General features: G+C 46.6%; 3 protein-coding genes and 1 non-coding gene across 10 annotated transcripts; 1 reads left to right on the forward strand and 3 right to left on the reverse strand.

The window, feature by feature from the left end:
* The first annotated feature begins 30,043 nt into the window (after positions 1-30,043).
* On the forward strand, positions 30,044-62,738 carry Tdrp (testis development related protein). The gene is made up of 3 exons (XM_069998342.1): positions 30,044-30,309; positions 58,050-58,153; positions 59,640-62,738. The coding sequence occupies exons 1-3, from the start codon at positions 30,205-30,207 to the stop codon at positions 59,995-59,997; spliced, it is 567 nt and encodes a 188-aa protein (XP_069854443.1). The 5' UTR covers positions 30,044-30,204; the 3' UTR covers positions 59,998-62,738.
* A 6,454-nt stretch (positions 62,739-69,192) lies between these two features.
* Fbxo25 (F-box protein 25) lies at positions 69,193-99,411 on the reverse strand. Of its 7 annotated transcripts, none has more exons than XM_069998344.1 (11): positions 99,280-99,411; positions 95,493-95,633; positions 91,380-91,480; positions 90,135-90,184; positions 87,505-87,597; positions 84,603-84,696; positions 82,441-82,625; positions 78,500-78,682; positions 74,616-74,759; positions 71,050-71,076; positions 69,193-70,371 (listed from the first exon to the last, which is right to left on the reverse strand). In XM_069998344.1, the coding sequence occupies exons 2-11, from the start codon at positions 95,624-95,626 to the stop codon at positions 70,282-70,284; spliced, it is 1,101 nt and encodes a 366-aa protein (XP_069854445.1). In that variant the 5' UTR covers positions 95,627-95,633; positions 99,280-99,411; the 3' UTR covers positions 69,193-70,281. The 7 variants fall into 7 exon arrangements, with proteins under 7 accessions (XP_069854445.1, XP_069854447.1, XP_069854444.1 ...); XM_069998346.1 differs by lacking the exon at positions 99,280-99,411 and adding an exon at positions 98,927-99,028 and having other exon boundaries at positions 78,500-78,679; XM_069998343.1 differs by lacking the exon at positions 99,280-99,411 and adding an exon at positions 98,927-99,027.
* Positions 99,412-108,640: 9,229 nt separating this feature from the next.
* LOC138810940 (arylacetamide deacetylase-like 2) lies at positions 108,641-123,944 on the reverse strand. The gene is made up of 5 exons (XM_069998351.1): positions 123,807-123,944; positions 119,927-120,149; positions 118,388-118,457; positions 116,481-116,652; positions 108,641-108,700 (listed from the first exon to the last, which is right to left on the reverse strand). The coding sequence occupies exons 1-5, from the start codon at positions 123,942-123,944 to the stop codon at positions 108,641-108,643; spliced, it is 663 nt and encodes a 220-aa protein (XP_069854452.1).
* Positions 119,316-119,423, reverse strand: LOC138810941 (U6 spliceosomal RNA). Its single transcript, XR_011367275.1, has one exon. It is a non-coding gene; the product is annotated as a U6 spliceosomal RNA (small nuclear RNA).
* Positions 123,945-142,276: the final 18,332 nt, after the last annotated feature.

Here is a 142,276-nt window from a genome sequence, read left to right on the forward strand (position 1 = left end):
AAAGCCACCCCAGGCAGGAAAGTCCCTGAGACTCATCTCCAATAAACCACTCAGAAAGCCGGAAGTGGCACTGTGGCTTAAGTGGTAGAGCACCAGCCTTGAGCTGAAGAGTTGAGGGACAGCACCCAGGCCCAGGGTTCAAGCCCACTACTGATTTTTTAAAAAAAAAGACATTTGGGGATTTCTTTTTTCTTTTTTTATTGTGAAAATACTGTACAGAGGGGTTACAATTACATGGGCAAGATAATGAGTACATTTCTTATCAAGCATTGTAGCCTCCTCCTTTGTTTACCCTTCCCCCCATCCCTTCCCAGCCTCCCCCCCACCCCCCCCACCTAATCCTCCACCCCCCCCCCCCCCGCCACCAAAGTTGTAAAGTTCGTTTTCGACATGACAACTTGTACTTCTCATTGTTGCAACGGGTCCACCTGTATCCTTATTTAAATGACTTGTTTTTCCCCTTCCCCTCCACAAATTATACTGACATCAAAATAATCTTATAAATGCTTTAGAAACAAATGCATGAAAGAAAAAAACATTTAAATACATATCTTAGGGTTCATTTTCCTAACATCACCTTATCTGACCTTTTCTGCTTGACTCATATAATACTAGATATTGCAAATAAGGGAAACCATGGGACCTATGTTTCTTTGGGCCTGGCTTACTTCACTTAATATAATTTTTCCAAGTCTTTCCATTTCCTAACAAATGGGGCAATGTCATTCTTTCTGATGGAGGCATAGAATTCCATTGTGTATATATACCACATTTTCTTGATCCATTCATCTACTGAGGGGCATCTGGGTTGGTTCCATATCTTAGCTATGGTAAATAAGGCTGCAATAAACATAGTCATGCTGGTAGCTTTAGTGTGGTCTTGTTTGTAAACATTTGGGTAAATGCCCAAAAGTGGGATTGCTGGGTCATAGGGGAGCTCTTTGTGGAGTCTTTTGAGGAACCTCCATACTACTTTCCAAACTGGTTGAACAAGTTTACACTCCCACCAACAATGCAGTAAGGTTCCCTTCTGTCCACATCCCCTCCAGCATCTGTTGTTGTTAGAGTTCTTGATTTTTGCCATTCTAACTGGGGTGAGGTGTTATCTTAGTGTTGTTTTGATTTGCATTTCTTTTATGGCTAGGGAGGTTGAGCATTTCTTCATGTGTCTATTGGCCATCCTTCTTTCTTCTTCAGAGAAGTTTCTCCTTAAGTCATTTGCCCACTTATTTATTGGGCAGTTGTTTCTTTGAGGATTTGTTGTTGGGGGATTTAATTTTTTGAGTTCCAAGTATATTTTAGATATGAGACCCTTGTCGGTTGTATGGCTAGTGAAGATCTTCTCCCAATCCATGGGCTTTCTATTGATCTTGCTAGCTATGTCCTTTGCCATGCAGAAGCTCTGCAACTTCATGCAATCCCATTTGTCCAACCTTTCTTTGATTTGTTGTGTTTCCAGGTCTCTATTAAGAAAATTTCGGCCTGTGCCAAGGAGACCTAGGGTTTCTCCTATTCCATCCTGTAATGTTTTCAGAGTGTCTGCTTTGACTGTGAGGTCTTTGATCCATTTGGAGTTGGTTCTGGAGCAGGGTGATATATAAGGATCTAGCTTTAGTTTTCTACAAGTGATTAACCAATTTTGCCAGCACAATTTACTGAAGAGGCTGTCTTTCTTCCATTCTATTTTTTTAGCTCTCTTATCAAAGATTAGATGGCTATAGGTCTGTAGGTTCATTTCTGGGTTTTCAATTCTATTCCATTGGTCCTGAGGTCTGTTCTTGTGCTGTTTTGATTACTATGGCTTTACAGTAGAGTTTGAAATTTGGTATTGATATTCCTCCAGCATGGTCTTTCTGTTAAGGAGCATTTTTGCTATTCGGGGTCTTTTATTGTTTCATATGAATTTTTGGATTGCCTCTTCTATTTCCTTGAAGAATGAGGTTGGAATTTTGATAGGTATCGCATTGAATTTGTAGATAGCCTTGGGAAGTATTGCCATTTTCACGATGTTTATCTTTCCAATCCAGGAGCATGGGAGTTTTTCCCATTTTCTAAGTTCTGTTTTGATATCCTTTTTCAAGTTTTTAAAGTTTTCATCATAGAGGTCCTTCACTTCTTTGGTTAAGTTAATTCCTAGGTATTTTTTTTTTGTGGGGCTATTACAAATGGAGTTGCTTTCCTAATTTCAGCCACTCTTTTCTCATTGTTGGCATACAGAAAAGCCATTGATTTTGGGGGGTTAATTTTATACCCTGCTACTTTGCTAAAGTTTTGAATCAGCTTGAATAATTTGGGAGTAGAATCTATGGGATTATTTAAATACAAGATATGTCATCTGCAAAGAGGGAGAGTTTTATTTCTTCTTTCCCTATTTGGATCCCTTTATGTCTGCATCTTGTCTTATTGCTGTAGCTAGGCATTCTGATACTAGATTGAAGAGAAGTGGAGAGAGTGGACATCCTTGTCTTGTTCCTGAGTTAAGAGGAAATGGCTTTAGTTTTTCACCATTAAGTATAATGCTGGCTGTAGGTTTGTCATATACAGCCTTTATTGTATTAAGGAATGTTCCATGGATTCCTAATTTTTCCAAAACCTATTGGATCTTGTCGAATGCTTTTTCTGCATCTATTGAGATAACCATGTGGTCCTTATCCTTGCTCCTGTTGATGCGATGAATAATATTAATTGATTTGTGTATATTGAACCAGCTTTGCATCCCTGAAGTGAATCCTGTTTGATCACGGTGTATGATTTTTTGGATGAATTGTTGAAGTCGATTGGCCAAAATTTTGTTGAGAAGTTTTGCATCAATGTTTATCAAAGAAACGGGTCTATAGTTCTCTTTCTTTGATGAGTCCCTGCCTTGTTTTGGGAGGAGGGTGATGATGGCTTCATAGAATGTGTTCGGTAGTGAACTTTCTCTTTCAATTTCATTGAAGAGTTGGAGGAGTATTGGTGTGAGCTCTGCTTTGAAGGCCTTGTAGAATTCCGCTGTAAAACCATTCTTTTACTTTTACTTTTTATTTGGGAAATGATATCTTGAGGGGTGGTTTATATTCAGCCACTGAGGAACATCCTGTACAGTGGACAGGGTATAAATGTTATATGTCCAGGCAGTAATTACAGGTAGGTCCACACCAAGCTGAAGACTTTCCCATCACAAGAATTAAAGGAAATTTGCAAAAGGAGCTCTTGATCATTTTCCAAAAAATTACCCACTGTTTTTGCAATGTAAAATTAGGGAGTAGAGTAAAAGCTCAGTCTTCTGCCTTCACTTTTCAGGGTGAATGAAAAGGTGCTGGCCTGTTCAGAGTCTTAGTCTTGCGTGTAGCTCTGGGCATGCTGATTTGTGTTAGTTCTCTGAGGTACTGATTTCAGGCAACCCCATGCTTGGTTGAAGGTGTGAAACAAGCAGCCAGCACTGGAGTGATCTGATGAGTCTCACAACAGATTTTTAAGAAAAATGTTTCCTGTATTTTAAAATGTGACTTGCTTTAAGCGTCTGTTGGCTTCTGTCAAAATCGAAACAGGAAAAAATTCAGTCCTAATGCAGTTCAAGGATCTTAAGCCTGAGTTAGGGCCAAAGCTTGTGGTCTGTAACCTGTCAGCAGTGGTGGGGCTCCATGGCTTATCACCTGGTCTGCTTCCTGGGGGCAGTAGGACCAGGTACTGTGTCATACATCACAGCACTCTAGAGGTAACAGGACCAATACTGTGCCATCCCAGCAAGGCACCCTCCTGCAGCATGCAGCTCTCTCATGATCATGTCACATCTCTCCTATACACAAAGTACAAGGGATAAAATACATAGACATATGGGCTGGGGAGGTGGCTCAGTGGTAGAGCACTTGCCTTGCATGCATGAGGCCCTGGGTTTGATTCCCCAGTACCACATAAGCAAAAAGAAAAAAAAGCCGGAAGTGGTGCTGTGACTCAAGTGGTAGAGCGCTAGCCTTGAGCTGAAGAGCTAAGGGACAGCACCCAGGCCCAGAGTTCAGGCCCCACGATCCGACCCCCCCCCCAAAAAAAAATACATAGGCATAAAATACATACCAGTGCAGAATGAAGCCTGGAAGTAACAGGTTTATGGAGCTTAAAAGGGAGCTGAGTGGTACAACATGTGAGATGAATGTAAATCACCTTTAAGTAAAATAGTACTAAGGTGTCTTCCTTGGCTTTGTTAATTTTGTAGAGTCACAGTAGGAAAGCACTATAACTAGTGACTTCTCCACCTGTACATGCAGGGTGTGTGTGTGTGTGTGTGTGTGTGTGTGTGTGTGTGTGTGTGTGTGTGTGTGTGTGTGTGTGTGTGTGTGTGTGTGTGTGTGTGTGTGTGTGTCAGAGTTAGTGGCAGGCCCTCTGGCATGCCCTAACCCTTTAGGTTTTCCTGTTGCTCTATTACAGCCCAGCTGAAGCAAAAGCTCTGAGAGACCATGAAATCAGTGCTTTAAATGGAGGGATCTGGGACTTGTGAGTCAGTGGCACCAGAGAAGAATTTGGAAATGAAAGGTTGAGCCAAACCATACAACATGTTTCTGGTTCTTGAAAAGGTGTGGAAAGAATCTTGTTCAAATCCCTAGTTTTTCCCTGTAACCATGTGTGTCTGAGGCAAATTATTTGCTCTCTCCACTGCTTCATCTGTATGGGATGACTGATGCTAATTAGAGGCCCAGGGCCAGGGCTCTACGGAAGCCCGTGACCACCGTCCTTCTTCAGTGCTTCCCATTTTCCTAATATAGGCTCAAGAAACAAAGAACCCAGGCTGTTGCAACAGGATACACTGCTAATACCAGCATTCAAGAAAAAAGAATTCGCTGGGCACCGGTGGCTCACTCCTGTAATCCTAGCTACTCAGGAGACTGAGATCTGAGGCTCATGGTTCAAAGCCAGCCCAGGCAGGAAAGTCCGTGAGACTTATCTCCAATAAAAAAAAAACATTAGAAAACTGGAAGTGGTGCTGTGGCTCAAGCAGTAGAACGCTCGCCCTTGAGCTGAAGAATGCTAGGATAGTGCCCAAGCCAAGTCCAAGCCCCACAACCGACCCCCCCAAAAAAAACAGCAAGAAAAAAGAATTTTTTTTGGGGGGGGTCAGTCGTTGGGCTTGGACTCTGGGCCTGGGCATTGTCCCTGTGCTATTCAGCTCAAGGCGAGTGCTCTACCACTTCAGCCACAGCACCACTTCTTGTTTTCTGGTGGTTTATTGGTGATAAGAGTCTCATGAACTTTACTACCCAAGCTGTCTTTGAGCCACAATCCTCAGATCTCAGCCTCCTGAGTAGCTACGATTATAGGTATGAGCCACTAGCACCTGGCAAGAAAAGAAAATTTAAAACGGAAGATGGGAGGAAGGGAGAAAAGGAGGGGGGAAATTGGATAGCTAGTTGGATAGTTGGAAAGCTGAAAACCAACAGAGAAACATTTCAACAGTAGGTTTTTTTCTTTTCTTTTTCGGGGGAGGGGAGAGTACAATGAAAGGTACCGGAGGCTTAAAGCCAGCTAGGGCACCAAAGTCTGTGAGATTCTTATCTCCAATTAAACACCAAGAAGTCATAAGTGGAATTATGGCTTAAGTGGTAGAATACTACCTTGAGTAAAAAAGGTTCTGGGATAGCACCCAGGCCCTGAGTCCAAGCCCCAGGACTGCCCCCCCCCCCCCAATAAAAAAAGAAAGGATTTATTGGAAAAGAAAAGAGCAGGAAATCAGCACTACCTGTAAACATGTCTGGTCTGATGAGGGGATGAGGGGTTTCTGTTGGGTGCACCCTGTGTGGAAGTTTTGTCAGTTCTAGGTGAAGGCCACATGACCTCTAAAATCATTGGGTAGTTCATTTGAAGTGTCAGTTCTCAAGATCCAATCAGAGGCTCCATGCAGTGTGTACACACCTCTGATCCAGTCAAGGACTTGATAGCATACCATTCAGCCCATTTGATTAGTTTGCAGGTTATTGAATTCCCATTACCTCTGGGGTTCAATCCAACTGCTCTTCACCATCCTAAGCACCTGCCAGAATGTGGAACTGGTGGGTTTTCATTCTAGGAATGGATGAAATTTCCGTTCCAGTTTCTGTTGGGGAACTTGGTGCTGAGCAGGAACATTGTTGCAGGCAGTTGGGTACTCTCCAGAGGGCCTGTCTGCCCTGCCCTTCCAGTGAATGGCTCGATTTGGCTTCATCTCCAACATCTTCGAATATTTTATGGCCAAGCATATGTAGTAACACAGATTTTAATGCGCATAATAAGTTCACATGCAGATGTTTGTTGGCTGTATTGTTGACCCATTGTGCCTGCTCATAGATTTTGTATCAGTCTTTGTTTGACTCATAAGGTTAACATAAGTACAGCTTTTTTATTAAGAACTGCATAGACTCCTTGATCTGCTAGGAAATAATTGAGTGCAAAGTAGTTATCAGAGATGATTCCTGCTAAGGATTCATTTATTAAGGGTTCAAAGGATATTGGCAGTATTGCACATGTAGTCATCCATGGTCTCTGTGAGTTTTCATACAGTAGCTTTAAGATAGACAAACCTCCTCCTGTGTGAGATACCCTGCTACAGCACCTGCACAGCAAGAATTATACCAACGGTCTGTTCACTTCCCTATACTGACTCTTGGCTGCCTGACCAATCTGTGCAACTTTGTGTTTGAGGACTGGATTTGAATCTCCACCACTGAACTCACTGAATTGCCTCTTACATGTTTCAGTGGCAAAAATCCTATTTCGGCCCTGCCTTTTATATTTGGTAGGATAAGGCTGAGAGGGAGCAAATAGCTTGTGTTTAGTGCACAGGCACTGGTCCATGAAGAACTATTTCTAGACATAATCAGAATGTCCTGAATTTGAGCAGGCTATCTCCTTTAGGAAGGACTGTATTTTCTGTGGTGGGGATGGGGGAGGGAGACAAAGTATTCAGTCACCAGAAGGATAACCCAAGGCTGAAAGTGATTGCTATTTTCCACATCCAGATTCTCAGCTTCCTGGGCACCTAATTGTACTGTTTCCAGCCTCCTTTACAGCTCAGGTATCTGCCTGACTCAGTTTAACCAACAAGCTGCAAGCAGACCTGGAGTCCAGGTCACATAGATCTAGGGTGGGTTTCAGAAGTGATGGTGGACTGTGTTTAAAAAATAGTGCAAGTTAGCCCTGGATTGTGTTGTGCTCCATAGAGCATTCATAGAACGCCCTTCTGTGCTCTTTTGCGCCCTTCCTTTTCTACAAATTGAGTGCAGAAGAGGCCTTGATTTTAAGAATTGAGACAAGAGGGCCATCTGTTGATCAGTGCACTGGCCTTGGACTCCTTATTACCAGAGAAAGGAATCAACTTTCTGCTGTGGAACCCTGAGAGTTGCAGTGGGAGGAAGGAGTTTTAACAACGCCTGCTTTGTCAGTGCCATTGTACAGGTTTGGCGTGCTAAGACATTTGAAAATTTACCTCCACACAAGGCAGAGTGGTACCCTGTCTGTGGTGCTTTCTCAATGCCCAGGGGCCTTGTGTTTGCTGTGTTCAACAAGTGTGTTAGTTTTTCCGGGCAGCTGTAGCGAAGCACTGTACTACCTGGTGGATTAAGCAGTAGCTTTCTCTCACTCCTGGAGGGTGGAAGCCTGAGGTCAAGATGCAGACAGGGCTGTTTTCTCCTGAATCCCCCTTTGGCCTGCAGACACTGTCTTCTTGTGGTCTATATGTTTATTCTTCCTCTGTATCTCTTCCTCTTCTATACAAACATCAGCCCCAACTAAGTTAGCCTCTTATCCCTCCAATGCCTACCTGGCCCTCAGATGACCTCCTTTTGCCACATATCTGTTCTTGGTTCCTGTCCTGTTTAGTCATGGGCTAATCCTTGCTCCTCATGGGGGTTACTCAGCGTGGCCTCTCCCCACAACCTCCCTCTAGAGAAGTACCACGAAAGCTTTGTCTCTGCCTCTCCCTTTCCACCTTTCATCCATGTAGGAGAGTGCCTCCCACCCCTGTCCTTGTCACATCTCCCCAGGAGCACTCTAATCTCTGCCCACACAGCCACTTCCTGAAGCAATGCCTTTACTCTGTGTTAGGTTCTATCTGTGTTTCTTTCCCAAACATTCTGCCTCATCAAAGTGACTTCCTCGTCTGTTTTGTGATTATATCCTGTGGGTGTGCTCAGGGCTCATCAGACTGGGCTCGCAGGCACCGGGACACACTCTGAGCCATGGCTGCAGGGACACCAGACTTGGTTTCTTTGAGACTCTCAGGTTTTTCTTCTTAGTCTCCATTGCAAACATCTTTTAACCTGCCTATCCTCATAAATACTTAACTCTCGCAAAGGTCTGTGTTTATCCCTTACAAAAAGAGCATTACTCTATTGTAGAAGAGAAGAAAATAATGTTGAGTATGGTGAAATCAAAGCTGCTCTTCTTGTGAGCAGGGAGTAAAACAGAACTGACCTGAAGCCAGAAATGCTGCTCTTCTGTGGTGAGGGGGCATGACTCATTGCTACTGATGGACAAGGCCTTCAGTGTGGGGTGAGCAGCTGTTCTGGTTAGTACAGCATATTGGCCCCCATGGGTCTGCCAGTCCTTGTCCAGGCTCTGGGGATATTGACTAATGGTAATCACCTGGTTATTGAAAGCTCACAGTGCAAAGAGTTCTGATGGAGTTCTCAATGGAGACCCAAATCTCATAATCCACATCCACTATGATAGTCTTCCCAGGCTTCTGCAATGGTCTTCTTTTAAAATTCTTGGCCATATAGACAATCAATTAGTATTTGATAGTCGATGTAGATTTACCCTTGCAACCATCTTGTCTCCCAGGCAAAGCAGAAAGTCCAATACATCTTCCTATAAACATCAGGACAATTATATGTCCTAGCAAGTCACCTCTTAGGAACATACCTGAGTACATTCATAGAGGAAAAGAATCAGCACCAAGGAGAAGTAAGAAGTAGGAGATCCTCTGGGGTATTGCTTGTCAAATTCATAGAGATAGAAAGTAGAATAGAAGGTCCAGGGCCTGAGAGAATGGAAGGCAGGGGTTGACCAGCGGGAGAGCTTCAGCTTTGAAGGTGAGGAGGTCTTAGAAATGAATAATGGCCATATTGTTATACACAATGCCACAAAACTGCACTGAAACATGGCTAAGGTTATCTGAGGATACAGAAGAAAACTAAGTTCCTTCTATAGCTCTCACCACAGGCTCCTGATGCCAAGTGTGTGTGTTTCCCCCACATGCCAAGCAAGTAATCGATTCTGCAGCAGACAGAAGCTGGGGACCTCTAATTTAACCAGTTCTTACTCTACCTGAAGGCAGTTGTAGGCTGCAGAGGGCGGTGGTTCAGGACCCAAGGCAGTCCCCACTTCAGGTCCTATAGGCCTCTGGAGCTTATAGCCTAACAACTACCAGTTAGGGTTTCTATACCTCTTCTTTGGGTTTGAGTAATTTGGGGTAGAGTGGCCTGTGGAATTTGGGGAAACATGTTTTCTAGTTTATTATAAAGGATACTTGGTATAAATAAAAATAAAGAAAATCATAAGGGGTGGATCTGGAAGGTTACTGAGTATGGTAGCTTATATATTCGGGCAGTAATTTATGTTCTTATTTACCTCCTGGAAGCCTCCACATGCTTAGTGTCTTGAAACTCGAAGACTTCTTACTTCAGAGTTTGTATGACTACACTATTGTACAGGCATGATTGAAAGATGGAAAGGTGATTATACAAAGGTGACTCACAGCCGGTGCCGGTGGCTCACACCTGTAATACTAGCTACTCAGGAGGCTGAGATATGAGGATCACAGTTCCAAGCCAGTACACACAGGAAAGTCCATGAGACTCTTTATCTCCAATAAACCACCAGAAAACCAGAAGTGGCACTGAGGTTCAAGAGGTAGAGCATTCACCTTGAGCTGATGAGTTGAGGGACTGCGCCCAGGCCCAGAGTTCAAGCCCCATGACCACCACCACCAACAACAACAACAAAAGTGAATTTCAGCCATGTGGAAAAGTGATTTACAAAAAGGGTGTGACCTAAAAACCAATGGACTGACCCAGTGAGTCCTGTCTGTCCAGATTCTTGGCCTCTGTATTGCATTCCTTCCTCCTGGGTACGTGTCAGGAGCTTTCTGCAATGGGGGGGGGGGGGGGGGTCTTGTGATCTGCTATCAGACAAGGCAAAACCAGAATAAAAATTTAATGGCCAGTTTTAAGGAAAGTGTAAAGTATGTTTTTCGTTTCTATGACCTGCACTGGGGAAAGAAATTCTCATTTCTATGGCTTGCCTTGGGGAGAGAAAGAAGCAGATGAAAGGAGGTCAAAGAGAGACTTTGCCTTCTGGATCTGCTCCAGAGGCCTAACACACTGAACATTAGCACAAAACAGCCTTTCACCTTGATCACTCTGAAGCTGTTCCAAAGCTGTTTCCAAGAACAATGACAAAAGGAAAATTCTATAACAAAAGAGAGGCTTATTATTCTAGTTATTTAGTAATAAGAGATTTGGGAATTATTAGCAGAAACTGGGGACAAAACTTGACACATATATATCATAGTGTGACAGCAAATTTTGTGTTAAAATATATGGTATAGTCTTCATGTTGAATCCTTTCCAACTTCATGTGTTGAGCCCTAATCCTCAAAGTGAGGCATTTGGATGTAGAGCCTTTGGGACATGATTTGGGAAGTCTTAGGGTGGATCCTCACGATGGGATGAGTACCTTATGAGTGTCTTCAGAGCTCCATTACCCTTCTATCAGTATGCGCCTGCAGGAACACAGGAAGCAGCCTTCCCAGACAGGAGCCCACTGGTGCGTTATTTCTGGACATACACCCTCCACCCTATGTGAAACTTAAATGTCTGTAGTTTTCCAGCCACTTAATTTGTACTATTTTGTCATAGCAGTCCTGTCTGGACTAAGACATTAATTTTACTACAATAAAAATAAATAAATTTCCCAGGCATAAGTGACTTATGACTGTAATCCTAGCCACTTAGGAGGCTAAGATCTGAGGATAATGGTTCAAAGGCAGCCTGGGCCAGAAAGTCTATGAGACTCTTATCTCTAATAAATGTATACACACACACACACACACACACACACACACACACACACACACACGCATGCACGCACACACGCACGCACGCACCCAGCTAACCCAAAAGCAAAAGTGGATGTGGCTCAAGTGATAGAGTGCTAGTCTTGAGTCAAAAGCTCAGAGACAGTGTTTGTTTAGACCCTTAGTTCAAGCCTTTGGACTGGTATAAACAAATAAACAAGACAGTAAGTGATAGAGAATGGTGTAGAATGCTGTGTAACTCAGAAACTGTAGACACTTTAGCTGATAGTTGACCTACTGATAGCTTTCCACTGATAGCACTGGTATGTTTGGAATTAGTAGCTCACCTGTACTCCTTACCCTTGCCAAAGTAACTCAAAACGTTGCTTCACTGAAGAATTAGGTGTCAACACATGCTTTGTTCTAAACTTCTCTCCTGAGATGTAACCATCACTGATCACAGACTCCTGTCCCTGTTCTCTGCAAGGGACAGAAGGACTGAACTGATAGAGCCAGAGGGGCAGCTACAGGGCCACCAAGTCTTCTGCAGGTGTCCAAAGACACGCCTAGGGCCATTTCTGCTACTCAGCTCAGAGTTACTCAGGCTTGGGAGCTGCTACCATCTCCATAACAAAGACCCTGTTGAGAGACTGCAAAACAAGCCAAAGACAGGGTGAAGACCTTTGGGGAACACACATTTGAGGAAACGTGCAAATTACACAAAGAACTTGAAAATAATTTGCTTTAAAATGGCCTAGGGCTTTAATAGATACTTCACTAAAGAAGATACACAGATAGCAAGTAAGCATGTGAAAAGATGTTGTATCTTTAAGGATTAACAGATTAAAGCAGTAAGATACTACTACACACTTACTGGAATGGCCTAACATCCTGTGGGGATGGGAGACTACAGGAACTGTTTTTGCTGTGGAAATGCAAAATGGTAGCACAAGTTTTACATTTGTAAGAAAAGCAAACATATTATTTTGCAAACAGTGTAGCAATTGGGCTCCTCATTTTCTGAAACATTGAAAACTACACTAACAATACCTACATGTGGTTGTTTTTCAAAAGCCTTATTCATAATTGCAAAACTTGAAAGCAACCAAGATATCCTTCAGTAGATGAATAAATAAGTAAACTGTGGTCATTTTAGACAGAGAACTATTTCACACTGAGAAGCAGTGAGTTGGTGCCTTGCAAGCAAAGGACTGTTCCAAAAACTGTTGTGAGCTATTCCATCAGAGGTTACTGAGTTTTACTAGCAGTGGCAGTCTAGGTCCAATCATATTTACATAGCCAGCAAGTCCTACTAGTAAGGAGACTTCTAGTCTTTTTGTGTGTGTGTGAAAATACTGTACAGAGGGGTTATAATTACATGGGCGAGATAATGAGTACATTTCTTATCAAGCATTGTTAGCCTTTTGAATAGTATCCTTTGGGTGCTAGCTCCTAAGCACATACCCAGCATTGTATTGATATAGGAAAAGAAACTCTCAGAAGCTTGTTAAACCAATAGAGATATTTTTCATTAATGTGATCACCTGAAACACAAAGATGTCCTTTGCTAAGCATACTGGAAACCACAGAAATCAGACAACACATATGGAGACAAGAAACAGGCCCTTTAAAGGACTACTACTGAAGAGACAATGGTGTTATACATGACAGAGACACCATCAAACATGGTCAGCACAAGGGTGTTGTTGAATTAGACAGGGAGATGTCCATGATAATGCACAGAGGAAATGTTTGCACATGACACTGAGTGAAAGAAGCCAGTCTGAAAAGGTGGCATGCTGAGTGGTTCCAGCCATGTGTTTGTGAGATATGAAGCCAGTGGCTACCAAGGACTGAAGGCTTGGAGGCAGGGCAGTGGGGAGGAAGGATGAGCAGGTAGAGTAGAGGATTTTCTGGTAGCAAACTGCTCTGTGTGATTCCTAATGGTGAATGCACATCATTATACCTTTTGCCAAACCTATCAGAAGCGTAACACAAAGAGAAAGTTACCCACATGCAAACACTGGCTCATCAGTTCTAACAAGTGGATTATACCAATGCAAGAAGTGAAAAACAGAACAAGGAGGAAAAGAGGAGGTATGTGGGAACTACTTTCTACTCCCATTTCTTTAAAACCAAACTGTTATGGAAAAATAAAATCTATTATGTTTTAAATATTCAAAAACTATCGCATATATTGAATCTAATCTCAGTTACATGTATAAATATTTGAAAAACTGGTATAAACATCTCTGCTAATAGATTGTTTTGATTTTATTCTTTGTTTTACCAACTTTTTTATTTTATACAAGAATATAATTATTTAACCATGTAACAGGTATAAAAGTGGTCCTTTTGCCAGGTGCCTATGGCTCACACCTGTAATCCTAGCTACTCAGGAGGCTGAGATTTGAGGATCAAGGTTCAAAGCCAGCCTGGGCAGGAAACTCCATGAGACTCTTATCTCCAATTATCCACCAGAAAACCGAAAGTGGCGCTGTGGCTCAAGTGGTAGAGTGCTTTCCCTCAGCTGAAGAGCTCAGGGATAGTGGCCAAGCCCAGAGTTCAAGTCCCATAACAACAACAAAAAAAGTGGTCATTATTTGTTTAAATAAAAGATACAGTATTTCAAGTGTGACTGTACTTTTGAAATGGCTACTGTTTCAGAATACCAAAGGACTGGATTTTCTGTTACTATGTAGACTACCAGGAACACATTCCCTGGGGAGCAAGAGTAAAATGAGAACAGATGTTGGACAGAGCAGAAGTTATAAGGGATATGAGAAAGTATATTGCAGTTGGGCTGAGAATGTGGCTAAGTGGTAGAGTGCTTGCCTAGTATGCATGAAGCCCTGGGTTCAATTCCTCACAGAAAAAGCCAAAAGTGGCACTGTTGTTCAAGTGGTAGAGTCTAGCCTTGAGCAAAGAGTGCTTGCCTTGCATGCATGAGGCCCTGGGTTCAATTCCTCAGTACCACATAAGCAGAAAAAGCCAGAAGTGGTGCTGTGGCTTAAGTGGTAGAGCTCTGGCATTGAGCTGAAGGCTGAGGGACAGCGCCCAGGCCCAGAGTTCAAGCCCCACAACTGACCAAAAAAAAAAAGCTCTGGGACAGTACCCAGGCCCTGAGTTCAAGCCCCAGGACCTGCAAAACAAAACAAAACAAAAAGTACATTGGAGCTATTTACATTGCACTGTCCAGTAATACCCAAGGTGAAATCAGCAATCAGAGAATGCTTTGGACACAGATGTAGGGGATGCCTGATTGACAATACTCTGCACAAAGCAGGATCCCACATGTTCTAGTAGCTTCTACCAGACAGAACTTTTATGTGTGGAAGTAGGTTCTGTTTTTTTAAAAATGGTCTAGGTACAATGAGAAGTTTAGTCAAGTGCTGCCTTTTGCTTTTTGCTTTATGTTTAGTGTGTGTGTGTGTGTACACAACACACATGTGCATGCGTGCACACACTGTACGGGGGCTTCAACTCAGGGCCTGGTGCTTCTACTCAACTTTTTTGATCATGGCTGGCACTCTACCACTTAAGCCACACATCCAGTTCTGGCTTTTTGATGGTTAATAGGAGAGAAGAGTCTCTAACTTTTGTCTTCCCAGGTTGGCTTTGAACCAACATGCTCACATCTCATCTTCCTGAATAGCTAGGATTATGCAGGCATGAACTACCAGCGAATAGTTATAATGTTTTTCAATTTCCCTAAGTGACAGCCTTTCCTTCAGAAGTATGATGTACAGGCAGAGCAGCTACTACTATGTGCTTCTAAACACTGTTTTTCTAGCCGTGGATTAACTGTGTTAAGCAGGGCTTCAGTCTATAAGCAGATCTTGGTCCGTATGATCTCAGAGATTATGTCATCTGTTCTTCAGGACCACAGAGCAACTGGAGCCCAGTGAATACCACAGGGGAGAGCCTGGCTTTACCAAAGCACTGGCCTGTGACCTTGAGTACAGCCGTGCCCTCCAGGAGCCCTATGGAAATTGAGGAGTTGACTATCTCAGTGGTTTTCTGATTGGTGTTTTGACCATAGAGCCAAACAGAGATTAAAGAGGAGGCCCTGTGCTGTGGGTGGTGGTGTGATTCCTGAAGTCTGGTGCCTGCTGCCACAGCACAGCTCGGACGCTTGCTTATGTGGTGTCTAGATCTCCCTTTAGTTGTGGCATGGTAAGGAGAGAATCTTGTCCTCAGCCAGTCTAGCTTCAGCATCTCACCAGTCATACACAACCTTAAGAAGTTTCTCTCTTCATATTTACTAGATCCTGAAACAGGTAGGGTGGGGCGGAATGGAGATAAAATGGCAGTGCAGGGTTTTAAAGAAGAGAAAGTTGCTTCCTTACCCTGTTCTAAGTTCTTAGGTTGTCTGTGGATCTAGTTGTTATAAGATAGATAGATAGAAAATTATGTTATCTATACAGGCATGGTGCCCCACAAAGATTTGAGACTTGAGAAATGGTCAGATGACATGGTTTTATGTTCAGAACTACTGCCATCCACAGGGCAGTGTGAATGTCTTTGGTACATGTGAATGCCCTTTACAAAAAGAAAAACTTACATTTATTGAATGGTTGAGGTGGAGAGTTTATTCTGCATTAGTTGGTTCTCAAGTTCTTCTAGCTCAACATAATCAATACACTAAAGTAGCATGTATGGGGTAACAAGTTTTGTATTCCTTTGTGTCAACGTAAATGGAATTGATTACATTCAGTGCTCTGACATTGGGCAGCACCTCAGCTCTTGCTCTGCCACTTCCTGTGCAGAAAGAAATGATGTGATACAGCTCACCCAACTTACAGAGGTGAGGAAAGGCTCAAATCAAGTAGATTTGCAACTCCATTTGGATCAAAACCTATCAAGCTGAGTGGGCCTGAGCTGGGCACAGAGCAGAGCTCAGTGTCACCCAGTGTGTTTGAGTCTGATGTGGCTGCCATATAATGCCCAGGGGAACACTGAGCACTGTCTTTATTTGCAAATCAGAATCACATGGCAAATAACTATCTCTTGAATTTAAAGTAAAATGTCAAGGAAAAATCAGGAACTTGTGTAAACTTACTTCCAGGGAAGAGATACAGATTACACAGAAAAACAAAAACAAGCGGGCTATGGCTCAGGGGGGAAACATGTGCTTTGCATGTGATGAAGTCGGGGCTCTGGGTTTGATCCCAGAATTGGGGAAAAATGAGAAAATAATGTATTTATAGTTTTTGAAAGATGATTGTCACTTCCAGCAGACTTAATAATAAAGGGTTTGTAACTGAGGGGAGGCAACTCTGATTCTATTCTCAAAAATCAATCTGTAGGACTTCCACTCATGAAAGATGAGACAGACATACTTTTCCCTGTCCCTAGCATCCATTCAACTAAAAGCCCTACTCAGTGTGTGTAAAGGAAACAAAAGAAGGAAAGATAGAGAGAACCCCACGTGGGTGGATGGCATGGTTCAGACGGGAGCTCCCCTGTCCCTTTGCCTGGACACATCCCAGACGTTTTGCTAAGGAAGCCAGCAGCCTGTTGCAACCAATGACTGCTCATTCAGGCCGTGGCCAGGGAGGAAGCCTGGAATGAGCCACACATCTCAGAATAGCTGTGGTCCCAACACTAAGCCTACTTCATCCCAAAAGTGCCACATAAGAAACCTGAGGGTGGGCTGGGAAGGTGGCTCTGTGGTAGAGTGCTTGCCTAACAGTCACAAAGCCCTGAGCTTGATTTCTCAGCACCACATAAACAGAAAATGCCAGAAATGGCACTGTGGCTTAAGTGTTCGAGTGCTAACTTGGGCAAAGAAAGAAGCTCAAGTACAGTGCTCAGCCCCTGAGTTCAAGCCCCAAGTCTGGCCAAAAAGCAAAAAGAAACCTGAGACGATGAGGGCTCACTGGCTGCTCCTTGCCCCGAAGCTTGCTCTGTCTGACGAGAAGCCCCCCGCTCCTGGGACGTGCCTCCCAGCCCGAGGTGGTAACAGTGAGGGCACTGCTTTCTCCGGTTGCTTCCCCAAGCACTGCTGTGCGTTCTTGTTACCACCCTCCCTTGTTATTAAGAAGTGCACCTTCCCAGTTGCTGGTTTGTCCATGTCATGTATTTCCTGCCAGCATGCTGACTGATGAATCTGTCTTTCTGCTCCTCTCTGACTGGCTCCTGGGTGACCTGTGGGACCAAGGCTCTGAAAGTTTCCTGGAGGTATCTGGGGGTCACTTACAGTGATTCAGACAACCTGATTGCTTCATGGGAGGCTCACATGTGAATGTCTGTACATGTTTCTTGGTCCAGAAAGGAGCAGTTCCATTCTCTGGCCTCCTGCCTGTCCTTCAGAGAATATGGCTCGCCCTTCAAAGAAGAGGTATACACCTCTTTGGCAACTGTCCCCTTGGCCACTGCCCTGCTTCCCCGGGGTCTGGAACCCTGCAGGGGGCAGACCAGCCAGCTGGGCCAGGGCATCCAAGGCTTGCCAGTCCTCTCCAGACAGCCAATGCCTTGATGCCCTCAGCCACAGATCCTACCCCAGGTACTGTGACTCCTGTATCCTGCCCTCACTCGCTCTCCAGATTTACCTCTCCTCTGAGTCTGGTTTCTGTTACTATTTTCATTTGTTTTTATACCCTTTAGTTTAATGATTGATTGATGGAGGGGGAAGAAATAAGAAGCCTCCACCCCTTAGTCTCAGCCTTCCTTTGAGGAAAGGTATTGTTGGTCGTCAGAACATCAGAGACCCGGAGACCACAGAGACATTAGATGTACTGGTCTCACAGTTCACAGTGACTGTGCCCTCCTGGTGCTTAGAGGGCAGAAGAACATCACAAGTACATGCATATATGACTTCTCATCACTTAGAGCAAGAATAAAAATGCTCATGCTTGGGCTGGGAAAATGCTCATGCTTGGGCTGGGAAGGTGGCTCAGTGGTAGCATGCTTACCTTGCATGCATGAGGCCCTGGGTTCCATTCCTCAGCACCACATAAGCGGAAAAAGCCGGAAGTTGTGCTATGGCTCAAGTGGGAGAGCACTAGCCTTGAGCTGAAGAGCTGAGGGACAGCGCCCAGGCCCAGAGTTCAGGCGCCAACAAAAAACAAAAAAACCAAAAACCATGTTTTTGGCAGGTATTGGTGGCTCACGCCTGCAATCAATCCTAGCTACTCAGGAGGCTGAGATCTAAGGGTCACTGTTCAAAGCCAGCCCTGGCAGGAAAGTCTGTGAGTCTTATCTTCAATTAACTAACAGAAAGCCAGAAGTGGAGTTGTGGCTCCAGTGATAGAGTATAAACCTTTGTGAGGGGCCAGGAGGAAGGAAACTCAGGGACAGTACTCGGGCCCTTAGTTCAAGCCCTAAGACAGCACACAAATAATTAAATAGTTAATTATTATGTTTCGATCATCTCAGAACTTAAATAAATTGTATTTTGGGAATGGGCCAAGGTGAAGTTTGCAGAGCCTTGCTCTTTCAACTCTAGTTCTCTGGTCCATCTTTGTCAGGTGAGAGGTAGAGAGTATAGGTAAATGATGACGGGTACTTCCCAGTAGCTACACATGCCCTACATGCTTCCTGGCACCTTCAAGTTTTTGGCAGAGTGCTTGGTGGCTATAGGATTAAAGTCTTCTCCAGAGAAGACATGCATACCAAAGTTCATTACTGAGTTCATAGCTGAGATCCCTACAGCAGACAACATATCAAGGAGAAGAAAGCGGGCAACTTGAATGCACATGTATGTGGTGCAGAAGCTTTCTTCAGGAAGTGAGGACCCAAGACATCAGGCCGTCCATGTAACACACACCCATTGTCAACCAATGTCTACCCTGCTTTCAGCAAGACTCATTTGTAGTGATTTCCATCCATCAATCCACCCTACTGCCCCTGTGTCTCCAGATGACCCATCCCTAGAGTCTCTCATCTTTAACATGGGTTATCGCATACATATTTAACAGGGACAGTGCTACAGACAGATAGGACTTGAAGTGTGCACCTCTGAGCCTGTGTTGGTACATACACGGCTCAGGAGGAAAAAGAAGGAATCTTGGTAAAACAGATACCGAGGATGGCAAAAAGTGCCTTCGATGATTTTAATACCTTTAGTAATCATTTAAAAAGGGGAATAAATATTATACATGTAACCTGAGATTCTGGAAGCTATCCATATGAGACACCAGACAGAAAGGAGTTTTAAAATAGCTTTTTCTGGGAAGGAAATGTCTATTTACTGTTCTTTTTGGTATTTTATTATAATCATAATTTCCTGGGAGGAAGTGGGAAATAATGAGGAGGCCTTGAACATCAGTCTGGGGACAAGGGGAGGCTGCAGAACACTGCACTCTTCAGAGTGTGCGGCGTGAATGCTGCTCTGAGAGGAGCAGATGTCCTGTGTGTGGTTCTTTCACCACACAATGCTCTTGACACTGGAGTGACACAGGATGCACACCTCCCTGCTGGGTCACAAGCTGTCTAGTGGTGTGCTACAGGTAACAGTGGTTTCCTGTAACTGGAGGCACAGAGAGGATGCGTCACTCTCCCAAAGCAACACAGGGGACTCATGTTATATCTATGCTGATGATGTGCTGTCTATCCTTGACCTTGTGAGCTGAAGTTTTCTGAAGAAGCGGCATATATTTTAAAGATGGTGGAGATTCTTTAAACTCTACTACAACAGTGTTGCAGGTTGAGAGCCAAAATTTATCTTGGGCTATTTTAGGCCCTTTAATAGTTATTGGTCTTAACTTTTTTACAGACCTAACATTCTGGTGACTGTGAGGTACAGTTCACTGAGTTTAGCAGACCTCTAGCCTCTATCAGTCTTTCCACTTGGAATTCTGACATCTGAACCCTTGGGTTTCCCACCTTGCTGTAGCTGCCTACCTGACTCTCTCACCAACGTAACTGACTTTCGTCTGTTCTGTGACTATAGAAATTCCTGTCACCTCTTCCACTAGATAACATGTATTTCAGAGCAGGCTCGACTATTGCCCTGCCATGGTTACTCTGAATAAGCTATGTTTTTATTGCCCTTAGAGCAGAGTCATTGTTTTACATCCATACATCATCAGCCTACTGCTATATTAAATCAGAATTCTTCAGTCTAAGAGATGCCTGAAATAAAAGGACTTACTGAACTGGAACAGATGCTAGCCAGAAAGAAATGGGACCTGGGGTGAGTTCCTGTAGCCTTCCCTAGCCAGGCTCAGCAGCAGTGGGAAATTTCCACTGAATCCTAATGTCCTATGGGAACCTACATTGGCCGTAGATAACAGGGATAGGGTTTATCCAAAGCAGGCCATCTTTGGATTAGGGAGCCTTCCCTAAGGATAATCAACTGTGACCTCTGGGCTGGTTGGGGCTGCACCTAAAATGGGGGCTTGGGAGTGTTAAGAACTTGAAGCTCCAACATTTCAAGAACACAAACAACACAAATGTGGCTTGCCATATTCAACTCCTCTCCAGCTCTTCTATCCTCTGGCTGACCTTGTGTAATTAAAATGAGGGCATCTTATAATTTTTTATTTTCTCAGCTGTAGTCCTGTGAAGCACTATTCTTGTATCAGGAATATAACAGGTACTTAGAAACTGTTTTTGCTAACAAGTACTTGATCTTTACTTGGATCCACAAATTAAAAACAAGAGAAACGGGGCAATGTCATTCTTTCTGATAGACGTATAGAATTCCATTGTGCATATATACCACATTTTCTTGATCCATTCATCTTTAATAAAGAAACAAAAAGACTTGGAAATATAAGCTCCATGGTTTCCCTCATTTGTAATAATTAGTATATGTCTAGGATAATCCTAGCAGAGGATCATAATAGCTCAATAGCTATATACGTATGACCATATAAAATGATGCTAATTGAAATATACTCCAAGACATGGAAACAAAGGTCTTTTTTTTTTTTATGGTTGACCTTGTTGTCATCAATGTACTGTATCTAGGTCTTCCTTTTAGTTCTGTTTCATTTTGCATTTTCCATTGGTTTATCCCTGGCAATCACTGATTTTGATTCCTGTACACTGCATCTTGTATGTACATTTATCTTATTTGGGGAAGGGAAGAGGAATAATAAAATGCTGAAACAAAGACAAAGGATGACCCTATGTAACAATTATTCTCACAAGACACTATGTTGGAAATGAACTTTACAATCTGGGCGGGGGTGGGGGGCCGTGGAGGAGCAGTGGGGGAGAGAAGGGATAGTGGGATAAAAACAAAGGAGTGGGTAACAATGTTTGACAAGAAATGTACTTATTACCTTACTCATGTAACTGTCACCACTTTCTACAGCATCTTTACAATAAATTGTTTTTAAAGAGTGAAAAAATAAAACAAGAGAAAAGTATGGCCCCTTGCTTTCATTTTACATCAGTCTCTTACTCTAAATCATTCCCTGGAAATCACCTTGGTTTCAGGAAAGACAGGACTGACAACATTTTTATGACAAAAGAATGAATCTACCCCCAAGGAAAGGAACAGCATAGCCTAGCAGCACAGAATACCTCTCAGATGAGCATATGTACCTATAATGAGGAGGCTGTCCTGTCTGTGAGCAGGGGAACCATATTGTTTCCCTGAAGGAGGGCATCATAACCACTCTTTAACCCATCCCCTCATAGAACTAGAACTGAGATAATGATCAACCAGGCTACATTTTGCCTGGGACTGTTTATGCATACCTCTCATCCTCTGCCCCAAATCTTTTACTGTTTAAAACTAAAAGTAATATCTTATACCCCAAAGGAGGGCTGAAATGCTTCTGTTGCCTCTTTCCATGGCTACCCATTGCATTTAACAAGCCTCCCTTTCTCTGCCTTTGCCACTACTCTCTTTATTCAGTGGTTTGGGGTGAGTGGATGGACCTAACTGGCCTAGAACTCTAGTTACAGGATGATAAGAGCTAAAACGATTGGCTCTGAGAAAGAAGTTGGAAAATTATAGAGCAAAATTATTCTCACTGGTTCCCCTTATCCATGAAGGAAGTACATGTTTGAGATCACAGATAGAACCAAATCCTGTGTAAAAGATGTTTTCCTGTATGAAACAAACACATCTTTGGAACAAACTGTTGGTTTATATTTGGTACTAAGGATGAACCCAGGGCCTCAGGCATGCTAGGGAAGTACTTTACCAAAAGATCTTTTTTTTCTTGTCCTTGTTAGCTAAAACCTGAACACTCAGCTCCACCCTCACCTGTACCTATGTGCCCTTCGATTTGAGGTATTCTGGGTTGCAATCACTGTATAATCATCCTGGGCTCCAGGAAAACAAAATTCACCCATAAACATCACCTTTCTCAAACAAGCAAGGTCATCTTTTTCTCATCTTAAAACAAGCAAGTGCTCAGGAGATCACCCTCTAGAAAGCTTGTTCCTGCTCCTCTTCTCTAGTGGGTAACAACTTCTCCGAGGACGAAGACTGAAATTATTAATAGTCAACTAGGCTGTACCTACGACGTGGGACTGTTTTAACTGTGCGTTCCTTTCTTACTACCTGTCTCCATTTCTCCCTATTTAACATAAGACCAATATCTTGAAGATGGCTAAAGGCATATTGGAGTGTTGTCTTTCATGGCCTTATGTAAGAAATCTTTTTTTCTCTGTCCTTCACCATGTCTCTTTGGCTTACAGGGGTGAGTAGATAGACCTAATGTGAGACTCCTGGGACTTTGGCCCTGGAGTCCAAAACCTGGTGTAACTACTATTATACTATTTATAATTTCTAAATTATAGGGCATAGGCAGAGATTAACAGTTAATAAGAAAAAAATATGGCATATTATACTAAAAGTTACTTAAAGCTTATAGATTCTTTATTTCTGAAACTATCCATTCAATCTTTCTGACCACAGGCAGAAGAAAAGGGGGACCACTTCATATTTGTCAAATCACTATGCCTCTCCAGGCACTGGTGACTCATGCTACTAAGGAGGCTGAGATCTGAGGATCACAGTTGAAAGCCAACCCAGGCAGAAAAGTCCATAAGACTCTTATGTCCAATAAACCACTCAGAAAACCAAAGTGGCACTGTCACTCAACTGGTAGAGGGCTAGCCTTGAGCTGAAGAGCTGAGGGACAGCGCCCAGGTCCAGAGTTCAAAAACAAAATCATTAGCCCCTCCACTTGGGGTGGAGCCAAGGGCCTCTTCCTCATGCTAGAGTGTACTACCGCTGAACTGTAGAAAAGTAAAAAACAAAATAATTTTTAAATCTAGAAGCAGTTATTAAAATACATAGTATGCATTATTTCAAATTGCAGGAATATGAACTTATATATACTATCATTATGTATATATTTAGATAGGTTACAATTTTTTCCCCCAGTTCTGGTGCTTGAACTCTGGGCCTGGTCGCTGTCCCTAGGCTCCTTTTGCTCAAGGCTAGTGCTCTACTACTTGAGCCACAGGGCCACTTCTGGTTTTCTGTGACTAATTGGAGATAAGAGTCTCTGACTTTCCTGCCTAGGCTGGTTTGAACCAGGATTCTTAGATACCAGCCTCCTGAGTAGCTAGGGTTATAGGCATGAGCCAATAGCACCCAACTTTAATGGGGTTTTAATATGAAAAATTAGAGGAATAAATCAGAACACATCAATCATATTTCAATTTATTGTAAATTCCTCATGTGTTGCAAAGTATAAGTTATGTCATACAGGGCAGCAAATTTTTTACAAATTCAAAACATGTTTGAGCACATTGCTATATAAAGCATGCTAGGTATGTATCATATATAAGATTATACCTAGTGAGCAGTATGGAGAGAAATTTTGGGGAGGAGATATTAAATACCAATTTTATTCTCAGGAAGTAAAAGGCTGCCACCAAGTGCATTGATCTTTTTTTTTTTTTTTTTTTAATTGTGAAAGTACCGTACGGAGCGGTTACAATTACATGGGCAAGATAATGAGTACATTTCTTATCAAGCATTGTTACCTCCTCCTCCTTTGTTTCCCCTTCCCATCCCTTCCCATCTCCCCCTCCCCATTCCCCTACCCTAGCCCCCCAGACAAAGCTACAATGTTTGTTTTTCGACATAACGATTTGTTTTTGCCCTTCCCCTCCACAAGTTATACCAATATCAAATACAGTGAAAGCAGAGGTTATGCTGTGGGGGAGAGACATACAAAGCAACAAAGAAATCATCCTATAAATATGTTAGAAACAATCGCATGAAAGCAAAACCATTTGAATACTTCTCTTGAGGTTCCTTTCACCTAACATCAACTTATCTGACCTTTTCTGCTTGTCTCAGACATATACTAGTTATTGCAAATAAGGGAAACCATGGGACCTATGTTTCTTTGGGCCTAGCTTACTTCACTTAATATAATTTTTTCCAAGTCTTTCCATTTCCTAACAAAGGGGACAATGTCATTCTTTCTGATGGAGGCATAGAATTCCATTGTGTATATATACCACATTTTCTTGATCCATTTATCTACTGATGAGCATCTGCGTTGGTTCCATATCTTAGCTATGGTAAATAATGCTGCAATAAACATAGTTGTGCTGGTAGCTTTAGTGTGGTCTTGTTTGTGATCATTTGGGTAAATGCCCAAGAGTGGGATTGCTGGGTCATAGGGGAACTCTATGTGGAGTCTTTTGAGGAAACTCCATACTGCTTTCCAAAGTGGTTGAACAAGTTGACACTCCCACCAACAATGCAATAAGGTTCCCTTCTGTCCACATCTGTTGTTATTAGAGTTCTTGATTATAGCCATTCTAACTAGGGTGAAGTGGTATCTCAATGTTGTTTTTTTGTTTTTTTGTTTTTTTTTTTGTTGGTCGTGGGGCTTGAACTCTGGGCCTGGGCGTTGTCCCTTAGCTCTTCAGCTCAAGGCGAGCGCTCTACCACTTGAGCTACAGCGCCACTTCCGGTTTTCTGGTGGTTTTATTGGAGATAGGAGTCTCACGGTCTCTCCTGCCCGGGCTGGCTTTGAACCGCGATCCTCAGATCTCAGCCTCCTGAGTAGCTAGGATTACAGGCGTGAGCCACCAGCGCCCGGCCCTCAATGTTGTTTTGATTTGCATTTCTTTTATGGGTAGAGAGGTTGAGCATTTCTTCATGTGTCTATTGGCCATCCTTCTTTCCTCTTCAGAGAAGTTTCTCTGTAAGTCTTTAGCCCACTTATTTATTGGGCAGTTGTTTCTTTGAGAATTTGTTGTTGGGGGATTTAAATTTTTGAGTTCCAGGTATATTTTAGATATGAGACCCTTGTCCATTGTATGGCTAGTGAAGATCTTCTCCCAATACGTGGACTTTCTATTGATCTTGCTATCTATGTCCTTTGCTATGCAGAAGTTCTGTAATTTCATGCAGTCCCATTTGTCCAACCTTTCTTTGATTTGTTGTATTTCTGGGTCTCTATCAAGAAAATTTGGGCCTGTGCCAAGGAGACCTAGGGTTTCTCCTATTCCATCCTGTAATGGTTTCAGAGTGTCTGCTTTGACTGTGAGGTCTTTGATCCATTTGGAGTTTGATTCTGGAGCAGGGTGATATATAAGGATCTAGCTTTAGTTTTCTACAAGTGATTAACCAATTTTGCCAGCACCATTTACTGAAGAGGCTGTCTTTCTTCCATTCTATTTTTTTAGCTCCCTTATCGAAGATTAGATGACTGTAGGTCTGTAGGTTCATTTCTGGGTTTTCAATTCTATTCCATTGGTCCTGAGGTCTGTTCTTGATTACTGTTTTAGCTGTTTTGATCACTATGGCTTTGTAGTAGAGTTTGAAATTTGGTATTGATATTCCTCCAGCACTGTTCCTTCTGTTAAGGATCATTTTTGCTATTCACTGTCTTTTATTGTTCCATATGAATTTTTGGATTGCCTCTTCTATTTCCTTGAAGAATGATGTTGGAATATTGATAGGTATCGAATTGAATTTGTAGATAGTCTTGGGAAGTATTGCCATTTTCATGATGTTGATCCTTCCAATCCAGGAGCATGGGAGTTTTTGACACTTTCTAAATTCTGTTTTAATTTCCTTTTTCAGGGTTTTCAGGTTTTTAAAGTTTTCATCATAGAGGTCCTTCACTTCTTTGGTTAAGTTAATTCCTAGGTATTTTATTTTTTATGGGGCTATTACAAATGGAGTTGCTTTCCTAATTTCAGCCACACTTTTCTCATTGTTGGCATACAGAAAAGCCATTGATTTTTGAGGGTTAATTTTATACCCTGCTACTTTGCTAAAGTTTTGAATCAGTTTTAGTAATTTGGGAGTGGAGTCTGTGGGATTCTTTAAATATAAGATCATGTCATCTGCAAAGAGGGAGAGTTTTACTTCTTTCCCTATTTGGATCCCCTTATTTTTTCATCTTGTCTTATTGCTGTTGCTAGGCATTCTAATATTACATTGAAGAGTAGAGGAGATAGTGGACATCCTTGTCTCATTCCTGAGTTGAGGAAATGGCTTTGGTTTTTTACCATTAAGTATAATGCTGGCTGTAGGTTTGTTATATACAGCCTTTATTGTATTGAGTAATGTTCCATGGATTCCTAATTTTTCCAGAACCTTCATCATTAAGGGGTGTTGGATCTTGTCAAATGCTTTTTCTGCATCTATTGAGATACCCATGTGGTGCTTATCCTTGCTCTTGTTGATGTGATGAATTATTATTTTTTCCTTTTTTTGGGGGGGGGGTGGTCTGGTCTGAACTCTGGGTCTGGGCACTGTCCCTTAGCTCTTCAGCTCAAGGCTAGCGCTCTACCACTTGAGCCACAGCGCCACCTCCGGCTTTTTTCTTTTTGCTTATGTGGTGCTGAGGAATCGAACCCAGGGCCTCATGCCTGCAAGGCAAGCACTCTACCACTGAGCCATCTTCCCAGCCCTGCATTTTTATGTTGCATTTTATTTTTATTGAGTACAATATTTCTGCCCCAGTGAAGTTTTCAAAGGCCAACTTAGCCAATGAGTACAGCTCAGCCTAAAATTAGCAGCTTCCGCTGAAGGATCAGGAAATGAAAGTTTCTTTCTCCAAGATTGGATTCAGAAATAAATTTCTGTGGGTAAGGTTAGTGTTTTTATGCCACTTAATTGTATAAAGTAAGCCTCTCACAAATTTTAACATGACTTCATAGTGAAAAACAGAGGAGAGAGTAAATGAACTACATCCAATTCATAAAAATTGGGAGAAGTTGTTCACAGGATTCCATCATCTTAGCCTTCTTGCCAGCTCCTTCCATCCTTCCTCTCCTATTTGTACCAGGCAAGCAGCAGCTGGCTTTTACCTCTTGCCTTTTATGTCCAAACTTCCTCATCAGATTAACTCATACTGGTGTTTAAGGTACTCTAGAATCTGGCTTTTTGGGGTACCAGGCCTGGCCCTCCTCCATGTCTCCCAAGATTTGTTCCACCACATTTGCCAACATTTGCAAGGGTTTAGTTTACTTACTGCGCAGATTCTGACAGCTCCTAAGAGTGGAAGCCTGGTAGAAAAGTCTGTGCTGTCCTGTACGTGAAAGTGGGTCCACATGGCTCTTTGGCGTGTCCTGGGCCAGTTTCCATGTCTTACTCTCAGCATCTTTCAGTGGGCTGTGTTTGGACCCTGGCATTGTCTTGTGTCCTGTTTGTGCTTGCACTGTGTTTATTTGATCAGCACCCTGTGGCTGCCATTTCATTGTGAACTACAATCCCTACACTGTCCCAGCTATGTTAGGCCTATCACAACCAGCTTGAAAAGGTGCATATATACTATGTAAACTTGCAGTATTCTTAAATAGTATGTAAAGAAATTCCTAAGTTTAGCAATGCTGGCTGGCATACTGTTTAGTATGTCCTGTGCTTTTATTAGACTTTACATACTGTTGAGCTTAGTGGGTTCAGTTTGTATTCAGGAAGGATAGGAAATGGTAGGTGGCTGTCTCTGCCTTGTTCTGTGGGTTGCCTGCTGATATTTATATTTGGTTTTCCCACTCAGCTCCTCTTCCTGGATCTTGTGCCCAGGTACCCTAGAGGCCATCCCTCCGCAAGCCTTGGGCCTGTCAGGTAGGTCATTACCTACTTGACTCTCAAAGGTAACTCAAGGGCCCTTCTTATTAAAGGAGTTTTGTGGGGCTGGGAAGGTAGCTCAGTGGTACAGTGCTTACCTTGCATGCATGAGGCCTTGGGTTTTATTCCACAGCACCACATAAACAAAAAAAGCTGGAAGTGGCACTGTGGCTCAAGTGGTAGAGCTGAAGAGCTGAGGTACAGCACCCAGGCCCAGAGTTCAAGCCCCATGACCAACCAAATAAAAAAGAACAGAGAGAAAAGAGTTTTGCTGCAAGTCACTCCTGGAAAACCCCTAAGTGTGCTTTGTTTATTGTTATTTTTACAAAGAAGTAGAATCATCATACTTAGAAACTTTTTACAGTTCTGGATCCTTTCCTCAATATGTGCTGTGAAAATATAAGTAGGGTGGAGGTTTATCAAGTAAAGTTGCTCTAGAGAAGGTAATTTTCTGGGTGGGAAGTGTATGCACATAGAAATTTGACAAAAAATTAACAAATCAGGGCTGGGAAGGTAGCTCAGTGGTAGAGCGCTTGCCTTGCATGCCTGAGGCCCTGGGTTCGATTCCTCAGCACCACATAAGCAAAAAGAAAAAAGCCGGAAGTGGCACTGTGGCTCAAGTGGTAGAGCGCTCGCCTTGAGCTGAAGAGCTGAGGGACAGCGCCCAGGCCCAGAGTTCAGGCCCCACGACTGGACCCAAAAAAAAAAAAATTAACAAATCACCTTCCAAAAGTTTGTACCACATCTACAGCTACCTGTGGCAGGTGAAGGTTAGCCCCATCCCTCCTGGACTTGCACAGGCTTTGGCGATGTTTACTATGCTTTCAGATAGGTGGGAAAAACTGATTTGCAGTTCCCCTTTAGGGTCATCCTTTGGGGATTTTCCTGTGTCCCCTCCTGAGTCCTTTTGTCCTTTGAAGCTGCTAACCTTGGTGGCACTGGCAGACTCATACCCGTCATTGAAAAGCCCTTAGGTCCCTCTGGAGCCCTACCTCCGGCTGGGTGGCACCAGATTCTGCAAGAGGAGTCGGGGGGGGGGGGCGCTGTGCGTCCAGTCTAGATCATCCACGACAGGCTGGCAAAGCCTAGAAGAATCTCAGAAGAGGTCCCGCAAACATCAAGGCTCAGGACTGAGCCCCGCTGCCACGTGGGGCCCTGCAGGGTTATCCAGCTGTGATCCTCCTCCTCCACACAGAGATGGATAGCCACAGGCTCCGCTGCTCTCCCTCGTCCACCGCCGCCACCCAGGCGCGGAGGCCGCCGGGACCCGACTCCTCGGGCTCCCATCCTCCCTCTGATCGCCTCCGTGTCCCGACTACACAGACCCTGGGGAGTCAGCGTTGATGCCGCCTACTTGCGGCTCCGGGGGCCGGCACCGCCGATGACCCCGAAGGGCCCCGCCCACAGGCCGCGCCCCTCCGGCAGTGGGGATCTCTGATTGGAGGGCTCCCGGGTGTCGGGGGCGGGGAATCAGGGCCACGTGCGGGGTCCGGTGCCTGCACTGGCAGGGGCTGGGAGGTGCTGGGAGGACCGACCGGGTCAAGAGAAGAAACAGCGTTCCACCTAGGGTGGTCTGGGCCGAACCTGAGCTTCCCAGGGGGAGAGAAGTGTGGGCCAGGCCGGGGAAGCGGGGCGGGGCGGGAGGGGCGGAGCAAGCTCCGGTAGGAGGGTCGGGTCGAGCGGGTCAAGGGGCGGAGCCAGGAGGGAAGGGCGGGGTTATGGAGATGACAAGCTCAGGGTGTGGGTGGGATTGTGGGCGGGGCGTGATGGGTGGGGGCGGAGCCAGACCAGAGGGCGGAGTTGTGGAGCACTAAACTCAGGGCAGAGTGGGGCGGGTGGAGGGCGGGGCCAGGAGAGAGGGTGGAGGAGAGCATCAGGAGCGGCAAGCTCTGGGAGGGCGGGGTTAAGGGAGGGGCGGGGCCAGGGAGGAGTTAGGGAGCACCAAGCTCAGGGAAGGGCCGGGCGAGTGGAGGGCGGGGCCGAGCGGAGGACAGGATCGGGAGCGGCAAGCTGGGGAGGGCGGGGCCATGGAGAGGGCGTGGCGAGCGGAGGGCGGGGCCGGGCGAGGACGGGGTTATGGAGGAGCGGGCCTCCGTGCCCGCCCCGCTCCCTTCGCCGCCCCTGAGGAGTCCCGCGGGCCGGCCTGGCTGGCCGGCGTCCGTCGGAGGTCAGCGGCTGGCGTGGGCCGGAGGACGCGCGGTCCCCTGGGCCCGCCGCCATGTGGAAGCTGGGTCGGAGCCGGGTGCTTCTGGACGAGCCCCCGGAGGAGGAGGACGGCGCGCGCGGGCCGCCGCCGCCCGCGACCGCCGGCGCCCCGGTGCAGGTGAGGGAGCGGGCCGCGGGCGCGCAGGTGAGGCCGGGCGCCGCGGGGCCGGCGCGGAGTCAGAGCCCTGACCCGCGGGCGCGCCCCGGGCCTGCGGGCGCCTCCGGGGGACAGGACGGCCAGCCCTGCACCGCGGGGCCGGCGCGGAGTCAGAGCCCTGACCCGCGGGCGCGCCCCGGGCCTGCGGGCGCCTCCGGGGGACAGGACGGCCAGCCCTGCACCGCGGGGCCGGCGCGGAGTCAGAGCCCTGACCCGCGGGCGCGCCCCGGGCCTGCGGGCGCCTCCGGGGGACAGGACCGCCAGCCCTGCACCGCGGGGCCGGGCGCGGCGGCGGCGGCGGCGGCGGCGCGAGCCCGCGAGGCCTGGCGAGGTCCGGTCCTTGCGCGGTTGGCCGGGGCGGGGGAAGGGGGGAAGGGAGACGTCTGGAGCGTCCATTAGCAAGAGCCCCCGCGGACCCGGACCCCCGCGGACCCCCGCGGGCCCGGGGGACCCCCGCGGACCCCCGCGGACCCGGCGGACCTCCGCAGACCCCCGCGGACCCGGCGGACCCGGCGGACCTCCGCAGACCCCCGCGGGCCCGGGGGACCCCCGCGGACCCCCGCGGACCCCGCGGACCCGGCGCCCTCCCCGCCCTCCCGGAGCCGGGCGTCCTCGCGTGCGCACTGGACCCGGGTCCGAAGCCAGCCTTCTTGTCTTGTTTGAGAAGCTGTCCGACCGCCAGGACCACCTCGGTCTGTCTGTCTGTTGGCCTGTCTGTCTGTCTGTCGGTCTGTCGGTCTGTCGGTCGATCAGAACCCCCCCCCCCCCGTTCCCAGCGCTTGGCTGCTCCGCGGGGCTGCAGCCCGCTGCCCTCGCACGCGGTGCGCCCCCCGCAGCCCGCGGGCTGGGCGGGGAGATCCGCGGCGGAGCGCGCCGGGCCCCTGGGGGCCAGCCGTGCCGCAGCCTCGGCCGTGGCTCCCGACCCACGCCCGGCCCCCGGCGTGGGGTAGGTTCCGCAGAGCACTCCCTTCCCCTCTAGCTTTCTTTTTCTCTTTTCTTCAGTTTTTCCATGGTGAAAACACCGTGCGGAGCGTGACGATCACAGGGGCAAGGTCAAGAGCGCATCTCTTATTTATCAAGCACGGTGCCCCGCCCCCCCACGCCAAAGCTGTAAAGTTGGTTTTCGACAGAGCGTCTTGCACATCTCGTAGCTGCAATGGGTCCACCTGTAACCCTACTTAAACGATTTGTTTTTTCCCTTCCCCTCCACAAATTATACCAACATCAAATACAGTGAAAGCAGGAGTGAATGGATCAAGAAAATGTGGTATATATACACAATGGAATCTATGCCTCCATCAGAAGGAATGACATCGCCCCATTTGTTAGGAAATGGAAATTGGAAACAATTAAGTGAAGTAAGCCAGGCCCAAAGAAACATAGCTCCCATGGTTGCCCTTATTTGCAATAACCAGTGTATGTCTGAGTCAAGCAGAAAAGGTCAGATAAGTTGATGTGAGGCAACCACGATAAGGACTAAAACGTTTTTCTTCCTTGTGATTGTTTCTAACAGATTTGTAAGATGGTTTCTTTGTTGCTTTTATGTCCCTCCCTTTAGTTTTCACTCCAACACGTCTCGGACAGCTAGCCGCATGACTCTGCTTCAGGCATTGGTGACACACTTTTGTTTACCCATATGTATGTGCTGATCTTGGGTCTTAAACCCAGGGCCTGGGACATGGTCTTGAGCCTTTTTGCTCAAGCCTAGTGCTCTTGAGCCACAGCTCCACTTCTAGTTTTTTGAAGGGTACTTGGAGATAATCTCATGGACTTTCCTACCCAGGTTGGCTTTGAGCCATGGCCCTCAGATCTCAGCCTCCTGGAGTAGCTAGGATTACAGGCCTGAGCCACCTGCACCCAGATAAAAAAAAAATTAACAGACTATTTTTTAAGGTATATAGATTTAGATAACAAGCAGATAAAAGCAGCTGCCATATACTCCTGGCTTCTTCTAGTCTCCATACTTAACGTCTTCCGGAACAGCACACTTATTATAAATGGATGAACCTACATAGCCATGTGTTCATACCCTAAGAATCCACATTAGTCTTCACTCTTGGTGGTGGTGTACTCTCTGTGGGTTTGGACAGCTGGGTAGTGACACTTATCCACCATTCGGTATCACACCGGCAGTTACACTGCCCTACCCCTCTGACCACTCACCCCTCACTTTTCTTATTCCTATCTTCACAGTCTAGTGTTTGCAAAACTGTAGGGCTCAAGGTCATAGTTTACCATACATGTAAGTTTAAGGTCATTGCCAACTCACAGAAATTGAAGTTGATTATCCTAAGCAGTTAAGTGTAGTTACTACCTGAACTTCCATTTGACAGATCATTTAGATTAATTTCTTTCAACCAGTATTATAGATGTTCTTCATGTCTTTTTATGACTCGGTAGCTTATTTGTTTTTAATGATAAATAATACTTCTTTTTCTGGATGGACCACTCTTCATCTGTTCACTTCTGAAGGACATCTCAGTTGTGTCTAAGTGTTGATAATTATAATTGAATCTGCTATAAACATTCAGTGTGGGTTTCATTTGGGTAAATAGCAAGCATGTGATTACTAAATCATATGGTGAGAATGTGTTTTGTAAGAAACTATCAGACTGTTCTTCATGGTACTCAGCATTTTTCATTCCTATTGAGAATGATCGAGGGTTACTATTATTCCATGTCTTTCTTGAGTTTAGTGTTGTACTGTCTATATTTTGGCTGTTTTGATAGATATGTGGTGCTGCCTTTTTGTTTTAACTGCTTTTCATGAGATGCCTGCCATCAGTATGTCTTCTTTGGTGAGGTGTCTTTTAATGTCTGCCCCATTTTCAGTATTGTTGTATTGCTGTGTTTCAAGAGTTCTTTGTATAGTAATTGGATGATCCCTGATCAGAAGTGTCTCCTCAAGTATTTTCTACAAGCCTGTGGCTTGTCTTCTAATTCTCTGGATGTTGTTGTTAACAGAGCAGAAGTTCTTCATACAAAGGTGCCCAGCTTACCCATTAATTACTTTTAGACATCATGACTTTGGTTTTATTATATTTAAAATTCCACTGCCATACCTATGGGCTTCTAGGTTTTCTCTTATATGTTCTTCTAGTAGAGATTTTCACCTTTTTTGTTACTTTACTAAGAATTTCTGTAGGATAATGTGTTCAAACATGTTGTTGTAAAAATAGTGGGCTGGAAACACCACAAGGTGCTTGGAGATGGAGGCAGTAGAACTACAAGTTCAAGGCCAGCCTGGGCTACGGTGAGATTCTGTCTTAAGGCCAAGAAAACTTAAAAAGGAAAGAAAAGAAAAAATTCATAAAGAGCAGCAAGTTCTGTTAGAACTAAGTTTTAAAATTCATGACGTCTGCTACAGAATTTCATTTTAAAGTTGAGAAAGGTAGAAATCAGTATGTGATTGAATGAGTCTGCTAAATTTTCTGCCATACTAGAAAGAAGGTCTCAAATCTGTTTTGATCATTTTGTTCTCCTTACTTCTGGAAACAGAATCAGCTCAGTGTCCTGCTGAGTCTAGAGAATGTACAGTGCACATCATATCCTTCCTGCCCTTCTTTACAACTAATCTGTCTATGATCTGCTGTAAAATTTTTTATTTTAAAAAAGTAGTTTAATATTAGGTTTTAATAAGGTTGAAACATGAGGTGTTCAGAACTAAGGGACACTTAGCTGTTTCCAAAATAGTTTTCACACAATAAGAAGTAAATCTTTTCTTTCTTTTTTTGGGGGGGAGGGTCCAGTCGTGGGGCCTGAAATCTGGGCCTGGGCGCTGTCCCTCAGCTCTTCAGCTCAAGGCTAGCGCTCTACCACTTGAGCCACAGCGCCACTTCCGGCTTTTTTCTTTTTGCTTATGTGGTGCTGAGGAGGCGAATCCAGGGCCTCAGGCATGCAAGGCAAGTGCTCTACCACTGAGCTACTTTCCCAGCCCCAAGAGGTAAATCTCTTTATGCTTTGTTTTGAGTCAGTTGCCCTTTTGGGTACAAATATACATCTATTTTATATTAAAATATAATAAGTTTATCTTAATGCCAGTACTGGGCTTGAACTTGGGGCCTTACACTCTCACTTGGCTTTTTCTGCTCAAGGCTGGTGCTGTACCACTTCTCAACTTCTAGTCTTTTGCTAATTAACTGAAGGTAAGAGTCCTTGGATTTGTCTGCCCAGGTTGGGGCAGCCTTTGAAAGTAGAACAGCCTCCAAAGTGGATCACAGGTGTGAGCCACCAGGGCCAGACTGATAGTGAGGTTTATAAGGAGAACAACTTGTTGCAATCATTTAACAAGAAGAGACAAGTTTTTTAAATTTTTTTCTTCTGTATTTTTTTATTGTGAAAATACAGTAGAGAGGGGTTACAATTACATGGGCAAGATAATGAGTACATTTCTTATCAAGCATTGTTACCTCCTCCTCCTTTGTTTCCCCTTCCCATCCTTCCCATCTCCCCCTCCCCATTCCCCTACCCTAGCCCCCCAGACAAAGCTACAATGTTTGTTTTTCGACATAACAATTTGTTTTTGCCCTTCCCCTCCACAAGTTATACCAATATCAAATACAGTGAAAGCAGAGGTTATGCTGTGGGGGAGGGACATACAAAGCAACAAAGAAATCATCCTATAAATATGTTAGAAACAATCGCATGAAAGCAAAACCATTTGAATACTTCTCTTGAGGTTCCTTTCACCTAACATCAACTTATCTGACCTTTTCTGCTTGTCTCAGACATATACTAGTTATTGCAAATAAGGGAAACCATGGGACCTATGTTTCTTTGGGCCTAGCTTACTTCACTTAATATAATTTTTTCCAAGTCTTTCCATTTCCTAACAAAGGGGACAATGTCATTCTTTCTGATGGAGGCATAGAATTCCATTGTGTATATATACCACATTTTTTGATCCATTTATCTACTGATGAGCATCTGCGTTAGTTCCATATCTTAGCTATGGTAAATAATGCTGCAATAAACATAGTTGTGCTGGTAGCTTTAGTGTGGTCTTGTTTGTGATCATTTGGGTAAATGCCCAAGAGTGGGATTGCTGGGTCATAGGGGAACTCTATGTGGAGTCTTTTGAGGAAACTCCATACTGCTTTCCAAAGTGGTTGAACAAGTTTACACTCCCACCAACAATGCAATAAGGTTCCCTTCTGTCCACATCCCCTCCAGCATCTGTTGTTATTAGAGTTCTTGATTATAGCCATTCTAACTAGGGTGAAGTGGTATCTCAATGTTGTTTTGATTTGCATTTCTTTTATGGGTAGAGAGGTTGAGCATTTCTTCATGTGTCTATTGGCCATCCTTCTTTCCTCTTCAGAGAAGTTTCTCTGTAAGTCTTTAGCCCACTTATTTATTGGGCAGTTGTTTCTTTGAGAATTTGTTGTTGGGGGATTTAATTTTTTGAGTTCCAGGTATATTTTAGATATGAGACCCTTGTCCATTGTATGGCTAGTGAAGATCTTCTCCCAATACGTGGACTTTCTATTGATCTTGCTATCTATGTCCTTTGCTATGCAGAAGTTCTGTAATTTCATGCAATCCCATTTGTCCAACCTTTCTTTGATTTGTTGTATTTCTGGGTCTCTATCAAGAAAATTTGGGCCTGTGCCAAGGAGACCTAGGGTCTCTCCTATTCCATCCTGTAATGGTTTCAGATTGTCTGCTTTGACTGTGAGGTCTTTGATCCATTTGGAGTTTGATTCTGGAGCAGGGTGATATATAAGGATCTAGCTTTAGTTTTCTACAAGTGATTAACCAATTTTGCCAGCACCATTTACTGAAGAGGCTGTCTTTCTTCCATTCTATTTTTTTAGCTCCCTTATCGAAGATTAGATGACTGTAGGTCTGTAGGTTCATTTCTGGGTTTTCAATTCTATTCCATTGGTCCTGAGGTCTGTTCTTGATTACTGTTTTAGCTGTTTTGATCACTATGGCTTTGTAGTAGAGTTTGAAATTTGGTATTGATATTCCTCCAGCATGGTCTTTCTGTTAAGGATCATTTTTGCTATTCACTGTCTTTTATTGTTCCATATGAATTTTTGGATTGCCTCTTCTATTTCCTTGAAGAATGATGTTGGAATATTGATAGGTATCGAATTGAATTTGTAGATAGCCTTGGGAAGTATTGCCATTTTCACGATGTTGATCCTTCCAATCCAGGAGCATGGGAGTTTTTGACACTTTCTAAATTCTGTTTTAATTTCCTTTTTCAGGGTTTCAGGTTTTTAAAGTTTTCATCATAGAGATCCTTCACTTCTTTGGTTAAGTTAATTCCTAGGTATTTTATTTTTTGTGGGGCTATTACGAATGGAGTTGCTTTCCTAATTTCAGCCACGCTTTTCTCATTTTTGTCATACAGAAAAGCCATTGATTTTTGAGGGTTAATTTTATACCCTGCTACTTTGCTAAAGTTTTGAATCAGCTTGAGTAATTTGGGAGTGGAGTCTGTGGGATTCTTTAAATAGAAGAGAGGGGGTTTTACCTCATCTTTCCCTATTTGAATCCCCTTTGTGTTTGCCTTTAGAGACAAGTTTTAATGAGTTTAATACTTAATTTATAAAATTGTTATAGGACCTGGTGATATATAAGTAGTAATTCCAGCTTAGAGAGTGAAGGAGGACACTCAGACAAAAATCTGCAGTCAGGAGATCTCCATTTCATAAACAAAGGGCTGGGGACACGACTCAAGTGTTAGAACACTTTTCCTAGCTAATGGAAAACAGGGTTCAATCCCCACTACTGAAAAACAAAATCAGTTTCTAATGCATATGATAAAATACGACTGGATGTTAAATGTTAGATCATAACTTCATACCTCAATTCCAAGAAATGCATTGTTGATTGTGTGTGTGTGTGTCCATAGAACATTTGCTTTGCCACTGGGGATAGCTCTCTGTACCTTAGATTACTGCCTTAGAAACTTATCTCATGGAACACTTCTCCCTTCTGTGTCAATACTTGAAAAAGACTGTGGATTTAATGTTATTAAATGTATATGCCAAAGTGTATTTAATAAGGCCATTAAAAACAATAACAACAACAACAACCAAAAAACCCCAAATCTCCCTTTCTTGTGTACATAATGGAGAAAGAGCTGTGGATGCAAGCCACATTGGCACCGTTTAAACTGGTTTCTCACCTTTGCCTCTGTGTAAGGATTTAGTAAGCTTTAAACTAACTGATACCTTTAAAAAGAAACCTTGGAGCCAGGCGCCAGTGGCTCATCACTGTCCTGTGATTTGAGGATCACAGTTCAAAGCCAGCCTGGGTAGGAAAGTCCATGTGACTCTTATTTCCAATTAACCACCAGAAAACTGGAAGTGGCACTGTGGCTCAAGTGGTAGAGTGCTGGCCTTGAGCTGAAGAGCTCAGGGACAGGACCCAGACCCAGAGTTCAAGCACCAAGACTGACCAAAAAAAAAAAATCGGGGATTTTTTTTGGTTTGTTTTTAGTAAGGTTTCATGTTGAGAGAGGTGACATTGATCAAGATACATTGTATTCATAAACTACTTTGGTGAGTGGCACCTTCTTTGTACAGTATTAAAAGATAACTTACAAAATACAAAAAACATTGTAGACCCAGACATGGGAAAAAGAAAAAGAAAAAAAATAAGAACAGATGAGGTAGCACCTAGTAGTTTAGATTCCAATGAGGGCTACTAGAGACTTTGTCTAATATAACTACCTCAGATAGTAAAAACCAACTGTGTTTTACAATAGAGAAAAGCAGAGATATTAAGTAACTATGAAATTATATAGCCACAGACAGAAATTTGAATATACTTTTTCTTGAATTTATATTTGAATTTGCTGCATCAGTTTCTCTTACAGGTTATAAGTTTCTGAATCTTTATTTTCTTCATTTTCGAAATATTCTTTTTTCATTTAAAAAAATAAAGATGATTTCAACAATTATTACCTTACAAAAGCACTGGTAGAACTATGTTTTGGGCACAGCATGTAATATAACAATCATATTGATATATATATATTATATATATACATATATTATTGGTATTCAGGAAAGGGGTAGGTTTATTCATTAGACCTGCTGGGAAAGGCCTGGGAGAGACCTGGGAAAGAGAGCTGGGAAAGAAAGAGAGCTAGGAAAAAAGGTCATTTTGATATATTTTTGATGTATGGTGCTGGGAATTGAGGTCAGGTCTTCTGCATCCTCAGCCCCAGCATACTTGAATTTTGTTGTACTTGAGTTTCTATTAATGACTATATTGACAGATGTTACTGTGGGAGGTAAATGATTCAACTAGTGTTAGTGAGTGGCTAGCACTAGACCACAGTGAGAATAAGCATTATGCACCTCCTTACCCATCCCTGTGAACCTACCTTCGTATGTAATTATTGGGTCAGGAGCAGAGAGAATGAAGCTGGCTTTTGGAGAGCTGTGTTGGTGAGGGTCTGTGTCTGTCAGGTGGAGCTGTGTTGGTGAGGGGTCTGTGTCTGTCAGGTGGAGCTGTGTTGGTGAGGGGTCTGTATCTGCCAGGTGGAGCTGTGTTGGTGAGTGTTGTGTCTGTCAGGTAGAGCTGTGTTGGTGAGTGATGTGTCGGTCAGGTGGAGCTGTGTTGGTGAGGAGTCTGTGTCTGTCAGGTGGAGCTGTGTTGGTGAGGGTTGTGTCTGTCAGGTGGAGCTGTGTTGGTGAGGGATGTGTCTGTCAGGTGGAGCTGTGTTGGTGAGGGGTCTGTGTCTGTCAGGTGGAGCTGTGTTGGTGAGGGTCTGTGTCTGTCAGGTGGAGCTGTGTTGGTGAGGGTTGTGTCTGTCAGGTGGAGCTGTGTTGGTGAGGGTTGTGTCTGTCAGATGGAGCTGTGTTGGTGAGGGTTGTGTCTGTCAGATGGAGCTGTGTTGGTGAAGGTTGTGTCTGTCAGGTGGAGCTGTGTTGGTGAGGAATCTGTGTCTGTCAGGTGGAGCTGTGTTGGTGAGGGTTGTGTCTGTCAGGTGGAGCTGTGTTGGTGAGGGTTGTGTCTGTCAGGTGGAGCTGTGTTGGTGAGGGTAGTGTCTGTCAGGTGGAGCTGTGTTGGTGAGGGTCTGTGTCTGTCAGGTGGAGCTGTGTTGGTGAGGGTCTGTGTCTGTCAGGTGGAGCTGTGTTGGTGAGGGTTGTGTCTGTCAAGTGTAGCTGTGTTGTTGAGGGTCTGTGTCTGTCAGGTGGAGCTGTGTTGGTGAGGGTCTGTGTCTGTCAGGTGGAGCTGTGTTGGTGAGGGTTTTGTCTGTCAGGTGGAGCTGTGTTGGTGAGGGTCTGTGTCTGTCAGGTGGAGCTGTGTTGGTGAGGGTTGTGTCTGTCAGGTGGAGCTGTGCTGCTGAGGGGTCTGTGTCTGTCAGGTGGAGCTGTGTTGGTGTGGGTCTGTGTCTGTCAGGTGGAGCTGTGTTGGTGAGGGTTGTGTCTGTCAGGTCGAGCTGTGTTGGTGAGGGTTGTGTCTGTCAGGTGGAGCTGTTTTGGTGAGGGTTGTGTCTGTCAGGTGGAGCTGTGTTGGTGAGGGTTGTGTCTGTCAGGTGGAGCTGTGTTGTTGAGGGTTGTGTCTGTCAGGTGGAGCTGTGTTGGTGAGGGGTCTGTGTCTGTCAGGTGGAGCTGTGTTGGTGAGGGGTCTGTGTCTGTCAGGTGGAGCTGTGTTGGTGAGGGTTGTGTCTGTCAGGTGCAGCTGTGTTGGTGAGGAGTCTGTGTCTGTCACATGGAGCTGTGTTGGTGAGGGTTGTGTCTGTCAGGTGGAGCTGTGTTGGTGAGGGGTCTGTGTCTGTCAGGTGGAGCTGTGTTGGTGAGGGGTCTGTGTCTGTCAGGTGGAGCTGTGTTGGTGAGGGTTGTATCTGTCAGGTGGAGCTGTGTTGGAGAGGGGTCTGTGTCTGTCAGGTGGAGCTGTGTTGGTGAGGGTCTGTGTCTGTCAGGTGGAGTTGTGTTGGTGAGGGTTGTGTCTGTCAGGTGGAACTGTGTTGGTGAGGGTTGTGTCTGTCAGGTGGAGCTGTGTTGGTGGGTGGTCTGTGTCTGTCACATGGAGCTGTGTTGGTGAGGGTTGTGTCTGTCAGGTGGAGCTGTGTTGGTGAGGGTTGTGTCTGTCAGATGGAGCTGTGTTGGTGAGGGTTGTGTCTGTCACAAGGAGCTGTGTTGGTGAGGGTTGTGTCTGTCAGGTGGAGCTGTGTTGGTGAGGGGTCTGTGTCTGTCAGCTGGAGCTGTGTTGGTGAGGGTTGTGTCTGTCAGGTGGAGCTGTGTTGGTGAGGGTTGTGTCTGTCAGGTGGAGCTGTGTTGGTGAGCAGTCTGTGTCTGTCAGGTGGAGCTGTGTTGGTGAGGGTTGTGTCTGTCAGGTGGAGCTGTGTTGGTGGGGGGTCTGTGTCTGTCAGGTGGAGCTGTGTTGGTGAGGGTTGTGTCTGTCAGCTGGAGCTGTGTTGGTGAGGGTTGTGTCTGTCAGGTGGAGCTGTGTTGGTGAGGGTTGTGTCTGTCAGGTGGAGCTGTGTTGGTGAGGGTTGTGTCTGTCAGGTGGAGCTGTGTTGGTGAGGGGTCTGTGTCTGTCAGGTGGAGCTGTGTTGGTGAGGGTTGTGTCTTTCAGGTGGAGCTATGTTGGTGAGGGGTCTGTGTCTGTCAGGTGGAGCTGTGTTGGTGAGGGTTGTGTCTGTCACATGGAGCTGTGTTGGTGAGGGTTGTGTCTGTCAGGTGGAGCTGTTTTGGTGAGGGTTGTGTCTGTCAGGTGGAGCTGTGTTGGTGGGGGGTCTGTGTCTGTCAGGTGGAGCTGTGTTGGTGAGGGTTGTGTCTGTCAGGTGGAGCTGTGTTGGTGAGGGGTCTGTGTCTGTCACAAGGAGCTGTGTTGGTGAGGTTCTGTGTCTGTCAGGTGGAGCTGTGTTGGTGAGGGTCTGTGTCTGTCAGCTGGAGCTGTGTTGGTGAGGGTTGTGTCTGTCAGGTGGAGCTGTGTTGGTGAGGGTTGTTTCTGTCAGTTGTAGCTGTGTTGGTGAGGGTTGTGTCTGTCAGGTGGAGCTGTGTTGGTGAGGGGTCTGTGTCTGTCAGGTGGAGCTGTGTTGGTGAGGGTTGTGTCTGTCAGGTGGAGCTGTGTTGGTGAGGGTCTGTGTCTGTCAGGTGGAACTGTGTTGGTGAGGGTCTGTGTCTGTCAGGTGGAGCTGTGTTGGTGAGGGTTGTGTCTGTCAGGTGGAGCTGTGTTGGTGAGGGTCTGTGTCTGTCAGGTGGAGCTGTGTTGGTGAGGGGTCTGTGTCTGTCAGGTGGATCTGTGTTGGTGAGGGTTGTGTCTGTCAGGTTGAGCTGTGTTGGTGAGGGTTGTGTCTGTCAGATGGAGCTGTGTTGGTGAGGGTCTGTGTCTGTCAGGTGGAGCTGTGTTGGTGAGGGGTCTGTGTCTGTCAGGTGGATCTGTGTTGGTGAGGGTTGTGTCTGTCAGGTTGAGCTGTGTTGGTGAGGGTTGTGTCTGTCAGGTGGAGCTGTGTTGGTGAGGGTCTGTGTCTGTCAGGTGGAGCTGTGTTGGTGAGGGTTGTGTCTGTCAGGTGGAGCTGTGTTGGTGAGGGTTGTGTCTGTCAGATGGAGCTGTGTTGGTGAGGGTTGTGTCTGTCAGATGGAGCTGTGTTGGTGAAGGTTGTGTCTGTCAGGTGGAGCTGTGTTGGTGAGGAATCTGTGTCTGTCAGGTGGAGCTGTGTTGGTGAGGGTTGTGTCTGTCAGGTGGAGCTGTGTTGGTGAGGGTTGTGTCTGTCAGGTGGAGCTGTGTTGGTGAGGGTAGTGTCTGTCAGGTGGAGCTGTGTTGGTGAGGGTCTGTGTCTGTCAGGTGGAGCTGTGTTGGTGAGGGTCTGTGTCTGTCAGGTGGAGCTGTGTTGGTGAGGGTTGTGTCTGTCAGGTGTAGCTGTGTTGTTGAGGGTCTGTGTCTGTCAGGTGGAGCTGTGTTGGTGAGGGTCTGTGTCTGTCAGGTGGAGCTGTGTTGGTGAGGGTTTTGTCTGTCAGGTGGAGCTGTGTTGGTGAGGGTCTGTGTCTGTCAGGTGGAGCTGTGTTGGTGAGGGTTGTGTCTGTCAGGTGGAGCTGTGCTGCTGAGGGGTCTGTGTCTGTCAGGTGGAGCTGTGTTGGTGTGGGTCTGTGTCTGTCAGGTGGAGCTGTGTTGGTGAGGGTTGTGTCTGTCAGGTCGAGCTGTGTTGGTGAGGGTTGTGTCTGTCAGGTGGAGCTGTTTTGGTGAGGGTTGTGTCTGTCAGGTGGAGCTGTGTTGGTGAGGGTTGTGTCTGTCAGGTGGAGCTGTGTTGAGGGTTGTGTCTGTCAGGTGGAGCTGTGTTGGTGAGGGGTCTGTGTCTGTCAGGTGGAGCTGTGTTGGTGAGGGGTCTGTGTCTGTCAGGTGGAGCTGTGTTGGTGAGGGTTGTGTCTGTCAGGTGGAGCTGTGTTGGTGAGGAGTCTGTGTCTGTCACATGGAGCTGTGTTGGTGAGGGTTGTGTCTGTCAGGTGGAGCTGTGTTGGTGAGGGGTCTGTGTCTGTCAGGTGGAGCTGTGTTGGTGAGGGGTCTGTGTCTGTCAGGTGGAGCTGTGTTGGTGAGGGTTGTATCTGTCAGGTGGAGCTGTGTTGGAGAGGGGTCTGTGTCTGTCAGGTGGAGCTGTGTTGGTGAGGGTCTGTGTCTGTCAGGTGGAGTTGTGTTGGTGAGGGTTGTGTCTGTCAGGTGGAACTGTGTTGGTGAGGGTTGTGTCTGTCAGGTGGAGCTGTGTTGGTGGGTGGTCTGTGTCTGTCACATGGAGCTGTGTTGGTGAGGGTTGTGTCTGTCAGGTGGAGCTGTGTTGGTGAGGGTTGTGTCTGTCAGATGGAGCTGTGTTGGTGAGGGTTGTGTCTGTCACAAGGAGCTGTGTTGGTGAGGGTTGTGTCTGTCAGGTGGAGCTGTGTTGGTGAGGAGTCTGTGTCTGTCAGCTGGAGCTGTGTTGGTGAGGGTTGTGTCTGTCAGGTGGAGCTGTGTTGGTGAGGGTTGTGTCTGTCAGGTGGAGCTGTGTTGGTGAGCAGTCTGTGTCTGTCAGGTGGAGCTGTGTTGGTGAGGGTTGTGTCTGTCAGGTGGAGCTGTGTTGGTGGGGGGTCTGTGTCTGTCAGGTGGAGCTGTGTTGGTGAGGGTTGTGTCTGTCAGCTGGAGCTGTGTTGGTGAGGGTTGTGTCTGTCAGGTGGAGCTGTGTTGGTGAGGGTTGTGTCTGTCAGGTGGAGCTGTGTTGGTGAGGGTTGTGTCTGTCAGGTGGAGCTGTGTTGGTGAGGGTTGTGTCTGTCAGGTGGAGCTGTGTTGGTGAGGGGTCTGTGTCTGTCAGGTGGAGCTGTGTTGGTGAGGGTTGTGTCTTTCAGGTGGAGCTATGTTGGTGAGGGGTCTGTGTCTGTCAGGTGGAGCTGTGTTGGTGAGGGTTGTGTCTGTCACATGGAGCTGTGTTGGTGAGGGTTGTGTCTGTCAGGTGGAGCTGTTTTGGTGAGGGTTGTGTCTGTCAGGTGGAGCTGTGTTGGTGGGGGGTCTGTGTCTGTCAGGTGGAGCTGTGTTGGTGAGGGTTGTGTCTGTCAGGTGGAGCTGTGTTGGTGAGGGGTCTGTGTCTGTCACAAGGAGCTGTGTTGGTGAGGTTCTGTGTCTGTCAGGTGGAGCTGTGTTGGTGAGGGTCTGTGTCTGTCAGCTGGAGCTGTGTTGGTGAGGGTTGTGTCTGTCAGGTGGAGCTGTGTTGGTGAGGGTTGTTTCTGTCAGTTGTAGCTGTGTTGGTGAGGGTGGTGTCTGTCAGGTGGAGCTGTGTTGGTGAGGGTTGTGTCTGTCAGGTGGAGCTGTGTTGGTGAGGGTCTGTGTCTGTCAGGTGGAGCTGTGTTGGTGAGGGTCTGTGTCTGTCAGGTGGAGCTGTGTTGGTGAGGGTTGTGTCTGTCAGGTGGAGCTGTGTTGGTGAGGGTCTGTGTCTGTCAGGTGGAGCTGTGTTGGTGAGGGGTCTGTGTCTGTCAGGTGGATCTGTGTTGGTGAGGGTTGTGTCTGTCAGGTTGAGCTGTGTTGGTGAGGGTTGTGTCTGTCAGATGGAGCTGTGTTGGTGAGGGTTGTGTCTGTCAGGTTGAGCTGTGTTGGTGAGGGTTGTGTCTGTCAGGTGGAGCTGTGTTGGTGAGGGTTGTGTCTGTCAGATGGAGCTGTGTTGGTGAGGGTTGTGTCTGTCAGATGGAGCTGTGTTGGTGAGGGTTGTTTCTGTCAGGTGGAGCTGTGTTTGTGAGGGGTCTGTGTCTGTCAGGTGGAGCTGTGTTGGTGATGGTTGTGTCTGTCAGGTGGAGATGTGTTGGTGAGGGTTGTGTCTGTCAGGTGGAGCTGTGTTGGTGAGGGTCTGTGTCTGTCAGGTGGAGCTGTGTTGGTGAGGGTCTGTGTCTGTCAGGTGGAGCTGTGTTGGTGAGGGTTGTGTCTGTCAGATGGAGCTGTGTTGGTGAGGGTTGTGTCTGTCAGGTGGAGCTGTGTTGGTGAGGGTCTGTGTCTGTCAGGTGGAGCTGTGTTGGTGAGGGTCTGTGTCTGTCAGGTGGAGCTGTGTTGGTGAGGGTTGTGTCTGTCAGGTGGAGCTGTGTTGGTGAGGGGTCTGTGTCTGTCAGGTGGAGCTGTGTTGGTGAGGGTCTGTGTCTGTCAGGTGGAGCTGTGTTGGTGAGGGGTCTGTGTCTGTCAGGTGGAGCTGTGTTGGTGAGGGCTGTATCTGTCAGGTGGAGCTGTGTTGGTGAGGGTTGTGTCTGTCAGGTGGAGCTGTGTTGGTGAGGGTTGTATCTGTCATGTGGAGCTATGTTGCTGAGGGGTCTGTGTCTGTCAGGTGGAGCTGTGTTGGTGAGGAGTCTGTGTCTGTCAGGTGGAGCTGTGTTGGTGAGGGTTGTATCTGTCAGGTGGAGCTGTGTTGGTGAGGGTTGTGTCTGTCAGGTGGAGCTGTGTTGGTGAGGGTTGTGTCTGTCAGGTGGAGCTGTGTTGGTGAGGGTTGTGTCTGTCAGGTGGAGCTGTGTTGGTGAGGGTTGTGTCTGTCAGATGGAGCTGTATTGCTGAGGGTTGTGTGTCTGTCAGGTGGAGCTGTGTTGGTGAGGGGTCTGTGTCTGTCAGGTGGAGCTGTGTTGGTGAGGGGTCTGTGTCTGTCAGGTGGAGCTGTGTTGGTGAGGGGTCTGTGTCTGTCAGGTGGAGCTTTGTTGGTGAGGGTTGTGTCTGTCAGGTGGAGCTGTGTTGGTGAGGGTTGTGTCTGTCAGGTGGAGCTGTGTTGGTGAGGGTTGTGTCTGTCAGGTGGAGCTGTGTTGGTGAGGGTTGTGTCTGTCAGGTGGAGCTGTGTTGGTGAGGGTTGTGTCTGTCAGGTGGAGCTGTGTTGGTGAGGGTTGTGTCTGTCAGGTGGAGCTGTGTTGGTGAGGGTTGTGTCTGTCAGGTGGAGCTGTGTTGGTGAGGGGTCTGTGTCTGTCAGGTGGAGCTGTGTTGGTGAGGGGTCTGTGTCTGTCAGGTGGAGCTTTGTTGGTGAGGGTTGTGTCTGTCAGTTGTAGCTGTGTTGGTGAGGGTTGTGTCTGTCAGGTGGAGCTGTTTTGGTGAGGGTTGTGTCTGTCAGGTGGAGCTGTGTTGGTGAGGGTTGTGTTTGTCAGATGCAGCTGTGTTGGTGAGGGTTGTGTCTGTCAGGTGGAGCTGTGTTGGTGAGGGTTGTGTCTGTCAGGTGGAGCTGTGTTGGTGAGGAGTCTGTGTCTGTCAGGTGGAGCTGTGTTGGTGAGGTGTCTGTGTCTATCAGGTGGAGCTGTGTTGGTGAGGGTTGTGTCTGTCAGGTGGAGCTGTGTTTTTGGGGGGTCTGTGTCTGTCAGGTGGAGCTGTGTTGGTGGGGGGTCTGTGTCTGTCACCATGTAACAGTATTGTTGCCTGAAGAGGTGTTGGACAATCCTTTCTTATGGCTTGGGCCTGGGGTTATAATGGGAGTGGCGCTGTCTCACTCAGGGGAAATACCACGGAAAAGGAAGCAGTCCATGTGTCATATGTGGGGGAAGGCTCCAGCAAGGCCAAGGGTGCCAGCTGCCACTTGGAATATCCAATATGTGGTTTAGTCTGTTAAGTGAAACCCTCAGTGAAGTGTTTAGACAAATGTGCAAACACCAGAGGAGTGCAGGAAGCTGGGCACTGGTGGCTCATGCCTGTAATCCTTGCTACTCAGGAGCTGAGCTTTGAGGATCACAATTCAAATCAACCCCGGGCAAGGGAAGTCCATGAGACTCTTATCTACAATAAACCACTAGAAAGCCGGAAGTGGTGCTGTGGCTTAAGTGGTAGAGCACTCACCTTGAGCTCAAGAGCTGAGGGACAGCGCCCTGGCCCAGAGTTCAAGTCCCACGACTGACCCCACCCCCCACCCCCCAAAAAAAAGAGTGCAGGAAACTGTGAAAGAGCACAGTGTGGGGCTGCGGCTGCCTTGCTGGTTGCCCGGCTGTGTGCAACCCTCTGCCCTGGATGTGGGATGGCAGGTCGGGGCCTTGGGGACCAGGAATTCTGGTCTGTGGGTGGCTTGGGCTCCAGGATGCTGAAGGATTACTCTTTGTGCTCTCCAAGGGGTTTACTGGTGAGAGCTCATGACCTTTCCCTGTGTTTGGTGTGGCTGTGTGAGGGTCTTCACTTTTCCAAGCCCTTTGGACCTTATAGCTGCTGTCCTGCCTGCGTTTCCTGCTCCTGTTCTCTGCTTCTGCCTTTGAGATACATGTACTCCTCCTGCTTCCTCTAACCCTTCATCTTCCAGCAGTTTCAATTTATTACTTTAAGGTCAGGAAACTGGACCTTTTTTCCTCTCTGGGTTTATCTTTTACTGAAGTCAGCCAGGCTTATTTCTGTAATGATGTTTGTTTATCATATGCTGTTTGTAACCACTGAAAGTTAGCCTGAAACGCTGACTTCTTGTTGGCCCGGGGCAATGGGCAGTGCGGACTGTGGCCAGGCCATCGGTGCCACCTCCCATGCCCTCTGTACCTCAGAGTACCGTGGTTCCTCTTTTTCACCCCGATGCCCTGCTCCAGTTGCTGGGGCTCACAGATCTCCCCGTCACTGCGGAGAGGGTAGGTCCAGATTGCCTGTTATCAAATGTGCTGTCTTTTCTAGAGTTTGTGTTTCATGTGGTGGTTGGATGATGATAATTTCTGTAACAATTAGACTCCCCTAAAGTATAAAGGTCAAATTCAGTAGAGGCATATGCATTTTTATATTATTTTTTTGCCCAATCCCAGTGTGCATTGTGTTTTTGGTGGCTAGGAGGTCCTGTCTCCTTGCGTGGTGCTGCCAAGAAGTTGGTGTTGGCCTTGGGGGAGAGGAGAGCGATTGGTAAGGCTGGCCTGAGGGTGTGTGTGTGTAATGGGGCTTGAACTCAGGGCCCCAGTCTCAAGGCCACCATTCACCTCTTCCTCCCAGCATTTCTCTTGAGGGTGCAGTCACAGGCCCTTGCGGCCTTGGGACGGCTGGGAACCGCAGCTTGTGCTGCTGCCCAGAAAGCCTGTGCCTCTTTATCCTCTCTGCTCACATGGTCTCTGTACCATTGAGAAAGTGACTGGAGTGGTCACTTCCTTAAGCTTCTTACTTCTAAAAGTTGCCAGGAATTTTCTTCTCTATGTCTTTGGTTCTGGGTCTTCACCCTGAACCATCCTTCCCACGCCAACAAGGGCAGTATGGCGTTGTAGTTACTTGAGCACTGGCCTGAATCTGCTCCTTCTGCCTCATAGGGGAATAGAAAAGCCTAGGACCTGGCATGGGGAGGGGACAAACATGGAGGGGGTGAGGAGAGGAGAGTCCTGGCTACCTCTGGGTAGATTGTGACTGCCTCCAGCCAGTGTTCCTTTTCCAAGCCCATAGACCTAGAATTTGAGTTTGAGGCTGTTTACCCCATTGTTAGTAATTTTTGCAGATTGAATAAGTCTCATGAAGTATTGATTATTGACCATGTAAGTTTGTAGTAGCTTGTCTATCCCTTGGCTGTGAGTGAAGAGATGTCGACATAATAGGGGAGGTGGATGTTACACAGGTTTAGGTTCACCTTGTCCCTCACATCTCGTGCTTTAGTGGTTTTTTTAAAATATTGTTTTATTTTGGAAAATTGCTTCTTAAACAAAGGGCAGTTGCAGGAAGTGGAGCTAAGGCTCAAGTTGTAGAACACTAGCCTTGAGCACAACAGGTCACAGACAGTGCCCAAGCCCTGGGTTCAGTCCAAAGGAACAGCACACATGCACTAAAGGGCAGCTGTGTTATACAGAGACCTATGCAACAATAACTTGTTCTTCCTTGAAGTGAAGGAGTGGGTGGGAGCCTTCGAAGGACAGAGACCCAGGAACAAGAATGGGCCCGGCCAAGAGATGGCAGCAGTGGATGGACACCTGGCCCAGGCAGCACCTCCCAAGTTATTTTTAAGAATCAGCAATAAAATGCAAAGGTAAAACTTCCCATCAGGAAATTCTTTTTTTGCCTGGCTCTGTCCCTGAGTTTTCCAGCTCAAGGCTAGCATGCTACCACTTGAGCCACAGTGCCAGTTTTTCTGGTGGTTTTTTGGACTGAGAGTCTCATGGACTTTTCTGCCCAGGTTGGCTTTGATCTCAGCCTCCTCAGTAGCTTGGATGACAGGCGTGAGCCACCAACATCTGGCCCATCAAGCAATTCTAACAACTTAACTTCAGCTTGTCGTGTGGGTACTTGAGGTTTTGATTGGTAAAATTAAAGGAGTGGGTCTCTTCACTGAGATTGCTCTTTCCAGCTGTTGTTTTTGTTTTTAATAAGAGGCATTTTAGGGGCTGGGAAGGTGGCTCAGGGGTAGAGTGCTCGCCTTGCATGTATGAGGCCCTGGGTTCAATTCCTCAGCACCACATAAACAGAAAAAAGCCGGAAGTGGTGCTGTGGCTCAAGTGGTAGCGTGCTAGCCTTGAGCTGAAGAGCTGAGGGACAGCACCCAGGCCCAGAGTTCAGGCCCCATGACCAAAAGAAAAAAAAAAAAGAGGCATTTTAAGCACCTTCAACATTTTAAGTAGTTTACAGGGGCTCTCTTGTTGAGACCTCTCCAGCCTAGTTTACAGGAGGGTTAGCACAGTGAATTGGCAATTAAAGTGGACTTATTGCTCCATGGCTGTGGTGTGTGTGGTCGATGTAGAGCAGTTAATGTCCTTATGCGATAATCCTCCGGATGCCTGTGAACAAAGGATGACTGTGCACTCTTTCAGGTGTGTACATCCATTTGTAGTAGGCAGGCAGTCTATGGCTTTAGATTTTAGGTTGTATTAGTAATTCCAAATTACTGTATCTTTGTTTTTATGAGACATAGAAGATTTTGTGAGGGTTATAATATATATTGGTTGCATAAATTGAGTATTAAGTCATATTTTTTTGGTCTATTTTTTGTTGTATTTGGTGCTAGTACTGGGGCTTGAACTCAGCCCTGGGCACTGTCCCTAAACTTTTTTGCTCAAGACTAGCTCTACCACTTGACCTTTGATCTGGATTTTTTTGGTACTCAGTTGGAGGTAAGAGTCTTACAGACTTTCTTGCCCAAGCTATCTTAAAATATTGATTCTTAGATCTTAGTCTCTTGAGTAGCTAGGATTGCAGACCTGAGCCACCAAGGAGCCCAGCCAAAGAGGTTAAAACTATTTATTTATTTATTTATTTATTTATTTGTTGTGGGATTTGAACTCTGTGCCTGGGTGCTATCCCTCAGCTCTTCAGCTCAAGGTTAGTGTTCTACCACTTGAGCCACAGCACCACTTCCAGTTTTCTGGTGGCTTATTGGCAATAAGAGTCTCACGGACTTTCCTGCCCGGGCTGGCTTTGAACCACAATCCTCAGCCTCCTCAGTAGCTAAGATTACAGGCGCGAGCCACCAGTGCCCAGCAAAAAAAAAAAGTTAAGAAAGCTTAATACAACTTAAGGCTAAAAGTTAATTTTTATTTCAATAAATTGCTTTGTTTAAAAATTTGATATGTAAGCCAGGTGCCGGTGGCTTATGCCTGTAATCCTAGCTACTGAGGAGGCTGAGATCTGAGGATCATGGTTCAAAGCCAGCCTGGGCAAGAAAGTCCGTGAAACTCTTATCTCCAATAAACCACCAGAAAACCGGAAGTGGCGCTGTAGCTCAAGTGGTAGAGTGCTAGCCTTGAGCTAAAGAGCTGAGGGACAGTGCCCAGGACCAGAGTTCAAGCCCCACAATCTACAAAAAAAAAAAAAAATGTTGATATGTGGGCTAGTACTGATGGCTCACACCTGTACTCCTCAGGAGACTGAGATCTGATTATCACAATTTGAAGCAAGCCTGTGAAGAAAAGTTTATGAGATTCTTATTTCCAGTTAACCAGCAAAAATCCAGATATAGAGGTATGGCTCATTGGCAGAGTACAAAGCCAGACAAGAGGCCCTGAGTTCCAGCCTCAGTGCACGTGCACACACACACACACACACACACACACACACACACACACACACACACACACACGATGTGTGAAATGTTTTCCTCACGACAAATAAGTAATTGTCATTAATAGCAACTGGCCATTTAGTTTTCAAATAGATTCACTTCAAAAGGACATGAGGTAGAACACTGTGAAATGAGAAATGACTTAGAGGAAAGCTATCAAACTCTGTGTGGATTAGTGGGATCTGAGTCCAACATGTATGTAAGCAGAGAACCAAGTTGCCTGTCCTAGCAATTGCCTTGTCCCTGTTTGTGAGTGCCATCTACACGTGTACACTGGGAGCTTGGAGATAAGCGATAGAGGTGAAGCGGCTAACTCTGACTGTGAGCTGGCAGTCTGTCTGCACCAGTGGCTTCTCCTGGTCCACAGGCTGTTTGGGGCGGGTGGCTGCATGCTGCTGCAGGGTCTGGGCAGGGCCTCAGTCTCCTGGACAACTTGTTCTCAGCTTGTGTGCTGAGTGCCCCCTCGGCTAGCTCCCACCTCCCCCACCCCCCTGCTTCATAATTCACCTAGTAAATCTTTCTGCTGCATTCCTGTTAAACGAGAAAAAATAAAGGAAAAGAAAATATCATCTCAGTGTGCACGTGGACTACGTGCATTAAGGCAGCAGTGGAGCCTTCTGAGGCCCTCCCCCACTGTGCTGGGAAGAAGTCCTGGAGGGCAGGCACCTCTGAGGGCCGAGTGCACCTCCTTAGAGACAGAACTGTCTGGGACCCTGACAGCCAGTTTCTCTATGGCAGACACATCGGGCAAAGGCCTTGATAGCTCGAAGTTGCCCATGTTTGCTAGGTACCATAAACACATGCTGTGAGGTATATTAGCACTGCACACACCTGGAGGGGACAGGAAATGCATGTTGTGCATGGCTCTGCACTCTGTGGACCCAAATGCCATGTGTGTAGGGCGTGGTGCTGGCCCCTGCGGGCCTGGACACCGTGTGCATGGGACCCGGACACCGTGTGCACAAGACCTGGACACCGTGTTCATGGTGCTGGCCCCTGCGGGCCTGGACACCGTGTGCATAGGACCTGGACACCATGTGCATGGGGCTGGCCCCTGCGGGCCTGGACACCGTGTGTATGGTGCTGTTTAATAATTCCACAAAAGAAAATCTCTTTTCAGTGTCTGCCGTTTGTAGCCTTCTTCTTCACGGAGGTTCTGGATAAGTGCTTTCTGTGGATTACAGATAGATCTACTTTCTAAAGAGGTTGAGCTGGGAAGGTTACAAGCATGGCTGCCACTTGGTTGTCATTTTTCCCTTTACACTTTCCTATAGAACAGAATTCTAGACAGCCATTTCCACCAGTGTCAGGCTCTGTTTCAAGGGGATCTCCCCTGCTACCTCCTGCTCCGGCCTTCACCAGTACAAAGTGCAGTGTGGGTCTTGGAGAAGCTAATGTTCTGTCTTGGTGTTGGCTCTGAGCACACCCCCATCTGTCGTTAGCTCCCGGCCATTCTTGTGCATCTTGTTGGACAGGTTGATGCCATGTCTCTGCCCTGAGATCTTCTGGGGTCTGCTTTGCTTTGCTCTTCCCTCTTGCTGTTGCTGTCCGTGGTCCTCTTCTGACACACTTACATCTGATCAGCGATAGCTCACCTTCCTGTCCTCTGCCCGCCACGGCCGGCCACTGTCCACACTGCGGCGGGCGTTTGTGCCCACAGGTGCCCTGGCACATTTGACTTGGGGTGTGGGTGCTCCTGAGCCAGTGTTACCACTGGAAGCACTCTGCCTTTCCGCTATGCTTCAGGAGGACTGAGAAGACATCTCTTGTCTCTTTCTGCTGTTGGCCTTTGGTGAGACGCACTGTGGTCACCAGTGCTTCCCGGCCGCAGCCCGGGTGTGTCCACTGAGAGACGTGTGCAGCCCAGGGTGTCCACAGAGAGACATGTGCATGTGCAAGAATGCTAGAACATGGGTCTTGCCTGTGACTCCCCAGGTCTCCAATTCTTCTCCATAGTGAAGACTTACCTTCCCTAGACCCCATGGGACAGGAGGTGTCAGAGGAGAGCACACACATGACCACACACAGGACCCAGCCTGACCGTCAGGCCCCAGAGCTGTTGGACATCAGGTGTCTTTCCAGCCCCTGTTTTACCTGAGGATCTCAACTGGCTGCTGAGTGTGTGTGTGTGTGTGTGTGTGTGTGTGTCCGTGAGATAGAGAGAGGGGGGGGGGAGAGGGAGAGAGATCCTAGACATGGGGATTGATGTGATTCGGAGTACCATGGTAGTTGGTTTTGTGTTTGTATATGTGGGAGGGAGAGAGGTGGGAAGAGGGAAAGCGAGATGAATGGATCTTGGACACATTGTGGTGTGTGCCAGTGTCTCCTATGGTCCCTCTTGGTGGACAGGATCTGGAGGGGCAGCCCCTCCTGTGCGGGCCCAGCGCGGCCTCCATGCCTGCTCTGAAAGGCCAGTGGTAGGAAACATTGCTCTGCCATCCTTTGCACTCATGCTTCTGAGCTGGACAAAGTCTCACGAGCAATTTCTCCATAGTTTGATACATCTGTCTGAGAAAAGTGCTTTGGATTTGGTTTCACAACTGACCCAGATGCCTGAATCTCTGCACAATAGCCATTCTCTCGATAACTTGAGTGACTGATTACACATAAGGTTGTCAGAGCTTTTGGACAGGCACCTCCCTGCTGCTTCTTGCATCCTGTCAGATGCCACATGGCTGCAAGTGGACAGCACAGTACATCTTACCTGTGGCCTGGCAGTGACAGGCTCATGGTGACAATCACGTCACAGTACAGAACGGGATACTGGCAGTGACGGACTCATGTTGACAATCACGTCACGTACAGAACAGGACGCTGGCAGTGACAGACTCATGGTGACAATCACGTCACCGTACAGAGCAAGATGCTGGCAGACCCTCTTTGGGACTGACACTCTGCTGGTTCCTCCATAGCCAGTGCCACCTTAGAATCTTTTGTGCAGAGAAGCTTCAAGACACAGCTTAGCCCCTCTTTGCAGCCAGCTCTCAACATAGGTCTTCTCTAGAAAAGGTTTTGGAGTTGTGAACAGATGTGGCAGGGCCGGGCCCAGGATGTGTTTAGCTCCACGTCAAGAGTGTGCATTCAGTCTTGGTCTATGTCAGAAAGCATTGTGGCATGTCAGTGGCAGGGGCCATAGCCCTTTGGTATGTGTCTCCTTCATCTTCTTCCCCTTACTCATCCTCTAATATCCTCAAAATTGCAGATAGTAACAAGCCCTATGCACACTCTTTCTGTACATACACACCAATGGTAAAACTCAGTGCAAATCAGACAAAATAAGAGACAAAGAACAACTGTTAGACATAACAAAGTTTCAGCATCACGACTCTTGTACTTTGGGCTGCTACTAAGGTACAGTAAAGGTCACTTGATGGTAAGTACTAACACCGTGACAGTCAGTCTGACATGGGACTGTGACTGAGTGACTCAATGTGGTGGGTAGTATGTACAGTAAGGTGAAGGTGTATGTGGTGTGTGCACAGTAAAATAGGTGGGTGTGTACCGTGAGAGTGCGTGGGCCGTGCTCAGCGAGGGTTTACATGGGCATGTGTGGCAAGGGCATATATGAGGCCAGACCCTTGTCTGCAGAGCTTCCTTCCCAGCACGTCATGGAAGTCCTTACTTCGTTGCAGTTCTAGACTCTTTTCCTCTCGCTTGGCTTCTTTATTATTTATTTTTTTGGGGGGGGGGTCCAGTCATGGGGCCTGAACTCTGGGGCTGGGCACTGACCCTCAGCTCTTCAGCTCAAGGCGAGCGCTCTACCACGTGAACCACAGCGCCACTTCGGCTTTTTTCTTTTTGCTTATGTGGTGCTGAGGAATCGAACCCAGGGCCTTTGGCATGCAAGGCAAGCGCTCTGCCACTGAGCCACCTTCCCAGCCCTCGTTTGGCTTCTTAGCTCAAGGTTGGCATTCAGCCACATGAGCTATACCACTTCCAGCTTTTTGCTGGTTAATTGGAGATAGGGGTCTCCTGGACCTTTCTGCCTGGGCTGGTTTTGAAGCTCAGTCCACAGATCCCAGGCTCCTGAATGGCTAGGATTATAGGCATAAGCCACCGGCACCCAGTTTTCATGGGTTTCTATGTGGAGCACAGAGCCCTTTTTGCAACTGAAGAGTTACTGGGAAAGACAAAGGTTTACACCTTCTGCTGAACTTACCTTCTCACTGCTGTGGGCTATCTCCTTGGCACTCACACCATTACTATATTTGTTTGGCACCCTTTCTAGTCTTGATTTTTTTTCCATGCTCCCAGGATGGGATTTGAGTTTTTTGTACCATCCCAAAGTGCAGCTCCAGAGAGGATCCCCAGTAGAAGAGCCATGTTGGTGGGTCCTGGTGTGACCCACCCAGGCCTGCGTTGGGCACACGTCTGGACCGTTAGGATCAGCTTCTTGCTTAGCCATATCTGCCGGGCAGGCAGCGCTTCTCTACCATGAAGTTTCTTACTTTACCTTCTGTAGACACTGTGGGGAGGCCCACGTGAAGGAGAGGCGTCTGGCATGAAGCATTTGTCTATAGTCATTCATTGCTGCTCACCAGGCTTCACTGCACTGTCAGCTTGCACTGAGGATACAACCTTCGAATGCCTTTCACCTTCGTGTTTCCCAGTGAGCATCAAGACAGACCCAGGACCTGCCTGGATCCTCACAACTCTGGCAGAGCTGTAGGGATATCCGGGGTTGAGCTATCATGAGGGAGATTCCTATACCTGTAGGACACAGTGTAAGTTGGGGGAATCATCTGAACCCTGAGCTGGGGGCACAGGATGCCCACTGGGCAAAGGATGCACAGTCCTGTAAATGAAAGTGTCCGTATAGGCCGTGGAGTGGCATGGGGCTTGTCAGAGTTCTGAGATGCTTCCCAAGCTCTCTTCATCAGCTGAACACAAGGTGTGGCATGTCTCAGCTGTGCACTGTGAGAAGGGAAGAGGCGAAGCTACTGCGCCTCACAGAAACACGATGTGTTGAGATGGTGTGTTCTTAGTTCAATCAGTGGCGCATGGGTGTCTGCGGAGGGTCAGAAACTGGGACTGAAAGGGCTGTTGGAGGTGCTCCACTGCTTTTGTGTTGGGTAGAGTTAGTCTGCATAAGGATCTGTGGCTGAATTCATCCTGGTTTGTTGAGTGTCATCAATGATTAAGTTCATGACGGGTTTTCAGTAGATATACTCAAGGAGTTGAGAGCTCTTACTCATCTTGGGACTCAGAATCAAGCACTCTGGGTGGTTAGGGTTCCACCCCTCATGCTCTCTGGTCGGTGCCCAGGGCAGGCATGGCTCCCGGGCGGGTCCTGGGCCCCTCGTGCTGTCTGGTCGGTGTCCAGGGCAGGCATGGCTCCCGGGCGGGTCCTGGGCCCCTCGTGCTGTCTGGTCGGTGTCCAGGGCAGGCATGGCTCCCCAGCGGGGCCTGGGCCCCTCGTGCTGTCTGGGCAGGCATGGCTCCCCGGCGGGTCCTGGGCCCCTCGTGCTGTCTGGGCAGGCATGGCTCCCCGGCGGGTCCTGGGCCCCTCGTGCTCTCTGGCGGTGCCCAGGGCAGGCATGGCTCCCCTGTCAGTTGTGGGCGTTCATCAGGCCACGTTGCCTGAAGTCTGTTCTCTTCCTCCTGTCAGCTAAAGCTAACAGGATGTAAATTTAATGAGCCCTGTGAAGCCCCTCTAGCTATGCAGATTGGATGTCACACAAGATATGCAGACCCCTTGGTGGGAGGAGCATTTGCTAAATGAAGGAGGGCTTGGGAATGGAGGGGAACAAAGTCTCCCAGACCTTGTGGGAGTCTGTATGAGATGCGGGTAAATTCCCAGTAAGGATTTCCTTACGGTCAAGGGCTGGATATGAGTAGATGGAGAAGGCAGAAGTGGGAGTAGACCTCTGGTCTTGAGCAGCTGTGCTGTGCAGCATGACTGGCTGAGATGCTGGTCCCCGTCACATGCCCCAGACCGGAGAACACGGGGGACTTCAGAAAGAGCTTCCCTAAAAGTGTGGTGTCTGCACCAGCCTTTCACAGACTTCTCCTAACCTGTGTTGCCAGCTAGGTCCATGTAGAGACCTAAAATGTTAGACTGGCACTGGACTCAGGGCCTACGCAGCACCTAGTGTGGCTGGCGGGCCGTAAGGCCTGTGCTTTCTGGCACTGGGGTGTCTTTGGTGTGGGTGTAGTGTCTGTGATCTTGACCCCCACAGGCTTGAGAAGCTGGCCTCTCAGAGGACATACCTCTGTCCAGATGTGTGGACAGGGCTCTTGCCTGAGGAGGGAAGGGTGGGCACTGTGGTCCTCGCTCATGCTCTCTTTCTACACTGTCTCCGCACACTGGGCTTCACATTGGATCCTGTGTCGTTGCTGTCTTGATATTGAATGTTCAGAAGTGGTTTCTTCTATATTTCTTTTGTTCCGTTGCAACATACTCTTAACATAGCTGTCCGTGATAGTTCCCCACTCCAAACCAGCCCAGCAAGGCTGATGGGTGGCTGTCACAGAGCTGCTTCATTGATCTTTTCTTCCTGTTACGGTATTTAACAGATCCCATGTGCCGTTAATTGTAGAATATTGTGGGGTCTTACGTGAAACACAATTAAATCATTTGGTCAGCATCCACATTCTTCTCAACATTTGGTTTCTGTGGAGGCCAGGGGCAAGTTTAGTCTCTGCAGTGCTGAGTCTAAAGGAAGTGAGCAGTCCCTGGGGCTGAGAATGCCCTTCTGGATGGTAGAAGCCATCTCCCTGACATGGCCTCCTTCTCTAGGGTTGGGCTCCCACCTGTCAGAGATCGACTGCTACTTGTGTCAGAAGCTTCATCAGATCAGAAGCCTTGTTGTTTGCAACTTGTCAGCATGATGAGTGACGAGTGTCTCACAGGACGGACGTGGCTCCTCGGGGCAGGCACGGGTGGTTAGGATGGTGGTGTGTGCAGGTGTGAAGAGGTTCGAGGTGGGCGTGAATAGTGCCGTGCAGTGCTGTGCCCTGCCAGGACATCCTGGTCAGTCCCTCAGCTGCTGACCTCTCAGCACTGCGTGTGACCCACGTGTCTGGTGGGCTGGTGTGACCGGGTCCACGGCACTGTCTTCACCATCCAAGGTCAGCACCCAGGAATAGTGGTGATCTTAACAGTAACACTGGCTCCTGAACATGCTGTGCTGTGCTTGGTCCCAGGGCGGCCCTCCGTCATGCCCACGCAGCATGCGGCCTGGACGGGTCACCTGCGCCACCATCCAGGTGCCTGCCTGTGCTCCAGGGCGTCCTCAGTCTCAGACACCTGAAATTCCGATCCTCATCATTAACGGAGCCGGAAGCACATCTGTAGATTCACTATGCCAGTTTGACATTTCTTTTAACCTTTCATCAGGTTCAGGGCACAGGTTTCCGAGGCTGGAAGGAAGGAACTTCTCTGTTTAGTAAAGACGACAAAGAACATCTGCTCGAGAGATGCAAATCTCCCAAGTCCAAAGTGTAAGTCATCAGCAATCTGTCTCCAGAGGGGAGGAAGTCACCGGGAGGTGGCCGAGGTAGCCCTGGCGGAGGTGTTGAAAGGGTGTGGCCCGAGCGGCCCTGCTGCTCCAGACTCCACTGGCCATGAGAGGTGCCCGCCCCAGGTTCCTTCCCCTGTGGGTGCCTAGAAACGAGTATGTACTCCAGATGCTCTGGAGACAAGAGACAATGAAACACACTTTTGGTGAAAGGCCACGCAAGTGACATGCATTTTGAAATGCTACCGAAAAGTAAAAAAGAACTTGCGATTTTAAATTGAACTTACTGGCCTTAAAGCAGTCTATCATGCTCAAAAACATTAAGAGACGTGTAGCACAGAATCCCTGCCAACGTGCTGCTGAAGGCTGGGCGCACCGAGCACAGCATCGCTTGCCTACGTCATCCCAAAGATCAAGGAAAAAAAGAACAAAATTGCCAAGGATTGATTGGAAAATGGTAACAGATTTTAAAGTCAAATAGCTCTAAACTGACATATTACTGCCATCTTATTATAAGTATTTTAAAAAGTCACAACACACACTTAGCGCTGCTTTGTGATGACAGGTTATTGTCTTCTGGTAGAAGACATGGCCATGTCCGCTCTGTTACTCTCAGGTAGGTCCAGGGTCCCTTTGTGTTGTACTGTGGGGGCCTGTGGCTTCACTTTGCCCTAGGTCTGGGAGGACAGTGTAAGTGGTCATGCAGCCACTGGGTGGCCCGCAGAACCCAGCCAGAGCTCAGTGTCCCAAACAGGCCCCGAGTGACACTTGCGGGAAGTTAGTGTAGGCCACTGCCCGTGCATGCTTTTTGTTCATTTCTTTCTTGAGTCTTACTTTTGTAGAGCAAATTATCTACTAAATGCTTGAGAGAAGCCTAACACAGAAGCAACCCTATAGAAAACCCACTTGGTGAATGTCCTCCCACTTGTTTTCCAGTCTAGACCCAGGTTTTTAAAAATTTTGTTTTATTCTGCAGATGATGTACAGAGGGGTTACAGTTGCATAAGTAACGTGATGAGTACAGTTCTTGTTGAACATTGTTACTTCTTCCCTCATTTTTCTCCCACTTTCTCTCCCTCCTTTCTTAACTCTGTAATAATTTGTATTCACAGATGTATCTAAGCACACGGATTAAATTTGCAGTCTCCTGAACGTCACAAACATGGCCAATTTCCTCACATTACTGGGTGCTGAAATTCATGACACAATGACAGAACTGCATAGAAAAGCAAAACCTTGCACTACCCCTCCTGTGGCCTCAGGCAGTCAGCTCCTGAGAGCTGGCCTTTGCTCCTGGTGAATGGAGTTGTGAAGCAGCTAATTGTTCCTTATTTCCATAATAATTGTAATGTTTACACATAGGCTTGTTTTCATGTTAAGCAATTAAATTTTTAGGAAAGAGCCTTATAAAATCAACACATTTATCAGATCACAGTGTGACCAGCAGTAAACTCTTTCACTTCCTACAGAACTAACTTACGACTTAAAGAAGAGTTGAAGGCAGAGAAGAAATCTGGATTTTGGGACAGTTTGGTTTTAAAACAGAACAACCAGTCTCGAAAACCAGATGAGATGGAAGGCTGGGAACCCCCCCAACTCAGTTCTGAAGATGTGGTGGCCCATGTGGATGCTGCTCACCCTGACTTGGGGAGTAGCCACTCACCCTGGCCTGGCTGGGATGGTGACAGCAAGGGCTCTACCAAGTATACCAGCCTGTCCAGTTCAGCCAGCAGCTCCCGCTGGAGTCTCCGGTCGGCGGGGAAGTTGGTCAGCATTCGGCGACACAGCAAGGGCCAGCTGACGGACGCGGTGGAGGAGGTGGAGTGAGCAGAGGAGCCCTGTTATGCTTGTCTAGCCTTTAGTTTAGGGTTTGCTGGGCCTAACGACCCTCTGCTAGCACACCATTAAGTCACCCAACCCTCCCTCATTCTAGCAGTCCGTAGAGTGCCTGAGAGTCACGCTGGAAACCACATGCGTGGTGGCTCCTGGTGGCGTTAGTTTGCCTTACCTTGGACATGTCCATATCTGCTGAACCTGGCTGGACATAAGCATCTTTCATGCTGTCCAGTGATAGCGAAATGACCTGATGTCTCCACAGAGTGAAGCTGGCTTCGGTCACTGTCTTTCACGACCTGTCGCCTTCCCCCTGAATGTGACAGATGCTGCTCGACTTGAAAATGTGGCAGCGGAGGCTCCCTCTCCTGCTGCCAGAGCACCAGGTGCATCTTCCAAAGCCACATGACTCTGTGTAACCCAGAAGTTAAGCTTTTCCTATTAAAGAACATGTGAACAGATTACACGCTGGGCAGCCCAGGCTGCGTGCGGTAGGATGGCAGGCCTGGTGCTGCCTCCCGAGTGCCCGTAGAAGGTTCTGGGGGGTTTAGTACTTCTTCTCTTGAACTTTTAAACACTGACCTGTATTGTCTCCAAAAAATCTGCTGTCTTATTTCAGTTTAGATATTATAAAGAAATGCTATCAAGTGCGGGTGACCGTTAATTTAAAAAATTGATAATTTAAAAAATTCTTAGAAACCACTAGCTTATTCATCACGGAGTTAAAACATGTAACGTACTGAAGTGCCTCTTGTTCCCAGGTTTAGTTTGCTGAGTGAAGGACCATTTTGTGACTGACATTCCGTGGGTCAGTAGGAAGTCCTTTCTCTCCCACGGGCAGGGATCATGGCCTCTACTGTCTCTTGCTCTGCCTGTTTCTCTAGAAACATCCTTGGCTCTGTCATGCCATGTGTCAGGCCCAATGCAGGGTGCTGCTTAGCAGCAGTTGGTGCATATATTTCTTAGGTGAGAGTGGCTTGACGGAAGAGGTTTATTGGTTTTGTTTTGTTTAAAGACAAAAGCCTCCAATTACGCTGTGCATTTCCTCTCCCAGGGGAACTAGAAGCAACGCTCTCCTGCCCTTGGTTCCTCCAGTGTGCCCACTGTGCCCTTTGAGGGTCAAAGGTTCTGTGGTTCCACGGGATGTACAACATGCAATGTAGTGGGTTAAGACGCCTCTTCAATAGAACAACGGACAGAGTCATCTGTCATCTGTAGCTGCCTACGGCTACAGATGTTTATCCACCCGTCCACCTCTCCCTCTGTCCTTCTACCTGACCTTCAATGCATCCACTGTCTTTTTAAAATAGAGGAGCTCATTTACTGAGTCTTCAGAGGGGGACATGCTTTAAATGGTGTTCAAATAAAAATTTTTTAGAATCACGAAGTTGTGAAATTGTGTAGATTTCCTTTTGTTTGATAACACAGAAGGAGGTTTATAATTTGTAGTACAGTGACTGAGTTAGGGAATCATGCATACTCTCAGGCAAGCATTGGGTGCACGGCTGTAACCCCCGTCTCTCTAGAAGAGGCAATGATGTATGACACAGACGTCCACTCTGCCATTACTACTAAGGTTCTGAGACTGGGAGGCAGTGTCACACGCACGTGTGTGGATGAGCTCTGGGAGCCAGTGGCCCCTTACTGTGCCTGTCCTGAGTGCTAGGTGCCTACAGCATGCTGTGCTGACAACCCAGCTGCGGCTGTCACGGGCCCGGCAGAGGTCCTCACACGGGCCCTCAGAAGTAGATGCTAGCGGGGTGCTGGGGCTCATGCCTGTCATCCTAGCTACTCAGAAGGCTGAGAGCTAAAGGATTGTAATTTGAAGCCAGCCCAGGTAGGAAAGTCTGTGAGACTTGTTTTTTCTTTTTTTTGCCGGTCATGGGTCTTGAACTCAGTTCTGGGCACTGTCCCTGAGCCTCTTTTGAGCTCAAGGCTAGTGCTCTACCACGTAAGCCATAGCACCACCTCTGGTTTTTTCTTTTTCTTTTGTCAGTCGTGAGGCTTGAACTCTGGGCCTGGGCGCTGTCCCTCAGCTCTTCAGCTCAAGGCTAGCACTCTACCACTTGAGCCACAGCGCCACTTCCGGCTTTTTTTTTCTGCTTATGTGGTACTAAGGAATCGAACCTAGGGCCTCATGCGTACAAGGCAAGCGCTCTACCACTGAGCCACCTTCCCAGCCCCGAGTACTAGACTTTTGAGGGGGGGTGGGGAGCTAAAGGACTGCCCAGGCTCTGAATTCAAGCCCAGGACCAGCCTTTCCCTTGCCCCCACTCCCCCCCAAAGAACGCACAAGATAGAGCCAGATTGCTGCTAGAATGTGCATGGCAAATCGGAATTTTTTCATCTACCTATGTTAATGAAAAAGTAACCCTTGTGTTTTGGTTAAAATAACTGGTTTGTAGTATAAATACTTTTGCTTTCAGGGAAAATGTCCTGAAAGGACAGCAAAGTGCGTTTATGGGGTTTGGCTGGAATGAGTGGCGCGAACCTGAGCTGCTGTGGCTGCATCCAGCACCGTGTTCTGTGTCCTCACGGGAATGCAGAAGGCTTCAGGAGGGACCAGGACTCAAAAATGGAAGACCTGCTTCTATCTTTTCATCAGTTTGTGTCATTACTGACTTCTGCTTTCAGCAACTTATCACTCCATGCTAGGCACTTTCCTGACTTTGTAAACCTCATTCTAAGATGCAGAGAATATATTTACATTTTCATAAATAAACAGTTCCACCCCAGGTTGTCCCCATGTTTCTTTTGCCTGTTCAAGCAGCTTCCTGAGCTGTGGCTTAGGGACCACTGTGGCCGGGCCTACTTGTACCTGTAGCTTGGCCATCAGAGTCTGCCTCTGTGTTCGCACACTTCCGTGTGAAAGCAAGTTGTTTCCTTCAGCCTCAGGAAAAACATAAAATGAAAACAATCTGTACTGTATTTTTTACACAATTATTAGCTCTGTGTATGCGTGTGTTCTGATGCTTGAGTTCAGGGCTTTTAAGCTGTACATCCAGTTGAGCATTTTGGCCAGTTAACTGGAGATTTCATGCCACAGACTTTGAACTGCAGTCCAGTTTTCAGCCTGAGTAGCAAGGATTACATAGGCATGAGCCACAGACAGCCTCCCAGCCATTCTTACTTTTTCAAAAGATAACCCCCTCTTGGATCCAGGCCTTTTTGAGAGGATCAACAATGAAATGAACTGGACCTGTCTTTCTGGGAACAGAAAGGTGGAGCAAGAGGGGCTGGGAAGGTGGCTCAGTGGTAGAGCGCTCGCCTTGCATGCCTGAGGCCCTGGGTTCGATTCCTCAGCACCACAGAAGTAGAAAAAGCTGGAAGTGGCGCTGTGGCTCAAGTGGTAGAGCGCTAGCCTTGAGCTGAAGAGCTGAGGGACAGCACCCAGGCCCAGAGTTCAGGCCCCACGACCGGACCCCAAAAAAAACAAAAAAGAAAGGAGGAGCAAGAACAGGGCCACACGGTCCCTTCCTCACAGGCCCACTGTGCCACTCACCTTCTCTGTGGTCCTGGTCAGACTTGCTCTCTGCCCTTCCCTGGACCTGCACAGTACCGCAGGCCCCACTCTCCGGCCCTCACTGGTGGGCGTATCTCAGCAGCCTCCTGCAAGCCTCACTGGCAGCAGCCATCTCCATCCTTCCCTCTTCCAGTGGTCTTAAAGCTGCCCACTCGTGTTCACTTGCTGTCTGCCTAGATGGCCACTCCCTCTGTTGACATCAGATGTTGCGAATGCATTACATGGCTGGTATAAGGAGAAAGTGATTTTTTTCCAATTCTAATAGCTTTTTTAAAAAGGCTCAAAGTAGTCCTGAGGTTGATTAATCATTGTGAAGGACTGACCTGAAGAACAGTATCCAACCAAGATAAGAGGCTACCTCACGCCTTTGCTGCGGGAGCAGTGGCATTTGGATGTTGCTCACAGCCCAGGGCCTAGGCAGTTAGGGAAAGCCAGGTGGATGCACTCCCTTTACACAAGGACTCTGCTCTTACTAAGTGCCTGAATTCACACTAGAGAGGGAGAATAACTTTGGAGTAAACAGTAATTTTAGCTAAGGCAGGAGCACGACCATGCAGTTTCTGCCAGCGGTTAGTTTTGTCAGTAAATGGAGGAGTGGGTAGAGAGCCGTGGCGGCGCTCCAGGCCATGCAGCCCACCCGGCCCAGCCCAGCCCATGACGCATCTCGGAGTGTGCTTCCTCTTTGAGGAAGAAGCTGTGAACCTGAAAGATGGAGAAGCTGTAAGAGCTACCTAAGTGGCAGAGAAAAGCCACTTTTTTTTTTAACGTAACACTGAGTGGTTTAGGGAACATGTGTTATGTAAATATGGAGGAAGGCATTCCAGCCGCAGCTTTCTGCAGTCCATGCAGAGGCCGCTGGAGAGGGAGTGAGGGACAAGTGGCCTGCCAGCCCATGAACAGTGGCTGTCTGCTCTCCAGCTTGATGCGCTCTGCTGGTGGGAAGCGTGGACCTTGCAGCTCACCTGACGGAGGCTCCTGCTGATGGGTGCACCCTGGAACCACAGGCTTGTCAGGGGTTGGCTCACGGATGATCTCCACTGCCTTGAAACGTCGTGCTGAATGATGTGGGCACTGGCTCCAGGCCCAGGAGGTGCCCTTCTGTGAGGCACCAGCTTACGTATCTGGGAATGTCTGTGTTGTCCAGGCATTTCAGAGTCACCAATGAGAGGAGGGATGTTAGTGGGTTTTTTATTTCAGTGATACACTATTCCCTTTGGAATTGTTTTTAGCATAAAATTTTCTTACAAAGTTAAATTTTGTATTGGAGTTTTAGGGAAATGTTTTTATGATTTCAAAAGTTACAAAGTTCAGACAATTTTCAAGAAAACTGGTCCAATATGGATGGGGTGGAAGTAATGAAATACTTCATTCTTTAAAAGAAGAAAATTTTTTTCAGAAGTAACTTCCTAAAAACCAAAACAACTCTTGTCCTTTCTCCAACAAGTAGGGTTTCAAAAGTCTCCTTTCTGAATTACGTTGAAGCCAATCCCATGACATGTGTTTTATTTAACAACATGAAATAAATTTACCTTCATGTCGTTAAATACATATGTTTAAATCATACACCTGAGGCAGATTAGAGAAGCCCATTTCTCCCTGGAGCACTAGCAAGCAGCTAACTCTATTAATAAATAATAAGCCATTTTCTTAAGAAACCCTGGTAGTGTTTGTTTTTCCTTTAAGCCAAGCTGTGAGGGTCTGGGGTGACACAGCTTACTGAGAGCTGTCAGACCCTTCCCTGGTGCTTTAGCTGCCGTGACATTGTCTGTGGACACCATGAGGGAGCTCTACAGCAAACACAGCTGCCTGGAACTGAAGCACCCCTCTGGTTCCTAGACGCACATTCCCAGCTATGCCTGTGCTACTCTGCCATCAGAAGCTGTGCTGTACTCAGTGAACCTGGATCCATTTCCACCAAAGCCAGAGAGGGGACTGCTTCCCCCAGTGGCCCAGCAAGAGGCATGTGACCGGTGTAAACATAGTCCTTCCTTTGCATGCCTACCCCTTTTCTGGTGAGCCAGCCAGAAGACACCATCTGTGCTGCCTGTGGTGTTGAACATCCAGCTTATTAAAAGGTTTCTCTTTATTTTCTTCCCTAGTTTCGATCATTATTAGTACAGTGAGCTAATCTGGTAATACGGAAGGAGAGGGGACAACAACAGTAATAGTGAGAGGCAGTGTTAAGAGTTTCAGGGCAGGACAAAGATGAGAAGATAGAAGCAACAGAAACAACGAGGAACAGTGGAAGTGGAGAGAAGAGAGTAGAGGCTGAAGAAAGAGAGAAGGCTGTAAAAGAACCAGAGAATAGATAGCTGGCTCTGGTTGCTGGAAGAGTTCTGGAGAGTAGCTGGGCCCCGAGCACCAAGGCCAAATGTAACATGAGCTGCCACTGTCAAGGGCTGAGTATTTATAGACATTTCAGATCGTATAGCTGTAGTATTTGCCACTGCAGCACTGATTCCAGCATCCAAGGCACATATATGAGAGCTATGTAACACTAAAAAGCAGTGCAGACTGCTGACTGCTGCTGCCACAACCTGAGAATTACAAAAAGCAACTAGAGGAGCACCCTCCTTGCCTACTCACGACTTCTATCTAGGTAGTGTAAGGCCCCCAGCCAGCTGATAGGTAACACGTGCAGCAAACAGCACTCCAAATACATGAATAGCACCATGCTGACAGAATTGAAGAGAGAAATGAATGGTTTTACAGTGAGGGGAGAGAGCTCTGTCATGGAGACAAATGTCAGGAACCGGAACGCACCACACTGTGGGTGTGCGGGGAACAGCCTCCTGACAGTGTTAGGCCACAAAGAGTCTCAATACATTTTAAGAGACTGAAATAATGCATTTTTTTGTTACAGTAGATTGAAATAAATAGTAGAAAGTGATAAATCCCTAAGTATTTGGAAATTAACACACTCCTAGCCAGCAGATTATCACTCTAGTGATAACTGAAAACATAAAGGGTGCAGCAAAAGCTGTTGTGGTAAAAGGGCAGTTGCTTTAAAGACATTCAAAGATCTTAAACCAATCTACATTCATGCCTAAAGAACAGCCCAAAGCCAGCAAAGTGGAGGAATTACAGCAAGGAAAAGCAACAGTGTAGTCAAAGTCAACAAGTGATGCTCATCTTTTTCTTTTTCTCTTTTCTTTTGTGGGTCATGGGGCTGGAACTCAGGGCATGGGCCCTGCCCCTGAGCTCTTTCACTCAAAGCTACCATTTTGAGTCACAGTGCCACTTGCAACAGTTGGTTAGGTGAACCAAACCAATAACCCTCTGGCTGGGAGGAAAAAGACCCAGAGGATGCAATCTGGAGGGGATGTAAGAGCAACTACATAGAGATAAAAAGAGAAAAAGGTGATGTGAATGAACACCGGAAAAATCCCCCAAACACATCCTTCCAAGGCTGGACCACAAAAAAACAGCCAGAGCAAGCCTATGAACTCCCAACAAAGAAAAGCTAACATTTAAAGAAATAAGCTGAACCTCGTCAGACTTTAACATAACCTGGGGATATGTCCAAGTTCTCTCCACGGAATTAGCATTATTCTGGTGCCCAAACCAGATGGAGACATCACAAGAATACTCAGGTCCCCAGCGAAGATACGTGTATCAACATCCAACTAAATACTAGCAAACAAAACTAAACAGCACATTGGTTTGTCCCAAGGATGTAAAGATGCATCAAAATGCCCAACTGATGTGACACACTGTACTATACTCACAGAATTGAGGAAAAGATCATGTACAACCGGATGTAGAAAAAAAACTTGATGAGATCTTACACCCTTTCATAGTAAAAGCTCTTAATAAACTAGAAGCAGGAGAAAGCAACCACAATAGCAAAAGCCACACAAAAACCCCTCACATAGCTAATTATGCCAACGCAAGGAGTCGGCTCTCGATATGTCTACTCAGCAGTTGAGGTACTGGCCAGAGAAGTCAAGCAAGAAAAACCATAAACAGGTATTATACTGAGAGTGGGAAGTGAAACTGCTTGTTTTGTGCACAAATTGTAAGGAATCAGATATTTCAGCAAGATTGTAGAATACAAGATCAAAATGCAAAAATCTTTATGAGAATCTGAATCTATAAGAAGCACATAAACCAAAAAGTAGGTAGTCAGATTGTGTATGTAGCTTGTGTATGCGACTCTGTATAGTCCTACACCATGCATATGCAGACACAGGGTACCATGCGGTGGGCTGGTAGCACGTCCACCCTGACATGCTGCTGGGAGGACACTTGGCCTTCAGATTCACACGTTTGTTGACTAGGGGGATGGGACAAATGACAGGCAGTCGCTGCAGGCAGGGAGCCTCTCACTTTCCAGTCTTGCTCTCAGTGTCTGGAAATCTCCAGGACAAAAAAATAAATGCACTCAGTGAGAATGGTTGTCCCTGCTTTCTTCAGGCCCTCTAACAACCTGTGCTTATTCATGCCTTGGAGTGGGCCTGGTGCCAGCTGACCTGTGTAAACAGCCCCCAATGTTCCAGTGCTGCCTGAATTTTAAAAGCCTCTGCTCCCACCTCTCTCTGGCTTTTGCAGGCAACAAAGTAAGCCTTCTCACACGTGTAACTGATGCTCACCTGTAGAAGCACACCAACACACAGGATTTGTTGGAGCTGCTGGACTCTGAAGATGTGCCTATGGAATGGAATGATGTGACTGGAACCCTCCCTATACTGTCAGTATTTTTTTCCCCCCTGAATCTTGTTTCTACAAATTAGAGCAGTTGTGACTGCACAGCACAGACGAATAGCATCGGACAATAAGGTTATGACTACTTAGGAGACAGAACAGAAATTTCAGGAGGTTAATAGGATTCTGTATGTATGTGTGCCAGTCCCGGGGCCTGAACTCAGGGCTTTTTTTCTTAGGCCTAGCACCCTACCACTTGAACCACAATGCCATTTCTGGCTTTTTGGCAGTTTATTGGAAATGAGTCCTAAGGACTTTCCTGCCTAGACTGGCTTTGAGCCACAATCCTCAGATCTTAGCCTCCTGAGTAGCTAACTTTTAAAGACAATACTAAAAGCAGACAGGGGCTGAGAAGGTGGCTCAGTGGTAGAGTGGTTACCTCGCATGCATGAAGCTCTAGGTTTGATTCCTCAGTACCACATAAACAGAAAGAAAAAAAAAAAGCCTGAAGTGGCGCTGTGGCTCAAGTGGTAGAACACTAGCTTTGAGCTGAAGAGCCAAGGGACAGTGCCCAGGCCCAGAGTTCAAGTGCCACAACCGCCAAAAACAAAAAAAGAAAGAAAGAAAGCAAAGATGCATAAAATTACTGAGAGCCATTCAAGACAGCATGTTAAACCTCACAATAAGCCCTCACAATAAGTCCCCACTTACTGAAACAGCACCATGCAGCCTGAACGTGTGTGGCACTCCTCGGCCACTGACAGACAGTCAGAAAAGCCAAGTCACTTGCCCGCTGAGGCTCCTCTGACAGGGAAGAGTATTTGCAACCATATTTTCAAGTGGTGTTTAAGATCCAGGCAAATTCTCCTAGTTATCAAACTGCAGACATGAAGCTTCTGGTTTTATGAAAAACTGAGTCCCATGCACAAGTGGAGGTCTGGTGTGTGTGTTGTGACTCATTTGACAATAAGGAGCTGGCCGTGGCCATTATGTCAGGTCTGCACAAAATGTGAGGCTGAAAATCCAAAATATTTCTCATATTTATTTATAGATATGTGGCTACAAAATTTAATATTCTTAGAAGAAAATATTAAAGTAGTGATGGTTAGGTCTTCCCACCTGGTTAAAAATGAAAGTATACATATGTAATGGCAGCTGAGGGATAGTTTTTCATATCCTTTCTAGCAAGCATACTATCTCTGTGTGATAGAAATAAGTGTGATTTTAATTGTATCTTATACAACTTTATTTTCAAATTTTTCTAAAATGGACATGCACTATTTAAAAATAAAATAACATTTTAAGGACAACACATTTTTCATCAAGATTCATACCTGATGAAGCTGAATCAGCAGATAAACATGGTTTACTGTGTTTCCTACACAAGTCAGGCCTAGACATTCCTAGACTGCTCCCCATTCCTTGGCAGAGGGTGTACTGTGGTTTGGGCTTCACAGCCCAGTCAAGGGCAGAGGCACCTGGAAGGGACAGAGACCAAACACTGCTGACTATGGATGGCGCAGTCATCTGCAAGCCAAGTGACTGGAACATGCCCCCATTTCCCTACATTTGTTTTGAGCACAGAGAGGGCATATGTGGGTACAGCTAATGAAGCTGTGAAAATATACCTTAGGAAAAATAAATATTCTGCACAATGTATTTACAAGGTTAATTGTTTAGTTCTCCATCTACTTTACTTCAGGATGGGATATCCTCACTTGACAATTAGGAAGCATATTCTTGGTTGTCTGGGTCAGTTCAGCACAGAATGTGGGGCTGAAAATCCAAAAATCTTTTTCTGATCCATACCTATAAATATACAAAATTGCAAATTTTACTATGCTTAGAAGAAAAGTTTTCAGAAAGTACAAACAGTTTGCAGTGTCTCAATTCTTGAAAGATGGAAGCATACAACAGTGCGATTTTACTGTACAGTTGCTGAGGGACATTCCCCATTTTCTTTCTGGTTCTTTCTAGAAGTACAGGCCTCAAAGATGCTGCTAGACACAGGCTCCACCGTTGCTTTTGGTCACAGAGAACACTTACTACAAGCTATGCACAGCAAACACAAGGTACAAGTTCAGAGACGACAACAGGGCTGAGGGTGGCTGTTAGAACTTGAAGAGGTCGATGAAGTGCTGTGGGGACACAGGCGTGAAGCAGCTGTCAGGGTCAGCAGCAGTGCAGGGGTGGCCCGAGTCCTGCGGGGAGGAAAAAAGGCAGGTTAGGGTGCGTTGTCACCACTATCAGCCAAGTTTCCAGAGAGATCATCAGCAATTCATTCAGTGGACCCTGGCCTTACACTACACAGATGCCTGGGCTGGGAACAGTTACAAGGGCAGCCCCAGTGTTCAGGAGCCCCCAGGGACCCGCTCGGTGGGACAGGAGGCAGCATTAGGAGTCAGCCTATGTGGAATGCAGGAGCTGCTGGTATCTGGATCCCAAGAGCCCGCCCCTCTGCATCCTGCCTCCTGGTCCCAGATAACCTGGTTTCCTTTGTTGCACAGGCCCAGGGAATGGGTGTGGGACCTGTCTAGAGACAGGGCAGATGGGACCCCATAAGCACTGCTCCTAAAGTAGGTGGCAAGGGAGCTGGTGGCAGTTACAAAAATTAAGGAGCAGAAACGATATTTTTATAGCAGTGACGAGGAACAAAACAAAACACATTTTATGGAAAGAACTGACACCATTTCAGGAGGGTAAGTGGGCTATGCTGTCTGTGGCCTCCTCCAGACCACACTGAGGCGGTGTGACTCCCAGGTCAGCTTTCAGGGACAAGTGTGCCATCGCCAGTGGGCACTGAGACCTATGCAAGCCTGTGATCTTCAGGGTGAGGGCAGTGCACAAGGTAGAACAGCATGCATGGCAAAAGGAAGTACCTTGAACAACCAAGCAAGATGGTAGTCCTTGAGATCGTGAAGAAAGAGTCAGCAAGTAATGCAGCCAGTGGAGGAAAAAGGGAAAATCACCATTAGAAAGAGCCAGATGTAGTTAGGTTTTTAGGTTTGAGGTATATTGTCTGTGAAAATAACTAAATACCAGGAAACTAAGTCTGGCAGAATGAAAACACACGTCACCACCAGACACCCCAACCAAATGCTTTATGACTTGAAGACATCAGAAGAAATATTTCCATTTCCTCTAGGTTTCTCAAATAGACAACTGAGGAAGCCACACTGGCTCCCGACACCCACACGGCCTCAGGATCACTGCTAGGTCCCCAGCCCTCTCTTTTAGCGACTGAACGGCTAAGACAAGAAAGGGGCGTGGAAATGCTACGTCTTAGTCCTGGCTTCCTTAGTTTACCCGGTTTTGTATAGTTGGAGACCAAGGATTAGGGTGGAAACATGCGCACACTGACTCTTACAGTGCCCAGTGACCTGGGTGGGGCCCACAGACCTGGTATTTAGAGGCAGGTAGACAGTTAACAATGATCGCTCCAATACTGTAAAGCTGAAACAAATAAAAACCAGCCTGGGAGCAGAGGAAGGTGCCCCACAAGGACAGGGTGGCACTGTCAAATGTGGCAACCACAGACCTGGTACAAGCCGAGATGGTGCAGAACACACTGGTCTCCTGCCCCCACCTGGGCTCAGGTGAGAACTAGCTACCTCTCCCCCACTGCCTAATTATCCTAATTCCTGATTAGCCTACAGCCTTTTGGTCCACCACTATTCATTGGAAGGCATACTAGATACTGTTCTGAAGCCCACCACATCATCTCCAGGGGTTAGGAGGCTTTGATGGCTTGGGCTTGAGACTCAAGTCTGTGCTTTCTAGACAGGCTGCTGGCCTTGGTGAGCATCATGGGTCATAATGCGGTAGAAGGGAGTAGCCGAACAGTACAGGAGTTAAGGTAGGAAAGTAATCTTCTCTACACTTAAAACAGAAGGTACTGAGCCTCTGGAAGGCTGGTGGGTGAAGAAGCAGAGCCAAGTGGACGCTCTGTGACCTTGACCACCTGCCACTCTTCATTAGGAAGGATTTGGATTTTTATAAACATGATCATATAATGGGCCACTAAATACAAGAATTTTCAGGCTGATTCTTCTGGAAAGAGCAAAACAACATCTCTATTTAAAAAAATCAGAGCTTAAATATTCCAGGAGACTTAAGCAACACATTCTTATACTGCCAAGCAACACAAAAACTGAGGAGAAAGTATGTGCTTGTGTTTTTTTACTTAGCAGATAGAGCACTTTAATATTCTTGGGAATTGTTCCAAGAAAAATGTTTACATCGCATACAAAATTGAAAGTTTTCTATCACATCAACAACATTTTTCCCCATGAAAATACCATTACTTTTAATATCTCTACAGTATAAAACAATGTGCTTGAAAGTATTCATTTAATCTAGACATTACAGTATATCATCTACTTGGCTCTACAGCAGAAGACATGTCCTGTGGTTCTCAGGGCCTTGAATGATTCAGAGAAATAACAGTCCTGGATGTATTTTCTGAAAGTAGCCTAGTCCCAAGGAAATGGATACCACAGTGGGTGGGACCTGGCTCCACACACGGAACCTCTTCTGTCTATAGGCACCTGTGTGTGTGTGTGTGTGTGTGTTGGGGGAGGGGGTGGTTGTGCAGCTTGAACTCTGGGCCTGGGCGCTATCCCTGTGCTCTTCAGCTCAAGGCGAGTGCTCTACAGCTTGAGCCACTGCACCACTTCTGGTTTTCTAGTGGTTTATTGGAGATAAGAGGCTCACGGACTTTCCTGACCCGGCTGGCTTTGAACCGTGATCCTCAGATCTCAGCTTCCTGAGTAGCTAGGATGACAAGCGTGAGCCACCAGAGCCTGGCCATCTATCTGTGTTTGAGCCCCATGACTAAGATAAGGAGAGGAGGAAGTCCATCTCCGTGCATCTATCCATCACCACAAGCACTCAGAATTAATTTGGACAGAAGACGTTCCTAGTCAAGAGAGAGCATTCTGAAGAACAGTTGTACTGCTGTAAAGACGTTTCACATAACTAAAACATTTTGAGAAAGAAAATGGCCACACATCGACACAAAACAGTAAATCAGTCATAAGAAATGGTCTTCCTAAGCTATTTTCTGCTGGAGGTACCAGCAGCTACTATCTTAACGCTGCCTAACTCTGGTACTGATAAAATAATACAAGAAAACCTCAGTATCTTAAGCTATCTGCTTTGGAGTCTAAAAATAAAAGTCTCACTGTTATACTGAAGTTTGAAAAGAATTAAAAGCTCTTGTCTCATTTCTAATAATCTATAGTTTGCCTTACGACCCATTAGATGACAAATAAGGAACAATGTAACGCAAACTAAACAACTGAAGATAAACATATCTTATGCTTTCTACTTGGCAAAAGCTTCATGTCCCCAAACCTAGAAGTTGAGGCTCCTTGAGAAACTGAGCCTCCTCTAGGCTTGGGGCAGCAATGAAGGGGACTTTCGGGTACAGTTCAGGTACAGAGCATCTCACCCAACATTTCTCCCATAGTGAGGTCTCAAATGTCAGGCAAACTGTGGAATAGATTCCAGGTACATTCATTATCGATGTGCCCACAACATGAATTGTCTACCAACTGGCCCCCTGGTTCCCTGTGACTACGGAAAGTGTGTGATCATCAGAGACAGAGGTGGGTGGTGAGGTCAGAAACATAACAAGTGATAGGGAGAAGGACACTGCTAAAGATTAAGTTTTCCACTAAAGTGTCAACCTTACAAATGAGTAATGATAGCACTGGTAAAGTGGTGTGTGTGTGTGTGTTGGTACTGGGGCTTCCACAAAGGGCCTCTAACTCCTGCTTGGCTTTTTCCTTCAAGGATGCTCTACCATCTGAGCCACACCTCCACTTCTGGGGTTTTTTGCTGGTTAATTAGAGATAAGAATCTCAGGGGTTTGTCTCCTTGGGCTGGTTTTGAAACTTGATTCTCAGATCACACCTGCCTGAGTAGCTAGGATTACAGATGTGATCCTCCAGTGCCAAGGTCTTATTTTAATCCCCTAAATGAGGTAAGTGTTTCAAGACGATGTTTCCTTATGACCCTTGGCTTTGAGAAAAAGAGGATCAAGGCTTATCCTGGCCCTTTTATATGACAGACCAGTCTTCCAGATGGGTTACCAGAGGCCAAGCATGTGAAGATGAGGAAATGAATCTTCCTCTTGTGACAGAACAGGGTGTGTGGCTCCAGAACTCTGCCCAGGAGCAGACAGTCCTTTCATGTCTCTTGGTACCCATGTTTACAATGGGGAGCACAGCATTGAGGTTTTTTCACTGCTGACCCAAAGCACAAGTATGCACTTTTATGGGCCCCTGTTCCCTTTCCTAAGATTTGGTACAATGTATCTAAGTTTCTCATTACAAATAGTGTTTCCCATTCTTACCTTTACCTTTCCATGTGAAATAGAAGTGAAAAGTGTGTTTCACCATATTCCAATCCGCTAATTCCAAGAGTTATTTAAAAGCATTACCTTCCAAAAGAGAATGCTGCAGTGCCGACAGAAATGCAAAGTGTCTCCATACTGCTCTTTAGTTGGGTAGTATTTTTGAAGTGTAAAATACATCAACTTCCATTCAATATGACCTTTTTCTGAAAGGATCAAATGTCTACAAAACTAAAGAAACAAAATTCTGTTTAGAATCAGAAGATAATTTTCAGAATACATACTAGGTACTTAGTTTTTGTTTTTAGGACAGTGTAGTGCATGAAGCATTTGTTATTTGTAATTAAACTTACTTGTATTAAGTCAATAAGGGACAAGTGAAATAAATCTTGGAATATTTGTATGATAGCAAGCAGCTGGGAAACAGATCTGAAGACTTGGCTCTGTAATACTGTTATACTTACTATAACAGGTATCCTATGCTTGATGAAGGATTTGTGTAAACTATGTAATGAACAATGCGCTTGAAAAGACATTTCTCCTAAGAAGACACAGACACAGCTAATGAACTCATGAGAAGACATCAGTCTGCCAGAAAGGATGCCGAGATGCCACTTTGGTTGTTAGGGAGAGTGCCGAGATGCCACTCTGTACCATGAGGGTGGCTGCAATCAGAAAGGTCAGACAATACAATACAATGCAGGGGAGGGCATAGAGAACTGGGACCTTGTACTGCTGGGAGAGGACAAAATGGTGTAGCCGCGGTGGGAAACTGTCTGCCATTCATCCAAAGGCTAAACATAGTTACAATTTAACCAACATCTCTAGGCCTAGGAACCCACCTGAGAGAAAATAAAATGCATCTATTCACAAGCTTATCAACCCATGTTCCCGCAACAATAATCCTAACAGGTAGAAGCAAAGCGAAAGCAAACCAGATGCCTAATCGCTGGTGAATGGAAAAATGAAACACAGCTTACCCATACAGTAAAATTTCATTTAGCCCTAAAAGGAATGGAGTTATCCTTATTACCACATCCATCCTGAAGGACATTATGCTAAGGGAACATGCCAGTCATAAAACTGTAAGTGGTGTTTATCATTTGGCTCATGTCAAACATCCAGACCAAAGCTATCCAGAGATGGAAAGTAGACCAAGAGCTGCTAGGGCCGGGAAAGGGTATGGATTTCCTTGTAAGGAAATAATCATGTCCCAAACTTGGCTGTAGTGAGCTGCACAAAAGCCTTGTGACGGGACAGCAAAGCACACAGCTGGGTAAATCACATGTGTATGTTGCACATAGAGAACAAACCATTTTCATAGCTTTCTTATTTGCAAAATGATGCCTCTGATGAGGTTTGCTGCTGCAGAGTGTTTTGCTTTTATTATTAAAAACTATCACTCATACTCAGTCATGCCCTGTGATGACTTTGTTGGGAAATTCTGATGTAGTCAATGAGGAATTCTTGTTTCAAATAAGCTTTTAAAAGAGGATAGTTGAAAAACAGAGAGGACCTGGGATTGGAGGTGTGGCTCAGTTGGCAGAGCACTAGCCAATAAGTAAAAGTGCTGGGCACTGAGTTCTAGTCCCAGTCTTTTTTTTGGTCGGTTGTAGCGTTTGAACTCTGGGCTTGGGCGCTGTCCCTCAGCTCTTCAGCTCAAGGCGAGCACTCTACTGCTTGAGCCACAACACCACTTCCAGTTTTCTAGTGGTTTATTGGAGATAAGAGTCTCACGGACTTTCCTGCCCGGGCTGGCTTTGAACCGCGATCCTCAATCTCAGCCTCCTGAGTAGCTAGGATGACAGGCGTGAGCCACCGGCCCCTGGCCAGTCCCAGTCTTAGACTATACAAAAAAAAAAATAAAAGAAAGAAAGAAAGAAAGAAAGAAAGAAAGAAAGAAAGAAAGAAAGAAAGAAAGAAAGAAAGAAAGAAAGAAAAAGAAAAAAGAAGGCTATGTTGTAGAAACGTCTATATCCTTCGAGCACTGTTGCGACGTTAGTTCTTAGACACAAGAGCAACTATGCCTTGTTATTTCTCCTAATTCTGTGCCTCCTCATTGTTCTCCGTCAATGATTTTCTCCTAACCCTTATTTGTGGTCTTTCTGAAATGGAATCTCATGGCCACACCAGGAGCTGAATCAGTGCCTTGTTGGCCTTGTCCTCCAGTGTCACTTTAGACTGTGGATGGCACTGCGCTTTCACTGGGAGAGGCTGCCTAACCTGTGCCATTTCATGGAAACTGATTCTAAGATGCTTATTTTTTTCAGGGTGATTATTATCTTTTGAATGCTATTTTGTAGTTCATTCAAAAAATATGCACCAAAAGTATGTACCTGTAATTGCTAATTCCAACTTGTAACCTAACTTCTAGTTGGACATTAAACATTGGTGCATAACAAGTATTTAGGTTCTTTCAAGTGTGCCTGCAAGGAGTTTTAGAACTTCACAGGTATCAGTAGACACCCTTATGCCACTGGAGTTTGACATCTGCCAGCACTTCATATACAGTCCAGCCTAGGCTCAGCACATCAGCCAAAGCCCTGGCTCTTCTCCCTGTGAATGACCTTGGAAGGGAGGTTCCAGGCATACATGATAACCAGAGCCCAGCCCAGACAGACTTTCACTCATTCTCCTTTCCTCAGTTCTAATCCCTCCCTCCGAGAGATAATTATTCATAGCATCCACCACTTCCAATACCAATCTAGAATTTAATGCAGTTGATCTCAGAGAGATAGAGGATAGAAAAATGGTTACCAGACACTGGGACAGGATGTGGGGAGAAAGCATGGCTCACATGTCCAGGAGTGATTTGGAAAGTTATTTCCTGCTCAGATGAGTAGCCTAATTCTTTTCATTCTCCCTTACAAGCTCACTTAGCAGTCTTCAGGTCTTAGCTTCTCAAAGCCCCATCAGCTGTGTCCATCCCTGGGACGGGGCCCTTCTCTTCTCCCTGAGCTCTCACCCACAGCCTCTGGCTGTTAGGAGATGTCTCCTGCTATCTCTGCCTGGGACCCTCTTCCCACCTACTTTCCCTGGGCAGATCCCACTGCTCCTCCCGGTCTTCCTAGCTGGCCCTGTGAACAATGCCTCGTCCACCACCGTACACAGTGATCCACCTTGAGCTTCTGACAGTCTACTCTTCAGGCAGCATCAGAGGGTTTTTAAAAAGTTGCACAATGGAGGGATAAACTGGGAGAGAGGGAGGAAAGGAAGGGTGACACTTTCTAAAAGGAAATAAGCCGAGTTATGTACCTGTAAACCCCCCCCCCATATACATCAGCTTTGTAACAATGAAAAATAAAAATTTTAAAAAAGTTGCACAATGTTCCAAATGCTTTACGATCTTTCTTGAGGTCACTAGATTGAGGACAAGGATCCTTGGCATGGTTCAGCCTCTAACTCATTCCCCTCTTCATACAAAGAGTACTCTCTCCTTGTGTCTACGCCTGTCCGTGGTCATGCTCACCATGACGTATAGGACATGCCATCTGCCCTCCCTCGCCCTAACCGTGGTCAGGGATGTCAGGCTCTGCAAACAAGTAGGAAGAACAAGAATATCAGCTTCTCTGTGTGGAGGAGAGTCACCAGTGGGCAACACGCGCTCTGGAGGATACTGGAAATGGTACTGTTGCCAAGGGGGCAGAGCCGGGCTATTCCAGGACCACATCAGGCAGAGAGAACAGAGCTGGAATTAACCTGTCAGGTAAAGGAACCCAGGCCATCCTGTCACTAGGAGGTGGGACAGGACCCCATTCCGGTTGTGCTAATTGGTTCTAGGCTATTTTTAGAATCACAGTTGTTTCTGATTATGAAAAGTGTGCTTTGCAACTTTTAGAAAAGAAAAGAGAGAACTAAGCAACCTCAGCAGTATAGGACTGCTCTGTGCCTCTGGAGATGAAGCACTCACCCATCCCGAGCATTCGTGAGACCAGCCAGCTCTGCACCCAAGAGCACTGGAAGGGACTCACCTGCTTTTCAGCGAAGTGGTACTGACACAGCTTCTTCCACAGCCTCCTGTCCTCACTGAGCATGTACAGGGTAGGTGTTACCTGGCCCAGGGTGACAATGTCCCACCCATCTGAGAAGCGGTACAAGATGTTGTTTAGCATGTGCAAGGGCAGGTCACTAAGTGTCAGGCCAGTATTCACCTGCTGAAAGGAAACACAGGCAGCGTATCACTCAGACGCCTGATGGCCAGGCTGGAACAGACACTTCACAGTGTTGCTACGTTAAAGTACCCTGACCGCAAGGGTTTCACACACATGGCAACTTGCCCAAGACTGGAAGGCTGAACACCTGCACACATGCTCCCTCCACTCCAATGCAAGGGGTAAAAGCTGTACTACTGTGTTTAGGAAAATACATGGAATATGGTGGGCTCTAAAATTTGCAGCTGATGCTGAAAACAGACATGCTTTGTGAAGGCAATGAAGACATGTGGTGAGTGAGGTGAGGGTCATGGGATGCGGCACTCTGTGCCAACGCAAGAGCCTCCAATCCAGCCTCACTACCACATACAGGACAGCATGACTACCATGCTTCAGCCCAATGGAGGGTGGAGGGTCCATCTTCAAGGTCCTTCCCGCTGTACTCATATCTACTTTTAATTGTAATCTTTAAATATTCTCACATACATAGTTACCAATTTAAGTAGTTTATATTTCATACTTACTCATTTTATGTATGTTCATGTTTTATCCTTATTTTTATTGTCTTAGCTGACACAAGCTGTATGTACTTACGGTGCACAGAAGTACATCTGACTCACGTGCACACAGTGACATGGTTACCAGTAACACATCCATCACAGGGTGCAGTAAGAGCTGCTCCCAGCACTTCTGAAGTATCTGTGTCTCACGGTTAATCGCAGCTATAAGGTATACAGTTCTATCTCCATCCCCATTCAGCTCACAAACCTGAGACTACACATGCTACTACACCAGCACTTTCCTGCCTTCTAGCCTCTGATGGACATGATTTCAGCCATATAAACTATTCCTTCCTCATGGGGGCCAGAGAACAAATGGTTGTTCTACAGAAGGTTGACTGCTCCAGGACAACAAAAGAGTTGTGAGGCCGAGTAAGGTCCCAAGTTGAATCGAAGCAGTAACAAAACAGCATAGTCCATAGGCCACATATAGGATAGAATAGTGAGCCCAGAAATAACCCTATATATCTACAGTAAAAACAGGGGATGAAGAACTTCCACTGATTAAGGAGGTAGAGCAAGATGGTGGATACGAAATAACTGTCCCTTTGACACTATGAAAAAGAATCCAGTGACACAAAAGAGACCAGATTCTGAGGAAAGAGTAGAAGAAAGGAGAACCCACAGAGGAGGCAGCAGAAAACACAATCACAACAGAAGAAAAGCTGCAAGGAATTTGGAGCTGGCTCCTGGCTCTCTGGGAAGCGGAACAAAACGGGGGTAACACCACGTAAAATGAGATGGTCCCGGTGAGCGACTGCCGTCTTTGGCTGAAGGAAAAGCACATGCAAGCGACAAGCCTTGTCCCTAGCACAGGAGCCTAGGGGGCAGTGGTTGATCTGCTGTGAGGCTGCCCTGGAGAACTAAGACATTCCGTGTCCTCCTGTATCCCAGAGAATGACAGAGCCCTCAACTTGAGCCCTGAGACCAGGCACAGTCACCACTTAACATTTCACAGGACACTCTGCCAAAGAACTTGGGTATAAATCAGTTAAAAGAGGTGTGTAAAGAGAGAGCAGAAGGTCCAACATGGACCAGCAGAAAAGTTAAAGCTATGGAAGCTACACTGCCAACTTAAAAGTCAGAAGCTGGGAGGCAGCGCCCGGATGGAGGATTGGGAGTCCTTCTCTAATCAGACAGCAGAGACCCCTAGATGGTGGCACCTCAGTAAGACCAGTACATGCCTGAGACTCAGCTACCTTAGGTTGGTGGCCATAGTTTGTACAGTAGAAAAAAATGAAGAGGCAGTTCAAAGATTCCAGGACAATCTGTCATTAAAGGCAGCCTCTCCAGAAAACAGGCTGTGAAGCTGCCTTGGTACCCTGTAGTGTTAACCAATAGAGACACCAGCTGCAACCATGAAGGGCTTGTCCTGACTCAATGTAAGATCTGCTGATGGGAAAAACCCCTCGCATCCAGAACTAAAGCAGTCTCTTGGGTAAGTAGTATATGAGCACCATGGAAAATTCCTACCTATCTCTCTATCTATGAATCCTAAACCTGACTTTTAATAGTCTCTTTCAAATCATATTATCTCCTTCCCCACTTATGCCTTTCCTTTTATCTACAAGTAGACTTTGAATATAAACATCATTTTTACTTTTTGGTGCAATTGCTTTGAGTCTTGCTCATTTTTCCCCCTTGTTTTACTTTGTCATTTCTGTTGCTTAGATGTTCATTTGTGTGTGTGCGTGCACGTGTGTTGCGCCTACTCAACTCTCCTCACTTTACTTTCCCCATCTCTAGGCTAACATTTACTATTTTTTCCCCACACACCTCATTCTACCGTCCCATTAACCTCGCCTATAAAACTTAGTTCACACCCATTGCCACTTCATATAACCAATACTTAGTTCATGCGTATAGGGTTGTCCTCTTTATCCCCTTCCTACCACCACCCTGCTTAAGGAAGGTCTTCCTAGAGCATGTAGACATGCTTTCAAGCCTATATTCATCTGATAAGATCACAGCAGAAGCTGCGATTGCTCTTCATTAGAGCTTGCCACTCACACAAGACTGGTTCAACAGCTGGAATTCCTTTTGAAGCTCTTGAGTGGAGAAGAGTTCCACACACAGTACACTGAGCACTGCAACTACCTGGTGATTGTCCATTTAGTAACTGGATTTATTTTTTGAGCTTTTGGTATAATGTGGATATTTATCCTTTATCTGTTTAATAGCTGGTGAGGACTTTCTCCCATTGCGTGCTGTCTCTTGGTTATGGTGATGGCTACTGTATAAAAATTCTTTAATTTGATTACTCTCATTCTTGCTACTACTCTCTGGGCAACTGGAGTCTTATTTGGAAACTATTTACCTGTGCTTTGACTTCTAGGGTATTCTCTACATTTCTCTCTATTAGGTTTTATATTTAAGGTTTCAGGTTTACTTCAAGTTCTTCGATCCATCTGGAGTTGATTTTTTTTTTATTGTGAAAATACTGGAGTTGATTTTTGTACAGGGTGAGAGATAGGGGTTCAGTTTCAGTCTCTTGCTAGTAGAGTCTACTTCAGTTCTCCCAGAATTATTTATTGAAGAAACTGTCTTTTCTCCATTGCAAATTTTTGGAAAAGTATTCCAAAATTAGCTGGCTGTGGACGTGTGGTTTTATTACTGAGTGTTCTATACTGCTCCATTGATCTTTAGGTCTATTTTTGTGCCTGTATCAACTTGTTTTGGTTACTATGGCTCTATGGTTTAATTTCAAGTCTGGTGTTATGATAACCCCCACAGCAGTGTTCTTTTTTACTCAGAATTACTTTTGGTTTTATATTAAGTGAGAGAAGTCAGAAAGACACATAGAGCACTATCCCACTTATACAGAAGCTAAAAAGATGATTCCAAAGTACAGAGCAGAATAGTGGTTCTAAGCACCTGGAGAGGGTGTGGAGAAAGAGGGAAGAAGCAGGATGTTTGATGGAGTCCAAGGTGCAGCTGGATGTAGGAGTAACTACTAACTCTGCATGGTATAGTAGTAAAACTATGGCTGATATTAATTTAGTATTTAAAAAAGACAATATAGGATTCTGAATGTACCTAACACAAAGTACTGATGAATGTTTAAGTTGATGGACATGCTAATTATCCTCTCATATTATACATTGTATACTGAAGAATCACACTGTACCCTCTAGGCATGTAGAAGTTATTACATGCTGACTGAAAATAAAATATATTTTTTTTAATGCAAGAAATCCATACCTTCGTCATCTGAAGATTCTGTAGCTGTTGCTGCCAGCTAAGAACAGTTTCTAAGCGGCAAATCCAAATATTGATGTTTCCCACTAACACTGACTTTCCTACCCCTCTTACAAGGATGCAGAGGGTAGAGCTCAGGTCTTGGAGAAGGTCTTTTATTAGGCGAGGATTCTGGTGGTCATCAAGAACTGGAATAAAGAAAAATGTGGATTGAAAGAGTTTCACAAGTGTCCACTGATGGATGAACATAATGCTATCCCTACATATAATGGAATATTAAAAAGGGAATTATGACACATTTTTATGATAATGATACATTTTGGGCTGAAGTATAGCTCAAGTGGTACAGCATTTTCATATTAAGTCCAAGGCCTTAAATTCAAATCCCAGGATTGCCAATAATAATAATAATAATAAATAATAATAATAATAATAATAATAAAGTTTTAAAAAGGGAGGTAAATAAGAGTTGTATCTTTTTTTTTTTTTTTTTGGTCTCTTGTGAGGCCTGAACTCTGGACCTAGGCGCTGTCCCTCAGCTCTTCAGCTCAAGGCTAGCGCTCTACCACTTGAGCCACAGAGCCACTTTCGGCTTTTTCTGCTTATGTGATGCTGAGGAATTGAACCCAGGACATCATGCATGCAAGGCAAGCACTCTACCACTGAGCCACCTTCCCAGCCCTGAGTTATATCTATTTTACCCCAATGAAAAAGAAGGATCTAATTTCACTACAACCCAAAAGTGGTATTATTTTTTAGGTTTTACAAATAATGATGAGAAATTATAAAACTTTAATTTTACTTGCTAGTAAATTTCAGTTGGATCTACAGTTTTTCCTTTAAATGTGTTAAGTGCATGTTTTCTTATGAACTTGTCATAAAGAGAGTATTTTTTTTTTTTTTTTTGGTCAGTCTTGGTGCTTGAAGTCTGGGCCTGGGTGCTGTTCCTGAGCTCTTCAGCTCAAGGCTAACGCTCTACTACTTGAGCCACAGTGTCACTTCCAGCTTTTTCTGTTTATGTGGTCCTAAGAAATCGAACCCAGGGCCTCATGCATGCAAGGCAAGCACTCTACCACTGAACCACCTTCCCAGCCAAGAGAATAATTTTTTAAGTCACAAATACCTTTTAATCTTCACAATGACAGTTATCATTATCTTGATCTGCATTGCTTATGAACTCTATGACCTTTAACAATAAAACTATTCTTTTATAAATCGGTAAGAGAATACATTTAAATGGTTTATACATTCTAAAACTGTCTATGTGTGTAAGCTAATTGTGCAAATTTTAGTTTCCTTTACTAATAGCTATGTGTTAATTAATGCAAGCTTATTAAGTAATTTTCTTCTTTTTCTTTTGGCAGTACCAGAACTTGAATCCAGGGCCTTGCACTTGCATGCCTTGATAGCCCAGCTGGTGCTCTATCACTTGAGCCACTAGTGTCTCCATTCATGCTTTTGGTTGGTTATTTTGGAGGTAGAATATCTCAGACTTTTCTACCCAGGCTGGCCTCAAGTGGCATTTCTCCAGATCTCATCCTCACAAGTAGCTGAAATTATAGGCATAAACTTCCATCACTGGGCTACATTAAATAATTAGTTTACTTGATGTTTAAATAAATAAGCCATGATCTTGCAAAGTATGGAACTAACTAGCTGCATTAAGTGAAACTGGTAAAATGACTTTTTAGGACTGGGTGTCTCTGGAATTGGCTCCCTCTCCTATCATGGTGAACCCTCTGCATGCAAAGGTGAACAGCAGGGGCTGGGAAGGTGGCTCAGTGGTAGAGCGCTTGCCTTGCATGCATGAGGCCCTGGGTTCAATTCCTCAGCACCACATAAGCAAAAATAAAAAAAGCCGGAAGTGGCGCTGTGGCTCAAGTGGTAGAGCGCTAGTCTTGAGCTGAAGAGCTGAGGGACAGCGCCCAGGCCCAGAGTTCAGGCCCCACAACGGGACCAAAAAAAAAAAAAAAGAAGAAGAACAAAGGTGAACAGCAGACACATGAAGAGTCTGGAGATGGAAGATCCATCTTTCTGCACGTTGTTGTCACAGAACTCACATTATTATTCTTGACTGCATCTATACAGGGAGGGAAAGAGGGGAAAGAAGGAGAATCCAAATTTCCAAATATTTAAAGTAGTAAACATTCTAGTGATCACCTTACCCTTTTGAACGATTTTATCCAAAATGTTGAAGTAATTCTTCTGTGCCACACCACTCAATGAAGTTAACTGGGATTTTGCAATGAGCTGCAATAGCTTAAAGAACAGATGAAAGAAAAAGGTAAGCAGTCTGTAAACCCATTTGCTATGTTTGGGGGATAAGGAGAAATGAGAGAGGGAAAAAGAATGATGGCTGAATATTAATATTCAAATACACTGAATCTACATTAAAAGGTGGAGTAAAGAAACTCACTTCTAAATAGAGCTGTAGTTAGTTTGCTAAGGAAAGAGATAGGAAAAGAGGTCAATGTGATTGAAATATAATATATGCACATGTAAAATCTTGTGGTAAAGCCCAGAAAAGAAATAAATGGATTACAGAAAAGTAAAACAGGCTTTGTGATAATGAAACCCCTTTATCACACTAACACACACACACACACACACACACACACACACACACACACACACACACACACACACACACACACACACACACACACACACACACACACACACACACACACACACACACACACACACACAGCCTCAGTTCTTTCCCTGAGTCTCTTTTGCTCAAGGCTAGCACTGTACCACTCGAGCCACAGCTCCACTTCTGGCTTTTTGGTGGTTAATTGAAGAGTCTCACAGATTTTCCTGCCCAGGCTGGCTTCAAACTGTGATCTTTAGACTCCAGCCTCCTGTGTAGGATTACAGGCTAGAGCTATAAGTGCCCAGCTACAACTGAAATACTCTAATAAAATACCTTCAAAAACTTAGAATGAAGACAAGAATAACCAACTCAACTTCAGAAGGACCCAAGGGAAAAACCACAAGTAGATGTTGCAAGGAGGGCTAGGTGCTAACCAAACCACACCACTCTGGAGTACCTGACTGACTGACACTGGATATGTGTCCTGGACCATCTACAGGGGTCTGGAGCACCTGACTGACTGACACTGGATATGTGTCCTGGACCATCTACAGGGGTCTGGAGTACCTGACTGACTGACACTGGATATGTGTCCTGGACCATCTACAGGGGTCTGGAGTACCTGACTGACTGACACTGGATATGTGTCCTGGACCATCTACAGGGGTCTGGAGTACCTGACTGACTGACACTGGATATAATGGGTCCTGGACCATCTACAGGCAGTAGAGAACACACTTTTTTTTTTTTTTGTCTGTCATGGGGCTTGAACTCTGGGCTTGGGCACTGTCCCCGTGCTCTTCAGCTCAAGGTGAGTGCTCTATCGCTTGAGCCACAGCGTCACTTCCAGTTTTCTAGTGGTTTATTGGAGATAGAGTCTTATGGGCTTTCCTGCCCAGGGTGGCTTTGAATCACAATCCTCAGATCTCAGCCTCCTGAACAGCTAGGATTACAGGCATGAACCACCAGCGCCCAGCTAGGACACACTTAAGATGAGCTAATTTTCTGTGAGTTTTTTTTTAACTCTGGGCCTGGGTGCTGTCCCTCAGCTATTTAGCTCAAGGCTAGTGTTCTATCACATGAGTCACAGTGCCACTTCCTAAGATGAGCTAATTTTCTAAATAACCAAAATTAAGGTACACAAAATTTATAATTCTTAAATGCTTTCACCCCTAACATGTGCCAATTTTAGGAAACGACACAGTTATCATTCTACAGCTACTAGAAATATTATAGTTTAAGATGAAGCTAAGGTAGTCATTTCTGTTTTAAAGTCAATTTGAAGAAAAACTACTTAACAAATAATAACTGTGCAGTATACAGGTAAAACAAAAATCCTGATGTAGTTCAGCTGACTAGAATTGGTAAAAAAGTGGCCTGGTCTCTCCAAAGCAATGGCTGCCTGGACCTTCTACTCAGTAAGCAAGAAGGTAGAGGTCTGGAGACTGCCAGGAGCGGCTTCCTCTACCCTTCTTAAGAATCAAATCCTTTTCTGTAGACAGATGATCAAGAACCAACACTGAAAAGGCACTGAAGTGTGGTCTCAACCAGCAAAGACATGGTGAAGAAGTAGTAGGAAGGCCTGAATCTTCCCTAGCTATTAACTCCAAACATTTCAACTAGTCAGAGTGAAGTCTCAGTTCTATTTCTAGAAAGGAGGTACCTACAGAGACATTGTAACCTTCTCCAGGAGGAAGCAGCCTATAGCAGCTCTGTGTAGGCAGATGTGAGGAGCCATGGTATTATTTCCCCAGACACCCGTGAGTACTGTGTGGAATCACATCATATATCAAAACCAGCAAGGCCAACAGCTACTTATCCCCACATCTTTGTCTGACTAGCAACATTACAAATGCCTGTAAACATTAAGAGAAAGTATTCCCAGTATATCAAACACCATTAGAAACAAAGTAAATTTGGAAAACCACTACTTGTCTTTTACCTTTAATAGAGTGAGGTCAGTGAGATATAGTGAATATTCTCCATGAGAACAAAAGCAAATAGTAAGTGGAACCCTTGGTGACAATCTTTTCCTTTTGAATGTAGCCCAAGATAGACATTTCCTTATAAAAGTTAATGCCGCAAGGTGTTTTTGAGAATACAACAACTTTTCTCTACTGCCTTCCTCTTTCTCTATGAAATAAAGGTCATCCTCAGTGATAACGCATGTGAAAATTCAGAGAAAGACCACATGATATTGTGAGTCAGGAAGACTGGAGGTGGTACCTTCAAGTCCTGCAGAGCCCAAGCGCTCACTCTCCTGGAGGTCTGTGATCCAACATACATACCAGTGTCCACAAACCCCAACTTCTACATGCTTCCTCAGTGTTCCTTTTCATTTGTTTCTTGTTTAACTATATAGCAAACAAGTAGCCTCTCTATAGCTGCCAAGAGCATTCTTAATGCCTCACATTGTAACCTTCAAACATTTTTCAAGAGTCTTCAAAGCTGTTTTTGAATAAAATACTTACTCTGACCACATAAGTGAACCTCCGGATATCCTGAATTGCACTGGAGAAGTCCAGCCGGTTGAAGGCTTCTCCCAGGGTACAGTAGCCGTGCCTCTGAAAGGAAGTGGGGGAGACTTGAAGTTGACAGTGATGTCAGGTAGGCTATCTGAACACTTCTCAGAGGTCTGACAAAGGGCACCCTTTTCTAGTCTGAAGATTACTAGAATTCAGCTATTTACGTGTAAATGAGACATGGGACACTGACTTTTTTATACTACTGCTGATGGAAGACAAAGAGAAGTATTCCAAGTTGTGCTTCTTCTGCTGGAGTTGATGTAGAGTGAACACCAGGCCACGAATGCTGGTATTCTATGTACTGGCGTAGAATTTCCCTTCAGAGGGTCTGTACTATAGCTAGTAATGAAAGGCACAAGCCCAAGGATCCAAGATGAAACAGTGTTTTCCCTGGTCTCCCATGTGCTGTGCAACCTTCCACAACAGACTCCTGTTCTGTAACCAGTTTGTGCAGAGTTCACTTCAGGCTCAGAACCCACCTTCTGAACCTGAAATACTTCACTTGATAAACAGATATTCTAGGTAGAGTTGAAGGGACAGATAAGCTGAAGGACAATCAACAGAAGCCAAAATAGATGATTCCTTAAATTTCAAACAGATGAGTAGAGCTGACCAGGGAAAGAAGGGTGGCAGTGATCTGCTGACCTCCATGAAGAAACTAGGGAGACCTGCCTGGTCTTAATGTCCAAACTCAAGAACAGTCCTAATTTGTGCACACATCATGTACTCCCATGAAGCATCAACATACACATTAACTAAGCAACTGCTATGTGCAGGGTGTTTCTGGATCTGGGGGGAAGCAAAGGACACTGAGGTAATTTCTTTAATTTCTTCTTCTCTGAGAGTGAAGGTAGGCACCATCTAACAATGAGAACTGGATCTGATCAGAGTGTATCACTCAAATGTGTCTGCCTTCCTTGGCCAGCTGATCTATATCAGGTGCAAGCAGGAGGGTTCTGATGGAATGCAGACTTGGCAACAACCAGTACTAGTTCTAGGATTTTTCTGAGGCCATCAGTACTCTGTCCCAAGGATTTATGGGACATTTCTTCAGTTATCCAACAAATTCCTCATTTCGTTTATACCAGACAATCTGTGTGGCAACATAAAATAGATGAAGTAGCAAACAGTCTTTTATAAGCTCAAGCTTTGCTTATTGTTTCTTTACACACTGTTTTGTTGGTCTTTCAATGGTGCCTTAAAAGTTTATGTCAAGGATCAGAGTTCCTGGAATGTGTAACTTACCCTACCCTATCCTGAAGTTATTTTCCCCAACTGCTCTGAAACAGAGCAAATGTGAAATTTCACAGCTATAATAAAAAGAATTGGGCTTCCTTGATTCCAAATACAGAATTGGGTAACAGAGTGGTTTGTTGACCAAAGCTATCAAAAGAGTGCTTTAAGGGCTGGGAAGGTGGCTCAGTGGTAGGTGAGTGCTTGCCTTGCATGCATGAGGCCCTGGGTTCAATTCCTCAGCACCACATAAGCAGAAAAGGCCGGAAGTGGCACTGTGGCTCAAGTAGTAGAGTGCTAGCCTTAGGCTGAGAGACAGTGCCCAGGCACAAATTCAGGCTGTATGACTGATCAAAAAAAAAAAAAAGTGCTTTAAGCAGGTGGGCAATCAATGATAGAGATAGTTCAAACTGCTCTGTAGGCAGGTCCAACCTCAACAAGGTTTCATATAGCCCACCTCCATAGGAAATGATGGGCTCAAAGATGCTCCAAAACACATGACATACCCCCCAAATACATGATACCAAGTGAAGAAAATCCTTACCAACCGCATCTCCAGCTATGCTAACTGATACACATCAACCTCCTAGGAATGCACACTTGGTGTAAAGACCTGCTGACTCAGAGATGTATGGGGGTCCTTCAGTGCATATACATGTATAACACATGCCATAAACATTGCTCATATACATATATACAAACATATCATATACACTCTATACTGGATACCTATACATGCCATAAGTATGCACCTAGCACAGGCTAAACACAGACATCTAACAAATACCACATATATGCCTATCACACACATGGCAGATATTCACAAATATCACACATGTGCCCATACTACACACAAAACACATACCACATACACATGCACATCATATACAAACACACTATACATATAAAATACACATCATACACCATATGTATGCATATGCCGCTAACCACACACATATATAACATACTACGTCACACCTATGCACATACCATGCACCATATACATGCACGTGCCACACACATCACATAGCACATATGCACGAACCCCTATATAAACACACTACAGATACCATGTACCACAAATACCATACAGTGCCATACACATCACACCTCAAAGATCAACAGCATACAGTACACATACACAAACAACATACACAACACATACTCAAACACACGCCCATCGTGATTGTACTCATTGCTTCAAAAGTTCTTAACATGTATTTATCTGTTACAATGTGAATCAGATTTGATACTGTAAAAGAAATGATTTAACATGACATAATCAACAGAAACAATACAGTATACTATTATTTAAACATACTCTTATTTAAAATATCACTTACTTCTTTTGTGCTTTCTTTATGGACATAGATCCATTTTTCACGATAAAAACCTAGAATAAAAGTGAGCTACTTTTAAAGCATGACAAATTATTTCAAAATGAAAATTTAAAGGAATTTTAATAACTGGATAAGCTAATAAAATTATGACATGTTATCTGTGAGAGATGATTTTACTTAGTAAAAAGAAATGCCTTGTTTCCTGATATCAGTAAAGAAGAGTTGCCATACTTCCACATGAAAAGAATAATTTAAGAAAACACCACGGGGCTGGGAAGGTGGCTCAGTGGCAGAGTGCTTGCCTTGCATGCATGAGGCCCTGGGTTTGAGTCCTCAGTACCACATAAGCAGAAAAAGCCAGAAGTGGCGCTGTGGTTCAAGTGGTAGAGCGCTAGATTTGAACTGAAGAGCTGAGGGACAGTGCTCAGCCCCAGAGTTCAGGCCCCATGACCGGCCAATAAAAAAAAAAGAAAGAAAGAAAGAAAACACCATGTCCTTTGTAGTTGGGAGAGATGGGGAGAACAATGGAAGGAATGACCCTGTTCAAAATGCACCATGCTCATAAATTGACAGGTTGAGTTGAAATCCCTTTAAGATAACTTTTTAAATAAAAAAATCCAAGTACCTTCTCTTAGTAACTTAGAAGAAAATTGGTATTATCAATGGCCATACTCATATCAAAATATAAATGCTCAGAAAATGCAATTAAATGAGTACATGCATCCTATGTGCTCTAATACAAACTTCTGCTCTTTTACTGCCCTTTATGAGAGTCCATGCTTCTTGGATCACAAGGGTTCTCCAAGTGACCCTGCCTTCTTTACTCCTTTTCAGATGTTACTAACCCACACTGCAGTGGGCATCTGTGAAAGCCCCTACTCTGTACCCTTCTACCTGTGTGACATCCTGCATCCCAATCTTTAGCTCCTCCCTTGACCCCTCAATGACCCTACACCTAGGTCCTCATCCCTCTCAGGAACAGAGTGAGTTCAGAATAACATTTAGCCATGCAGATGATAAACTGATTGTGGTGTAGACACTGCCATCTCCTGTTTGTGAACATCTTACCAACTCAAATAGTTTAGTTGCAAGAAGTGTGATCATTAACCTAGTGGGCAATACTGAACATGGTGCTTATTTATATACCTGCATCACTTTTCATATCATCAGATAGCACTAACAAAATAATTTAGCATATTTACATACTCCACAAGTAACATACAAGATTATTAATTGAAATGGTCTTACTTTGAGCATTTGTATCATTTCCAAAATGGTCTTTTTTCCTTTTTTTGGATGCATATTCACATTCTTCATTATTGAATATTTCTTCTTCACTATTCAATATACTAAAATAAAGACATATTTCTGTAAAACATTTTTTTCTCCAGGGAGAACCTCATTTGGCTTTTTGTTAGAGAACATAATATTTGATTTTCAAAAATTAAAATCATGTTAAATTCTAAAAGTAAATTCATAAAAGTATGAATTAATTTTCAGAGATCATGAGCTTCAAACCCAAAGGTAACTAATATGTTTTTTTCATTTTGAGTATTTTAAGCTATATACTAGTTCTTGAGAATCTTAGTTGCTTAGTCAAACTTCAAAAGACATCAAAATAATTTACTAAAACAATGTGAGTATAAGCAAAACTATAAAAGCTTTGGAGGAAAAATGCTCGTGTCAGTATGATACCCAATGACATCAGACAACAAGAATTTCTGATCCAAACTTGATTAAGCACTTCAACTAATATATTTCCATGATCCTCCACATTTTCAAAGACTTAATTTAAGCCAATAACTGCTACCCTAAGCATTTTTCAAAATAATTGAAAGTCAAGTAAGTTGTTAAGGCACTTAATGGAACCAGATGAAAGCAGCTTACATTTTTACTATTTGAATAAATGTAAAGTTTTCTAATATTTTTAAAATGAGATTAGGAATTTATAGGCAAGGTAATAACAGCCTGAGTACCTTTCCTTTTTTTCTAAGGGAGTTTCTTATACTAAGAAAAACCATAAACAGAAACTTATACTATCAAAACTAAATATGGCTGGGCACTGGTGGCTCATACCTGTCATCCTAGCTACTAAGGAGGCTGAGATCTGAGGATCATGGTTCAGAGCCAGCCCTGGCGGAAGAGTGCCCACGAAACTCTTAACTCCAACTTACCACTCAACAACCAGAAGTGGAGCTGTGGCTCAAGTGGCACAGTGGCTAGCCACGAGCACAGAGGATGAAGAGCAGAGTTCCTGCTCTGAGTTCAAGACCCACAACCAAAAAAAGAAAATTAAACAAGCTAAATAGGCTTAAAACTGTTATTATTTTTTTAATGCAATGAGTAGCCTGTTTCAGTCTCCAAATAAGGAAAAAGGAAATGTGGAAAGCAGGTAGCTGGAAGAGATATGGGGGAACTATATCCAGAACTCAGGACATCACAATTTTGTATTTATCCATCATTGTTCCTTGACAAGAAAACTGTGTAAGAGCCCCTTGTCCCTCACCAGTGCTGAGTCTACCACACAAATCTGTTTATCATGCTCAGAAGAGACTGAAACAACATGGGAAATTGCCATAAACTATCAAGACAAGCAAAAGAGTATCTGAAACAAGCACAGGCAGTAAATGTTACCAAGGAAACTCATTGTTCTTTGAATCATTTTTGGTGGGGATGGTACTGAATTTGAACTCAGGCCCTTATACTTGCCATGACTTGAACTATATCCCCAGTCCTTTTTGCTGAAGTTACTTTTTGGACAGGGTCTAGTGTTTTTGCCTGAGCTGACCTGGAACACAATGGTTCTCCCTACACCTCCTGCAGGGATAGGCTTAGAGCTATAAACCAGCACCTTTGGTTCATTGGTTGAGATGAGGGTTTGCCAATTTTTTTTTTCTGGCCTGGGATTCCTGGCCCTCTAAATCATACTTAATCTTATTCTTGTTTGTTATCATTAGTTCAAATATTGAATGGAAACACTTTTGAATCTGAAATTCTTTTCTAACTTAACCCACAAACACATCAAAGTAAGGCAGAAATAACACTATTCTCTAGAAAAAGTGTCACAGAAACAGGATACAAAAAAGAGCAAGTGGCCGGGTGCTGGCAGTTCATGCCTATATTCCTAGCTACTCAGAAAGCTGAGATCCTCTTATTGTTTGAAGCCAACCTGGAAAGGAAAGTCTGTGAGACTCTTATGTCCAATTAAATACTGGAAAACCAGAAGTAGTGCTGTGGCTCAGTGGTAGAGCACTCACCTTGAGCAAAAGAGCTCAGGCCCTACATTCAAGCCCCATGACTGACAAAGAAAAAAGAGAGAGAGAAACTGACTAATCAGCTCCACTAATGAGGGGGAACATCTTGTATGTGGCCAGACCTCCAGTGTGAGGCAGGTGATAAGACAGCTGAATGCTCATGGACACTTCCATGGTGGGAGGCAACACTCAGTTGCTTCCACCCTGTGGATTCAGACTTGTTCTGCTCTTGGCTGAGCCCAGAGTAGGCTGCCTGCAGTGAACATGTCTTCCACAGGCCTAGTCTGAGATCCACTGCTGGCTATAGGGTCCGCCTTCATGTTCTCCCTGGATACTGTTGGGCACTGCCTGGATTAATGTAGGCTCCACAGGACTCAGAGGTCTTTGGGAGTTATGCCCTGGGGAGTACCACCCTAAAACTCAAAGGAGAGCATCTACTTTGGAGAAACTATTCATTTACTTGCTCTTTTTACAAAATATTTTAAAAGGGAGAAAGGACACAATTTTTCTGTAGTGGTTTTTATACTGTAAGATATGTACTCTTTCAGGTATACCAAAGTGGGAGAGAAGAAGAAATGCTTTCAAAATTAAAATTCAGTATGTATAAGTGTTAATAAGTAGTACTTAATATTTACATAAGTCTTTCTGTTCTGCCTGTTTGTAAACTTCTACAGTAATCACGCCTTTGTTTTTCTTAATTAGCCGTTAGTGTCCCAATCAAGATGCCTGTCACAATGGCGCCTTTCCAGCACACCGAGGCAGGTAGCGTGGCTCTAATACTTTCTGTCTTAGTAACAACATAACGCCTTTCTACCCTGCACAGCCATGACTATTTCAAAGATTTGTTTGTAAGTCTGAAGAGGGTAGATAGATGAGTTTTTAGCAAAGACACATGAGACCCTGAGCTACTAATATGTCTGGACTGTACTCTCCAATCCTTTCTTTAAAAAAAATAATTGCTTGTTTTTCTTTTTTTGTTGTTGTTACGTGGGGGGGTGTAGAACTAGCTGCAACACTGCATTTCAATTAAAGCTTTTTAACAACTGTTACTTTATAACCCATCCTAACTGTTACCTAATACAAAATCACTTTATACCTTAAAAACTGCAAAAAAAAGAGGGCCAGGAAGGTGGCTCAGTGGTAGAGTGCTTGCCTTGCATGCATGAGGCCCTGGGTTTGATTCCTCAGCACTACATAAGCAGAAAAAGCCTGAAGTGGTGCTGTGGCTCAAGTGGTAGAGCACTAGCCTTAAGCTGAAGAGCTCAGGGACAGCGCCCAGGCCCGTAGTTTGGGCCCTACCACCACCAATAACCAAAAAAATAATCTGCAAAAAATGGTCTCTGATCTAAAGCTATCCAATGTCAAAGTTATGCATGTTTATTAAATGTTTCATAAAAGTTTGCAATAAAAAAATGCTTAGACCCATGACACTCCAGAGAATGATGACCCTAGACAGTTGTAAGCTTCCACATTATCAACAGTGAGCAGAGTTCTATTCCTGTGCACATGCCTTCTCAAGACTGTATCAGTACACATGCCCACACTTCAGCCAGACCCACAGCCTTACTTCCTGCACCTGGCACCTCCAGCCAACAAGGTAAGGGCAGTCATGATTCATTGACTGTAGGTTGAGTGCAGAGATGCCTCAATTATTCCATCATCAGGATGCACATGTGGTGGGCAACAATGCTAGGACTGTGCAGATGAGGCTGCACATTCACAATGGCAGTGTGCCATTCAGCACTGAGCAAAGTCACTCTATCAATGCACATTCTGAATAGAAAAGAAACTTAAAACTTTGGTCCTGTGTAAGCTACCATGATGTCCTTCAAACGTGTTGTGAAATCTCTTTCAATTCTCTCATATTCAGCTAATGGCAATTCCTATATCTTGTGTAGATTACATGTTTTGAATAAGAAGGAACATTCATGTGTAGATGTCAAGCAATCTGCACTCATTCCTTAGCTAAATAACTTACTTTTTCATGCCAACCCACTGTGTGGGCAATTCTCAGCAAAATTAAAAGTTATGGAGCTCTTCTCTGACTTGAAAAGCTGAAGACTATGCTAAGCAAGCAGGTGGCAGCTCTCTGCCTGGCAATACTCACATGTTGTGATTGATAGTATACTGTCTATTCTCAGTTCCAAGCTCAAGGCTGCCGGAGTCACATCTTTTCCAACCATCCTCAGTTTTAATCCAGCTCCATCCAGGAGATCTCCAATCCTGACCCAGAAATGGCATTGTTCTCCTGTAAAAAGTTAGCTTACATTAAAAGTGTGGCGGTGTGTGTGTGTGTGTGTGTGTGTGTGTGTGTGTGTGTGTGTGTGTGTGTGTGTGTGTGTGTGTACGTACATACATACCAAGAGAGAGAAGTTTCATTTAGAGCATATGCTCAGTGATGATAAAGAATAAATGATTACTTAGCATGCCTGCTCATCACTTTATGTTGGCTAGCCAATGTGACAAAACAGTGACAATAACAGTGCTCTGGCTACACAGTACTAATCTGGTAAGCTGGATTTTCTAATTCCATAATGTGTGTATGACAGGCTCATCCCAGGTGACTCCTGAGCTCACATCTGCAAAGGTGAGGGAATGCCAAGTAGTGCTCTCTCTGCTTGAAGTTAGGTGCAACAGCATCTGAACCACACTAGTGTGGACCCATTTCAGAGAAGTTGGCATGAATGACAGCAGACTGTCACTCACAGTCAGAATTAAAGAAGGTATAATGACTGCATAAGATAAGGAATTGGGTTTCATTCTGAGGGGTCAAAAAGTTTCTTAGGAAAGTGATGCAGTCAGACATAACTTAATGATGCAGGAGTGCAATGCTAGTGGACCATGGAAATAAATCAGCCAGCATCCCAGATTTTTCAACAGGGAGATAAAGATGGCTTGCCGATGGGTATATTTCATTGACCCGCCATGTCATGATCTGAAGTCCTATGATTTATGTTTGAAAACATAAGCTATGTAGTCCATAAACAATGACATAGAACCTGAGAGCAGATTTAAAAATAACTAAAAAGTCACTAGCATCAGGTATAATGGTGTATGCATCTAATCCCAGCACAAAGGTTAAAGCAAGAGTTGAAAGTTCAAGACTAGCCTAGGCTACACTTAAATACCTTATCTTGGGGCTGGGAAGGTGGCTCAGTGGTAGAACACTTGCCTTGCATGCCTGAGGTCCTGGGTTCGATTCCTCAGCACCACATAAGCAAAAAGAAAAAAGCTGGAAGTGGCGCTGTGGCTCAAGTGGTAGAGTGCTAGCCTTGAGCTGAAGAGCTGAGGGACAGTGCCCAGGCCCAGAGTTCAGGCCCCATGACCGAAGCCCCCAAAAAATAAATAAATAAAAATACCTTATCTAAAAAAAGTAAACCAAACCAAATTTTAAAAAAAAAAACAAAAAACAAGCAACAGCTAGGCGCCAGTGCCTCATGCTTGTAATCCTAGCTATTCAGGAGACTGAGATCTGAGGATCACGGTTCAAAGCCAGCCCGGGCAGGAAAGTTCAGGAGTCTCTTTAATCAACCACCAGAAAACCGGAAGTGCTGCTGTGGCTTGAGCTGAAGAGAGCAGGGACAGCGCCCAAGTCCAGAGTTCAAGCTCCATGACCAACAAAACACACACACACACAAACACACACACACACACTCACACACGAAACAAAAAAATTGTAACTTAAAAGGCCTATGTGTCAAGTTACTCCCAAAGTGAGTATCTGATCTTATAACTCAGTAAACAATGTTTCAGAAGCATGGCTTGCTACATTTTAAACGAATTTATATGCTAAAAGACATGACTTCCTAGTATGAAGGTGTTGCTATTAAATTAGGTTTGTTACAAAACTCTGACCAGGGCAAAATCCTGGAAAATTACTCTTCCAAATTAATAAACGTGTGAGAAAATAAGTGAAGTCCAGTGAGTTATTATATATTTTTATAATGCATGATTTTTCGGCACACTGCATGCTAAAACTAACGTCAAAGAGCATATGGAGCTGAACTACATTATAACTGCATATTGGGTGGTTTCTACTCCAGGTGACAGGAAGGGCATGCACTGTGTATTGTAGGAGTTTATGACATTCATTTCATTTAGAAACTCCAGGCCATGAAAGAACCTAAACTAAACCTTCCATTAACCTTTTAATTAGCATGAAAATACTAGCGACAAACATTTCTTAGCGCCATTTCTTAGTTCTGTCAGCCTTCTGTCCTACAAAGCAGGAAGCATCGTTCCCATTTGACAGGTTTACAAAGATTTTTGCTCCAGAAGCCAGGCTCTGACTTCTGTGTTCGCGGCAACCCTGAACACCTTCCCAAACCACATGCAGTTCTGAGGATTTTGTGCACATTCTGAGCCCTGTACGACTCTTTCTAAGTGAGGTGAGAGGAATGACACCAACCGAACTTGGAGCTGGATTTCAGGACCCTAAGAGCCGAGGGGATCGGGCAGAGGCACCGCGGCGGGGAGGAAAGCTTGTCCAACGTCCAGGGGGGGGATAAGAAATGGCCACCGCCTCGGCTGCGGGGAGCGAGGGGCCGCAGGCGGGGTGGACGCGGGTTTACCTGGGGAAGGCGTCACCTGGGCGGCGCGGGAAGGAGGTCCGCGGCGGAGGGGGGCGGGACCCGGGGCGCTGCGGGGTCCCCGGCAGCCTGCGGCTGCGCGGGCGCCAGCCAGTCCGGGCAGGGCCGGGCGGCGAGGGGAGCGCGGGGCCGCGGAGTGCGGGGCGCGGGGAGGGCAGTGCGGGGCCGCGGAGTGCGGGGCGCGGGGAGGGGAGCGGGGGCCCCAGTGAGCCGGGCGCGGGGCGCGGGGAGGGGAGTGCGGGGCGCGGGGAGGGGAGTGAGGGGCGCGGGGAGGGGAGCGGGGGGCCCCAGTGAGCCGGGCGCGGGGCGCGGGGAGGGGAGTGAGGGGCGCGGGGAGGGGAGTGCGGGGCGCGGGGAGGGGAGTGCGGGGCGCGGGGAGGGGAGTGCGGGGCGCGGGGAGGGGAGTGAGGGGCGCGGGGAGGGGAGTGAGGGGCGCGGGGAGGGGAGCGGGGGGGGGACCCAGTCAGCCGGGCGCGGGGCGCGGGAGCGTGGGCGCCCGCGGCGAGGGGCGTGCGGGGAGGGGAGTGCGGAGCCCCGGGGCGCGGGGAGGGGAGCGGGGGGGGGGCCCAGTCAGCCGGGCGCGGGGCGCGGGAGCGTGGGCGCCCGCGGCGAGGGGCGTGCGGGGAGGGGAGTGCGGAGCCCCGGGGCGCGGGAGCGCGGGGCGCCGGGCGGTCCCCGGCGAGGACGCGGACCCGCGGCGGGCGGAGGCCCCGCGGCCCGGCCGGCCGAGGAGGGCGTGCCGAGCGGCCCGCCGCAGAGCCCGCCGCGGGCAGCACCGCCGGAGCCCACGGCCCGCGCGGCCCCTTCCCTCCCTCGCCGCGCCCCGCCGCGGCCGTGCGTGCCCGCCCCCCACCCAGCCGGCCCCGCGCCGCGCCGCGCCCCACCCGGAGCCGCCGCCGCCGCCTCCCAACCCGGCCTGCCGAGGCGCGTCTCACCCGGCGGCGCGTCTCACCTGGCGGCCCCACCGGACGCGCACCGGCCTGGCGCGCGGGGACCGGCGGTGGAGATTATTGCCGGAAGTCGCCCGCCGCCCCAGGGGCGCGCCGGGGAAAGCCCCGCCTCCGACCTTGCTGATTGGCCGGCGTGGTGCCGCGTGGCCTTGTTGCTACCCGGTGCGGGTGAGCGCGTGCGCAGTGGGCTCCTCCCCGGCGGCGCCCGGGGCCTCCCGGCCCGCGGCGCGGGTCTGGGAGTTGGGGAGCCTCGCGGAAGCCTGCTCGCGGGTCCGGGGAGGCCGGACTGTGGCTGGCCGCGCGCACACGCCGGCCTGGGACGCTGCCCCGCCCGCTGTTCCGCAGCGCCACCCACCCTGGTCCGGGGATCGAGCCCAGGCTCCAGCGCGCTCGTTCTAAGACTCCAGGTGGCCTCGTTCACAGCGGCGTTCCGTTCCGATCCTCCAAGAAGGCGGGGATGATCTGGGAAGCCTCCTCTAGGCGCCAGGATGGGAGGTGGGGCGGGAAGGGTCAAAGGGTAGACCCTGTGCAGGCTGCGGATCCGGTAGGCTCCAGCCCCAGGGGCCGCGCGGAGGCCGCGCAGGCCGGCCCCTCACCGCGACGCGGGCGGCCGGGTCGGCGGGACTGCTGTGCGCACAAGGTGCTCGCCCGCAAAGTGTGTCAGACTGTGTAGCACGCTTGTGCGCACGCTCACCCGGGTCTGCCCCCTCGGATGCACGCTGTGCGCACGCTCACCCGGGTCTGCCCCCTCGGATGCACGCTGTGCGCACGCTCACCCCGGGTCTGCCCCCTCGGATGCACGCTGTGAGAACGCTCACCCGGGTCTGCCCCCTCGGATGCACGCTGTGCGCACGATCACCCGGGTCTGCCCCCTCGGATGCACGCTGTGCGCACACCCCGGGTCTGCCTGGATGCACGCTGTGCGCACACCCCGGGTCTGCCCCCTCGGATGCACGCTGTGCGCACACCCCGGGTCTGCCCCCTCGGATGCACGCTGTGCGCACGATCACCCCGGGTCTGCCTGGATGCACGCTGTGCGCACACCCCGGGTCTGCCCCCTCGGATGCACGCTGTGCGCACGCTCACCCGGGTCTGCCCCCTCGGATGCACGCTGTGCGCACGCTCACCCGGGTCTGCCCCCTCGGATGCACGCTGTGCGCACGCTCACCCTGGGTCTGCCCCTCGGATGCACGCTGTGCGCACGCTCACCCCGGGTCTGCCCGGATGCACGCTGTGCGCACACCCCGGGTCTGCCCCCTCGGATGCACGCTGTGCGCACACCCCTGGTCTGCCCCCTCGGATGCACGCTGTGCGCACGCTCACCTGGGTCTCCACCCTCGGATGCACGCTGTGCGCACACCCCGGGTCTGCCCCCTCGGATGCACGCTGTGCGCACGATCACCCCGGGTCTGCCTGGATGCACGCTGTGCGCACACCCCGGGTCTGCCCCCTCGGATGCACGCTGTGCGTACGCTCACCCTGGGTCTGCCCCTCGGATGCACGCTGTGCGCACGCTCACCCCAGGTCTGCCCCCTCGGATGCACGCTGTGCGCACGATCACCCCGGGTCTGCCCCCTCGGATGCACGCTGTGCGCACGCTCACCCTGGGTCTGCCCCCTCGGATGCACGCTGTGCGCACGCTCACCCTGGGTCTGCCCGGTAAGGGACCGGTTACCCTCGGATACTTCACACTTTGGAAATCAAGTGCTTATGCTAAGTCTGATTTATTCTGTATGAACACGTGAGCTTTTTGTTTTTTTATTTTTGGTCAAGAGAGCCTCTCTTGAAACAGAAATGGAAAATATTTCTTCTGAAAAACAAAGAAAAGCATCCTCTTACTTCAACACCAGAGAGCTGGGTGCTGGTGACGCATTCCTGTAATGCTAGCTATTTAGGAGGCTCAGATCTAAGGAACACAGTTCCAAGCCAATCCAGGCAGGAAATCGATGAGATTCTTATCTCCAGTGAACCATCCAAGAAGAAATGCTGAAAGTGCTTTTTATTACCGTAAAATAATGCCAACGTGTATCATGGACTGTAGTAGCCACTATAACATGCACAACTCCAACATAGGCAGCCCTTTCTAAATAATACCCCACGATCGTATGGTTTTGTTTGTTTAATGTGCAAAAGTATTTGCAAGTGAGTGATAAGTATAATTTAGATGTCAGATCAACTGCTTCTGGAACTTCAGTCCATATTGCTAAGGCAAGATCTCAGCGCATGGGGGCCATAAAATACAGATTCTCAATTTGCAGTGGAATTTATCCTGATAAATCCACAAAATTTGAAGATATCATAAGTCAAAAGTGCACTTAATACACCTAACTTACCAAATATCTTAACCATGCTCAAAATATTTTACATGAACCTATAAGTGGGTAAAAATTCATCTACCTATGTTTTATAATAAGCTGTTGAATATCTCATGAATATTTTCAAAATGTACTGAAAATAAAAAATAGGATGGTTGTATGAGTATGGCTTGATACCACGCTAAAGTCAAAATATCCTAAGTCAATCATCGTAAGCACCATATATATTAATCATGGAGGACCATATATATTCATTTTAATCTAATCTTATAGCTTCTTCGTTGTTCTGTTAGAAATTATTCCACTGGTTGAGTTTTGAGGATGTTACATATCTGCAGGTACTCACAAAGAAAGAAAAGTATATAGAGTTATCCCAGGAACCCACAGATATCTTCAGGAGTTCACAAAGTAACAGCAGCTATCTAGAGTAACAGCAGGAGAGAGTAATGTCAGGATTCCACAGAGTAATAATAGATACTCACAGAATAACTGCTGGGTTGAGCAGAATAACTTCAGGAGCCCCCCTGGAATAACTAGGATTCCATAGAGTAGCTCTTGGGAACCTGAAGAGTAAACACAGGATTGTACAGAGTGAAAAAAGATGCCCTCAGGGTAACAGATCTCATCGAGTAACAACATATGCATAAGTTCCTGGGAAGTATAGACATAAGATACACTTTCAGATCAATTGTAGGCCCTCACAGAACCCCACAGTACAACAGAGAGACAGCAGGAGCCAAGCAGGGGTTCAGAACAATTCTGGTTGCCACATACTGAGTCTTGCTCCAGTCCTGCCCTTGTAGGATCTTAAGAGATGAACCTGTTCCATGCATCTGGGGAGCATGAAGAAGCTGAGACCCAGACACTTAGAGGACATGGTAAGCAGTGAAGAGGTGCACCATTGCTGGCATTCAACTGAGGTAGCAACGATATGTGCTCAGGTGAGGACACAGGTCACACTTTAACATTTTTCTTTGAACCAACCCTCCTCTGACAGTATCTAGGGAGAGGCTGCTGTTCCTGTGATGGGGTCTCATGGGCTAGGGGTGGTCTCTGCGATGAGGAATCATGGGGTGTTGGGTGGTCTCTGCGATGAGGAATCATGGGGTGTTGGGTGGTCTCTGTGATGGGGTCTCACAGGGTGTTGGGTGGTCTCTGTGATGGGGTCTCACAGGGTGTTGGGTGGTCTCTGTGATGGGGTCTCACAGTGTTGGGTGGTCTCTGTGATGGGGTCTCACAGTGTTGGGTGGTCTCTGTGATGGGGTCTCACAGTGTTGGGTGGTCTCTGTGATGGGGTCTCACAGGGTGTTGGGTGGTCTCTGTGATGGGGTCTCACAGGGTGTTGGGTGGTCTCTGTGATGGGGTCTCACAGGGTGTTGGGTGGTCTCTGTGATGGGGTCTCACAGGGTGTTGGGTGGTCTCTGTGATGGGGTCTCACAGTGTCAGATGGTCTCTGTGATGGGGTCTCACAGTGTTGGGTGGTCTCTGTGATGGGGTCTCACAGTGTTGGGTGGTCTCTGTGATGGGGTCTCACAGGGTGTTGGGTGGTCTCTGTGATGGGGTCTCACAGGGTGTTGGGTGGTCTCTGTGATGGGGTCTCACAGGGTGTTGGGTGGTCTCTGTGATGGGGTCTCACAGTGTTGGGTGGTCTCTGTGATGGAGTCTCACAGTGTTGGGTGGTCTCTGTGATGGGGTCTCACAGTGTTGGGTGGTCTCTGTGATGGGGTCTCACAGGGTGTTGGGTGGTCTCTGTGATGGGGTCTCACAGTGTTGGGTGGTCTCTGTGATGGGGTCTCACAGTGTTGGGTGGTCTCTGTGATGGGGTCTCACAGGGTGTTGGGTGGTCTCTGTGATGGAGTCTCACAGGGTGTTGGGTGGTCTCTGTGATGGGGTCTCACAGGGTGTTGGGTGGTCTCTGTGATGGGGTCTCACAGGGTGTTGGGTGGTCTCTGTGATGGGGTCTCACAGTGTTGGGTGGTCTCTGTGATGGGGTCTCACAGGGTGTTGGGTGGTCTCTGTGATGGGGTCTCAGAGTGTTGGGTGGTCTCTGTGATGGGGTCTCACAGTGTTGGGTGGTCTCTGTGATGGGATCTCACAGTGTTGGGTGGTCTCTGTGATGGGGTCTCACAGTGTTGGGTGGTCTCTGTGATGGGGTCTCACAGTGTTGGGTGGTCTCTGTGATGGGGTCTCACAGTGTTGGGTGGTCTCTGTGATGGGATCTCACAGTGTTGGGTGGTCTCTGTGATGGGGTCTCACAGTGTTGGGTGGTCTCTGTGATGGGGTCTCATGGGGTGTTATGTTGGTCCCTATGATGGGGTCTCATGGCAGGTATTACAGTGGGCACAGGGACTCCTGGTGCCCTGGCCTCACTAAGCTGGGCATGGTGGCTTGTTCTGGAGCCATGCATCCTGGATATGACTCTACAGCCACTTTTCCTTGGGACAGCCAGGCCTTTGTCCCCTCTAGGCTCTGGGCTTGTCTTGTTCTGCACCTCTTCTCTGGACCCGGGGGCATAATTACTTATTGGGGTCTTTATGAAGTATGTGAAGACTACTTCCTTCCACATGGTTATAGTACTTTAGTAAGAAATAAGCATAGCATCGAGAAGTACAAGTGGTTATGTTGAAAAACAAACTTTACAAGTTTGACGGGGGTGGGGAGTAGGTAGATGGGAAGGGATAGGAATGGGAAACAAAGGAGGAGGCAACAATGCTTGATAAGAAATGTACTCATTATCTTGCCCATGTAATTGTAACTCCTATGTACAGTATTTTTACAAGAATAAAAAAAAAAGAAATAAGCGTAGTAACTGGCACAGGTGATAATGCCTTAGTATGGAACAAAGAGGCTCACTCTCTACAGTGCCCCTTGTTGGACCCTGTGACAAATGCTCCCTTACAAAGTGCAGATCCTGATCTTTAGGAGCTCACCTCCAGTGTGACACACTACTCCAAAAACAGCGAGAGAAGCGTAATGAGTGCAGAGGAAGTGTAGGCTGCTGCCAAGAGCAGCTGCTCCCAGAAAGTGTTAGGAGGTGGTCCAGGCTGTGGGCTCAGATGCCAGCAGATAGTCATAGTCACGTAAAAGGAAGAGAGCCCTGGGGCTAGCTTGCCTGATTGCGGATGAGCAAAAACCTCAAAAACCACGCGTGGAGTGGTCAGCATCGGGATGGAAAGGCCCACGTGAAGGCCCTTGAAGCAGTCCCCAGCCTGGTCTGTGGAGTGGTCAGCATCTGGATGGAAAGGCCCACGTGAAGGCCCCTTGAAGCTGTCCCCCAGCCTGGTCCATGGAGTGGTCAGCATCTGGGTGGAAAGGCCCACGTGAAGGCCCTTGAAGCACGCCCCCAGCCTGGTCCATGGAGTGGTCAGCATCGGGATGGAAAGGCCCACGTGAAGTCCCTTGAAGCACTCCCCCAGCCTGGTCTGTGGAGTGGTCAGCATCGGGATGGAAAGGCCCACGTGAAGGCCCTTGAAGCAGTCCCCAGCCTGGTCCATGGAGTGGTCAGCATCGGGATGGAAAGGCCCACGTGAAGGCCCTTGAAGCAGTCCCCAGCCTGGTCCATGGAGTGGTCAGCATCGGGATGGAAAGGCCCACGTGAAAGCCCTTGAAGCACGCCCCCAGCCTGGTCTGTGGAGTGGTCAGCATCTGGGTGGAAAGGCCCACGTGAAGGCCCCTTGAAGCTGTCCCCCAGCCTGGTCCGTGGAGTGGTCAGCATCGGGATGGAAAGGCCCACGTGAAGGCCCTTGAAGCACTCCCCCAGCCTGGGTCCCCACACCTCAGGCTGTGACTCCTCTTTCGGGTGGGGAACATTACCTACATGCTCAGCACAAAGGACAATAGACTTGGAAACTTCCTGGGTATAAAACTTTAGGCCTTCAACTTCCTTAGCTCTGGTTGCTATGTGTAAGTGCAGGAAGCACACGGAGACAGACAGGTGGATTAGGACTGGATTGGTCCAACTGACACTTATCCCTTCCTAACTTGCATGTCCACCTTCCTTGTAAGTGCCTCTTGGATCAGCTGTTTCAAGAATGCTCCTTTCTCTCAGTTTCTTGGAAACTTACTACTCTTACTGTTCACTAGAATAGCACTGGATCTTAGGACTACCTCGAGTCCTAAATATAGAAAAAGAAAGGAAGAAAGGGAGGGAGGGAGGGAGGAAGGGAGGAAGGAAAGAAAGAAGGAAGGAAGGAAGGAAGGAAAGAAGGAAGGAAGGAAGGAAGGAAGGAAGGAAGGAAGGAAGGAAGGAGAAAAAGAACCTCCACCCCCCCCCCCCCGCAACACACACACAAAATAGCAAAACAGTTCCCTTTGGAGACTGAGAGATCTTTGAAAGCAGAAACAAAGTACTACTGAAAGCCTAACACTCCAACTATGGAAATCCAGAGAGAGAGAGTGAGGAAGGGAACAGGTGGCATGCTGACCTTAAATGGAAATACTTCATTCACAGAGACCAACCATTCCTGACATCCAGAGAATTTGTCCAACCTTTGAACTTTCATCAGATATGGTACCACTGTTAATTGCTATATGTGTGATCATTTCCATGGTGATGTGCTTCTCTTGTTTTATATTGCTTTACATAACTCAGTCAATAAAATAAATGAGCAGTAGATCATTAGAACTGACAATAACCTTTACTACAGAGCCAGAAGTCTTGTGACTTTGTAATGCGGTAGTCCAAGCGCAGAGACAGTCGGCCACCCTGAGTGAGGCTCTGATGCTAAACAGTCCAGACAGGTTCTGTCCCTATGGTTATGTAATCTAGATCGCAAGACCCCTTCCCTGTGCCGACCACATGCCTGGCACTCCAGGCTGGGGTTTGTGACTAAGATATTGATAACCATCTTAAGTTCCTAGAGGGAACTCCAGAGGCTGGTTGAACCTGGGAATGCCTCTGATCTTGGTCACCTTGAGCTCTCTGGTCCATGTGACTATCCACTATTTCATGGAGTTAACTGATCCTTCTGTGGGCAGCACAAGGCCCAGAGTTTGGGAGAGAGTGATCAGATCTCTATGTGGGGCAACCTGTGAGGACCAAGGGAAATCAGGTAGAGTGGTAGGGACTTGGACTGACCAAGAAGAATGGAGAACTGCTGGACAGAAGGTAGATGAAGAGGGTATGAAATGTTTAGACTTTGGGAGTCATGTGAGCCAGCACAAACTTCCATCATGGATGGTGTCCATGAACGAACCCTAAAGAGGGACCCGAAGTGAATCAGAAACCATCCTTAGGTAAGGCAGAAAGGCCCTGCAGCAGTCTAAGACGTTGCCATTGCATTACCAGTACCACCTACTAGGCAGAACAAGGCATTCACTGCTCACTTCTGAGATGTAGCACCTCAACACCGAACATAACCCCCTTATGGTTTATAAGGCAGCTTTTTTTCCTATAGAACAAATAATATCAATTTTCAACATGCCCTGTCCTAACTAGGCCCAGTTAATCTAGGCCCCAAGCAAGCCCTGTAGTCCCTGCCCTGAATCAGCACTGAGCCTGAGTCATGCACAGGCAACGGGAATGACAGCACAGCGGCCTACTCCGCGTGGCTTCGTACTTTGGACCCAACAAAAGCCTCCAACAGCAGCACAAAGTCTGCACTGAGCTTTTAGCTGTGCCATCAGTCATGCCCACCCAAGATACGGAGGTTTGGAGGGTGAAGAGTTGGGTGGGAAACACTCACTTTTGAGTACATAGGTATCATACACTTAGTTTGAATGCAAAGATGTTGCATACACATTTGTTGATTGCAAACTGTGTTCCAGGGCCTCCCACACACGATGCAGACAGCCTTAGACTGAGTCGGGCCCCTACATGTCTCACTAGACTTAGACTAATTATTTGCATAGGGCCCATAGTGATATCTCAGTAGAGATCACTGTCCAATCAGCATGCCCAGTAGCAAGCAGAAGGTAGTGTTTATAGGGGGCTTTGTCTTTTCCCATCATTTGTGCCCAGGATTCTCAGCTGCAGAGATAGTGCAGGACGCATTCCTCTGACAACAGTACTGTGTGAGTTGTGGAGAGTGTAAAAGTAGGAAGAGTGAGTATGGGCTCCATGGAATTGGTGGTCCCAGTCCATACTTGCTTTGGTGAATTCAGGCCTGGAGCCTCATCTGAGTTTGCACAGCCTTCAACTGTGCTTTCAACCATGTTCCATCCAAGGCATGTCTGGTGGGAGCATGAGGGGACATGTGGAGAACAGAGGACTATGTCTCCCTTCCTGTAAACCTGTGTACTACCCACACCTCCCAAGTCTGCTGGCAGTCTGCACCTAGCTTTCAGTCATGCCCTGGGAATGGGAGAGGAATGGGAGGGGCACTGGGGCTTGTTTGAACAATGGCTTAAGCCTGCTTGGCAATTTGGGCCCAGTCAGAAGTCTCTGACACAACTAGGTCACAACCCAAATCGATAGCTCCAGTTCATGTCTGTAAGAAACTTTCAGTCAAGAGCAGGGAATGGAGCTGGTGATGGTGGTAAGGGGATGTGGGGGAGCAGCTGCAGCCTTTCCAGGCGAGGTAACCTGTCCACTGCAAAGAGGAGCTGTGGTGAATGCAGGCTACAAACCTGGCTACAAACACCACAGATCTGTACAACAGGTGGCTACACTTTCAGCCGTGCTCTGCTCCAGCCATGGGGGTCAGAATGAAGTGAGAACGGATATCTACACCTTCCTGCTTGGTCCTCCCAAGAAGTACATGTAAAAACTGATGCTCCAACCTGGTCTCCAGCCTCAGCTCTGTTCAGATGTGCATGCAGTTACTTCCTGCCCATGGCACCAGGAGGGGACCGAGGGAGAGTGTGGACAATGGAGGCTGACCACTCCTTGCCTGGTAACTTTGCACTGCCTGAGCTCAATTTGGCCAACTTAGGACCCAGCCCCGCCTCTGTCCTCGGACCTGAGCTTCCGCCAGGTATTCAGCTGCACTGCCAGGTTAGAGGGAATGGTGGCCTGGACAATCAGAACGTCCACAAGCTAGCCGTGAGCCCCAGGCGCTGCTCGCAGAGCCAAGTCCGCACCGAGGCCTCCCGCGGCCTTCAGCAGTGGCGGGCTTGGCTTGCTCAGCATTCTTCAGGCCACGACGGGGCCTCCCGGCCGTCTGGAGGGGCCCTGGGGTACTGGACACCTGGCCAGGGCAGCCGCGCCCCACCGGTGCTCCCCACCAGTGCTCCCCACCAGGCGCTCACAGCCCGGGAGAGGTTAGCGACCGTCGGCCGAGGGCCGTAGTGGGCAGCAGGTCCAACCCTCGCCCGCCCGCGGCCCGGACCGCAAGCCCAGAGCAAGGCCACCGGAAGCCGTCCTGGCCCACAGGCCCCGCTGTCCCGGCTCAGCTTCCCTCCCGGGTTCGGGTTCGTAGCCCTGTCTCTCCAGGTGGGAAGGGGCAGAGTAGGACCCCGGGGCTACAAGGGGAGCATGCTGAAGCCTCTGGAGCGGGTGTGGGCTTGAGGGAGGAGCCATGGCTAGAAGGTGAGAGGTCAAAGGTGGAGCCAGGTTCCTGTGCTGATGCTCAAGAAGGGCGGGGCCTGTGGGAGTCAGAGCATGGGGGGGGCGGGAAGCAAGAGAGCAGAAGTGAGACGTGCAGGGGCAGGGCTTGTGGAAGGCCCCGGGGTTCTGAGGACGGTGCGCACACCTAGAGCACCATCTGGTGGCAATCAGTGGCACTGCACCCCTGGTCCTGAGAAGAGGAGCATGTGCACACACCTAGAGCACCATCTGGTGGCAATCCGTGGTCACTGCACTTCGGGTCCTGAAAAGAGGAGCATGTGCACACACCTAGAGCACCATCTGGTGGCAATCCGTGGTCACTGCATCTCTGGTCCTGAGAAGAGGAGCATGTGCACACACCTAGAGCACCATCTGGTGGGAATCAGTGGTCACTGCACTTCGGGTCCTGAAAAGAGGAGCATGTGCACACACCTAGAGCACCATCTGGTGGCAATCCGTGGTCACTGCATCTCTGGTCCTGAGAAGAGGAGCATGGTGTGCACACCTAGAGCACCATCTGGTGGCAATCAGTGGCACTGCATCCCTGGTCCTGAGAAGAGGAGCATGTGCACACACCTAGAGCACCATCTGGTGGGAATCCGTGGTCACTGCACTTCGGGTCCTGAGAAGAGGAGCATGGTGCACACACCTAGAGCACCATCTGGTGGGAATCAGTGATCACTGCACTTTGGGTCCTGAGAAGAGGAGCATGTGCACACCTAGAGCACCATCTGGTGGGAATCAGTGATCACTGCACTTTGGGTCCTGAGAAGGGGAGCATGTGCACACCTAGAGCACCATCTGGTGGGAATCAGTGGTCACTGCACTTCGGGTCCTGAGAAGAGGAGCATGGTGCACACACCTAGAGCACCATCTGGTGGGAATCAGTGGTCACTGCACCCGGGTCCTGAGAAGAGCAGCATGGTGCACACACCTAGAGCACCATCTGGTGGGAATCAGTGGTCACTGCACCCGGGTCCTGAGGAGAGCAGCATGGTATGCATGCCTAGGCTGCCCTCTGACAGGAAGCAGCACTCATGGCAGTCTGGATCCTGAGGCGATGAGCATAATGCTCATGTGCCTAGTGTGCCTAGTGTGCCCTCTGGTGGGAAGCAGCCTTCACTGCACCCCAGGTCCCGAGGGTAATGGTGTACATGTATAGAGCGCCCTCTGGTGGGAACTGCACCATAGGTCCTGAGGAGAGGAGCATGGTATTCATGCCTAGAGCACCCTCTGGCAGGAAGTGGTGCTCACATCCCCCTGGGTCCTGAGGATGATGGTGTTTTGTGGGAGGAGCAGAGTACAGGAGGGGTGGGTCAAGAGCTCAGAAGTGAGTGGCCTAAGGCTGGAGCTTGTGGAAGAGCAGAACAAAGAGGGGCAGGGCAGGAGCATGGAAATGATCAGTCCAGGGGCTGGACTTGTGGGGGAGCACAACACCAGAGGGGTGGGGCAAGAGCAAGAAAGTGAGTGGAGTAGGGGGTGGGGCAAGGCAAAGAAGTGAGCAAAGCAGGGACAGGGCTTGTGGAAGAGAAGAGCACAGGAGGGGTGGGACAAGAGCAAGGAAGTGAGAGGCACGGGGGCGGGGTTTGTGTGGCAGAGCACGAGAGGGGTGGGGTTAGGGTGAGGGAGTGAGCGGTGCTGAGGTATGGTGCGGAGGGCCTGTGGAGGGTCTCCCGAGGCCGGCGGGGCTCGGCTGAGGGCCTGGTGGAGGGTCTCCTGAGGCCTGGGGGGGCTCGGCTGAGGGCCTGGTGGAGGGTCTCCTGAGGCCTGGGGGGGCTGGTGGAGAGGCAGAGAGCCTGGTTTGGGTTTGGGTTCACGTATAGGGTTGTTTGTTTATGTTAATGGTAGGTTCAAGTTTTGCTTAGGGTACCTGTACCCTTAACATATACACTAAGCCTTTCACCAATCTTAGGCCTAACCCAAAGCCATTTGCCAACTCAAATGCATGCAATAATGATATACCTAATACATTCAGCAGCCCTAACCCATCCCCCAGAGCTAGAGGAGGAATAGGGTTAAGCACTTGGGTTGTGAGAAATAGGGTAACGGAATAGGATTGTCAGTGGTCAGGGGTGATGTTAATGTTTAGGTTTGTTAGGGCTACTGTTTTTAAGGTTGGTATGATTGAGGTTAGATTTCAATTGTAGGGTTTTTGATGTTATGGGTATATTTAGGGTTCATGTTAGGGTACTGACTATGTTAGAGTACTTGTTATCATCCATGTTAATGGTTAGAGTATATGTTAGGGTTAGGACATGAATGTGTTATGGTATGTGTTAGTGTACATGTAAGAGTACCTGTACAGTTTAGAGGATGTGTTAGCATACTTTTTACCTTATATGTTAGGATTTAGAGTACATGTTAGGATATGTGTTAGGATACGTGTTAGGGTTAGGGTATGTGTTAGAGAATATGTTAGGATTTGAGTTAAGGTTAGGGCACGTGTTTGGATATGCATTGGGGTACATTAGAGGACATGTTAGAGTGCATGTTAGATTTAGAGTATTTGTTCAGGTACTTGTCAATATACATGTTGGTGGTTAAGGTACGTGTTAGGATATATGTGAACAGTGAGGCTATGTGTTAGGGTTAAGGTACATGTTAGGGTTAGGGCACGTATGAGGGTACAGTTTAGGATTAAGCCGTGTGTTTGTTATGGTTCTGTAAATATGAGGTACTTGTTAGGGCGCATGTGAGGTACAGTACGTGGTAGTGGTCAAGATAAGTGTTGTGGTTAGGATATGTCAGGATATTTGTTAGAGTTTGCCTTAGGGTTAGAGTATATGTTAATGTATATGTCTGGGTACTTGTTAGGGTGCATGTAAAGTTTGGAGCACATGGTAGTGTTAGGGTAAATCTTAGGACACACGTTATGGTTTGGGTATATGGTTAGACTTTGGCTTAGGGTATATGTTAGGGTAATGTGCCTGTTTAGAGTATATATGAGGGTACTTGCTATGGTATATGGTAGTGTTTAGAACATGTTAGGATATGCATTAGGGTAGGCATGTATTAGGGTATGAGGGTTTATTTGGGGTACATGTAAGAGTACCTGCATGGTTTAGAGTACTTGTTAGGGTACTTGCTAGGCTGCATTAATGTTTAGAGTACTTGCTAGGGTTCATATTAGGGCACATGCATGTTTAAGAGTACCTGTTAGTGTTCTTGTTAGGCTGTTAATACTTTGAGTATGTGTTTGGGTACTGGTTAGACTGTATGGTAGAGTTAAGGCACATGGTAGGGTGTGGGTTAGAGTTATTGTTTTGGTTAAGGTTAGCACACCTGTTAGGGTATATTAAGGTATATGTATGATAAGAGTACATGTTAGTGACTTCTATTAGGGCACAAGTTAGGAAACATGTAAGGATCCTTGCAGAGTTAGAGTTCATGTTGGGGTACCAGTTGGGATAATTGTTAATGTTTAGAGTACATGTTTAGGGTATGTATTAGGGTTATGTTACTTGTTAGGTTACATGTTAGAGTATGTGGTAAGGTAAGGTTTGTGGTAGGGTATGTATGTTAGGCTTTAGATGAGGGTGTGTGTTAGGGTATGTATTAAGGTACATCGGTGGTACATATTAAGGTGCATGTAAGGGTACCTGTATGGTTTAGAGCATGTGGTTGGGTAATTGTTACTGTATGTCTTAGTGATTAGGGTGTTTGCTAGGATAGATGTTAGGGTTCTGTGTTAAAATACACATTAGGGTATGTTTTAGGTTTAAGCTGTCTGTTAGAGTACATATTAGAGTATGTGTTGGAGTACATTTAGGGGTACATGTTAGTGTGCATGTAAGGATACTTGTGTGGTTTACAGTACATGTTCAGGTAGTTGTTAGGGTTTGAGTACATGTTAGGGCATATGTTACTGTTAAGGTATGTGTTAGATTAGCACACGTGTTAGGGTATCTCTTAGAGTTATGATTTGGGTTAGAGTTAGGCATGTTTGAAGTACTTGTTGGTGTTCATGATTCCAGACCTGTAGATTTACAGTGTGTGTCCAGTCAGTCCAGTGGTCTTCAGCAGTGTGGGGTTTTACTCAGTCCTTGCCCTGTTGTGCTTGAAGGCGTGGGTCCTGCTAGGCCTAACTTTGGGTGAGACAGGGGATTCGAATGAATGGTCATCTGTGCTTTCACTCTGTTGACGCACCTTCCATGTGAGGATATGGTTGGGGATTGCATGCTATGTTTCTCCGGAAACTTTGGCCCAACTTAAACAGGTTTTGTTTGGGTGATGGTATGTGTTAGGGCATTATGTTAGGGTATGTGTAACGGTTAGGGTACTTGATAGGGAATTTGTTAGTGTTAATAGTATGTATTGGGGTTAGGGCATCTGTTAGGTATGTGTTAGGGCACAAGTTATGGTATGGGTAAGCATACTTCATAGGGGAATTGTTAAGGTACATGTTAGGGTTTGGGCACATATTAGGCTATGTGGTAGAGTACATGTTAGGTGTATATAAGGATATCTGTGTGGATTAGAGTAGTGTTAGGGTATATTAGGGTGCATGCTAAAGTACATGTTAGGATTAAGGTACAGATTGGGGTTAGTGCATATGTGAGGTACATGTAAGGGTATATGTATGGGCACGTGTACATTTTAGAGTATGTATTAGGGTACTTTTGACAGTATGTAGGTGGTTAGGGTACATGTTATTGTATCTGTTAAGGTCAGGGTTTTTGTTTTGGTTAGAGTATGTTAGTGTACATTCAGGGTACATGTAAGGGTTACCTGTGTGGGTTATAGAGCATGTGTTAAGGTACTTGTTACCATGTGTGTTAGCGTCTGGAGCATGTTTAGTGTGTTAGAGTGAAAATACTATTGGAGAATCAGATAGGGTTAAGATATGTGTTAAAGTTAAGACACATATTAGGATTTATATTACTTTGGGTTACATGTTACAGTGTTTGTAAGGGTACTTGTATGGTTTACAGTATGTGCTCGGGTACTTGTTAGGATATGAGTTAGTGTTTTGAGTACGTTAGGAATCATTTTAGGGCATTTGTGGTACACATGTTATTGTACATATAATACATGTGTGACTTGAAGAACATGTTAGAGTACTTGTTAGGGCATGTGTTAGATTTAGGGTACATGTTAGGGTTACATTTACGGTTTGGGTTAGGCAACATGTTAGGATTGTGTTAGTATAAGTGTAGGGTACTTGTTATGGGTGTAAGATTTAGAGTATGTGATAGTGATTAGAATGTGTGCTATGGTTAGAGTATATGTTAGGGTATCTGCTAAGGTTTATGTTATGGTTGGGGCATACATTAGTGTATGCTTGTGGTACATGGCAGGGTCCATGTAAGAGTAATCGTTACAATACATGTTAGTGTTTAGAGTATATATCATGGTGTATATTATGGTAAGAATAAAGTTTATGTGGGTGTTAGTCTTAGGCTGTGTGTTAGGGTTAAGGTATGTGTTAGGATATATATTAAGGGTACAGGTTAGGGTATGTGTTAATACACAAAAGAAGTAGATGTTTGGGTATATGTAAGGGTGGCTGTAAGGTTGAGAGTTAGGGTAATTGTTCCTGTATGTGTTAGTGATTAGGGTTCAAGTTAGGGTTAGATTATGTGTTAGGGTTAAGGTATGTGTTAGGGCACATGTTAGAGTGCATTTGGGGTACATGTTAGGGTATATGTAGGGATACTTGTGTGGTTTACAGTATATGTTCAAGTATGTGTTCAGGGTTCTAGTACATGTTAGGATTAAGGTACGTGTAAGGGTTAGCATACATGTTAGGGTATCTCTTAGGGTTATGATTTGGGTTAGAGTTAAGGCATGTTTGAGGCACATGTCAGTGTTCAGGATTCCAAACCTGTATGGTTTAGAGTGTATGTTAGGCCACTCCCATGGCCTCAGCAGTTGTGGGGTTGGTTTGCTCAGAGTTCTTGCCCTATCCTGCTCGATGGTGTGGGCCCTTGGGGGAGACTGGAGACTGGAATGAGCAGTCAGCTTTGCTTTCACTCTGTTCACACACCTGCCATGCATGCACATGTGAGGATATGGGTGGGTATTGTGTGCTGTGTATCTCTGTGGAAATTGGACCCAGCTTAAGCAGGTTTGGAAAACATGGCTATCTACCTCCAAAGATGCAGGTAAGTCTGGTAAGTATCAGGGTGTGGGTGGGGTTGGGATTTAGGTTAAGATGCATGTAAGGGTACCCATATGGTTTGGAGTATGTGTTTGCATACTTTTTACCTAACATGTTAGGATTTAGAGTACATGTTAGAGTATGTGTATAGAATATGTTAGGTTTGGGATTTGAGTTAAAGTTAGGGCATGTGTTAGGATATGCATTGGAGTATGTTAAGGGACATATTAGAATGCTTGTAAGGTTTAGAGAACATGTTAAGGTACTTGTCGCTGTACATGTTAGGGTGTTAGGGTTAGGGTCAGGGTCAGGGTTTAGGGTCGGGGTTGGGGTCGGGGTTAGGGTTTTTAGGGTTAGGGTTAGGGTTTTTAGGGTTAGGGTTAGGGTTTCTAGGGTTAGGGTTAGGGTTAGGGTTAGGGTTTCTAGGGTTAGGGTTAGGGTTTTTAGGGTTAGGGTTTAGGGTTAGGGTTTAGGGTTAGGAGTTAGGGTTAGGGTCAGGGTCGGGGTTGGGGGTTGGGGGTTGGGGGTTAGGGTTTAGGTTTAGGGGTTAGGGTTAGGGTTAGGGTTAGGGTTAGCGCTTGCCTGTGTGTACAGGGTATGCGTCTGTGACACTAGCACCTGCCTGTGTGTGTACAGGGTATGCGTCTGTGACACTAGCACCTGCCTGTGTGTGTGCAGGGTGTGCATCTGTGACACTAGCACCTGCCTGTGTGTACAGGGTGTGCATCTGTGACACTAGTGTCTGCTTTTGTGTGTGTAGGGTGTGCGTCTGTGACACTAGTGTCTGCCTGTGTGTGTGCAGGGTGTGTGTCTGTGACACTAGCGTCTGCCTGTGTGTGTGTGCAGGGTGTGCATCTGTGACACTAGCGCCTGCCTGTGTGTACAGGGTATGCGTCTGTGACACTAGCACCTGCCTGTGTGTGTACAGGGTGTGCGTCTGTGACACTAGCACCTGCCTGTGTGTGTACAGGGTGTGCGTCTGTGACACTAGTGTCTGTGTGTGCAAGGTGTGCGTCTGTGACACTAGTACCTGCCTGTGTGTGTGCAGGGTGTGCGTCTGACACTAGTGCCTCCCTGTGTGTGCTGGTCTCCTGGCAGGACACCACCACCACCACCATCATAATGATGATTATTTGCTACTCATGGAAGTAAAGCAAACATCAACATTTTAGGGTCCAAGCAAATTTGAAAAGCCCATTTGTCATCCCCGCGTCCTGCGGCCTGAGCGGTCCTGTCCTGGGGCAGGAAGGCTGAGTATGGAGGCAGTGGCCAGGATTTCTCTTCACTCTAACTCATGAAACAGTTATGTAACAAATCTCCTATCAATCTTTGTTAATAAATTAAAAATTGTGCGGCTTCTTTGGAAGTTTCCTAACAAAGTCTTTGTCTCAGGGCCTCAGTTTGTTCTCTATAGTATTTGCTAATTTATTTTCCTTAATGTTTGTCTTTGTATTTTTTTCTTAGAATTATTATAGTACATAAGAGTTTTATTCAACTTTATAACACCAAAGCCACTTTTATATGTGAAGTGACACAGACAGGACCTGCTTGCTTTCCATTTCATGTTAAAGTAAGATACTTAACATAAAAATAGAGACTGAAATAAAACAGAGTGCATGCACATGCATGGGTCACACAGACGGCTGAGCACCTACCGCTTGAACCACTTGGGCTGCGAGCGCACTGCCTGAGCTGTCTCCAGAGATGCAGATGCAGGCGGAATCCACGCCATACTGCCTAAGGATTTCATCCTGCAGAAAAAACTTGACTGTGGAAATACAGTCTTCAAGAGGAACTGGGAAATGATACTGCGGAGCTAGTCTGTAGCTTTAGAGGAACAAAAAAACCAACAAAGCATTTATAATTAAATACATGTTAATTTAACCAACAGACACATTGATCGGAATTGGCCCATCCTGGAGTCTTGACGTTCACCAGCTAAGCCTGTGCTTACTAGTACTTTCTGTTTTTTTTTTTTTTTTTAAAGCAGTAAAAAAAAAAAATCAAAATACTTCCTGGTATAAAGGATTTCAGGTATTCTATGGAAATGAGGACAAGGGTTTATTTTAGGAGAGATGAGTGAGGAAATGTTTTCTCTTCATCTCCATAAAAATAAATTCTTAGGGAAGAGCAGAGCAGACTCACTACTGTGTTTATTACAGTCTCAGTGTTGGTGATTCATAAACTTCCAGAACTGTTGATGGAAATGCACTAGAAAATTTAAAAGCAGAAAATCTGACAGCAGATGATTTGTAGTTAGGTCTTTATAAGGTTATATGTCCCATTTCATATCAGAAACACTGTGTGAAAATTTGATTTAAAACAAGAATTGACCTATAAATATATAAGCATCGTGATGCAAGACATTTTGTTTAACCATTGTGAATTTGTACATGTTACTACAGAATCTTCTAGTGAATCTGTGTGTATATTTTCTGTGATAGGAGCACACCTCTTCAGTTTAAAATTTTTTATAGTAGTGATCTTAATACTCATAAGAAATAGTGAATTATATCAACTGCAATCTTGTTAAAGTATCTAAAATATAGTATAATCTAAAATGCCAAAAATACAACCATTGCTTGAAATATTCTTTCAAGTAAAAAACAAGCCTGGCACTGGTGGCTTATTCCTATAATCCTAGCTACTCAGGAGGCTGAGATCTGAGGTTCATGGTTCAAAGCCAGCCCAGGCAGGAAAGTCTGTGAGACTCTTATATCCAATTGATCACCAGAAAACCAGAAGTGGTTCTGTGGCTCAAGTGGTCGAGCGCTCACCCTGAGCTGAAGAGCTGAGGGACAGTGTCAAGGCCCATGACCGATAAAAAAAAATCCTAAGTAAGTGATAGACTTTTTAAGCCTGTCCAACATATTTAATAATTCAAAAAGTTTATTAAAATGATTAGGTGACATTATATAATTAAACTGCAGAAGAAAAGAAAATCACCTATTGTTATATGAAATGTCTTTTCCTTTTGTGACAGCACTGATTTCTCCTTATTGTCCATTTGACCCCCTTGGACTCTGTCTTAGCAAAGAAATTTTTCACTTAGTGGTAGGAAACAGCCTAAAGTCTCTGAAGTATGTTCTGGAGTATGGAATTTGCAAGACAGGAGGAAAACTTTTCCTCAGGATCAAGCATTCTACAGACTACACCTGAATAGGCTACAAAGTAACAAGCATTTAATTGACTGTGAAATGTTCTTTGAAACTTGGGTAAATGTTAGGAGACACTAAGCTGTTGTTTGAGAAGGACTTGAAATGCTCTAATCATCAGATCCAACACAGGTTACTTAACATTACTCCAAGCAATAGAAGGCTCCTTGTGTAGATTCCCGTCTCGACACAGTATAAGTGTGCAACAGGGGCACGCTCTTCCCGCGTGTGCTGCCCAGGGGCCAGGCCAGGCCTGCCGTCTGCGGTGTGGCCCACGCCGTGCTTCACGCAGGGGTCTCGGAGGGGCCTGGGCGCTGCCTGCCCCCAGCCCCCAGCCCCCAGCCCCGCCCTCCCCCAGGCTTGGGAAATCAAGCTCTGCCCCGCTCGAGGAGCAATCGCTAGCTTACTCGACTCCCACCACCACAGCGTCCAGTCTGTTTGCCACCATTCTGTTCAGGAAGTTGTAGGCTTCCAGCTCTGCAATGAGACAAACATAAAGAAGGACCCCGCAAGTAAAGAGCACTGGAAAATCACCTGAGCTTGTGACGTGTCACTGGCATCCCTGCTGGGTCCCTCTCTCTCCACTTGGAGGAACATCCTGTCCGAGTGACAAATTTTCCTAGTTCTAAGTCAAATGGGAACCAGAGTCCTCCTTGGCCACCCTTGCGCTGCGTCCCGGGGCGGGAGGCCGGGATGGCCTGGCCATGTGTCGGCCCTGGGAAGGCCTGTGGCAGCCAGCCCTGCCAGAGGCTCTTCTGGAAGAGTCCGCAGCTCAAGGGCCCGCTGCCAGCGCTAAGGACATCTGCAGAGCTCAGGGAGCAACTGGCGTGTCATTTGGATCCCAGATCTCTGAGTATCTGTAGAACCTTGACTACAACAGAAGTGTTCATTTCCATGGTGTCTCATAACATTGTCTGATACAATAAGCCAGAAACTGAGACTCGGGTTGAAGGTGGTATTGCAGACAGCACTGTCAGTTTTTGTACATTCAGAGGTTGGACCCTATTTTATTTTTCCCAACACTGTTAGTATTGTCTTTTCAAGGAAATGATGTTAATTTCTCTATTACCAAATATACTTCTTAGTGTCACTGAACAAAGTAAGCTATCCTCTCTCTGAGATGTCAGAAATCTGCATGAACATTCACATTCTTGTGGTTGTTGTTGTTGTTGAACTCTGGGCCTGGGCGCTGTCCCTCAGCTCTTCAGCTCAAGGCTAGCGCTCTACCACTTGAGCCACAGCGCCACTTCCAGCTTTCTCTGCTTGTGTGGTGCTGAGGAATTGAACCCAGGGCCTCATGCATGCAATGTATAAAAATACATTCAGGTTTTTTTTAAAAATCTGGAGCTCTTCATGAATTTGCACGTCACCCCTGTGCGGGGGCCATGTGAATCATCTCTGAATCGTCCCAGTTTTAGTTTATGTGCTGCCAATGGTTCACACCTATAATCCCAGCTACTCAGGAGGCTGAGGGTTGTGGTTTGAAGCCAGCCCAGGCAGGGGATCTGTGAGACTCATCTCCAATAAACTACCCTGAAGAAGCCAGAAGTGGCGCTGTGGCTCAAGTGGTAGAGTATTAGCAGCTCAGGGACAGCACCCAGGCTCTGAGTTCGAGTCCCAGCACCGCAGAAACCCACAAAACCCCATATGGTTTATTTTAATTTGAGGGGACTTGAAGTCGGGTTCTTTGTTATTTTTAAACATAAGCTTCATGTTAGCTTTTTGTACTTCCAAGACGATGTTATCAATACATTTGTTTAATAAAATCTCATCTATTATTTTAACTATGAGGACATTTGGGTAAGTTGTGATTGATACCATCAACTGAGATGCAGAGACTACTCACAAATAGATACTGTGTCAGCAAATGTCCTCTCAGTGATATGTATTACATATGTAGGTCATGCATTTGACTCGATGCATGCATATCCACAAAGTGCACTTACTGCAGCTTCCCAGGACAAACGCACCCCGATGAAGGAAAACGACCGCAGGCCTCCGGCATTCCGCGGCCCCTGTGGGCACGTACAGGCGCATGGGGACGCCACGGAAGTCCGTGTCCAACACTGTCAGGTTCCCGTCGGACTCCGGCCTTGTCAGGACCACGCTTGATATTGTCAGGTAGAACTCTTCGTATGTTATGATACCCGTGTTTTCAAGTAACATTGCCTGGAAACACAAAGCAAAATTTAAAACACTGAAGATTTTCATTAACACCAAATGCACAAAACGTCACAATTTAAAGGGAAGACTAGTGACGTTAAACATCACTGCCCTACAAGACTGTGAAATTTATGTAATCAATCTCAATAATAAGTTATCAAAAATAAAGGGAAGACTAGTATATGACAGTGTGGTCTTTTGAATACCCTAACGTGTACTCTTACTGACTCACAGATACTGCAAGTGTGCGGTGTCCCGAATAAGAGTAACCTCATTTAAAGTTATCAATTTCCCGATACTGTATCTGAGGTGAGTCTAATTGCTTCGTAATTGTAAAGTTTTGTCAGAAAAAATATATTTATGTGATAAATATGTATTTTCGTTGTATTCATCTTTCTAACACTTTCATTTTATTTTAATTTACTGGTCATTCAATTTAATAGAATATTTTTTGTGCTGCTCCTGGGGCTTGTGCTCAGAGTCCGGGCACTGTCCCTGAGCTTTTGTGCTCAAGGCTAGTATTCCACCACTTGAGCCACAACTCCACTTCTAGGTTTTTGGTGATTAATTGGAGCTAAGAGTCTCACAGAAATCTGGGCACCAGTGGCTCATGCTTGTAATCCTAGCTGCTCAGTAGGCTGAGCTCCAAGGATTACGGTTCAAAGCCAGCCTAGGTAGGAAAGTCCATGAGACTAATCTCCAATTAACCACCAGAAAACTGGAAATGGTGCTGTGGCTCAAGTGAACTGAAGAGCTGAGGGACAGCGCCCAGGCCCAGAGTTCAAACCCCATGACCAATCCCCCCCCAGAAGAAAACCCCCCAAAAGTTCTTGGAATAAACTGGACTTTGAACTTAAAAAGTGATAGCTGAAAGGAACAGTATGTGGGAACTGGTGTGTGCTGTTGACCTTGTATAATCCCAAAGCAACTGTTCTGCTACTTAAAGATACTAAGTTTCAACTTAAAACACACACAGAAATGCATGCACAAGCATAAAACATATACTCAAGGGGATCACCACATCCAAGTCACAAAATAAATGTATGTTTGGAATTTGGAACTAGGAGGCGTCTGAGACATAATCTAAAAGTCAGGTGTAGGTATCTGTTGTCTTTGTGAGCTAAATTCGCAGGAACACCTCTGTGTGTGATGGTCATGTCTCGTTCACTTCAGGATCACCTCGCCACCTCATCCTTAGCTGAACTCTTTGATAGGCCAGCTGGCCAAGGGAACAAGTCATCAGGTAAGAAACGAGAAGTAGGCTTAGTTTACTCTTCTTGGAAATTAGATCTCGTCAAAAGTCAAAAGCAAGTAGAATAGAGATGAATTCTCAGTGCAATCACATTCTTCAGTGTACAATTTTTAAATTATTTATGCTTAGCCTCAATATTCTTGAATGTCTTTAAGAGAGATGAATTTATTTTTTCATACAAATATTATTATGAGTTATAATATTCTAATTAATGTTTCTCAAAATCTTGAAGAATATGAGGATGGATATGTTTATTATTAAATCTTATTTGCAATGGAATTGTTAAAATATAGGTTCGAGTAGCTTAGTCCTAGCCAAGAAGAAATGAACTCAAAGTCATTAACCACAACTACAAATTATGTACACAATACAAAAGAGATACTACTCTGAGAAGTGAACAGAAGTGTGTTTAGGAAGAAATCCAAAGCTTGAATAAAGATTCCAACAAGAGGGTGAATTACACACTTATTTCTTTTGTCTTCTGGTTTTGATCTGGGCTCAGAGTGAGCCTAAGTATTATAGAAGGGAGATTTAAGCAACTATTCTGAGAGAGACTTTCTACTTGTGGGTCTAGACATAGCTGAGGCATTTCCTGTGCATCGGAATGCTTATGGGAAAGAAGACTTCCCCACTCCCATTTCCTCTGTCTTTTGTGTTCATTTCCCATCATACTCGAAGGGAGGTTCTCTTTGGAGGGAGGTCAGTTGTGGGCCTTGAACTCTGGGCCTGAGCACTGTCCTGAGCTCAGCTCAAGGCTAGCGCTCTACCACTTGGAGTCACAGCGCCACTTCTGGTTTTCTGGTGATTGGTTGGAGAAGAGTCTCAGGGACTTTCCTGCTCTGGCTGGCTTTGAACCACAATCCTCAGATCTCAGACTCCTGAATAGCTGGGATGCCGGGCCTGAGCCACTGTGCCCAGTCCCAGTTCCCAGTGTTCACTGGAGTGGAGGGGAGAGAGAAGGAGAGGGGGAGGGAGGGAGGAGAGACTAGCAAGGAAAGCCATGTGAAATACTTGGAAGTGTTCCAGATTTGTGGAGATGCTTCCAGCCCCAAAGACTGAGAGTTTCTCATTAGAAAATGCAGTTTTGTCCCTGGCATTAGTGGCTCACACCTGTGACCCTGCTCTGGAGGCTGAGGTCTGAGGTTCATGGTTCAAAGTCAGTCTGAGCAGATGTATCTGGGAGATTCTTCTATTTAGCCAGCAAAAGGTCAGAAGTGGAAGTGTGGCTCAACTGGTGGAGCACCTGCCAGGCAAAAAGCCAAGTAACTGTGTGAGGTCCTGAGTTCAAACCCCAGTACTGGTACAAAAGAGAAAAAATAATGAAAGTAAGAATACCAAGAGGCAGCTGAGTACTTGCTGATGGGGGAAATCAACAACATAGGATTTGAAGCACCAGGAGAATTTCTGAGACCTGTTCAGAGAGCATCAGAATGCCGTCACTGCCTTCACCTTTACCAAAATTCTATTTCCCTAGTGAGCACATAGGGTTCTCAGGAGGGCTACCCCGGATGGCGCACAGCACATGAACTGTGGAAGCAGACAGGAGAAGCTGGTAACCATAAAGAAACATATTAGCCGGGCGCTGGTGGCTCACACCTGTCATCCTAGCTACTCAGGAGGCCGAGATCTGAGGATCACGGTTCAAAGCCAGCTCAGGCAGGAAAGTCCGTGAGACTCTTATCTACAATGAACCACTCAGAAGACTTGCCTTGAGCTGAATTGCTGAGGGACACGCCCAGGCCCAGAGTTCAAGCCCCATGACCGACCAAAAAAAAAAAAAAAAAAAAGAAAGAAATGTATTAAAGTCATCCAAAAACCTGGAAAAGTCATTCCTATAGTTGAAAGTTAATTTTATTTTTATACAGTTGTATCACTGGTAGTGATTTATAATGAAATGAACACCATCCTCTGTAAGGGAATTAATTACCAATAAATATAACTGTTAAATGTTTCTGACATGCAGAAAGTCCTCTGGTCTGCAGTAACTCAAAGAATGAGAATAGTTTTTGAGTAAATAAAGCTTGAGAACTACTTAAAAAGTTAAAAGTAGTAAATATACATCAGAATGCAAAAACAAAATTGACAAACTCATTTAAGTTTTAAGAGAATGCATGAAAATACATTACATGCATAACATTTCAACAAATTTCCCTTTTGGGGCAATACCATTTTCTTTATTCACAATATGTGGTCATTCTCTTTAGACACAGACACAAAGTCTGAAAAAGAGTTATGTTCTTCCTTGGTTTGTATATATTCAAATAAGCATATTCATGGCTGGTAAAATTAATCATAATATTATTTGGTAGATTTATTCTAAAAGAAAAGTCTTTCCTCTTTCAAAACACTAACTGAAAGAAAGTCAATGAATACTTATAGCAAGGCACTCTTATGTTTTAGGGAAATATTACCGTTAGTGATATCATTTTCATTGAAGCATCCAAAAGTTGTACTTTCCAAGGTTCTTCAATGCCTTCTGGTATGGGTATATAAACATAGTAAGCAAGGAAAACACAAAACAGTCCGAAGTACAGAGTTTTGTGTCCCATGATACTCTCTTCCCAGGTTCTCTGTGATAATAATTTAATGTCACCTCATATATACTAAATGCTAAGCAATAGGACAAAGGTAGGTGGTTAACTTTCTCAAGTAATGTGGGCACTGTAGCAACACTGACTTAACAGTTCAAGATTAACTGAGTGTGGTAACTGATGATGCAATCGCCCGTCTTTCTGAACGTGAATTTGCAGTACAGCCTGTCAAGGGTCAGTATCAAACAACTTGAGATGTCGGCCGCTAGCATTTCTTCACTCAGCCTGAGGCTGCAGCAGGACATACAAAGAACCATGAAGTATGGTCTTTTGCAGAGATTGGTGACAAGAGATCCGAAGCAAATCCTGCTGTGTGACCATCATTAAGAACCACCTGTGGCACCGATGTGGGCGGGAGGCTCTGGGATGAGCCGGGCCCGGCTGCCGTCCTCAGCCTTTTCACTCCAGGCTGGCTACTGCCTGAGCCAGGGCTCCCTTCCACATGCTGGTGGCTGATCGGGTGTCACGGACCGAGTGGCGCCGCGGTGCCATCCTCGGTGTTTGTGGCTGGGCGCCGGCCCCTCTGGACCCTGCTCCCTTCAGCTTTGCGCTCTGGTAGCACTTGGCCCAGAGATGGCCAGGCTGGCTCTGCCATTGAATGTGGGCATTACGACACAGGCGTTTGAGCAACTTTCAACAAAAGGCCGATTACATCGATGCTGTCCTCAAGATCCATGGTTTCATTCTCAAACACTGTTGGGCCCAGACACACGCTCATTTTCATTTGCATAGCTTTTGTTTGTTTGTTTGTTTGGTCATAGGTCTTGAACTCTGGGCCTGGGCGCTGTCCCTCAGCTCTTCAGCTCAAGACGAGTGCTCTACCATTTTGAGCCACAGCATCACTTCCACGTTTTTGAGTGGTTTATTGGAGATAAGAGTTTCACAGCTTTTCCTGCCCAGGCTGGCTTTGAACCTTGATCCTCAGATCTCAGCCTCCTGAGTAGTTAGGATGACAGGCCTGAGCTACTGGTGCCCGACATTTCCATGGCTTTTATTCTGAGATGAGTGTTTTTCCCAGGATAAAGGTCATTTCAAAGATAACCTTGTTTAAATCTCCACAACACACAAATTACTTGGGGAAGGGAGAGAATTGCTCTTAGATTTTTTTTAAGAGGAGGGATGGAGAAAGGTTGATTCTTGGGTACTAAGTTTTGGTTAGGAGGAAGAATTCTGTTTTGCTGTTGTGCTGTATGGTGACCACAGACAGCACTTATATACTGTGCAGATCAAAGAGGTAGAAGAAAGGATTCTGACAGTTTTCACAGTAAAGAAATGATAAATGCTTGAGCAGATAGATATGCTTAATATGACTTAACTATGCATTGGATGAAAACACCATGTTACCAATTGATAGTTACAACTTTAATGTTTTATGTAGGAGTTGAAATAAATTTAAACAAGTGAAGTATTGGATGAAAGCACAAAAGAAGAAAAGAGAATTGATTTCAGTTTGTCGTACTCTCAAGAGACTTAGAGTGCATATGACCATCTAGGATGATGCCAAGGGACACAGACTCCACGAAGACGTTTTTCTTTGTTGTTGTTGTTGTTTTTGATGTACCACATGATTTGTGTTTTTGTCCCCCTATGGAATATCCCCTGTGGTCACTGATTTGATTTTGGGACCCTGGGTATTGTATATACATTTATCTAATTAGGGAAGGAAAGGGGAACAAAAAAGGATAGGGGAACCTATGCAGCAGTGATAGAAGACAGTGTGCTGGAGGTGGTCTGTACAACTTGTGGGCCAGGCTGGGGGAGGGAAAGGAGAAAACCGAGGGAGGGGAACAAGTTTGACAAGAAACGTACTCACCGTGTTACTTATGTAACTGTAACCCTATGTGCATCACCTTGACAATAACATTAAAAGTAAAAATGCAAAGATAGACTTAGAAATCAGTTGCATGCGTGCGTGTACGCACACACACATAGGAACTTGTATGAAAACCTATGGGGTGATTTAACTATTCAGCTAGAATTTATTGTAGGCAACTTTACCTTACAGTTATTTCTTTCTTTTTCTTTTTTTTTTTTTGGTCGGCTGTGGGGGCTTGAACTCTGGGCCTGGGCGCTGTCCCTCAGCTCTTCAGCTCAAGGCGAATGCTCTGCCACTTGAGCTACAGCGCCACTTCTGATTTTCTGGTGGTTTATTGGAGATAGGAGTTTCACGGTCTCTCCTGCCCGGGCTGGCTTTGAACCGCGATCCTCAGATCTCAGCCTCCTGAGTAGCTAGGATTACAGGCGTGAGCCACCAGTGCCCGGCTTTTACAGTTATTTCTTTCAAAGACCTTCCAGGTTCTTTCAGAGAACCGTAAGTCAGCCAAAAAACAAAAAACCTGACTCTGGGAAATATTTTTAAAATGTTCGTGTTTATACAAGGTTATAGTGAAGTTTTTATTGTTATCATTAGGGCACTGTGCAAAGGGTTGCAGTTCCACAGTTCGGTGTTGAGGGTAGGACCTCTGGCTGCTGTCACCCTTTCCTTCCATCTTTATTTTCCCCATCTTTATTATACCCTCATGGGTATAATAAAGTTTTGAAATAGAAAAACATTTTCATGGCTGTGATGTTGCTCAAGTAGCAGAGCAACAGCCTGGCATACAAAAGGCCCTGAGTTCAAACATACTTTTTCCTCTCTCAGAAAATACACCTGTTCCAAGCCCATTGCCAGTGGCTCATGCCTATAATCCTAGCTGCTCAGTCTCTGAGATCAGAAGACCTTGGTTCCAAGCTAGCCCAGATAGAAAAGTCTGCAAGATTCCATCTCCAATAACCAGCAAAAGTGCCAAATCAGAGACATGCCGCAAATGGTAGGACACCAGCTATGAACAGCTGAGGGATCTCAGGGCTCTGAGTGCAATGCATTATAAAAGCTTTTTTTTTTTTTTTTTTTTTTTTTTTTTTTTACAGGTTTCAGCATATTGTGGCAACACAAGGCCTAAGAAAATATGTCTGTATTTAAACCAGCGTATTCATTAATACAATGTTTATCTCTGAATTTCCACTTGCTATTTCCTGTGTCTCATTTCCCCTGATCTATTCTGTTTCAAGAATGTACCCTCTATTCCATATTAGAATAGTAACAAAATTGCATAAAATCTGCTGCGTGCAAAGGTGACCTCCACAGCTTGCCTTTCCTGAGACTGAAGGGTAATGGTGCCTGTGCAGGTGGGACTGGACTGGGCGTCCCCCAGATGGTCAGAACCCCAACCATGATCCTGAGACCCCTCAGCCACGAGACACCGAGGGGCAGGTGGCCCCAGGATGGCAGAAGCACAGTCGCTGGCGTATTTCCAGCCCCACTGCAGCTCAGGTGCCCATTTCTTGGAGGCTGAGTAACAATAGCCATTGAAATCCTCCCATAACTTCCAATAATGAAAGCTACTTGTGATTGCTATATCCTCCTACCTTCTACTTGCAGGAGACATTAGGAATTCAGTGTAAGTTCTAAGTTTCCAGCTATGAAAGCTTATTATACCCTCAAACAGAGGTGTAGCGGGGACCAGTATGACATTGAGTGGAACCGCATGAATCAGTTCAAAATAGAATAGCAAAGTGTCTGAAAATTGAATTCTCATTGGGACCAATGTAGGCCAGGACTTTTGAGCTGATTCTAAGTAGGAGGAATTACTTACCAACCACGAGAGACAGACAGCAACCTGCAGAGCTGCTGGACAGCCTTTGTCCTCTCTGACTGGAGGCCAGGCTGCAGCTGCCTGCGGTGGCTACGCACAGTGTGAGGGCCTGGCCCCACTGCTCTGCCTGACCACAAGGGACTGCAAAGCCCAGTGAGTGGACTGTCTGCCAGCCATGCCAGCTAATTACAGAGTCCACAGAGCTGGAGCTCAGTCAGGGATGCCCCCGGACTCCCTGCATGAGATGCCATGCTGTCTGCTCAAGATTCTGAAAATGTCAAAACCTAGGTCTTGCCAAGTGGAGTGATGTGGTGGACTCAGCTGTATGGCCTGAGACCCTCGTGAATCTGAGGATCTACACGAAGTCACACGTGGGATTAAGCTGAGGGCCCTTGCAGAGAGAACACTTTTTCTTTTCTTTTTCCCCCAGAGATCACACTCTGGAGTGGCTGTCTCTCTTTTCTGACTTCCTACCTTCCTACATACATGCACACAGGTTTCTCTGAGGACATAACCTCAAGAACTTCATGACAATTATTGCTTTTTCTAAGTATCTAGTTCCAGGGAATGGTACCTAAGACTCCTCCTATATTGCAGCTTTCACATTTAAGTTAGAAACAAAATGTGATGAACAGAGACTCCCCCCAATTTTATGAGTTCAATAAGATGTTAATACCAAACTTAGAAAAGAATATTCCAAGGAACATGACAGGACATATTATTCATGCACCCAGATGCAAAAATGTTAAACATATACATATGTTTAACATATGTATATACATAAATATATGCATATACATAAATATATATGTGTGTATATCTACCTATCTATATAATACCACAGACCATTGTGTCTATAATGTTTTAGTAGTTGGGAAAATATTAAAAAAATTTAGGACTCAGAAGTGTGTATCATTTTTGGAATGCTCATATTTGCACAAGTTGCTAATTTACCTGCTGTACAAAAGGGAGATAAGAAAGGGTAAGTGGTAAATTCATTACTAGTTAAATAATTAATGATAATACAGGTATAAAGGACTATCACTATAAATGTATGAACTTGGGCATTTGTGTATATTTTAGAATGGAATAATAGTACTAAACAATATATAATAGTACAGAAAAATGTTAAGTACTACTAAAGAGTACAGAATAGTATTGTATAGAGTAGTTAAGTATGTCCTAAGATGTGCAGGGAAAGTTGAATAGCTGTGCCACAGGCATTTGTGAAGATAAAAGGTAAAAGATGGCCCCATTCTGGCATAAGTAAAGGCAGTGTGGTTGGTTAGCCTGCTTGGCTCTAGGTAAGTACAGAGTTCAGTTGCAGACACCTAGAGATAACAACCAGAGACAAGGACACTTTGGACAGCACATGTGTAGGGCTTTGTTCTGAGGTAATTAGAGAAAGTATTGCGTATGCAAGGAGTGACCTGTGTCTTTGTGCCTGAGGTTAGTGGACTTACTTCTGCCATATTGCTATGTGTTGGTTACACACCCCCTTTAGCCTCACAGTTTAGTTGGAGTAATTGGCTGGCTTCTGAAGTTTGCTCACGGGGCGGAAGTATTTGAAAATACCCAAACACAGAAGAATTAGGGGCACCATGTTTATGAAGCAGCATGAAAACTGTTCTGTGAAGGTCACTGCAGTGTCTCCTCAGCTTTCCACCATATAGAGTCCATGTGAAGCAAATACCTGTAGACTGGATATTATGAAGGAGGTTTCTATAAATGTGTGTACAAGTATTTTCATGGACATATGTTTTTATTTCTCTTCAGTATATAGGCTTAGAGTTGAATTTATGTGTCTTCAACCAGTTGAAGAACCACTAGATTGATTGCCAAAACATTTTACACTAATATATGACCCTGCCGGGAGCTTCCGTTTTGTTTCCTTGCCTTATTACTATTACATAAAATTAACAAACATATCCACACTACTTCGGTGAAGTAGATCCTATTTTGTTTTCTCTGTCCATCTCCATGTGATTAGGAGGGTGAACAACCCCTAGGGGCGTGTGTGTGTTTCTGTATCTTCCTATTGTGAGTGTGTAACCAGCGCGTCTCCTTCGGTGTTTGGCATCGCCTGTGCTGAGGTGTGTGTGCACACGGGCATCCAGGTGCGTGATCTGTGTGTGTACACACGGGCATCTAGGTGTGTGATCTGTGTGTGTACACACGGGCATCTAGGTGTGTGATCTGTGTGTGTACACACGGGTATCTAGGTGTGTGATCTGTGTGTGTGCACAGGGCATCTAGGTGTGTGATCTGTGTGTGCACATGGGCATCTAGGTGTGTGATCTGTGTGTGTACACACGGGTATCTAGGTGTGTGATCTGTGTGTGTGCACATGGGCATCTAGGTGTGTGATCTGTGTGTGTGCACACGGGCATCTAGGTGTGTGATCTGTGTGTGTACACATGGGCATCTAGGTGTGTGATCTGTGTGTGTGCACACGGGCATCTAGGTGTGTGATCTGTGTGCACACAGGGGCATCTAGGTGTGTGATCTGTGTGCACACGGGCATCTAGGTGTGTGATCTGTGTGTGTACACACGGGCATCCAGGTGTGTGATCTGAGTCCTAGGAACCGGCTGATTTCACGCACAGGGACGGGCCTTTGTGCACCAACCATCCACAGTCAGGGAAACCATCCCATTCACATTCCGTTCCATCGAGGCGTTATGGGGAGATGGCCGCATCGGCCACATCCCTCGCTCCCCGCGCTCGGCCCCTGCGCGCCCCGGGTGCGTGTGGGGGCAGCTGTGTCCCGCCGGGCCTCCGCGCCGGCCCCGCTCGGCCTGAGGACCCCCGGCCCCGCCCGGACCCCGGCCCCGCCCGGACCCCCGCGGCAGCGCCGGCAGCCCGGAGCCGGCTTCCCGCGGGCCGCAGCCTGGCTCCGGGCGGGGCGGGGCAGAGCCGCTAACAGGCCGCGCCGGGGGCACAGCCTCGGGGCCCTGTGGGCCTGTGGGCGGGGCCAGGGCCAGAAGGTGAGAGGTCAAAGGGTGCAGCTGCCCTCCTGTGCTGATGCTCAAGAAGGGCGGGGCCGGTGGGGTCAGAGTACCGGAAGAGTGGAGCACGAGCGGAAGTGAGGGCCCAGGGGCGGGGCTTGTGGGAGGACACCGGGTCCGGAGGACGGTGCACACACCTAGAGCACCATCTGGCGGGAATCAGTGGTCACTGCACCCTCTAGTCCTGAGAAAGTGAGCATGGTGCGCACACCTAGAGCACCATCCTGTGTGAATCAGTGGTCACTGCACCCTCTAGTCCTGAGAAAGGGAGCATGGTGCGCACACCTAGAGCACCATCTGGCGGGAATCAGTGGTCACTGCACCCTCTGGTCCTGAGAAAGTGAGCATGGTGCACACATCTAGAGCATCATCTGGTGGGAATCAGTGGTCACTGCACCCTCTGGTGCTGAGAAAGGGAGCATGGTGAACACACCTAGAGCACCATCTGGTGGGAATCAGTGGTCACTGCACCCTCTGGTGCTGAGAAAGGGAGCATGGTGCGCACACCTAGGCACCATCTGGTGGGAATCAGTGGTCACTGCACCCTCTAGTCCTGAGGAGAGGAGCATGGTGCGCACACCTAGAGCACCATCTGGTGGGAATCAGTGGTCACTGCACCCTCTGGTGCTGAGAAAGGGAGCATGGTGCGCACACCTAGGCACCATCTGGTGGGAATCAGTGGTCACTGCACTCTCTCGGTTTGTGGGAAGAGCAGAGCAGGAGAGGGGCGGGGTTAGGGAGAGGAAGTGAGTGGCGCAGGGCGGGGTCTGTGGAGCCCAGCAGTAGAGGGGCGGGGTTAGGGAGAGGAAGTGAGCGGTGCAGGGCGGGGTCTGTGGAGCAGAGCAGGAGAGGGGCGGGGTTAGGGAGAGGGGCGGGGTTAGGGAGCGGAAGTCAGCAGCGCAGGGCGGGGTTTGCGGAGCCGAGCAGCAGAGGGGCGGGGTTAGAGAGGAAGTGAGCGGTGCAGGGCGGGGTTTGCGGAGCCCAACAGGAGAGGGGCGGGGTTAGAGAGGAAGTGAGCGGTGCAGGGCGGGGTTTGCGGAGCCCAACAGGAGAGGGGCGGGGTTAGGGAGAGGGGCGGGGTTAGGGAGAGGGGCGGGGTTAGGGAGAGGGGCGGGGTTAGGGAGAGGGGTGGGGTTAGGGAGAGGAAGTGAGCGGCGCAGGGCGGGGTCTGTGGAGCAGAGCAGGAGAGGGGTGGGGTTAGGGAGAGGAAGTGAGCGGCACAGGGCGGGGTCTGTGGAGCAGAGCAGGAGAGGGGCGGGGTTAGGGAGAGGAAGTGAGCGGCGCAGGGCGGGGTCTGTGGAGCAGAGCAGGAGAGGGGCGGGGTTAGGGAGAGGAAGTGAGCGGCGCTTGGCGGGTTTTGTGGAACCGAGCAGGAGAGAAGTGTGGTATGGGATCCGGCTATCGGAGGGGCCTGGCAGAGGAGTTCCTGAGGCGGGAGAAGCTGGGCTGAGGGACCTGCGGAGGGACCGGCGAGGGTCTCCTCAGGCTGCCGCGGGGTCTCCTCAGGCCGGCGCGGGGTCTCAGGCCGGCGCGGGGTCCCCTCAGGCCGGCGAGGGTCTCCTCAGGCCGGCGCGGGGGTCTCAGGCCGGCGAGGGTCTCCTCAGGCCGGCGCAGGGTCTCCTCAGGCCGGCGCGGGGGTCTCAGGCCGGCGCAGGGTCTCCTCAGGCCGGCGCAGGGACTCCTCAGGCCGGCGCAGGGTCTCCTCAGGCCGGCGAGGGTCTCCTCAGGCCGGCGTAGGGTCTCCTCAGGCCGGCGCGGGGTCTCCTCAGGCCGGCGGGGCTCCGCTGAGGGGCTGGCGGAGAGGCAGAGAGCCTGGAGAGCTGAGGGGCCTGCAGAGAGCTGACACCTGTGGGAAGGAGGAAACAAAAGCCTTGTAGGTTGCAGCTGCTCCTAGTTCTGACAGAGCTCAGGACGCAGTAGTTGCAGACCCATTAGTAAAACTCCTTTGTGATCTTTCTCTGTGCCTGGAGGACTCTCTCACTGGCAGGGTTATTAGGAGTAAACCATCACTGCCTCGGGCCTGGCCTGAGATCTGTCTCCTTAGGAGCTGGGTCTGGTAGCAGAAGGTGGGAGCAGACAGTGTGGTTGAGATGGCTTTTTCTTTTTCTTCTCAGCCATACTCCAGATCCCGCTCAGCAGCGGAGGGCCTGCAGGACGCTGATTCTTTCTTCTCCTGAGACTGCCCTTGACCTCAGGTGCTGCAGTGAGAGAATGGGACGAGTTCAGAAGCTTGGAGTGGTGAGTGCCGGGTCTGCCCCACACTTGGTAGGCCCCTCACCAGGCTGGTCCCATGCCTGGCCCCACACCAGGCAGGCCCCACACCAGGGAGCCCCATACCAGGCCCCACACCAGGCAGGCCCCACACCAGGCCCCATACCAGGCAGGTCCCACTCTAGGCCGGCCCCACACCAGACCCCATGCCAGGTCCCACACCAGGCAGGCCCCATGCCAGGCCCAACATCAAGCAGGCCCCACACCAGACCCCACGCCAGGCCCTACTCCAGGCCCCACACCAGGCAGGCCCCACACCAGACAGGCCCTGTAGCAGGCCCCACGCCAGGCCCCACACCAGACAGTCTCCACACCAAGCATGCCCCACACCAGGCAGGCCTTACACCGAGCAGGCCCCACGCCAGGCAGGCCCCACGCCATGCAGGCCCCACGCCAGACAGTCTCCACACCAAGCATGCCCCACACCAAGCAGGCCCCACGCCAGGCAGGCCCCACGCCAGGCAGGCCCCACAGCAGGCAGGCCCCACCACCGGCAGGCCCCACACCAGGCAGGTCCCACACCATGCCCCACGCCAGGCCGCACACCAGGCCCCATACCAGGCAGGCCCCACACCAGGAAGGCTCCACACCTAGAGCGCCCTCTGGCCAGAATCAGTGCTCACTGCACCCTCAGGTTTTGTGGGCGGAGCAGAGCTTGAGAAAGGTGGGCAAGAGCCCAGAAGTGAGCAGCCTAGGGGCGGGGCTTGTGGACTGGCAGAGCACTAGAGGGGAGGGGCAAGAGCCTGGAAGTGAGGCAGAGCTTGTGGAGGGTCAAAGCTTGAGAGGGATGGGGCAAGCGTGCAAAAGAGCAGATCAATGGGGGCTTGTGGAGGGACAGAGCATGAGAAGGGAGGGGCAAGAGCTTGGAAGTGAGCGGTCCAAGGGCGGGGCTTGTGGAAGAGCAGAGCACAGGAGGGGTGTGGCAAGGGAGCAGAAGTGAGGGGTCCAGGGGAGGGGCTAGTGGGAGGCCCTGGGGTCCTAGGAGGATGATGTGCACACCTAGAGCACCATGTGGTGAGAATCAGTGGTCACTGCACCCCCTGGACCTGAGAAGAGGAGGACAGTGCACACACCCAGAGCGCCCTCTGGTGGGAATCAGTGTTCACTGCACTCTCTGGTCCTGAGAGGGACAGTGCACACACCCAGAGCGCCCTCTGGTGGGAATCAGTGTTCACTGCACCCTCTGGACCTGAGAAGGACGGTGCACACACCCAGAGCGCCCTCTGGTGGGAAGCAGCCTCACTGCACCCTCTGGTCCTGAGAAGGACGGTGCACACACCCAGAGCGCCCTCTGGTGGGAATCAGTGTTCACTGCACCCTCTGGTCCTGAGAAGGACGGTGCACACACCCAGAGCGCCCTCTGGTGGGAATCAGTGTTCACTGCACCCTCTGGTCCTGAGAAGGACGGTGCACACACCCAGAGCGCCCTCTGGTGGGAAGCAGCCTCACTGCACCCCCACCCCCCTCACCCTGTCTTCAGGAGAAGATAACGATGAGCCTGCCTAGACACCTTCTGGGGGAATCAGCTCTCACTGCACCCTGGGTCCCGAGGAGAGCAGCAAGGAGCTCACCTGTCTAGTGTGCCCTCTGGTGGGAATCAGCCCTTAATGTACTCCAGGTCTTGAGAGGAGGAGGACAGTATGCGAGCCTAGAGCGCCCTCTGGTGGGAATCTGTGCTCACTGCACCCTCTAGTTTGTGGGAGGAGCAGAGCATGGAAGTGAACGGTCCAGAGGTGGGGCTTGTGGAGGGGCAGAGAGTGATAGGGGTGGGGCAAGAACGAGTCCAGAGGCAGGGCTTGTGGGGAGGCAGAGCACAGGAGGGGTGTGGCAAAGGAGAAGTGAGCAGGCCAGGGCTGGAGATTGTGGGAGGCCCCGGGGTCCTGAGGAGGACGGTGCACACAGCTAGAGTGCCCTCTGGTGGGAAGCAGTGGTCACTGCACCCCCTGGTGGTGAGGACAGTGTGCATACCTAGAGCGCCCTCTGGTGGGAAGCAGCCCTCACTGAGCACAGTGTCCTCCATGGACGGTGCACCTGCCTGGAGCACCTTCTGCCTAGAGCAGGGAAGTGTGCAGCCCAGGGCAGGGCTTGTGGAAGAGCAGAGCACAGGAGCATTTTGGGTACATGTTAGGGTGCATGTAAGGCTCACTTAGAGTACACGTTAGGGTACTTGTTAGGGTACATGTTAATGTTTACCACAAATTTTAGGGTTGAGGTACATAGGGTGTTAGAGTTAGGGTACATGCTGGCGTATGGATGTCAGTCAGGGTACATGTTAGGGTGTGAGTAGGGGCCAGAGTTAGGGTGTGTGATGAGGTATATGTTAGGGAATATTTTTGGGTACATGTATGTGTCAGGACTAGGGCCTGTGTCAGGTTACACATTTGGAGTACACATAAGGTTACCTGTATGGTTTAGACAATGTATTAGAATTTAGAGTATTCATTAGGGGATGTGCTACGTTTAGGGTACATGTTAAGTTACAGTTTGTTAGGGTACATTCAGAGTACACGTACAGTTTATAGAATATGTGAATTGGTACTTGTTACCATATGGGTTCGTGTCCAGAGCATGTTTAGTGTATTACAGTATATTGGGAATCTGTTAGGTTTAACATACATGTTAAAGTAATGGCACATATTAGGGTATGTGTTTGAGTCCATGTTAGGGTATGTGTTAGAGTTAGGCTACTTGATAGGGGATTTGTTAGGGTTACGGTACATGTTGGAGTGTGTGTTAGGGCACATATTATGGTATGTATTAGAGTTAGCATACTTCACAGGGGATTCGTTAGGGTGAAGGTTCATGTTAAGACTATAGCACATGTTAGGCTATATGTTAGGGAACATTGAGGGTACATGTTAGGGTGCATGTAAGGATACTTGTGTGGTTTATAGTACTTGTTAGGGGATGTTAAGGTGCATGTTAGGGTACATGTTAGGGTTAAGGCACATGTTAGGATATGTTTGAGTCACGTGTTAGGGTACATTTATTTTTTAGAGTACGTGTCAAGGTATTTGGGGTATATGTAAAGGTCAGAGTTAGAGTATGTTAGGTACATTCAGGGTACATGTAAGGTTACCTGTATGCTTTATAGAGTATGTGTTAGGGTATTTGTTAGAGTATGTGTGTCTAGAGTATGTTTAATGTGTTAGAGTACTATTGGGAAATCTGTTAGGATTAAAAGACACGTTAAAGTCAGGGCACATATTAGGGTGTACATTGGGTTACTTTTGGGTACAAGTTTGAGTGTATTTAAGGGTATTTGCATGGTTTTCAATAAGTGTTAGGGTCCTTGTTAGGGTATGAGTTAGTGTTTAGAGTACATGTGAGCAAACAGGGTATGTTTTGTGCACATGCTAGGGTACATGTATGACTTGAAGTACATGTTAGAGTACTTGTTAGGATACACGTAAATGTTTAGTGTTAGAGTACATGTTTGGGTATGTGTTAAGGTTACAGTTATGGTTTGGGTTAGGCAACATGTTAGGAAGTATGTTGGGATAACTTTAGGGTACTTGTTAGGGTATATGTAAGCTTTAGAGTACATGATAATGGTTAGGGTCTGTGTTAATCAGTAGGGTATATGTTAGAGTATTTGTTAGGGTTTGGCTTAGGGTTAAGGTTATGTATTAGGGTATGTTTGGGCATGTATTAGAGTGCATGTAAGAGTAGTTGTTACCACACATTTTAGTGTTTAGAGTATATGTTATGGCATGTGTTTGAGTTAGGATGAAGTTTATGGTATATGTCAGGGTTTGTGTTAGAGTTTGGGTATTTTTAGGGTTAAGGTATATGCTATAGTGTATATTAGGGTTATAGTTTGGGTTAAGGGCAAGTGTTAGGGTATGTGTTAAAGTGAATTCGAGGTAGATCATAGGGTGTATGTAAATGTACCTGTATGGTTTACAGTACTTGTTAGGGTACTTGATAGAATGTGACACTGTTTACTATATTTGTTATGGTACTTATTAGGGTATGTGTTACAGTTTAGGGTTTTAGAGTAAAGGTATGTGTTAGGATAACTGATAGGGTACATGTTGGAGCATGTGCTATGGTATGGGTTAGGGTTGTGGGTTAGGGTCAGAGTCAGGGTCATTGTCAGTGTTAGGATTATGGGTTAAAGTTATCGATCTGGTGAGGTTAGGGCTAGCATTGGATTATGGAATAGGTCAGGCTTAAGGTCAGGAAAGGGTGTAGGGAATATGTTAGACAAAGGGTGATGTTGGGGATGCACTTGAGGAAATGTTAGAGTAAGGGTCCAGGAAAGGTTTAGGGTTAGGGAATGTGTGAGGAAGAACTCTGTGGGATGGGTTGGGGTTATGGATATGGTATGGATATGGAGTAGTCTTCAAAGTTGATTATGGAACAGGTGAGGATTAGTGAACTTGTTAGGGTTAGGATTGCAGAAAGTGTTAGTTGTGTAGTTATGTATGGATTGGGGTTAGTAGATGGTTTAGAGTGAGACATAAGATTGATGAGTAGCTTGGGGTACATATTAGGGTATGAGTTGGGTTAGGGCACATGCTAGGATGTGAGTATGGGTCAGAGTTAGGATGTATGGTGGAGTACATGTTAGGGAACATGTTAAGATAGTGTTTGGGTTTAAGGTGCATATTAGGGTGTTAGGTTTTGGCACACATGTTAGGGCATGCATTGGGGTAGGCTTGGGGTACATGTTACAGGGCATGTAATGGTATTGCTATGATTTAAAGTAAATGTTAGCGTAGGAAATGACAGGGTTAAGGTACCTGTTAGGGCTAAGGCATGTTAGAGTATTTGTTAGGGTGCATTTGGGGTACATGTTAGGGTGCATGTAAGGGTGGTTTTGAGTACTGTTAGGGTGCTTGTTAGGATACATGTTAATGTTGAAATAATATTTTGAGGTTAGAGCACATTTTAAGGTACATGGTAAGATATGTGTTAGTTATGGTACATGTCAAGGTATGGGTTTTGGTTAGGTTTACAAATTAGGGAGTTAGTATGGGCTAGAGATAGGATATGTATATATGTTAGAGAACATGTCAGGATACATGTTAGGATCATGGCAAGTTATAGGCTACTGTTATGCCATACATTTGGAGAACATGTTAGGCACATGTATCATTTAGAGTATGTGTTCATAGTTAGGCTACATATCAAGATATGTGCTAATGTTAATGGTTCATGTTACGATATGTGATGGGGTATGTGTTAGGTTTAGGACATGTTTCAGGGTATAAGGTTTATGGTTTTGTTAAAGTTAACACATGTGTTAGGGAATATGTTAGATTACATTTGGGGTTAGAGTGCTTGTAAGGGTACCTGCATGGTTTTGAGTATGTTCTAGGGAATTAATTAGGATATGGGTTTAGATGATGTGTTAGGATTAGGGTACATGGCTAGGGTATGCGTTACAGTTAGGGCATGTATTAGGGTATTACTTAAGGTTGGAGTTTCAGTTAGTGTTAAGGTTCATTTGGGTACATATTAGGGTGCATGTGAGGGTATCTGTATGTGTAAGAGTACTTGTTATCGTATGTATTAGTGGTTAAGGTACACGTTAGTATACATGTTGGTGTTTGCCTTAGGGCATGTGTAAGGGTATTAAGGTTTGGGTTAGTTTTTGTGTTAAGGTATGAGTTAGGGTACATGTAAGGGTAACTATGGTTTACAGTACATTTTGTTAATATATGTTATGTATTGGGGTATGTGTTAGGATATGTGTTGGGGTACATGTTAGGGTATATGTTAGAGTTAGGATAATTGATAAGGGATTTGTTGGTGTTATGGTCTGGGTTAGGGTTAGAGCACACATTAGGGTATGTTACAGAATGTGTTAGTGTTAGGGTACTCAATTGGGGTAGGGTTATGGTTACTGTTAGGGTTAGGGCACATGTTAGGATATGTGCTATGGTACATTGGCGGTACCCATTGGGGTACCTGTTTAGATTAAAATATTTGTTAGGGCATATTAGGGTGTATATTAGGGTATATCTTAGGGTTAAGGAACATGTTAGGGTATGTTGGAGGTACATGTTAGAGTACATGTATGGGCACATGTATTTATTAGAGTATGGGTTAGGATGCTTGTTAGAGCATGTGTTAGTGGCTAGGGTACATGTTAGGGTATATGTTAAGGTCAGGATTAAGAGTATGTTAGGGTACATTCAGGGTACATGTAAGGGTTACCTGTATGAGTTATAAAGTATATGTCAGGGTTCTTTTTACCATATGTGTTAGTGTCTAAAGCATGTTTGGTGTGTTAGAGTGAAAATACTATTGGGAAATCTGTTATTTTTAAGATACATGTTAAAGCTAGGACACATATTAGGGTGTATATTAGTTTACTCTGGGGTACATGTTATTGTGCATGTAAGGGTTCCTGTATGGTTTTGAGTATGTGCTAGAGTACTTGTTAGGATATGAATAAGTATTTTGGGTACATACTAGGATACATGGTATGTTTGGCACATGTTAGGGTAAATATACTGGTACATATTTGACTTATAGTACATGATAGAGTACTTGTTAGGAGACACATTCGGTTAGGCAACATGTTAGGATGTGTGTTGGCATAAGTTTAGGGTACTTGTTAGGGTATATGTAAGGTCTACAGTATATGATAGGGTTAGGGTACATGTTATGTCTAGGGTAAATGTTAGCGTATCTTTTAATTTTTATCTTCGGTTAGGGTATACATTAGAGTGTTTGGGGTACATGCTAGGGTATATGTAAGAGTAACTGTATGGTTCAAAGTTCACATAACAGTTACTGCTATGATACATGTTAGTGTTTAGACTGTATGTTATGGTATGTATTAGGGTAAGGTAAAATTTATAGTATGTGGCAGGGTTTGTGTTACAGTTAGGGTATGTGTTATGGTTTAGGGATGTGTTGTGGTATATATTAAGGGTACATGTTAGGGTATGCATTACAAAAGACGTTGGTGTTTGGGTGTTGTGGGGAGCCGGGCGAACGCAATTAGACTCCGCCCACTCCCTTCCAGCGTTGAGGTAAACAACTCCATATTAGGCAGTGCTTGGCGGGACAGTGGGTCCTGGGCTTTGCGCATGCGCGAGCCACGTAGAGTCCCCAGCCAATCCCGTGGCACTTGGTGACGGTGAAAGGCAGACGACCAATGATAGGACGACACGTGTTCCTATTCCCTATATAAGCGGCCATGTTTTGGGTGCACGCTCTCTCGCGCTCAAGCTCTCCTACAAGTAAGAAGGCTCTCCAATAAAGTGTGATCTGAGAAGACTCCTGGTGTGGTGGTCGTTCTTCCTCGCTGGTCGAGTAGACGGTCGCAACAAGTGGTGCCGAAACCCGGGACCCACGCGAGAGGCTGAACAGGAGCCAGAACTCAACACACGGAGAGTGTGGTGCACCGGTAAATTCCCAGGAAAAGGGGGAATCCGCGACAAGAGCGGGGGTAAGTTCCCAGGTAAGAGGGGATCCGCAATAAAAGCGGGAGGGATTTTTTGCTCCTCTCGGTAGATAAAAGAGAACGGAAACCCGGGAAGAAATAAAATACAGGCCTAAAGTGAAAGTAACAACAACAAAAAAAAAACAACTAAGATGGGCGCCGCCACGTCACATCCAATTTTTCTGGCCCTGGAAGAGCTGCTTCGCTCAAAAGGACTAAAGTTAAAAAAGGATACTTTAAGGAGGTTCCTTGAGGAATGCAACATTGTATCTCCTTGGTTCATAGTGTCCGGGAGCCCTACCTCAAAGGAAATGATGTTACAAATGGGCTACTGCCCAGGGCAAGGACTAGGAAAAAACTTGCAAGGCTGTAAAGAGCCTATTGATGCCCACCGAAAACTTGATAGACATGGGCTGGGTTTTTCATAGGGGCCGCTGAGAATCATATTTGAAAGAGTTATATTTTACTGCTCATCATTGTCATACCTTGTAACTAGCATTAGATATTGAAAGGATCTATTAAATTAGCATTGTATTTGGACAAAACATAACCAAACTCCAGGCCTATTTTCTTTCATACCTAATTAGAAATAAAAGCTAGAAGTTCTTTAAATTCAGTAGGCCAGTAATAGCTTATAATTCCCTTTCTTAAATTGACTCTTCTGCTGTGAGCTTTCTAATGACTTTATTTTCGAAGTTCCTGCTCAGGAACTTGAGGAAAAAATGCTTGGATTCAGGTTGATTTTGAATGTAAGTTTCCTATAACTCAAACACAAATTTTGATTAGTTTTAATTGGATCCTAAGTGTTTTGAATTTCTTGATTGATATAGTAAGATAGTAGAAAGATTCAAGTTTCATAGACTCACGAACAAAAGTTAGACAAACAGGGACTGGGTTTTTCATAGCGGCCACTGGGGCGGGCATTCCCATAGTTTGGAAGACGGGGGATCCAGTATGGGTGCCTCAGTGGCCACTGCCCTCGGAAAAGCTTGCTGCTGCTCAAACTCTAGTACAAGAACAGGTAGAACTGGGGCACCTTAAGCCTTCTGTTTCTCCTTGGAATACTCCTATTTTTGTAATAAAAAGGAAATCCGGAAAGTGGAGATTGCTACATGACTTGCGTGCAATCAATGGACAAATGCAAATTATGGGTCCAGTTCAGAGGGGCATTAATTCTCAGTTGCGAGGAGGGTTAATGGTGGTCAACCAAAGGATTGATCTCGTCCAGGAACAAGTGGACACCCTTTGGCAAATTGCTCAGCTTGGCTGTCAGTGGAAGTATGAGGGGTTATGTGTGACAAGCATTCAGTATGATAACCTTACCCGAGCTGCAAACTTATCTAAACAGTTGTCGAGTTATCTTCTAGGTAACTGGACTGGTGAGTTTGATGAAATGCTGGATCAGCTGCGGATTGCCATTGTGACCGTGAATTCAATGCGAGTGGACCCTGGATTGGTGGAGGGACTCCAGTATTGGATCTCCTCTGCAGTCTCCTGGTTTAAAGAGTGGGTGGGAGTCGGAATGTTTTTAGCCTGCTGCCTGGGAGGATGCTTGGTCTGCCTATGGTTGGTCTGTCGCCTTCGAGCCCAAACCAGAAGGGACAAGGTTGTTATCTCGCAAGCATTAGCCGCTTTGGAGAGTGGATCCTCACCCCAGATCTGGCTGTCGGCCCTGAGAGGCAGTTAAGCCTTACCATTTTGCATAGCCTTAGCACCCCGAGGGATCAGGGGATCCCATTGCACCGGGACAGGTATGCAACTTGCAATTTGGGACAGGGTGCGAGGCAAGTGCACTGCACTTGAGGAGGACCATCGCCTCAAGAAGAGCATGTTGGGTTGCATGTGGGTTGATGCCCAAGATCCCACCTCTGCAAAAAAGGCATCGGACGGGCCTGGTCATCACTGGGGAAGGCGCCCCTCAGGCGAAGACCAGTGCAAGGTCCTCTCATTAATGTTTTAGACAGAGGCCCAA

Source organism: Dipodomys merriami, unplaced genomic scaffold, assembly GCF_024711535.1.
Source record: "Dipodomys merriami isolate MVZ:Mamm:240054 unplaced genomic scaffold, mDipMer1.0.p SCAF_511, whole genome shotgun sequence".
NCBI lineage: Eukaryota > Metazoa > Chordata > Mammalia > Rodentia > Heteromyidae > Dipodomys > Dipodomys merriami.

Bases quoted from the DNA above. Each gene is read 5' to 3' on its own strand.
- Fbxo25 (XM_069998344.1), bottom strand. From the start codon at position 95,626: ATGCCATTTCTGGGTCAGGATTGGAGATCTCCTGGATGGAGCTGGATT. The intron at 84,697-87,504 runs GTAAGTATTTTA...CTGTTCTTTAAG, and splicing joins GGTTCACTTATGTGGTCAGA to CTATTGCAGCTCATTGCAAA. The intron at 78,683-82,440 runs GTATGGATTTCT...GTTTCCTTTCAG, and splicing joins AGAATCTTCAGATGACGAAG to CAGGTGAATACTGGCCTGAC.
- LOC138810940 (XM_069998351.1), bottom strand. From the start codon at position 123,944: ATGGGACACAAAACTCTGTACTTCGGACTGTTTTGTGTTTTCCTTGCT. The intron at 120,150-123,806 runs GTAATATTTCCC...TTGTGTTTCCAG, and splicing joins TGAAAATGATATCACTAACG to GCAATGTTACTTGAAAACAC. The intron at 116,653-118,387 runs GTAAGCTAGCGA...GTTCCTCTAAAG, and splicing joins GCTGTGGTGGTGGGAGTCGA to CTACAGACTAGCTCCGCAGT.
- Tdrp (XM_069998342.1), top strand. From the start codon at position 30,205: ATGTGGAAGCTGGGTCGGAGCCGGGTGCTTCTGGACGAGCCCCCGGAG. The intron at 30,310-58,049 runs GTGAGGGAGCGG...ACCTTTCATCAG, and splicing joins CCGCCGGCGCCCCGGTGCAG to GTTCAGGGCACAGGTTTCCG. The intron at 58,154-59,639 runs GTAAGTCATCAG...CACTTCCTACAG, and splicing joins AAATCTCCCAAGTCCAAAGT to AACTAACTTACGACTTAAAG.